Raw genomic sequence first — 144,179 nt, 5'->3', positions numbered from 1 at the left:
AAGTAACGCGATTTCTGCTCTCAAATAAAGGTTTCAGCAATTAATATAATTTTAATGTGATTAACTAAGAATTGGCGATTTCCGACATTAAATCGAAAAGTATTCCCTATACATGTAAGGAACTACATAATTACTATATTTCGGCAGATGGTTCTAAAATTGATCAAAGAGCATATACCTCTCCTTCAATCACATGTGTAGTAGCAGCATAATGAAGATAATAATAGCAATCTTGACAGTAATTATCGAATTGTCTGGTAACCTCACATGCTGCAGTTCTATTTCTCGAACTAAAACATTAGCTGTCATAGAAAAAATATCATATTGGCATCAAATCGGAGCTATGAAGACTAGACTGGTACTTATATTACGCAGTCATCAGATTAGAATAATACCCGCATTAGAAACTAGCAGGTAATCAACCAGTTAATCGAGAGAGCCGGATTTTTTCACAGTTTCTAAGGGCATCGTCGGACACAACAATACAATCAGGACGTTGCCAACTGTGAGTTGCATTTGTTTGCTGAGTTGATCATAGTTTGGTAATTGCGGCGTATAGGTTAGATTCTCACTCATGGCGTCCATTTTTAACATTCACGAAAAGGTCTAATTTACCTATGGTAACGCCAAGTCCAGAATGTTAGGTCGCACAGTGGTTCAGAATCCATATTAAACACAAAATCCCTTCACTACCAACAGCGTCAGAGCCTGTTTAAATGGCGCCATAACAAAGGCGGCAGCCGCCGAAGGCACACTCTGTCGCCAGTGCAGTAGCACTAAAAAGTTTATTTAATTTAATTTAGGAATGGTTATTTCGTTCTCAGAGTTCATATTTAATTTGAACTTGAGACATTGCAATTTTTGGTCCTCGTCTGGAATTCGAATTCGGATTCGGATCTCTAGGAATGGAACGTGTCTGGGTTGCAATTCTGGTCCAGCACAAATTCATTTCATTTTACGCCCTAGCATGGGCACCCTGAACTACCAACGAAAAATAATTTGCATAGTTAATGTCTGTTCATGAATAGTCAACAATAACGATAGGTACCGTTATTCCTAGTGACACATGCGAGCATCTCACTACTGGCGAGCAAGCAGTTGATACTTAACGTCTATTCATGGATGGGAAACAGCCACAGTACGCGCCGGGTTCGATTCCCGGGCAAATTGCACCCTCATCTCACATTGATACAGCTCGCTGCTGGTAAATACACTCCTGGAAATGGAAAAAAGAACACATTGACACCGGTGTGTCAGACCCACCATACTTGCTCCGGACACTGCGAGAGGGCTGTACAAGCAATGATCACACGCACGGCACAGCGGACACACCAGGAACCGCGGTGTTGGCCGTCGAATGGCGCTAGCTGCGCAGAATTTGTGCACCGCCGCCGTCAGTGTCAGCCAGTTTGCCGTGGCATACGGAGCTCCATCGCAGTCTTTAACACTGGTAGCATGCCGCGACAGCGTGGACGTGAACCGTATGTGCAGTTGACGGACTTTGAGCGAGGGCGTATAGTGAGCATGCGGTAGGCCGGGTGGACGTACCGCCGAATTGCTCAACACGTGGGGCGTGAGGTCTCCACAGTACATCGATGTTGTCGCCAGTGGTCGGCGGAAGGTGCACGTGCACGTCGACCTGGGACCGGACCGCAGCGACGCACGGATGCACGCCAAGACCGTAGGATGCTACGCAGTGCCGTAGGGGACCACACCGCCACTTCCCAGCAAATTAGGGACACTGTTGCTCCTGGGGTATCGGCGAGGACCATTCGCAACCGTCTCCATGAAGCTGGGCTACGGTCCCGCACACCGTTAGGCCGTCTTCCGCTCACGCCCCAACATCGTGCAGCCCGCCTCCAGTGGTGTCGCGACAGGCGTGAATGGAGGGACGAATGGAGACGTGTCGTCTTCAGCGATGAGAGTCGCTTCTGCCTTGGTGCCAATGATGGTCGTATGCGTGTTTGGCGCCGTGCAGGTGAGCGCCACAATCAGGACTGCATACGACCGAGGCACACAGGGCCAACACCGGGCATCATGGTGTGGGGAGCGATCTCCTACACTGGCCGTACACCTCTGGTGATCGTCGAGGGGACACTGAATAGTGCACGGTACATCCAAACCGTCATCGAACCCATCGTTCTACCATTCCTAGACCGGCAAGGGAACTTTCTGTTCCAACAGGACAATGCACGTCCGTATGTATCCCGTGCTCTAGAAGGTGTAAGTCAACTACCCTGGCCAGCAAGATCTCCGGATCTGTCCCCCATTGAGCCTGTTTGGGACTGGATGAGGCATCGTCTCACGCGGTCTGCACGTCCAGCACGAACGCTGGTCCAACTGAGGTGCCAGGTGGAAATGGCATGGCAAGCCGTTCCACAGGACTACATCCAGCATCTCTACGATCGTCTACATGGGAGAATAGCAGCCTGCATTGCTGCGAAAGGTGGATATACACTGTACTAGTGGCGACATTGTGCATGCTCTGTTGCCTGTGTCTATGTGCCTGTGGTTCTGTCAGTGTGATCATGTGATGTATCTGACCCCAGGAATGTGTCAATAATGTTTCCCCTTCCTGGGACAATGAATTCACGGTGTTCTTATTTCAATTTCCAGGAGTGTAGATTCGATTTATAACATCTTATTTTACTTAGTTAACAATACAAAAACGTGCTGCGTAGAGAATCCCATCATAACATTTTAAATCATAGCATTCCAGTTTTCAGCATATATGTACTTGGTTACTTGTGAAGGAGAATGATGCTTGGCCGCAGCCCCGGTGTGTATATGCCAGACTATAATGAGAATTGCGAAGAGCTTCTCTTTATGGACAAACACTGGAAAATAGAGTGATATTTGCTGCAAAGACGTGCTTGGCATGCTAATTTAATGCGTCGATTTCATTTATGTGCTGAGCTAGTATAGCGCAGTTCTCATTCTCTCTACACCCTGTATTTGATTCGTAATCGAGCTAAGAAAATACGTTCTTTCTTCACCTTACTTTCTTTGCATTTTCGTTGGTTTCGCGAATACTTTCTAGACGAAGTCTTTGTCTTATCATTACATATTTACCACGTAGCTGCGTTTTATATGCAGGACACTTAGAAAATGTGACATATCTACTAAGGAGACTGCCTACACTACGCTTGTCTGTCCTCTTTTAGAATACTGCTGGGTGGTGTGGGATTATTACCAGATAGGATTGACGGAGTACGTCGAAAAAGTTCAAAGAAGGGCAGCACGTTTAGTATTATCGCGAAATATGGGATAGAGTGTCACTGAAATGATACGGGATTGCGGCTGGACATCATTAAAAGAAAGGAGTTTTTCTAATGTTACTTAAAAACCGTCTTGATTGCAATTTTTTTTATTCATATGACCGGTTTCGATTAATTCAGAACCATCTTCAGATCTGATATTTCAGTTACAGGAGTAACCCGTCCAAATCCAGCAATTTTCACATGCTACGTCACATTTGATTCGTAATCGAGCTAAGAAAATACGTTCTTTCTTCACCTTACTTTCTTTGCATTTGACGTAGCATGTGAAAATTGCTGGATTTGGACGGGTTACTCCTGTAACTGAAATATCGGATCTGAAGATGGTTCTGAATGAATCGAAACCGGTCATATGAATAAAAAATTTGCAATCAAGACGGTTTTTAAGTAACATTATAAAATCACTGATTGCTGTTATCCCATAAGACACTATGTCTGTTTTTGCAAAGGAGTTTTTCGTTGAACAGAATCTTTTCACGAAATTCCAATCACCAACTTTCTCCTCCGAATGCGAAAATGTTTTGTTGACACCGACCTACATAGGGAGAAACCATTACCACCATAAAAAAGGAAAAGCAGAGCTCGTACGGAAAGAGATAGGTGTTCGTTCTTTCCGCAAGCTATACGAGTGAAATCTGCTGTTCGCAGGACAGAGCGTATCAGGGTGTGGAAAGAGGCCAAAATCAGTTACTATCAGTTTCACAAGAACACAGAAATGTATTCAAAAAATGGTTGAAATGGCTCTGACCACTACGGGACTTAACATCTGAGATCATCAGTCCCCTAGAACTTAGAACTATTTAAACCTAACTAACCTAAGGACATCACACACATCCAAGCCCGAGGCAGTATTCGAAACTAAATTTATTCCTCGAAAACCTAATGCACAGTTTCCTGTTTAAAAGAACAAGGGTCAATTCACGGTTGAGGGCCAAAGTTAGAAATGACTGAAGGCCTTATTAAGTAAAATTAAAATATCCTTAAATAACTCCTTTTAAGGCACAAGAATTTAGGCAAACGGCTGAAGGCCTTACTTTAAGTAAAATTAAAATAGCTTCTTGGCTAAAGCCCAAATATCTGAGATCAGCACAGGAAATTCTTTAAAAGGCAAGCATTTACCAATTTCGGCTAAAAGGCATATTGAGGAAAATTTAGATTAATTTCTCGGCTGAAAGCCCAATAATATTTCAACATAATAAAAGGGAACCTTTAAAGATAATCATTTACACAGTACAACAGAAAATCATCTTAAGAAAACTTGAAATATCTTGACGGCTGAAGGCTTAAGGAATTATTCAAAAAATTAAGGACAAACCTTAAAATAAGCATTTACACAGTACGGCTGAAGGCCATTTTAATAATTCAAGATAATTTAAGAGAAACCTTACAGACAGGGATTTACGTATTGCGGCTGAACGCCACAGATTTTAAACCAAACGCGGGTGAAGATCTAAATATAGACCAAACAAGAATTTTAAATAAAACACGGCTGAAGGCCTAATCTTAAAATACTTGACATGAGATTCGGCTGTAGGCCATATACTAAACATAGAGCAGACAAAATTAATACACGGCTGAAGGCCTGGCAAAGTACCTGCGACCAAAGAAAATGACAAACACAAACAAGAAACAGTGGTACTCAGAAGTGCCTCAAGGGTCGGCCTGGGGAGGAAACTCTAACAACAGCTTATGTCAGACAGGCAGCCAAGCGTAACACTAAATAAATCGGGTGGCAACACGACGTAGAGACGGTTGAAGAACCAACCAACAGCCTAATCAATTCCCTTTGTCGCAACCGACCAACTGCCTCCTCCAGTACGCAGACAGCATTCATCTGCTCCATGGAAACCACAGAAGCTACACACAGTTCCACGTAAACACCCTTGCACAAGAACTCGAATAATCGTAAAAGCAATCACTGCAGAACAACAATGACGATTCAATTCGACACACAGAGAGTTTCCACAAGCGGTCGTTGACCAAATACTCGTCGTCCGATGAGACGACCGACCGAACGACCAACCCAGGTCCTTGCCATTCAAGTATGTGTGTCGGCAACGGTCGGGCGAGTCTTGGCCGTCCGAAGCTGACTTCAGCTCCAACCCGATTCAACTCCATGTCTGTTCGGAACTCGGAGACACGCCGACCCGAGCACACTGGCTCGGACCCAACCATGCAGAGTAACTCTTGCCCACTGGCCTCGACGTCTCTGCACAAGGATGGAACCGACCCATGTCTGGCAAGATGACCAATTGACGAGGCCCAGAAACGGTTAAAAGACCAAATACGCGTCGCACGATGAGACGTCCAACCGAACAACCAACGGTCATCCAGCTCCAATCTCCTTCCGTCGGTCGGATCATGTGTGTCGCCAGCGGTTGGCGAGCACTGGCTGTCCGCAGCTCACTGGCCTTCCGTCCCCGCCTAAACTGCCGACAGACGACGAGCCGGAAATACACTCCTGGAAATGGAAAAAAGAACACATTGACACCGGTGTGTCAGGCCCACCATACTTGCTCCGGACACTGCGAGAGGGCTGTACAAGCAATGATCACACGCACGGCACAGCGGACACACCAGGAACCGCGGTGTTGGCCGTCGAATGGCGCTAGCTGCGCAGCATTTGTGCACCGCCGCCGTCAGTGTCAGCCAGTTTGCCGTGGCATAAGGAGCTCCATCGCAGTCTTTAACACTGGTAGCATGCCGCGACAGCGTGGACGTGAACCGTATGTGCAGTTGACGGACTTTAAGCGAGGGCGTATAGTGGGCATGCGAGAGGCCGGGTGGACGTACCGCCGAGTTGCTCAACACGTGGGGCGTGAGGTCTCCACAGTACATCGATGTTGTCGCCAGTGGTCGGCGGAAGGTGCACGTGCCCGTCGACCTGGGACCGGACCGCAGCGACGCACGGATGCACGCCAAGACCGTAGGATCCTACGCAGTGCCGTAGGGGACCGCACCGCCACTTCCCAGCAAATTAGGGACACTGTTGCTCCTGGGGTATCGGCGAGGACCATTCGCAACCGTCTCCATGAAGCTGGGCTACGGTCCCGCACACCGTTAGGCCGTCTTCCGCTCACGCCCCAACATCGTGCAGCCCGCCTCCAGTGGTGTCGCGACAGGCGTGAATGGAGGGACGAATGGAGACGTGTCGTCTTCAGCGATGAGAGTCGCTTCTGCCTTGGTGCCAATGATGGTCGTATGCGTGTTTGGCGCCGTGCAGGTGAGCGCCACAATCAGGACTGCATACGACCGAGGCACACAGGGCCAACACCCGGCATCATGGTGTGGGGAGCGATCTCCTACACTGGCCGTACACCTCTGGTGATCGTCGAGGGGACACTGAATAGTGCACGGTACATCCAAACTGCCATCGAACCCATCGTTCTACCATTCCTAGACGGGCAAGGGAACTTGCTGTTCGAACAGGACAATGCACGTTCGCATGTATCCCGTGCCACCCAACGTGCTCTAGAAGGTGTAAGTCAACTACCCTGGCCAGCAAGATCTCCGGATCTGTCCCCCATTGAGCATGTTTGGGACTGGATGAAGTGTCGTCTCACGCGGTCTGCACGTCTAGCACGAACGCTGGTTCAACTGAGGCGCCAGGTGGAAATGGCATGGCAAGCTGTTCCACAGGACTACATCCAGCATCTCTACGATCGTCTCCATGGGAGAATAGCAGCCTGCATTGCTGCGAAAGGTGGATATACACTGTACTAGTGGCGACATTGTGCATGCTCTGTTGCCTGTGTCTATGTGCCTGTGGTTCTGTCAGTGTGATCATGTGATGTATCTGACCCCAGGAATGTGTCAGTAAAGTTTCCCCTTTCTGGGACAATGAATTCACGGTGTTCTTATTTCAATTTCCACGAGTGTACTAGCGGTCGCTTCAAAGATAATACGACAGTGCTCTATCGATACGCTCTGCTGCTGCCACTCACGGGCAAGGAAACCAGAAACTTAATGACCCCAGTAAATCGAATTAAGGAGAAAACGAGGCGACAGAACCATAAAAACAAGATGACGAGCAATAAACGGCGTGACCGCGAGCCGCGCACGTCTCAACGAGATCCGAATAATAGAGAATTGTGAAGGTGGTTCGATGAACCCTCTGCCAGGCACTTGAATGTGATTTGCAGAGTATCGATGTAGATGTACATGTAAATGGCTCTATTAACATTAATTATGGTGCTACATGTAAAGTACCTGTAACTTCTGAGTTTCAGTAATTACCAAGTGATGGGAAATCTCTTGGATTTATTCACACAGTGTCCCCTCATGAAACTGGAAATACGTTTTTATACACTAACTGAAAAAACTAGTACACCTGGAAAGACGACGTGGATTCTGATCCGATGATGACATATGCCACTAGCGGGATAGTAGATGTACTGATGATGGTTTCATTGTCGTCTGCCAACAGATAGCGTAGTGGTATCTACTAGAGCGCCATATGTGTCTACAATTAATAGGAAATGCTCACAACCAGAAAGTTCAGTGTAGTGCATGCGAGTGAAGCAAACTAACAACCATGCCACGGAGACGCACTCTTGCTTCCTACAGCCAACCGAGCGAATTTGAAAGGGGTCAAACTGTGACCTTCTAAGTGGCGGGTTCGCCCTTTCGGAGAATTGCCACACGAGATGGACGTGCTGCGTCAGTTGTAGAAAGATGCTGGTATCAATGGGTACGTGAACATTCTCACAACCTCAGACGAGGTTCTGGACGTCCACGTAGCACAGACGCCCGCCGGGATCGTGGTATTGTTCGAGCAGCAGTGGCAGGCAGATCTTACAGCTACCACAGCACAGATAAGGGTTCTTGTGAGCGCAGACGTGTCAAGAAGAACTGTTGCGAACCGGTTATTAGTAATGGGACTACGGGCACGCTCACCTTAGCCCGTCATCCACTCACGCCACAACATCGACGTGCACGGCCCGACCGGTGCAGTCGAAGAATCACTTGGAATGAAGAGCCGTGTTCTTCAGCGATGAAAGCACGCTCCGCCTGCAAGCAAGTGATGGTCGTTTGCACCTACGCCGTAGACCTGGTGAGCCCTGTCACGTATAGTGCCTTTTGGTCCGGGATGCGACAAGCTACAACTCTCGTTCACCTTTGGTGTTCCTGGAGGGGAAGCTAATCAGTGCTCGGTATCTGCAGATTGTAGTTAGACTCGTTCTTTAGACGTTCTTGCAACAGGGAGGTAATGTATTTTTCCAACAAGATAATGCTCGCCCGCACACTGCGCGAGAAACTCAACGTCCTCTGTCCTGCCGCTGTGGCCGAGACGTTCTAGGCGCTTCAGTCCGGAACCGCGCGACCGCTACGGTCGCTGGTTCGAATCCTGCCTGGGGCATGGATGTGTGTGACGTCCTTAGGTTAGTTAGGTTTAAGTAGCTCTGAGTCCAGGGAACTGATGACCTCAGATGTTAAGTCCCGTAGTGCTCAGAGCCACTTGAACCATCAACGTGCTCTGCAATACGTGCGACAACTTCTGTGGCCAGTACGATATCCAGACTCGTTTCCAATCGGGCGCGTGTGGGATATGATGGGCAAGAAGTGACTCGTGCGATTCATCGACCAACGACTACGTACACAGTCGAGCAGCCTTGACATGACGTAGCCCAGTACGGTATTCGCCCTCTGTACGACCGACTGGATGCCAGAGTCAGCGCCTGAATTGCCTCTCGTGGAAGCTGCATCATATTCTAATATGCGTGTTCCGGCATAGGTCGATAACTGGTACCTTAGGACCGATTATGCTGTTGATCTGTAAATGTAATAATTTCATGTACTCCACATGCACTGTTGCAACAATAAATCTGGAATGAAGTTTAAACCTCTAAAAGGCCGTACTATTTTTTTCAGAGAGTGTACAGGGCGTTTATAAATGAATATCGGGGTTTTAATGCTTTACAATATTTATTATATTAAACTTGCAGTTATAAATGATATGTCAAATGAAAGAGCAACTCAAACAGTTTCACCAAGAACCTTATAAATGTTCAATGTGAGCACCATTTGTCACACGGCTTACATCAAGTCTATAGCCGAGTTATTCCTAAATGTTGACAAGTCTGTCTTCAGTGATTATAGCAACAGCTGCTTCAATCCGGTTTCTTAATTAAAGGAGGTCTGCTGGTAGCAGAGGTACATACACACGATCCTTGATGAAGCCCCAAAGGATAAAATCGCTTGCCCTTAGGTCGGCTGAACGTGGAGGCCATGCAAAGCAAACCCTGTCATTGGGTCTATCCTGCGCTTGGGTATCTTCACTGCCGGCCGCAGTGGCCGAGCTGTCTAGGCGCTTCAGTCTAGAACCGCGCGACCACTACGGTCGCAGGTTCGAATCCTGCCTCGGGCATGGATATATGTGATGTCCTTACATTGGTTAGGTTTAAGTAGTTCTAAGTTCTAGGGGACTGATGACCTCAGATGTTAAGTCCCATAGTGCTCAGAGCCATTTGGTGTCTTTGCTACTACCACTGTGTAGCGATGGAAACACTGGACGCTGCGCCAACGCACTGTTGCCAAACACAACTGTTTGAGTTGCTCTTTCATTTGACGTATCATTTATAACTGCAAGTGTAATGTAACAAATATTATACAGCGTTAAAACCCCGATATTCATTTATAAATAACCTGTATTTTGTTTGTTGTCAAGGTGCTGTATGGCCTTGGAGTTATACATTATTCAATAATGGAGTCTTGCCGTGATCTTTTGCCTTCAGCACGACTATATCTTCAATGAAACTGATTTTAAGGTGGTACAAACACTTAGGTAGCATGAGTTTGCTTTCCGTATTTTCAGCAGATTGCTTCGAGGTTGTAGAAAGTAAGTTTCCGCCGAGATCCTCGATCCAGTGTTTGCTATGCCAGGTTCCATGGAATGTTCTACGGAAATTCTATATTATTGGATCCTTGCTAGAAAAGTGTTCTAAGTGCAGTCATAAGCGACGCATGCTCAAAGCACTCGTTTTGCCTATAAGGCGGAATATGCGGCAGTTTTATACCATCAAGTGTTAATTTTATTCATAGGAAACTTACTCATTACATGGTATTAAGTAATCTAGATGTCCGATTTAACCACTGCGCGAAATAAGTTTTGTTTAATTATGCATGAAATGAAGTAAGACTGCGTTTTAATAGTACTTTATATGGATCAGCTTTCACAGATAAAAGAGGGCATTTCCATTGGGACAGTTTTCTGTGTGATTTCCGTCCCCAATAAGTTCAGTTCTAAAACACAGGCAGCTTACAAGGTCTTGGTTGGATTTAGCCTTTCTTTCATTTATGTTTTAGGTTCCATCAATATGTTCCGCTGCGCAATAAAAGTCTTGTTAATACCTCATATTTTAGTAACAGTTGTCAGATTACTTTGTTTTTCTCCACGGATCAAACATCATACAAAGGGGAATATTTTCAGTATATTAACGCCGCACTCACGACCTGCTGCGCACTAACAGGTAAACCATATGACGCAGTGGACAATTTTCAAGATGTTAGAACGACAGTAATATTTCATGTAGCTTAAAACTGCAGCTTTATAGAGGATTACGAGGTCGCAGTGAATTCCAATTATCTTGACAGCTTCGTCTTACAGCGCTAATCTCTGGTTGAGCGGACGCTACGTAGAATAATTAATTGCAAACTCTTTGATCGGTAAATAAGGCAACCGCCTGTGATAGAGATTAAGAACCGTCTCCTTTTGAAATGTAATTAAGATCGGAGCTTTCTGGAGCTCTGCGCCGCCCCGCCGGGGATGAAGGCCTGTGACGAGACGTTGCCAAGTTCGCGGTAAGGCAAGAGGCATTTTGGTACAGAGTTTTTTAATGGAGACTGGAAAACGTATATCTTAAGAATCTTTTTCTCATTCTCTTCTTCTTAGCGTTGTTTGGTGGCGAAGAGGTTTGCTTTGAGTTTCATGGTTGGGTAGTTATTATTTATTTAATTTTGTCACGGGATATCCTTCCGGCAGTCTCAGGGATCATTTAACCCATGGGAGAAAAGTTATCAAAAATCTGTCCGTGATAGCCCGCATCTCGTGGTCGTGCGGTAGCGTTCTCGCTTCCCGCGCCCGGGTTCCCGGGTTCGATTCCCGGCGGGGTCAGGGATTTTCTCTGCCTCGTGATGGCTGGGTGTTGTGTGTTGTCCTTAGGTTAGTTAGGTTTAAGTTGTTCTAAGTTCTAGGGGACTGATGACCGTAGATGTTAAGTCCCATAGTGCTCAGAGCCTGTCCGTAATATGTGCAGGGTGTTTCCCTCAGAGTGCGCAAAAATTTAACAGGACGTAGAGGATGCTCCACTGAACAATTTCAGTTAGTGAATATGGGGTCGGAGACGCCAGCTTCAGGAGAATATAGGAATAAAATCACATTACTGTGTACGATGAACGTACCATTTGTACTGTATCTTACAAAATGTGCTGAAACGGAAGGCCATTAACCTCAATACAAGCATGACATCAGCATGACAAGATTCTGATGCACTCTGACAAATACCCCTGGTGTGTTCCGAATCATGTCACAGGAAGCTACAATTCTGGCAAATGGTTCAAATGGCTCTGAGCACTATGGGACTCAACTGCTGTGGTCATCAGTCCCCTACAACTTAGAACTACTTAAACCTAACTAACCTAAGGACATCACACACATCCATGCCCGAGGCGGACTCGAACCTGCGACCGTAGCAGTCGAACGGTTCCGGACTGCGCTCCTAGAGCCGCGAGACCACCGCGGCCGGCTCTGGCAAATAATTTCAACTCTGTATCCTATGGGGTCCCATACAAAAGTAACATTAGATATCCCCTTAAGAAATAATCAGGGGGATTCATGTCAGGTGACCTCGCAGGACGAGGAGTAGGATCTCCACTTCCAATCCAGCCATCAGGAAATACAGCACTGAGATGGTTGTGGACTTCCACACTGAAGTGAGTAGGCACACCGTCTGTTGCATCCACGTTCTCTTACGAACAGCCAACGGAACGTTCTCCATCAACTCAGGTAGAACTCTTTACATGAATCTGAATTACCAGTGGCCATTCAGATTGTTGCCTGCATCACGCCTTCCTGGTAATCTGGCTCGTCCTCCTTGTTTCCTTGCACGGAATAAAGAATATACACGTAAATTAACAGCACAGTACGTGTAAACGTGCACGCAAGTTAGTTGTACACTGAAGAAACACCCGCCTAATACCGTGTAGCGCCCCGGAGAGCATGCAGCAGTGCCGCAACACGACGTGGCATGGACGTGACTAATGTCTCAAGAAAAGTTGGAGCGCATTGACATCATGAATCCTGCAGGGCTGTCTATAAATATGTAAGAGTACGACGGTGTGGAGATTTCTTCTGAACAGCACGTTGCAAGGTACCCCGGATATGCTCAGTAATGTTGATGTCTGGGGAGTCTGGTGGCCATCGGAAGTGTTTCAGTTCAAAAGAGTGTTCCTGGAGCCGCTCTGTAACAATTCGGGACGTGTGGGGTGTCGTATTGTCGTGCTGGAAATGCCCAAGTCCTTCAGAATACGCAATGGACGTGAATGGATGCAGGTGATCAGACAGGATGCTTGCGTACGTGTCACCTGTCCGAGTCGAATATAGACGTATCAGGAGTCCTATACCAATTCAGCTACACATTCCCCACACCATTACCGAGCCTCCAGCAGCTTGAACAGTCCCCTGTTGACATGCAGGGTCCATGGATTTATGTGGTTATATCCATACCCGTTCACGTCCACAATTTGAAGCGAGAGTCGTGCGACCACGCAACGTGTTTCCAGTTGTCAACAGTCCAACCTCGGTGTTGACGGGCCCAGGAGAGGCGTAAAGCTTTGTGTCGTACAGTCATCATGGATATACGAGTGGGCCTTCGGCTCCGAAAGCCCGTATCGATGATGTCCATTATGGACCGTGGGACAACGGCTGGCATGTATTTCTTGATGCAATAATTTACCAACAGCCGTATGTATTGTAGAGAATTATTTTATGAACTACCAGTTTTGGCATTACATTGATGCCATCTTCAGCCCCACACGTCATAGTCGTAAAATCGCTACACACGGAAGGAGCCATATAACTGGATCCGTGAATCAAATCGTTATGCAACAGCTCTTGGTGGCCAGGCGACACAGACTGAGGCGTTTTGCCAATAGCATCGATGTAATGCCGAAACTGGTAGCACTAAGAAGTTCAAAAAAATAAATCTCTACAATGCACACGGCTGTTGGTAAATTATTGCATCAAGAAAGTTTCGTAGAATGGTTCGCACGCTGACACTTGTTGATAGCCCAGCACTGAAATCTGCAGCAATCTGCGGAAGGGTTGCGCTTCTGTCACGTTGAACGGTTCTCTTCAGTAGTCTTTGGTCCCGTTGTTGCAGGATCTTTTTTCGTGCGCAGCGATGTCGGAGATTTGATGTTTTAACAGATTCCTGATATTCACGGTCCACTCGTGAAATTGTCGCACGGAAATTCCCACTTCATCGCTACCTTGGAGATGGTCTATCCCATTGCTCGTGCGCCGACTACAACACTACTGTCAGACTCACTTACATCTTGATAACCTGCCGTTATATCAGCAGTAACCGTTGTAGCAGCAACTGCACGAGACAAAAAAATGGCTCTGAGTACTATGGGACTTAAGAGCTGAGGTCATCAGTCCCCTAGAACTTAGAACTACTTAAACCTAACTAACCTAAGGACATCACACACATCCATGCCCGAGGCAGGATTCGAATCTGCGACCGTAGTGGTCGCGCGGTTCCAGACTGTAGCGCCTAGAACCACTCGGCCACTTCGACCGGCTGCACGAGACACTTGTTGTACACTCCTGGAAATTGAAATAAGAACACCGTGAATTCATTGTCCCAGGAAGGGGAAACTTTACTGACACATTCCTGGGGTCAGATACATCACATGATCACACTGACAGAACCACAGGCACATAGACACAGGCAACAGAGCATGCACAATGTCGCCACTAGTACAGTGTATATCCACCTTTCGCAGCAATGCAGGCTGCTATTCTCCCATGGAGACGAGCGTAGAGATGCTGGATGTAGTCCTGTGGAACGGCTTGCCATGCCATTTCTACCTGGCGCCTCAGTTGGACCAGCGTTCGTGCTGAACGTGCAGACCGCGTGAGACGACGCTTCATCCAGTCCCAAACATGCTCAATGGGGGACAGATCCGGAGATCTTGGTGGCCGGGGTAGTTGACTTACACCTTCTAGAGGACGTTGGGTGGCACGGGATACATGCGGACGTGCATTCTCCTGTTGAAACAGAAAGTTCCCTTGCCGGTCTAGGAATGGTAGAACGATGGGTTCGATGACGGTTTGGATGTAACGTGCACTATTCAGTGTCCCCTCGACGATCACCAGAGGTGTACGGCCAGTTTAGGAGATCGCTACCCCCACCATGATGCCGGGTGTTGTCCCTGTGTGCCTCGGTCGTATGCAGTCCTGATTGTGGCGCTCACCTGCACGGCGGCAAACACGCATACGACCATCATTGGCAGCAAGGCAGAAGCGACTCTCATCGCTGAAGACGACACATCTCCATTCGTCCCTCCATTCACGCCTGTCGCGACACCACTGGAGGCGGGCTGCACGATGTTGGGGCGTGAGCGGAAGACGGCCTAACGGTGTGCGGGACCGTAGCCCAGCTTCATGGAGACGGTTGCGAATGGTCCTCGCCGATACCCCAGGAGCAACAGTGTCCCTAATTTGCTGGGAAGTGGCGGTGCGGTCCCCTACAGCACTGCGTAGGATCATACGGTCTTGGCGTGCATCCGTGCGTCGCTGCGGTCCGGTCCCAGGTCGACGGGCACGTGCACCTTCCGCCGACCACTGGCGACAACATCAATGTACTGTTTTTCTGGTTTTTGTTTGTATTCCTCGCGCTGCGTACCTGGGCATTTATTTCCTTGGCGGCGGGAAGACAGGAAGTAGGAAGCTTGTAGCCGTTCTCTGTACTAAATTAAATTCAGTTTTAGAAATCCCATCCGCTTCTCGGACTTCGCTTCTAAGAATATTGCATTCTGTCCCCTATAAACTTACTTACATAATTGCAAGAACTAATATTAAGAGAGGAATCTAGAAATATATTAAAAGCCCTATGTATCACTCCCAGAGAGATCGCGAAGACGAAAGTAAACTAATTACAGCGCATACAAAGGCATTTACACAACCGTTTAACCAATGTTAGATACGTAATTGGAGCGGGAAAAAAAGCGTCAGCCATGGCACAATGAGACGTAGTTTCAATATAGTGAGGTTGTAAGTAGGCTGTTTAGGTTTTTTATTGGTAACGCCGCCGCCACGTAGCGCTCTGTATGAAAATCACTGGCTGTGCCATGTGCAGTCTGTGGCTGGTTGGCATTGTTGTAATACTCGCCATTGTAGTGTTGGGCAGCGGCAGCTGGATGCTAACAGCGCGTTGCGTTGGCAGTTGGAGGTGAGCCACCAGCGGTGGTGGACGTGGGGAGAGAGATGGCGGAGTTTTGAAATTTGCAAGAATTGGTGTCATGAACTGATATATATATATTATGACTATAAAGGTAAATACATTGTTTGTTCTCTATTAAAATCTTTCATTTGCTAACTGTGCCTATCAGTAGTTAGTGACTTCCTTAGTTTGAATCTTTTAGTTAGCTGGCAGTAGTGGCGCTCGCTGTGTTGCAGTAGTTCGAGTAACGAAGATTTTTGTGAGGTAAGTGATTTGTGAAACATATAGGTTAATGTTAGTCAGGGCCATTCTTTCATAGGAATTTTTGAAAGTCAGATTGCGTTGCGCTAAAAACTATTGTGTCAGTTTAAGCACAATCGTGTACAATTTTTCTAAGGGGACGTTTCAAGGTGAAAAAATGGTTCAAATGTCTCTGAGGACTATGGAACTTGACATCTGAGGTCATCAGTCCCCTAGAACTTGGAACTAATTAAACCTAACTAACTTGAGGACATCACACTCACAAGGGCCGGCGGAAATTATCAGATTTTGAACGTGGAATGGTAGTTGGAGCTAGACGTATGGGACATTCCATTTTGGAAATCGTTAGGGATTTCAATATTCCGAGATGCACACTGTCAGGAGTGCACCGAGAACACAAAATTTCAGTCATTTTACCTGTCACCACGGACAACACAGTGGCCGACGGCCTTCATTTAGCGACTGAGAGTAGCGGCGCTTGCGTAGAGTTGTCACTGCTAATAGACAAGCAACACTCCGTGAAATAACCGTTGAAATCAATGTGGGATGTAACGAAGAACGTATTCGTTAGGACAGTGGGGCGAAATTTGTCATTAATGCGCTACAGCAGCGGACGAACGACGCGAGTGCCTTTGCTAACAGTACAACGTCTCCTGCAGCGCCTCTCCCACATCGGTGGGACCCTAGAAGACTGGAGAACCGAGGTCTGGTCAGATGAGCCACGACTTCAGTTGGTAAGAGCTGAGTAGACCCCACGATGCCATGGAGCAAAGCCGGTGTTGGCCCGATAATTGTGTGGGCTGTGTTTACGTGGAATGGACTGGGTCTTCTGATCCAACTGAAGTGATCATTGATTGGAAATGGTTATTTTCGGCTACTTGGAGACCATTTACAGCCATTCATGTACTTCAGGTAAACAAAGATTTCACCGGGCCACAACTGTTCGCGATTACTTTCTGAAAAAGATGCAGGGCAGTTCGAGCGAATAATTTGCCCACCCAAAACACCCCACCCACAACGACTGACTTGAATCCCAAGGAGCATTTATGGGATATTTCCGAGAGTTCAGTTAGTGCACAAAATCCTACACCCGCGTCCCTTTTGCAGTTATGGGCAGCTATAGAGGCAGTAGAGCTCAATATATGTGCAGGGGACTTGCAAGGACTTGATCCTCGCCACATCGAGATGCTGCACCATGCCGGGCAAAAGGATGTCTGATACGACATTAAGAGGTGTTCCATGACTTCTGTCACCTCATTGTATCCAGTTCTGTAAACGTATCAGATGTTCAGTATGACACGGAAGATAGTGGCTTCGTGGCTGGTAGAACAAACAGCAATTCCGATTGATCAATAAATCCGCGGTCTAACACGTAGGCCTATACTCCTGACACTCACTGCTGTGAAAGTTGTTACCGTCTGACAGGTGGTTCCGGCCGCGGTGGTCTCGCGGTTCTAGGCGCGCAGTCCGGAACCGCGTGAATGCTACGGTCGCAGGTTCGAATACTGCCTCGGGCATGGATATGTGTGATGTCCTTAGCTTAGTTAGGTTTAAGTAGTTCTAAGTTCTAGGGGACTGATTGACACAGCTGTTAAGTCCCATAGTGCTCAGAGCCATTGACACTTGGAACGGCACTAGCACCCCTAACGGCAAGAAAGGCAGCCGTAAGATTATTATTTGGAAAGTCCCTTCAGGTTTGCTGCCCCTAAAATCAACTCGTACAGGTTACTCTGATAAAAACATTTACCAGTTTCGATCGTCCTATCCAGTTAACTAGTGCAGTAAAATATCTTGACTAACTCTCGACCGGCAACTAACTTAGAACCATCACCAGCTAACCATCCAACAGAAAGCCCACAACAGATTAAAACTACTAAAACTATTAATAGATTCACTCCCTTCCCGTGATCTCCACATCTACAATAATCTGATCCGATCAGTCCTCTGATATGCAAATGTAGCATGGATTTCCTCCCAACCAAATTTCTCTAACTCCCACCAAATTCCGGAACGCCGTGCAATCCGTCTCGCTTTCCACATCCTTTTACCCTCCGCGACATTAATCGTCTACCATCTCATCAATTTCCCACCCTTCCTCACCCACATCGAACACACCCGCATCTCTTATGCAATATTCAAATTAGATTCCAATAACCACATTGTCTCCCTTCTGATCACCAACCCTGATATGCTGCCGCCACTTTCCTCCATTCCTACACCTACACACGCTCCATACCCTATTCCAACGCAACTTCCTCCTACTTCCTCTACCAGACAATGAGGCCCGACCCGATATTTATTCCTCATATCAACTTCAATTCTTCTCCTCTATCCCACCCCACATTAAGGCTCCTCTCTGCCTGTCCTTCTCCATCCATCACAGCCCTTTTCCTTTTGTTACCACTGTCATGGGATAGAGCGATGCTGCACATTTGGCTATGTAGTTCTTTTTTTGGGTTCGCTTCACTCTGTCGAAACATTACGAGGCAAATAAAATAGGGGAAAAGGAACACCTAAGAAATCGTAACTTTCTGTATGTAATGTATGTCTTGCGTATTTGTGAAGATAGTCGAGTACCTCGTACAGCAAGTTCGGGAGGTGACGGCAAAGATCATCTGTCAGCCCAGAGACAACCGCAGAGCGCTGAAGCTGGACTATCGTGCACGCCCGAACGCTATATATCGCTCATTGACAATTGTCAAGGAATAATGGTGGAGCCGTGCTCTGTCAACGAAATGGTTCAGCTACGATTATATGCCCAAGGATAGTTGACTTACTATGGAGGAACGGCGTGAGACACTCAAGACGAACTGATATTGTGTATAGAGGGTCGGAAGGACGGGCTATTTTGTTGCTATTTGTTAGCTAACCTGAGCTGATGCTCTTAGCTATCGATATTAATTAAGTGGACGGTTGTATCGAATTTACTGTGCAGGTGGGAAGTTTCAGCAGTTTAAGAAGTATGACTGAAAACGTCTTTATTTTGGTGAAAGATTGGAGCAACGGGTATAAGGCTGGATATCAAAGACTGGAAATAATTTAATTATTGCGCTCCTCGATTTATTTTGAGGAATTATCGCAGTGACACTCTTTAATTAGGTGAATGTGGTTTTAAGTTTTGTGCTTGTAACGCGATTACGAATTTTCTGAGAATTGTGAATCATGAATAGAAGAAGTATTGTTTGACTTCAGCGTCCAGACTGAAGCCATTTGGATCGGGGTTCTGTTTATGGTCTACTTGTAGCACGCCTATGAAATGGGGTTGTGATTAATTGAAAAACGTTGACGAAGGCGTTCTCTGTGGCACAGGGTAATAGCCGTGAATGTATTTGACGGAATTCATATTTTTAGTATCGAGCGGAGTTCTCAATTTTTGTAGAGATTTGAAGATTGTTACCGGAACACCCAGATCCGCCTGTTTTGTTTTATTTATTTATTTAATTTTGACAAAGTCTATTCTCTTCTGAGATGCGTTTCGTGTCAATCCAGACTTTAGTTCATTGATATTTAAGAGGTATTCCACTGCAACCATTATTCTTGTAGTTAACAGTGACGAGTAATATTTTCATTCGGATATTGTTACAGTGGGACCACGGAGTGCTAATACCTGAAGTGGCTCAGAATTTTGCAATTTGTGTTTTAAATTGAGTGAAAAAGTGATGTTAGCAAGTAGGTGTGTTTTTCAATACTTATTTATTTATTTATTTTTATTTCGCTTGGAGTGAGTATTTGGTTTGTTTGTCACTCGATCACTCGCTGGCGTTTGTCACTGCAGATAGATAGTAAAGAGAAGGAAATAAATTGTTATTTTGTTTAAAAGTCAAAACCTAATCCCCGCATTCTCATGTAGCCCGAAGTTACTAAATAACGTCTGTTTGAAATAACTTGTGCATTATAATAGAAACAAGCGAGATCTTAAAGCGTGGTATATTAACAAGTGGAAAAGAGCAGTCAAAGTCAGTGGCCCTTGTGTGACAAATGAACGCAATGTAGCTAATCCAATTTACGAGTTAAAGGATCTTCACCTAAAGATAATTTAACTGGTGAAGGATAATTAAAATAGTTAGGGTTATAGTTTGTGTTTAAAAGGATGTAAGGGTGTTATCTATACAAGAGTGCAGAAAATATGAAGGACTGGTTTATCTTTGTTCTAAAGTTGGAAGTTTACGAACGTAGAAAAAAAATAGATCGCTGACTGTATCTGTCAAAATTCTTACATTTGAAACATATTTTTGTTCTTTTGTGTAGATAGTATATGTAGGTAAGAAGATAGCAAAATATTTCAACCGCTATTGTGATTTTACTAAAACTCAACAGGGAGGCGCATGCACATAACTTCTGTGACATGTTACAGAGCGGTCTGAGGTGTGCATTGGTAGCAGTGGTTCTTGGCTACTCTAACAATGTAAAAGGTAAGAAAATAAAATTATTTCTGTTATAGGAACGGTTCTTGACTGCCACCTCTTACATACATGCTTAGGCAAAATAATTTCAGATTAATTCCGATCAATTGATCGTATTTAATGTTTGGTATTTATGGGCACTATACGATACACAGTTGCATTTTATTATTAGTATATTGACCTCATTAAGGAGGAACTACCTAGTAAAGGTGACAGCTATTGACCTTAACATAATGATAATATATAACGGAAAGGTATTTAAAAACTATATGTATAACAATCAACGCGAATAGCTGCCGTTTGTGCGCACTATTATAGTTCCCGGAATATGAACTTCTGTGTAGCCAGAGTGTTACCGCTGCGTTCCTTCTCATTAAAAATCACAATTGGTAAGACACTTGAAAACGTTTTCTCAGCTTCTTATCTTATTGGGGCGGGGTTGTGTCTCGTACTAACATGGCTAGTTATGTGATGCTATAGGCGGCAGTTCCGACACAGTCCTCACTACCCTAACCACAAACAAACTCCTCCTTACCCTCTATCTTTCCCACCTTTTGTCTCTCCACTATCCACCACTATACCTATCTTCATCCCCATACTCTTCCTACCACTCAGTACTATGGAACATGTTCTCTCCTCCCGAAATACTTTTCTTGCAGTGCACGTTCTTCAGATTTTAAGTGAAAATACAGGCTCCAGTGCTATCTCATAACAAAATTTCACTTTTCTGCTATGTATTTTTAAAACGTGTATATTTTCGTTTTTTAGATGTCCTCTTTGATTTTAATTTAAAAGATGAGCAGCCCATGTCCTTTTCTGGTCTTTGTTATATTTTTCAGAATGCTCTTAGCTGAGCAGCGGAATATTGGACCGCTGAGAGGCCCCCACCCCCCTTTCCCCCAGCCATATGAAGCTAGGCGAATGAAATAACAATAAAGGGAAAAAAAACTAAAATTAAGAGAATATAAACGCAGATTTCATTCATGAGAAGTATGTATTTCTCTTTTCTGTCTATATGAAAGGCACTTTCATCGACACACAAGAATATTGTATTGAGTCGAATGAGTCGCACTTTCTTACACATCATTCGACTTTCTAATACACGGTAATTTTTGTAAATGTAACCACCTTTACTTCAAAAGCGAATGTGTTGCATGCTCGCTCATATGTAGCAATAATTGAGGAACTGGTTTTTTCTGCGTATGGCAACCAGTTTTATGGCCTTTGACGTTTTATTATCTCATGTGCCTAGTTTTCCCTTCAGATATTGTTGCAGTGGTTTATTTGGTACAATACATAATATAGGTCTGCATTCCATATAAGTTTCCCACGTTCCACATTCACTGATTTCACTGAAAAAAAAAACTCACGTTTTTGAGTAGATGTACGATGTCTTTCTGTAAATTTTCCGGTGTTTCAAATGGCTCTGAGCACTATGGGACTTAACATCTGAGGTCATCAGTCCGCTGGAACTTAGAACTACTTAAACCTAACTAACCTAAGGACATCACACACATCCATGCCCGAGGCAGGATTCGAACCAGCGACCGTAGCGTTCGAGCGGCCCTAGTCTGGAGCGCCTAGAACCGTTCGGCCACTGGCCGGCGATGCTTACTAATCAATGTTTTGTTGTTAAAATAAAGCGACATTTTTCAGTAAACATCTGTAGGCTACAAGAAAATTGTAAATAAACTGTCCTGTGAAGAACAGTTTCATATCTCCCAGGGCCCTCAATAAAATGAGAACAACTGCGATGTCACTTTTAGTGCCGATTTTTTGACTACTACATACGTTCTCTGCCTTAAAAATTTCGTTAAAAATCAACGTATACGAACTATTCGCACTCATCCGATATCGTAATTAGTAGCTTTCAGTCCGCTTGGTGAGCTGTTGTCGCAGTGTATAATAAATGTGAGCAGCGTCGTTACTGAATGCGCTACTTTGGTAAAGCCGTTCTCATACGCGACGTGTTTCTCCCCGTGAAGCACGTCAGAAGTGGTTCACATAGTGATTTCGTGTAGGCTTAGAAACGAACTAGTTCAAAAATGGTTCAAATGGTTGTGAGCACTATGGGACTCAACATCTTAGGTCATAAGTCCCCTACTTAAACCTAACTAACCTAAGGACATCACACACACCCACGCCCGAGGCAGGATTCGAACCTGCGACCGTAGCAGCCCCGCGGTTCCGGACTGCAGCGCCAGAACCGCACGGCCACCGCGGCCGGCGAAACGAACTAGTGCTTCACACGGAACATGCTTCTCATCGTGGTTTGCGACTGCAGCACTCTCCAGCGGCTGCACCTGGCTCGCAAACCACACAGTTTGTTTACAAAAATGGACGGGCGTAAAATTTCTACGTTAGCTCCATTAAAGACCTTTCCTCCCTTGTCTATGTGTTAGTCAAGTTGTTCTGTCTGTAGTGTACACAAAAACGTCAATGTCCTCGAACATGTTACAAGGCAGAAAGGAAAGTTCCATGTCCAGTCACTAAGAACACCGACTTATACAAGCCTCACTAGTAACAGTGTGATACAAATTCATAGTACTCTTCCTCATCAGAAAAGTATTATTTCGTTCTCCTCAATTTTAGATGAGCCGATAAGGTCGTTTTACCACATCACGACCGAGCGAGGTAGCGCAATGGTTAGCACACTGGACTCGCATTCCGGAGGACGACGGTTCAATCCCGTCTCCGGCCATCCTGATTTAGGTTTTCCGTAATTTCCCTAAATCGTTTCAGGCAAATGCCGGGATGGATCCTTTGAAAGGGCACGGCCGATTTCCTTCCCCATCCTTCCCTCACCCGAGCTTGCGCTCCGTCTCTAATGACCTCGTTGTCGACGGGACGTTAAACACTAAGATCCTCCTCCTTACCACATCACTGCTCCGTTTGTAGCAGAATTTGTAGATCAAGTGAAGTGCAGGATCTGAAACAAGAAAGTGGAAAATATCGAGCTGCAAGTAGTGCAAGCTCTTTTAGATAAATAAAATCGTTTATTTATTGCCATGTTACTGTTTTCTGTACTTCGTGTAAGTGATTGTGTGAATTTGTGTGGGGTGGAGGGGAGGGGGAGCGGAGGGGTAAGTGTAATGGAATTATATACATATTTATAATCCGTGTGTGTGTGTGTGTGTGTGTGTGTGTGTGTGTGTGTAAATGTGAATGAATGATTTGTGTTTAGTGCAACTGTAACGTGAGGCATGAAATTGTCTTTTAAACAGAAAATGTTTAATTATTTCTATCACAGATTTTCTTACAATCGTTTAAACTGTAAAAATGTTAACACAGACTCATTACACCCAACACTTCAGTGTGCTAAATAATTGATTATAATTATTTCTTTTTATTGAAGTTACGTTATCGTGCAGATACGTTATTGCGCACCAAAGCAAAAACGACATATGAACATGATCTCTTTTGGTCTCAGGGGTGAAACTTTAGTGTTCGTATGTGTGTATATTTATTAGTAGCTGACTGGTTTGTGAATGTTGATCGCATGAAGCATATTTAGTAACAGCTTTCTCTGTAATTGCGCCTGCGCGGAAAATAAATTACTCGATATTTGTGGCCCAGTATGACAAAATTTGCATGAAAATGTCATAAATGCATAATCTGTATTAATTATCTCAAAAGGATTTGGGCTAGAAGAGTCGTAATTATCAAAAATAGATGTACCGACCGTAATGGCGGACAACAATGGAGTAAGTTCGTAACTAATAAAACTTTCAATAGCCGCAGGAAAGAACATAATCCTCCTGTGGATAAAAGATTGTTTAGATAATAACAAATAACATTTTGTATTCTGAAAACGATTCAGATAAATTAACTATTATTACATTTGTTATAGACCTCGTAATATGGAACGTAGGAACAGTGCGTCTTGCTAAGTCAGCGGTACTACTCGAAAGGATGCAATGTCTTCTCTTTCTTTTTTCAGACAAAGGAAAATTAACTTAGTATATATTGTCTTCTTTAGTCATTGTCTATACTTTTCACTCGATGCACTTCACATGGAAAAATTTCAATATTTTTCATATATTATAGAAAAGTGTAAATCCTTTTTTCAATTATATTCACAGAGTAAATACACGATGAGACGGTACAGTGGATGGTGTGTGTGTGTGTGTGTGTGTGTGTGTGTGTGTGTGTTTTTTCACAGTGAAGAAAACAGTATGAAGGAACTATGAATCCCAAAGTACGCAATTTTTTTTATGAATAAGTAAAGGATGAACTGTAATCCAATCAGATAGTTCTGTAGAAAACAATCTTGCAGTTCGTTGGTCCACATTCCCTCATATGTTCACAAAACAGAGTAAACTCGCTTTTGCAGGGAGTACCCTTATATTTACATAACTTCGAATATTTCCGAAGATAGTTCTATTTAATTAGTAAGAGAGTCCCATTTAAAATAGAAAAAAAACACAAAGGGCATTAAGAAATATTTTGACTTAGCAGTATATGAACAAAATAAGCTGACTTCGTAACTCCATGGATCTATTCACTACGTTGCACTTGTGTAACAGACGGCCACGTCTCTTTTTGTTAGGATCTCCTGAAGGTTTTAATCGCTGATATATAATTAACTGACATTTAATTATAACAAATCGCACCTAGGACAAAGTGTTTTTGATAAATCTTCATATAGATGTTGCCATGACACATCAGACTTCCGTAACACGCAAGTTATAATACGAAAATAACCAAATAACAAAATTCTTTAACCATCAATATGACTTTTCCCTTCATTTTATTTAAAAAATTAGTACTAATAACTACGCGGTTTTGAGAGGTGGTCAGTGTGCTGCTGTTTTGAAATGGCATATAGTCATAGGACGTAAGTTATAATATGAAACTCAACAACTGTGGGCGTCAACTGAAAACGACGAAGTCCAATATTACGTCTCCCCCTTTCTGCTTGTGACTTACTAAGCAGTCTTCTACCTGATTGGTCACTTACCTTCCCACGAAACAAAACTCTCATGTGTCGTATTCAGACTTCCAGGCTACAGAATGCTATGGAATAAGAAATTCCAAGCTGTGGCGACACGAAACTCGACCAACTCCTTGACTAACAACACATTTCCGTCTCGTTTGAGTGCGGTTTCACGAGTCGCTAGAAACAGTTCAAAAAACAACAAGGTTATCTTAAGCACATTAGGTCAGTCTAGAAGGCATACCGACAGTGAGAAAAACCGTAACACAAGCAACTGTCGAAAATTATATGAAATGGCGCAGTCTGAAAGCTTCAAGGCAAGTAGCGGGAGGTGCCCTCGCTCATATGCAAGCGCAGAAGACCGCCAAAGGACGCACCTGTTGTACTCTAAGGAGCCGCAAGGAACTCCTTATACTTGTCAGCCTCAGTATCTCAGACTACACATCTGTACTGCGGCTTGGCGGGAAATCCGGTTACGGTCGTGTACTAACGTATCTTCTGCCATGTACTTGACAGTGGTTTGTTGAGTATGGATGTAGATGCAGATATAGAATTAATGATATGAAGGATGCCGCACCGATCGTGCTGTGGCGTTGTCTGCGTGAAACATACACTACTGGCCATTAAAATTGCTACACCACAAAGATGACGTGCCACAGGCGTGAAATTTAACCGACAGGAAGAAGTTACTGTGACATGCAAATGATTAGCTTTTCAGACTATTCACACAAGGCTCGCGCCGGTGGCGACACCTACAACGTGCTTACATGAGGAAAGTTTCCAACCGATTTCTCATACACAAACAGCAGTTGACCGGCGTTGTCTGGTGAAACGTTGTTGTGATGCCTCGTGTAAGGAGGAGAAATGCGTACCATCACGTTTCCGACTTTGATAAAGGTCGGATTGTACCCTATCGCGATTGCGGTTTATCTCGCGTTGGTTGAGATCCAATTACTGTCAGCAGAATATGGAATCGGTGGGTTCAGGAGCTAATCCTGATCTATATAAATGACCTGGGTGACAATCTGAGCAGTTCTCTTAGGTTGTTCGTAGATGACGCTGTAATTTACCGTCTAGTAAGGTCATCCGAAGACCAGTATCAGTTGCAAAGCAATTTAGAAAATATTGCTGTATGGTGTAGCAGGTGGCAGTTGACGCTAAATAACGAAAAGTGTGAGGTGATCCACATGAGTTCCAAAAGAAATCCGTTGGAATTCGATTACTCGATAAATAGTACAATACTCAAGGCTGTCAATTCAACTAAGTACCTGGGTGTTAAAATTACGAACAACTTTATTTGAAAAGACCACATAGATAATATTGTGGGGAAGGCGAGCCAAAGGTTGCGTTTCATTGACAGGACACTTAGAAGATGCAACAAGTCCACTAAAGAGACAGCTTACACTACACTCGTTCGTCCTCTGTTAGAATATTGCTGCGCTGTGTAGGATCCTTACCAGGTGGGATTGACGGAGGACATCGAAAGGCTGCAAAAAAAGGGCAGCTCGTTTTGTATTATTACGTAACAGGGCAGAGAGTGTGACAGATATGATACGAGAGTTGGGATGGAAGTCATTAAAGCAAAGACGTTTTTCGTCGCGGCGGGATCTATTTACGAAATTTCAGTCACCAACTTTCTCTTCCGAATGCGAAAATATTTTGTTGAGTCCTACCTACATAGGTAGGAATGATCATCAAAATAAAATAAGAGAAATCAGAGCTCGAACAGAAAGGTTTAGGTGTTCGATTTTCTCGCGCGCTGTTCGGGAGTGGAATGGTAGAGAGATAGTATGATTGTGCTTCGATGAACCCTCTGCCAAGCAGTTAAATGTGAATTGCAGAGTAATCATGTAGATTTAGATGTAGATATGGAACGCCGTGCTGGATCCCAACAGTCTCGTATCACTAGCAGTCGAGATGACAGGCATCTTATGCGCATGACTGTAACGGATAGTGCAGCCACGTCTCGATCCCTGAGTCAACAGATGGGGACGTTTGCAAGACAACAACCATCTGCAAGAACGGTTCGACGACGTCTGCAGCAGCATGGACAATCAGCTCGGAGACCATGGCTGCTGTTACCCTTGACGCTGCATCACAGGCAGGAGCGCCTGCGATGGTGTACTCAACGACGAACTTGGGTGCACGAATGGCAAAACGTCATTTTTTCGGATGAATCCAGGTTCTGTTTACAGCATCATGATGATCGCATCCATGTTTGGTGACATCGCGGTGAACGCACATTGGGAGCGTGTATTCGTCATCGCCATACTGGCGTATCACCTGGCGTGATGGTATGGGGTGCCATTGGTTACACGTCTTGGTCACCTCTTGTTCGCATTGACGGCACTTTGAACAGAGGACATTACATTTCACATTTGTTACGACCCGTGGCTCTACCCTTCATTCGATCCCTGCGAAACCCTACATTTCAGTAGGTTAATGCATGACCGCATGTTGCAGGTCCTGTATGGACCTTTCCGGATACAGAAAATGATCGACTGGTGCCCTGGCCAGCACATTCTCCAGATCTCTCACCAATTCAAAACGTCTGGTCAATGGTGGCCGAGCCACTGGCTCGTCACAATACACCAGTCACTACTCTTGATGACCTGTGGTATCGTGTTGAAGCTGCATGGGCCGCTGTACCTGAACACGCCATCGAAGCTCTGACTCAATGACCTGGCGTAACAACGCCGTTATTACGGCCAGAGCTGTTTGTTCTGGGTACTGATTTCTCAGTATCTATGCACCCACATTGGATGAAAATGAAATCACATGTCAGTTCTTGTATAATATATTTGTCCAATGAATACCCGCTTATCATCTGCATTTCTTCTTGATGTAGCAATTTTAATGGCCTGTAGTGTATTACCTACCTCTCATTAAAGCTGAAGTCCATGTTCAACTCTCTTATTGAAGAGTAAGAATGTTTAGAATCTGCGTAAGCCTTGTTTGCCGTCACCAGTTTCGGATTAGCCATTTGCATTGCCTCTGATCTCCTCAAATCCACCTTTCTATTGTTTTGACTGGATACTACGTTTACACGTACTTGCGGAGAGTCGCCACTTCACGCTCTTCGTACTGATTTTTGGAAGTTATCTTGTTTACCGACTACTGACGCTATGGCCCGGTAATGGGTACTGATCAATTACGAAAATTTTTGTTAGTTAAGTCAATGTCTTATTCGAGTATAGTATGCTGAAACCTTGTCTTTTCTGTTACGAAGCAAGCGGGAGACCACGGCAGTCCGTACTTCACAAGCAAACAGATGCTGAATGCTCATCTGTGTACACGGGTGCTCTCTGTCCTTGCGAAAGGAGATGTGAGGTTTCCTCTGCAGAAAACACTTTTACCGCTGCTGTTTACGCAGAGCCGTGTTGTATAAATACGTGAACGGTCGCAACGCACCTGTGCAATGTCAACACCCACTGGCCGGTCGTTAAATACCTGCTGTACTCAAGTCTGTTTACTCAACAGAAACACGCCGGATGATCTGAAACAATACAGCTACTGTGGCCTACAAATCTGTAAGCAACGACACGTCGATAATGTAAGAGAATTTCTAAGTTCTATTTTTTTAGTAGAATAATGAGGACAAAATATGACTCAGATCAGTTTATGGTATGTTGCGAATTTCAAAATTGGGATGGATGGAGAAAATCGAGACTAAAAAGTAATCCCAAACCAGAAGAAAAATATAAGAAACACCTCCTGCAAATGGAAAGTATTAAATTGTTCTCTCAGACAAGACTAGCTGATAAATTACTGTAAGTGCAAGAGATACGAGCGAACAAGAATCGTAAACCATTAAAAATGCAGTTTTGAAAATACTTGACGTTGTCCCTTGCAAAAAATATATGAAGAAATAAATGTTTAAGAATTTGGAACGAACAGATAGAGCAAGCAGAGAAAGAAAAACAACAAGCATATAATTAACACTCGCGTCAACTGCTAGCCATGGTGGAAAACCACAACTATGCCGTAAGTTACTAATTACGGGCAAAATTTACATGAAATAGTTTAGCAGTTATGTTGGCACATTTGGTTTACACACACAGTACAGGGCCTAGATGTTCTGTAGAATGTTTAAGCTCCACCATCTGAGCAAAACAAATTCACGTTGATATTAGGTAATTTGTTTCTTCTATTTAAAATTTCATGAAATCTCATGCTTTTAGTATAGCGTCACTGATTAATTCACCTTTATAGAAGAAACGGACACGGAGGTTCTAATACGGTTGCCTATAGTTTGTTTGTGCTGGTATTAAATGTTGATGAAGAAATAGGAATTCTTACTAAAAGTGTAATACAAAATTGGCCAAGTGAAAGTAGGAGACGCGCTTCAAGTATAATATACAGAAGAATGGAAACGAAATTCATAATGTGTAAGATGACGATCAGTTTGGCTTTAGGAAAGGTATAAGCACGAGAGAAACAATTCTGACGTTACGGTTGATAATGGAAGCAAGATTAAAGAAAAATCAAGGCAAGTTTATGGGATTTGTCGACCAGGAAAAAGCGTTCGACATTGTGAAGTGGTGTAAGATGTTCGAAAATCTGAGAAAAATAGGGGTAAACTATAGAAAGAGGCGGATAATATACAACATGTGCAAGAGCCAAGAGGGAATAATAAGAGTGGACAACCAAGAACGAAGTGGTCGGATTAGAAAGGGTGTAAGACAGGGATGTAATCTTTCTCCCATTCTGTTCAATCTCCTCGTCTAAGAAGCAATGATGGAAACAAAAGAAAGGCTCAGGAGTGGAATCAAAATTCAAGGTGAAAAAATATTTGATAAGATTCGTTGATAATATTGCTGTTTTGAGTGAAAGTGAAGGAGAACTACAGGATCTGCTGAATGGAATGGACAGTCTAATGAGTACAGAATGTGGATTGAAAGTAAATCGGAGAAAGATGAAAGTAATGAGAAGTTATTATGTTAACTTGCCATGCTAATAACTAACACCAGTAATTTAAACATTTTTTAAAATTCGTTGTTGAGTAAAGTTTGAGATAGATGAATCGAAGTTAAATGATTAGTGAGCTCAATTTTTTGCGACCCTGTGGGCTCAGGCAGGATTTAAGTTTTTAAATTATAATAATAAATCTAATGTAATTATGATGGAAATTCCAGAATGAGATTTTCACTCTGCAGCGGAGTGTGCGCTGATATGAAACTTCCTGGCAGATTAAAACTGTGTGCCAGACCGAGACTCCAACTCGGGACCTTTGCATTTCGCGGGCAAATGCTCTACCACTAGAGCACTTGCCCTCGAAAGGCAAAGGTCCCGAGTTGGAGTATCGGTCCGGCACACAGTTTTAATCTGCCAGGAAGTTTTATATCAGCGCACACTCCGCTGCAGAGTGAAAATCTCATTCTGGAAACATCCCCCAGGCTGTGGCTAAGCCATGTCTCCGCAATATCCTTTCTTTCAGGAGTGCTAGTTCTGCAAGGTTCGCAGGGGAGCTTCTGTTGAGTTTGGAAGGTAGGAGACGAGGTACTGGCAGAAGGAAAGCTGTGAGGACGGCCCGTGAGTCGTGCTTGGGTAGCTCAGATCGTAGAGCACTTGCCCGTGATAGGCAAAGGTCCCGAGTTCGAGTCTCGATCCGGCACACAGTTTTAATCTGCCAGGAAGTTTCATGATGGAAATTTGTTAACAGGCACTGATGTCTGTTATTTCTCTTCAAACCACAGGGAATTTAGAAATTTAGTCAAGGGACTTAAATTTCCTTCGAAACTAGGAGAATATATTTTGCTAATATTCTACCAGAAAAACCGTCCCCGAAACGTATAGCTAGTTCTGCAATTCACCGGTGGATTGGGATGGTGTTGTTTCCACAGAGGCGGTTGATTAATTCCTCATAGTTGAGTGTATTTGCCACGGAACACGTGTAAATTACATACGTTAAGTTTTCTCGTAAACCAATTTACTATTAAGAAAAACAGTATCAAAATCGCTACAGCTGAGACTAGCCCAGACATGGCATACGAGTTAATGGCAATATCTTTTGATTTTATTGACGAAGCTTAAATTTTTGACACTGCCAATGGACCACAGACCTTAGTATGTGACATAAATTTGAACTTGATATGTCTACCTGCAACTGAGAAAAAAGGGTGACAGACAGACGGGCAACAAAATGATCCTCATAAGGGTTCCGTTTTTACCGACTGAGGTACGAAACACAACTTGTATTAATTCCATAGAGGTGGCTTTATGCTTGCACTTAGTGATGTAACAGGATGTCTTGCTCTTGATCAGTGCTGCCTTCGCCGCTGGAAGTCGACTGCCGGCGACCTAGTGGACGAGCGGGATATCTCTGACTTCCGAGTTCTCTGAAGCGCGCTAGAGTTTGACAGTTACTTTTGAGAAGTAGTTGATTTCTTTACATGCAGGTTTCGATGCCAGCCATTTTTAATCATTCGTATGTAACCCCTGGAAATGAGTCTCTGATGATGTTCAGTTGTCGGTGTGTTATGCCAAGAAGATTTCTCAATAAACATAAGTGTCAACGGAAGTTCAACTTTATTTGCAGGGAGATAATGCCGATACCTACACTAAGCAATCCAAGTTCGGATTGAATTTAGTGCCTGTTCCCCTAGACGACCTAATCTGGAGACAAAGTAATGGAGAGTGAAGTATTTACTTTTTATGACTTAGACTTAAAGTGAACCACAACCGTTAATGAAGATTATACTAAACAGCAAAACAGTCTCACGAGAGAAAAATAGAAGTGATTGGTAGTTTGCTTCCGTGTAATGGCCATCTCTTCAAATACTGGATTTAATGTTTCATTGAATATGTGATTAGAGGAATATTTTCTCCACCAACATAAAAAGAGAGAGGTAAGGAGCTATCGAGCTTACAGGTCTTGTGTACTGCATTGCCGATTAAGCTTATTGCGTTATCCAACCCTACAACTACATCTAGTAACTGTTATTATCAGATGAATCTTGGCGGTGAAACGAAAACGATGAAATTATTGAGACGTTTCCTGATATCCTTGCTAATGCGTCGTCGATTTGCTTTTACAAGTGGCGAAAGACTGGTAGTGGCTGGCGTTACTGCAGGAATGAAGTCTGTTGTTAATTTCGTGCTCTACAGGTACGTCACGACAATTCTACAGCAGCAGTAATGTGTTTTTACAACGTCAATGCCTTGGATAATAAGCCAGCGGTTTTGAAATCGTCAAAAATGAAAACAACAATTTCCTCCTGCTGACGAAATTTGTTGTTAAAACAGACAAATTTCTTAGCACCTAGTACTAAGAAAACTATGTTTCTCTCTGCAGACCTCTATCACCCGTTAGGCTCCGTGTACGAGCATGCAAAGAGTTTTTACAATTACGAATTAAAGCAGGCCGCTATTTACAGCCTATCTCGGTAGTATAAGTTCTTAACGGCATGGAGTTTGGAGGCCTACCGCCCTGAAATGTTCCGCTTGGGCTCCAGCGACAGGTAGAGCTAAGACTTTTTTGTAACAGCACTTTTAAAATTATAATTTACTCACGGGGCCTTACATTATCTAACACCACGCCGAGGGGCTCCGTTACATAAACTGTTTGTTTAGCAAGAGCGTATACAGCAGTTTTCGGGAAGCATAACAAGTATTTGAGGAGAAATCAGGGGGAAGATTTATGAATACTGTTTTAAACACGTTAAGTAGAGAGGTATTCGGCAGTCATGCATAAAGTGATGAACCGCATACAACGTGTCTCTCACGTACGTGTCGTTTATAAATCAGCGAATAAAAACCAAAACTATAAATTAATTTTTAATTAGGTCTATGAATAACTCATTTTAGCGTTCTTTGTGAAAGAATTTATAGTTCTTCCGAAGTACCACTATCGTTATTTACGACGGAGGCAATTTTCATTGCGTAGTCACCTCTTGGATGTAAATCTGTACATCCCTCTTTCCATCCGAGCACACAAATAAAAAGCAAATGAAACGAGAATGGGGCACTTTGGTGACCAAAGAATTTGATCGTGGTGGCCAGGTATCATATGTAGAATGACAGACACGGTTAATGGGTCGCCCACAGCTAGAAGATGGCGAGGCCGCTGTCGTTCAGAATTAGCGCCCTGCCTTTTCCAATAACGATGGGACATCATTTTTACAAAAGTCTACGTGCATGATCCAAAAAGACGGATCATTCCGCCTAACGCTCACTTTCGCAATAAAGAGGTTTCCACAACCCTCACCATTTGCTCTGTGTGTGCGTGTGTGTGTGTGTGTGTGTGTGTGTGTGTGAGAGAGAGAGAGAGAGAGAGAGAGAGAGAGAGAGAGAGTGAGAGTTTGTGTGGCTTATTTGTAATGGTCAGTTGGTCAGTAAGTCTCGAAAGATCAAGCTTAGATGTTCATCCATTGACCCTTTACGGTAACAGGATTGTAACACTAGATGTAACACTTCGTAGAAATGTGAAACAGAACGATCACGCTGTATGTGAAGCAGGTGGCAGTCTTCGGTTTATTTGTAGAATGCTAGATAATTAGTCCATAAAGAAGATTACTGACGAATGACTCGTGCGTCCGATTCTAGATTATTGCTCAAACGTTTGGAACCAGTACCAGATAAAACTAACAGGGGATACTGAGCGTATACATGGAAGGGCAGCATGGCACGGAAATGCCTAAGAAACTGAACTACCAGAGACTTTAAGATAGACGCAACTATCCAGAGAAGACCTATTTGCAAAGGCTGATGGACAATGTTTAAATGGCGAATCTCGGAAAGTACTACAACCCACTACGCGTCGCTCCCTTAGGGATCATGAAGACAATCTTAGATTAACTAGAGCACGCCCGTACGGGAAGAAGATACAGTAAATGGTAAAAAGGGAAATACACCTTGCCATGCACATGACAGTGGTTTGGAAAGTATGGATATAGATGTAGATAGGAAGTTATCCGCCGAATTGACACACACCAGAGATGGCACTCGAACAGCTGTCGAAAAACATACAACATTGAAGAAGTGCTTCGTAGTGGTCGCCCGCTGATGACAGCTACCTACAATCGGTGACCGTAATAGAAATGCGCACTGCCTTTCTCAGGAGGCCACTGAGGCATAACTTCGACCAAAATGATGCCTTTTCGGACTCAAAACTCTGAGGTCATGAGTTTTTGGCCGAAATTTTGGGTTTGAAGTTTCTGGCAGATGTGGAATTGGTGTGGCGCCGCTGTGACGACTCAGGGGTGGACTGAGCCACCCACATTTCGTCTATAGTCACATTAGAGCTCGCAAAATCCTCATCCTCCAGTTCAAGTCGCTCAAGAAGCAGGTGGGCGCTATTGACCCAATTTTTTCTTGCGCTGCACTGTCAGCTGTTTTGGGACCCGTCTTGGGCTCAGATTCCGGTATCGCAGCTTTTCTGAGTGTCTTGTATAAGCAAGTTCTGGAGAGCTGTGGAAAAATCGCAGAAATTTCGCCGTCAACAGACGGCCTTCACTAAATGTTTCCTTGATTTTTTTTCACCAACTCAGCAGTCAAAGTAGAAGGTCTTCCATTCCTCCGTTCATAATGAACATATTTTCTGTCTCCACTAAGCTGCCTACGCTACTTAACCACACTCGTTCTATTCATAACAGCTTTACCTTAAATTGTTTTAATTCGTGCAAAAATTTCGATAAGAATTATGGCTCCTGCGAAAAGGAAGCGGGTCAAAAGCACGTGACTCGTACTTGGCGGCATTTCCTATCTACATCCTTCACACAACTGGAGGACACTACATCTTGAGTGTACTTAGTACCGTGATGCTTTTTCCAGTCAGGGTATCCCCTTCTACCACTCAGTGTTGCCGAACTTCAAAAAACAAAATAGCGCAGCCCGTTATGGTCACAGCACACTTACTTTCTGAACATGCTTAACGCCCGTTATGGTCACAGCACACTTACTTTCTGAACATTAACCCGGGGAACGGATACACGCGCAGTTTACCTATCTAACGTTTTGCAGCGAAAAAAATTGTTTTTAATGTTTCATACAGATATTGAGCAAATTTAAAAATTTGAATTTTCGGCAACATCTACTCTTAAGAGCTACAATCTTACGTTAAATGTGTGACCCAGTAAGACAAGTACTACACTCAGAAACAGTTTATGTGTCTTGAGGCCGGGTAACTCAAGCTGGGTAATTCACAGTGCGCAGACTATGTCAGTTATATTCGTCTAGTATTTGAGATTGAGAAGACATAGAGAGTTACACCAAACTTTATACATAATTTCAACTTTTAAGGAACGTTTTCTCCCTGACACCCCGTACAAAATGTAGAAACAAAAACGTTTATCGCTTACTACACTTTAGCTGTTGTTTCAGAACAGTGCGGTGACGGAAGGAATGGGATAGAGATACGCACATGCATTATATGATCAAAAGTATCTGGACACCCCCCCCCCCCAAAAACTTAAGTTTTTCATATTTGGTGCATTGTGCTCATACCTACTGCCATATACTCCATATCAGCAACCTCAGTACTCGTTAAACACCGTGAGAGAGCAGAATGAGGCACTACGCGGAACTAACGGACTCCGAAAGTGCTCAGGTGATTGGGTGTCATTTGTGTCGTACGTCTGTACGCGAGTTTTCCACACTGCTAAACATCCCTACGTCCACTGTTTCCGATGTGATAGTGAACTGTAAACGTGAAGGGACACGTACAGCACAAAAGCGTATAGATTGACCTCGTCTGATGACTAACAGAGGGTCGTAACGTGTAATAGGCAGACATCTATCCAGACCATCACACAGGAATTCCACACTGCGTCAGGATCCACTGCAAGTACTATGACAGTTAGGCGGGATGTGAGAAAACTTGGATTTCATGGTAGAGCGGCTGCTCGTAAGCCACGCATCACGCCAGTAAATTCCAAACGACGCCTCGCTTAGTGTAAGGAGCGTAAATATTGGACGATTGAACAGAGTAAAAACGTTTTGTGGAGTGACGAATCACGGTACATAATGTGTCGATCCGATGGCAAGGTGTGGGTATGGAAAATGCCCGGTGAACGTCATCTGCCAGCGTTTGTAGTGACAACATTAAAATTCGGAGGCGGTGGTGTTATGGTGTGGTCGTGTTTCTCATGGAAGGGGGCTTGCATCCCTTGTTGTTTTACGCCATCACAGTACTGGCCTACATAGATGTTTTAAGGACATTCTTGCTTCCGACGGTTGAGGAGCAATTCGGGGATGGCGATTACATCTTTCAACACGATCGAGCACCTCTTCATGATGCACGGCCTGTGGCGGTGTGCTTATAAGACAATAACGTGCCTGTAACGGACTGGCCTTCATAGTGTCCTGTAGAACACCTTTGGGATGCCGGCCACTGTGGCCGAGCGGTTCTAGGCGCTTCAGTCTGGAACCGCGAGACTGCTACGGTCGCAGGTTCGAATCCTGCCTCAGGTGTGGATGTGTGCGATGTCCTTAGGTTAGTTGGGTTTAAGTAGTTCTAAGTTCTAGACGACTGATGACCTCAAATGTTGAGTCCCATAGTGCTCAGAAGCATTTGAACCTTTGGGATGTTTTGGAACGCCGACTTCGTGCCAGGCCTCACCGACCGACATCGACACACTAAATTTCAGTCATTATAACACTCACCACGGACAACACAGTGGCCGACGGCCTTCATTTAACGACGGGGACCTGTGGCGTTTGCTTAGTGCTAACAGACAAGCAAAACTGCCTGAAATAACCGTAGAAATAAATGTGGAACGCACTACAAACGCATCCGTTAGGACAGTGCGCCGAAATTTAGCATTAGTGGGCTATGGCAGCAGGCGACCGACACGAGTGCCTTTGTTAACACCACAACATCGCCTGTAGCGCATGCCCTGACTCGTGATCAAATCAATTGCGCCCTTGATGACTGGAAACCCGTGGCGGGTCAGACGAATCCCGACTTAAGAGCTGATGAGAGGGTTCGAGTGTTGCGCAGAGCCCACAAGTTGTCAGTAAGGCACCGTACAAGCTGGTGGTTGCTTCATAATTGTATTTCCTGTTTAGATGGCATGGAGTAGGTTCTCTCGTCCAACGGAGTCGGTCATTGACTACAAATGGTTATATTCGGCTACCTGAAGACCATCTTCAGCCATTGATAGGCTTTATGCTCCCAAACAACGACGTCATGTCACTGGGTCAGGATGGTTCGCAATTGGTTTGAAGAACATTTTGTACATTTCGAGCGAATGAAGTGGCCACCAAGACCGCTGGGCGTGAATCCCGTCGAACATTTATGGGACACAATCGAGAGATCAGTTCGTGCACAAAATCCAGCTACGGCAACACTTCCGCAATTATGGACGGTTATAGAGGCACCATGGCTCAATATTTCTACAGGGACTGCTAGCGACTTGTTGAGTAATACCGTGTCGAGATGCTGCACTAGCCTGGCAAAAGAAGGTTCGACACAATGTTAGAAGGCATCCCATCAATTTTGTAGTGTAAACTGCAACATCAGGCAACACGTTTCAATTTATTACTTCTGTTCTACTAAATCTATTCGCAATACGTTTTACACACAGTACCCAAGTAAACTCCTGAAGGTACCTGTAAAATTATATCATTGTACGGTACATACTTCTGGAGATATGACTTTTATACATGGTAGTTCGATTCATTAAAGAATCTGGGAGGGAATTTATTGCTTACAAATACAGTAACAGGATGGAGCATCACACTATGAAATACTGCCCAGCAACAGATTCTGATTTCAGGGATGCACAAAGATCGCAGTGTCGGACCGACTGCCACGATTTTTATAACTGTTTTGATTTTATTCCACAATAATAGCATGAAGGTAGTTCGATGAAACCTCTGTAAGCACTTAGGGGGGATAGAAAGGAAAAAAAATACTTTTTCACTTTCTCAGATTTTTGTCTCATTGTAAAACTTGCAATTTTCCGAATAAAATGATATGGATATTACTTATAAACTCACATGGGAAGTATTTTATATTATTTCTTTTAATATGACCTACACCGGTTGAAAATGTTAAAATTGTTATGCGCAGTACTTCGATATCTAATAAAATCGGTAATTTTTTTATATACAAAGCTGGGATTGCTGTGTTATAAAGGTTAATGTCCAGAAGAGGATGGGCACTGGGTTGAGAAAGTTGAAACTAAGTTTGAAGTCAAGAAACTTTCTGATGGTAAGACTATAAGAGGCAGACTGACAGACAAAATGATTGATGAACTGCAGCAGTATTATGAGATGGCCATTAGAAATAATACTGAGGATTTGTTGAAAATGAAGCACGCAGTATGGGCTACCTTCTTCCACAGACTGTCAACTGATGAAAAACCAGTACACCACGTTTGCTCTCCTGGACCTGATTCATGGTGTAACTACCGTAATGGCCAGTACTCAAACAGTTCATGCAGCCATAAATATCCTATCCCAGTAGGAGTCATGGATATCATAAAACCTATTTACAGAGACCTAGCAAATCCTGAATTACTGAAGAAGTGTCTGCATGGTCAGATTCAAAATCCCCATGAGTCGTTCAATAACCTTATATGGACTCCCTTACCAGGAAAATGGTTTTGTTGGAATGAAGACACTACATTAAAGTGGGGGCCAGTGATGCTGTTATTGCTTTTAATGAGGGTAACATTGGTAGGATGAAAGTGGTAAAGCATATGGGAATTAATCCTGGAGCAAAGTGCATTAGAGAACTTGAACAGATGGATAAGGTTCACATTGATAAAGCAGAGTATGCAGTACAGTTGGCCACTAAGGAGTCCATAAAGAAGAAAAGAAGACAAAACTAGGAAAAATATCAAGATGATTATATACAGTATGGTGCAGGGTGCTTCTGAGTGACTAAAAATAAAAAAATAAGCATATATTCAGTGAGTTGCAGTCTTTTGAAACTGTAGAAGCCGTTCCCGAAAATTTATATTTTCTGTTGCATTTTCCCCTAAATCTCAGAAACCACTTCGAGTAGAGTACTCGAAATTTCAGGGAATAATAACATACATATCCTGAGTCTGTTGAACTAAAAGATGAACATAATGTTATATATAATTAAAATTATTTAGGATAACGTACAAAATGTACACAAAATTTTAACCATGTAATTAAAAAATTTTATTTCCGAAATCAGTGGACGAAATGCAGTTATTGTAGTTCAGTAGACTCAAAACTTACAGTTTAATGTCCTGTAAAAGTTTGACATCAATGGCTACAGTGGTTCCTGAAATACAGGGAAGCGAAGTCACTAAATTTAACATTGTCGGGATAGGGCGCTCCAACTCCCCGTAATTGTGAATGCAGAGTCATCATGTAGATGTAAAGTGTGTTTTTATTTTTCAGTTTAATAAAAATTATTCTTTTTTCCTGCATCGTTTGAAACTATCCCGTTACATGCTTGCAGATATGAATTTCGTGCATGTTTTGAGCAGTTTCTATGCTAACAGTAGAATGTTCAAACGTTACTAACTTTGGCGCCATGGGATGGCTCGATATACCGTCAGACAACTAGAAATGTAACCGTTTTATTCCGTCAACGAGCACTCCCTGGTCCGCCGAAATACGAACGGAAAGAATCTTCATCGGTGAATAGCAAGCCGTCATAATGTGTTGCGCATCACGGAAGGAGGAAGGATGAACGATTAAGATTTGATGTTCCGTTGACGGAGAGATCAGTAGAGGAGGAATATAAATTCGAGATTCTTAAGGACGAAAACTAGACTTTTTCCTCTCAAAGGAATCATCCTAACATTTTCTGTAGTCGATTTTGTGGCAGCTAAATCTGGATTGTAGGGTGCAGATCCGGATTTGGACCCAGCTGCTTTCGCACCTGTTGAGGCACACTGCACGGTCACGTCTTTATCTCCGTGCTGAGTGCTCTACGGGTCTGTAAGACGACGGTATTCTTGGGAGCAAACAACCACTAAAGCAAAAGGATGAGGACTCCAACATTGGAAGCCGAGAAGTCAGCAAAAGATTACGGAAGATCAGATGGTTTAGTATGAATTCCCGACACACACTATGTTAAAACAATCGAATGTTATCTTATGGCTTGTTCGAATAAGATGTCCATATGCACACTGGCGTTCGGAAGTACAAATTTGACTTCCGGCCATCCGTGACAGTTCCTTCTACTGTTCCAATACTTATATTACCAACGGTTGCTGTTAACTTTATTTACTAAGACATACATACATAATATAAAACATTGATTAACGAATGTGTACGACCCGTTTAGAGTTTTCAGATAACCAGTCTAAATTTGTAGCAGTAAACTGAACTGAAAAAAATAGCCATAAATATACGTAGTGCATTCCGTGTAACTAGACGAAATTATGCTATCTCGTTTGGGTTCGCGATCGACGATCAGTCACTGGAATCAGGCCAACCTTCAACTACGTGTAAGTATCGGTCCAGAGGGATTTAAGTGGAACAACCAGTGGAAGATAGTGTTTGTAAAACTATAGAAAATCAGAATAGCCTGGAGAGATAAAACATTGGTTCTCAGTCTGTACAAAAACTGGAGTACAGAGACAGATCTCAAGAAAGCGGCTAGAATAAGAAAAAGTGCTGGACAAGGTTACCCACTCCCTCCTTATTTATTTACTTTATCTGTAGAATCCTCAATACAAACAATGAAAAGCAGTACCAAAGGTATCAAAATGGATGGTAAATAAATACATTGTATTCGAATTGCTGATGGTTTAATAGTCTTGCCATATTCTGAAAATGACATGAACTGTATTTTAAAAATTTGTCTGACGCCTTGGATAATGAGAAACTGAAAATAAACGCCATACGAGTGTGCTCCCTGTCGCCGTTGGATAAGCAGCTGCAGCAGCAAGTCGTATACCCCTAGCTTACTTATTTGTTACGTAGTTTAATTCTTAATTTCTTTGCGTGATTTTGGTACTTGCATTGTTTAATTCATGAATTTCGGGCGTATTATAGTATTTGAGAGTTTTAGCATCGCGTTTTAGTACCTGAATAGTGTACATTCGCGTAGTCGTCTGTCTTCTGTTTTTGGTTTGAACGGCCAGTGTCGGTTGGTCACAGCCAGTGTGCTCCCTGACGCCGTTGGATAAGCAGCTGCAGCAGTAAGTCGTATACTCCTAGCTTATTTATTTGTTACATAGTTTAATTCTTAATTTCTTTGCGTGTTTTTGGTCCTTGCATTGTTTAATTCATAAATTTCGGGCTTATTATAGTATTTGAGAGTTGTAGCATCGCGCGTTAGTGTTTACTTCGTAGATTACTACTTAAATTGCGTGTGAGTTTCGTATAGGAGGTGTAATTTCGAGTTTTAGTTACTGTAATCGTAAATTCAGGCAGATTATAGTGCATTCGTTAGGCATTTGTACAGGTTAGTTAATACATTCTTTGCGTGTTTCGCTTGCGTTATCTAGGCACAGACTCGTGTTTCAGTAACTGTTGTTCAACATCGATTAGAATGGACAGGGACTGCGATTGCTGTGTTCGGATGAGGGCTGACTTGGCATCCCTTCGCTCACAGCTGCTATCGGCGCTGACTTCGGTCGCGCAGCTTGAGCCTGTTGCCAATGGGCACCACTGTGGGGAGCCGGACTTGGGCATCACGGGGATGTCAACCTCGTCCCGTCTGTCCCCAGATCGGTCTGCCGCTGTAGTTGCCCCGGTTGCTGCCCGCAGTGGGGCTGAGCCCTCGCCTGTGGTTGATTGGGATGTCGTTCCAAGGCGTGGCAGGCAGCGAAAGAGGTCCCCGGAGGCTGATCAGAAAGCCTCCCCGGTGCGTCTGACAAACAGGTTTCAGGCACTGTCTCTGGCTGAGCCAGATGCAGTTGCCTGCCCTGTTTCAGAGGACCATTCTCAGCCTTCAAGGTCCGGGCAATCGCAGAGGGTAGGCGCGTAATGGGGCCCCTTAGGGATATGGCGGCTAAGGAGGGGAAGAAATCCAGTGTGCACTCCGTGTGCATTCCGGGAGGAGTCATTCCTGATGTGGAAAGGGTCCTTCCGGATGCCATGAAGAGCACAGGGTGCAGCCAGCTGCAGGTGGTGGCACATGTCGGCACTAATGACGTGTGTCGCTTTGGATCTGAGGAAATTCTCTCTGGCTTCCAGCGGCTATCTGATTTGGTGAAGGCTGCCGGTCTTGCTTACGAGATGAAGGCAGAGCTCACCATCTGCAGCATCGTCGACAGAACCGACTGCGGACCTTTGGTGCAGAGCCAGGTGGAGGGTCTGAATCAGAGGCTCAGACGGTTTTGCGACCGTGTTGGCTGCAGATTCCTTGACTTGCGCCATAGGGTGGTGGGGTTTCGGGTTCCGCTGAATAGGTCAGAAGTTCACTACACTCAGCTGGAGGCTACACGGGTAGCGGAGGCTGTATGGCGTGGACTGGGCGGTTTTTTAGGTTAGAAGGCCTCGGGAAAGTACGGGGTGGGCTGCAATCTCAAAGGGTTCATGGCAAATACAGGACGTGCTTGGATCAAGGAACAGTCGGAATTGTAGATGTAAATTGTTGTAGTTGTGCTGGGAAAGTCCCTGAGCTGCAAGCGCTAATAGAAAGCACAGAAGCTGAAATCTTTATAGGTACAGAAAGCTGGCTAAAGCCTGAAATTAGTTCTGCAGAAATTTTTACGAAGTCTCAGACGGTGTTCAGGAAAGATAGATTAGGCAGAATTGGTGGTGGAGTGTTTGTGACTGTCAGTAGTGGTTTATCTTGTAGTGAAGTAGAAGTAGATACTCCGTGCGAATTGGTATGGGTGGAGGTTATACTTAACAGCCGAATTAAGTTAATAATTGGCTCCTTCTACCGACCCACAGACTCCGATGATATAGTTGCGGAACAGTTCAGAGAAAATTTGAGTCTCGTAACAAATAAATACCCCACTCATACGGTTATAGTTGGTGGGGACTTCAACCTTCCCTTGATATGTTGGCAAAAATACTTGTTCATAACCGGTGGTAGGCAGAAAACATCTTCCGAGATTGTCCTAAATGCTTTCTCCGAAAATTGTTTCGAGCAGTTAGTTCACGAACCCACGCGAATTGACCTCTTAGCCACAAACAATCCAGAGCTGATAGAGAGCATCATGACTGATACAGGGATTAGTGATCACAAGGTAGTTGTAGCTAGGCTCAATACCGTTTCTTCCAAATCCACCAGAAACAAACGCAAAATAATTTTATTTAAAAAAGTGGATAAAGTGTCACTAGAAGCCTTCCTAAGAGACAATCTCCATTCCTTCCGAACTGACTATGCATATGTAGACGAGATGTGGCTCAAATTCAAAGATATAGTAGCAACAGCAATTGAGAGATTCATACCTCATAAATTGGTAAGAGATGGAACGGATCCCCCGTGGTACACAAAACAGGTCCGAACGCTGCTGCAGAGGTAACGGAAAAAGCATGCGAAGTTCAGAAGAACGCGAAATCTCGAAGATTGGCTAAAATTTACAGACGCGCGAAATTTGGCACAGACTTCAATGAGAGATGCCTGTAATAGGTTCCACAACGAAACATTGTCTCGAAATTTGGTGGAAAATCCGAAGAAATTCTGGTCGTATGTAAAGTAAACAAGCGGCAAGACGCAGTCAATACCTTCGCTGCGCAGTGCCGATGGTACTGTTACCGACGACTGTGCCGCTAAAGCGGAGTTATTGAACGCAGTTTTCCGAAATTCCTTCACCAGGGAAGACGAATGGAATATTCCAGAATTTGAAACACGAACAGCTGATAGCATGAGTTTCTTAGAAGTAGATGTCTTAGGGGTTGCGAAACAACTCAAATCGCTTGATACGGGCAAGTCTTCAGGCCCAGATTTTATACTGATTAGGTTCCTTTCAGATTACGCTGATACAATAGCTCCCTACTTAGCACTCATATACAACCGCTCGTTCACCGATAGATCTGTACCTACAGATTGGAAAATTGCGCAGGTCGCACCAGTGTGTAAGAAGGGCAGTAGGAGTAATCCATCTAACTACAGACCTATATCATTTACGTCGGTTTGCAGTTGGGTTTTGGAGCATATACTATATTCAAACATTATGAATCACCTCGAACGACACGATCTATTGATACGTAATCAGCATGGTTCCAGAAAACATCGCTCTTGTGCAACGCAGCTAGCTCTTTATTCGCATGAAGTAATGGCCGCTATCGACATGGGATCTCAAGTTGATTCCGTATTTCTAGATTTCCGGAAAGCTTTGGACACCGTTCCTCACAAGCGACTTCTAATCAAGCTGCGGGCCTATGGGGTATCGTCTCAGTTGTGCGACTGGATTCGTGATTTCCTGTCGGGAAGGTCGCAGTTCGTAGTAATAGACGGCAAATCATCGAGCAAAACTGAAGTGATATCAGGTGTTCCCCAGGGAAGCGTCCTGGGACCTCTGTTCCTGATCTATGTAAATGACCTGGGTAACAATCTGAGCAGTTCTCTTATGTTGTTCGCAGATGATGCTGTAATTTACCGTCTAGTAAGGTCATCCGAAGACCAGCGTCAGTTGCAAAGCGATTTAGAAAAGATAGCTGTATGTTGTGGCAGGTGGCAGTTGCCGCTAAATAACAAAAAGTTTGAGGTGAGGTGATCCACATGAGTTCCAAAAGAAATCCATTGGAATTCGATTACTCGATAAATAGTACAATTCTCAAGGCTGTCAATTCAACTAAGTACCTGGGTGTTAAAATTACGAACAACTTCAGTTGGAAAGACCACATAGATAATATTGTGGGGAAGGCGAGCCAAAGGTTGCGTTTCATTGGCAGGACACTTAGAAGATGCAACAAGTCCACTAAAGAGACAGGTTACCTACACTCGTTCGTTCTCTGTTAGAATATTGCTGCGTGGTGTGGGATCCTTACCAGGTGGGATTGACGGAGGACATCGAAAGGGTGCAGAAAAGGGCAGCTCGTTTTGTATCATCACATAATAGGGGGGAGAGTGTGGCAGATATGATACGCGAATTGGGATGGAAGTCATTACAACAAAGACGTTTTTCGTCGCGGCGAGATCTTTTTACGAATTTTCAGTCACCAACTTTCTCTTCCGAATGCGAAAATATTTTGTTGAGCCCAACCTACATAGGTAGGAATGATCATCAAAATAAAATACGAGAAATCAGAGCTCGAACAGAAAGGTTTAGGTGTTCGTTTTTCCCGCGCGCTGTTAGGGAGTGGAGTGGTAGAGAGATTGTATGGTTGTGGTTCGATGAACCCTCTGCCAAGCACTTAAATGTGAATTGCAGAGTAGTCATGTAGATGTAGATGTAGACTAATATAAAGGTGATACATAGATCGACGGATCCGATATGGGCAAACTTTAGTATAGAAAGAAAGTGCAAATGCAGGTAAATGAATTTCGTTACCTTGGAACTACAGTAGCAGATGACAGCAGAAATACAGGGCTGACAGGTATAAGAGCAGATTTTTTAATGTATTTTACATTAATACCAACACTTCACAAAGTTCAGTGCCTGATGTTTTCTGCACGCTCGTAACTGCTTGTTATATTATATTATTATAATATAATATAATTATATTGTTATGTAATTATTAGTCTACAAATGACGTAAATACTGATGTAAAGTTGTTCAGTACACCGACCTCAGTCACAAACTGAAATTTCTGCGCTTATACCCGTTACACTGTGTATAATGAATATTAAACGTATTGCAATGACTAAAGAAGCATTGAGAAATAAGAGAAATTTATTAACAAACAGGCGCCTTATTGCAGAAACGAGAAAGGAATTCCTAAAAAAATAAACATTTATTTGGAGTATTTTAAGATACCCTTTGTGAAGGGTGAACATTGGCAAAAAAGGAAGCAATAGAGATGTGTACGTAGGGAAGAGCCACAGAAACATCGCGGATTAAAAGAAAATGTGGTGAACGAATAGTGAGAGAAATAAATGAGAAAAGGATATTGATTAAGGTGATACAGAAAAGAAAAACTAAATTAATTGGATACTTGATTGGACGTAACAGCTTCATAGTAAACATCTTAGAAGAAAAAATTTTGGGAAAAGAAATATAGAGGCAGGCCTCGGGACAACCACATTACAAAGTGTTAACGGTGGAATGAACTGCTGCAACAAATGACAAGGGAAAGAGGTTGGCTGCATAAATGAGGCGCTTCCTTTTCTATCTGACGACGACAATGATGATGAACACATAGCTCTAGCCATAGAGAAGGCAGATGCTAGATTGAGATTTGTTGGAAAGATCGTGGGGAAGTGTAATTCACCCACGAAAGATGTCGTTCACTATACTCTCGTTCGACCAAATCTAAGGTCAGCTCCATTCTTCGTCAGATTGGGACCTTAACCGAATTGGATTTTCGGAAGAGATTGGAAAGATTCAAATAAGAACTGCACCTTCAGTAACGAATTGGTTTACTGAAGACGAAAGCGTTAGAGAAATTAGCAGCTAATTGCAGTGGGAGGCGTAACAATAGGTCGAAAGAGATCAACATCACAGAGAGCCTTACTCACAAAATAGTAAGAGTCCATGTTTGTGCGTGAGTCACGAAACATACAACTTCCTCTAGCATACATTTGGCGTAATGATCAAGACGCTATAGTTCGATAATTTTAAGTCAGCGCAAGAGGTGCAGTCCGTCTTTCTCCCGGCGCACAGTCCATAAATGGAATTCGAGAGAAGAAGATGAGACAGGCTCAATACACCCAGCAGCACGTAGGATATGCTGGCTTGCAGAGTACAGATGAGCAGTGGAGCACGCGCAGGCGGTGTACAGGCGCTGATTACCTGCCGTCGACGTCACATCAACCTTTTCAGCCTCTTCCATAGGAGCTTCCTTCGCCTTGGAGAAAAAGAAGTAAGATTATGGTCTAATATCCAGTCGTGGGCGAGGTCTTCAGACACGGAGCAAAAGTTCGTATTTGGAAAGTATAATGAAGGGAAAGGAATCGTCCCATTTGCCTTAACTGATTTAGGGTAGTTTTATCTTATTCTTCTTCTTCTTTCAAGTGGCTAAGCGTTGTTTCTGCAGCCATAGCTTCGTCTTCCAGTATTTTTCGGGTTTGCAGCCGGATCCCATCAACATTCTGCCACGATATTTCGGCCCAGAGACGTCCAGCCAGCGTCAGGTGAGTAGACGAGTTACTGAAGAGACCTTTTTTGTGGCAGGTTACTAATACACAGCGTCACCGGTGCAGAACCGGTCCAACTGCCTCGGTGAACAATTGAGAAAAGACTCAAAGCAACGACTGAGTAACAGCATATTGTGTGTGCTGCCCTCAATGGTGAGGTAAGAAGAAACTGAAATGATCGTATGGTATTGTTGGCCGGGAGGCCCCATACGGGGAGATCTTTTTAGTTGACGCCACTTCGGTGACTTGCTTGCGTCAATGATGGTGAAGAACACACAAAGCCCAGTCATCACGAGGCAGAGAAAATCCCTGACCCCGCCGGGAATCGAACCTGGGACCACGTGCGCGGGATGCGAGAACGCTACCGCAAGACCACTAGCTGCGGACAGAACAAACTGATCGCTTAGTATCGACTGAGCATGTCGATTCCGTTTTGACCGCATAATTTTAATAATTGGATTCCAATTGTTATCCACCTGAAAACCGTTATCACGAATCATTAAATTATCCGCGAGACGTAGTTCCACGGATTACTTAATTACAGAGTCTCAGAAGCTGTAAGCCGGTGCTAAAATTTTGGTGTTATTGTATTCCATTCAATGTCCCACGGAAATGCAATGTTCTGCCACTGCTGATTTTAAAGGTTGCCGCAGACGGGTGTGTCTTTCGTGTTATACACAGCGTTCCTGGACAGTTCGTGTCATCTTATCTATACATGCTGAGCCACACTCACAGTGAATTTTATAAACACCCACCATCCTCCATTGTAAAACGTGCTGCTCTTCGCAATCTCCATGAAGATATTGGTACGGTCATACTCCCTGCTGATAAGGGCAATCCTACGGTCCTTTTGACAAGGGAAGCCTACAACGGGAAGATATATAGCCAACTAAGTGATTCTATGTACCGTGAAATCGATGATGACCCAACGAGCCGTATATCCAGAAAAACTGCTACTCTTTTGAAAGACAGTTCTTTACTTGAACGAGTTATCAAGAGCCTGAGACCACACAATGCTGTTCCACCAAGACTGTATGGGCTGCCCAAATTTCGTAAGGATGGCGTTCCACTACGATTGACAGTGAGTAACATTGGTGCTTCTACTTATTCGATTGCAAAAAGTTCAGTCTCCTTACTCAAGCCGCATGTGGCCAAGTGCTGCCACCATATACGTTATTCCAAGGATTTTATCAATCGTTTGAAGACTGTTAAGTTGAACAGGTGGTATTTACTAGTTAGCATCGATGTGGACTCACTTTTTACCAAATTGCCTTTATCTGACTCGCTACATCTTATTGGTAACTTGCTCAGTGATGATTTGACGGCTTTGTTTGTACATACACTCTCCTCAACTTATTTTTTATTTAATAACGAATGTTTTGAACAAAATGACGGTGTCACGATGGGGAGTCCCTTTTCCCCTGTGGTGGCCAATCTTTTTATGGAAGAGTTTTGAGGAGTAAGCTATTGAGTCTGCCGTCTTAAAGTCTACGGTTTTCTGGCGTTACGTAGATGATACTTTCGTTGTATGGCCTCATGGCAGACAAGAACTGGAAAAATTCCCTTGTCATTTAAATTCTTTACATGTACGATTCGCATGACCAGAATTTGCTATAAATATCATGACTGCATCAGGTTTCTTCAGTTCTTCGTCTACTCACCTGAGGATGGCCGGACGTCTCTGGGCCGAAATATTGTAGCAGAACGTTGATGAGATCGGGCTGCAAACCCAAAATTACTGGAAGAAGAAATACGCCGGGAAAATTTCAGAAGTCACACAGAATCGTCTCTTCAGCAACCCTCAACTCCATGTGTGAAGAACATTCCATCTCACTGGTCATATTTCTTAAGTAAGCTTTGCAGTTCATCCTCTCGTTTTCTTCTCTGCGATCTTGCTTTCGAAAATGTTCTGCAAAAGAATTTCATGTACGAGTGTCCACTGAGATTTGCTATGCGTTCGTCTATGACTTTCGGTAATCCTTTCTTCTCTTGTATTTATTGTAGGATCACCTCATTCGTTTTTCTGTCAGTCCAGAAAATTCTTGTGATTCTCGTTCAAAACCACATTTCCGAAGCTTCGAGGCGAGCTTTCACCTACTTTGCTAGTGCCCTATTTTTACGTATCACATCGGAACACTATATACGCGTTCTTGTGACTTTCTTAAACGATACATTCGGCGAATATTAAAATTACTTTGACACTACGATTCGACGATCTAATACCCAAGCAACACATCTGCAGGTCCAGAATATCGAAAAAATCGTGTTTTAATAGAAATTTAAGTTTCCTCACTCATTAAATGTTCATGGAATCGGCCCGTGGTTGCGGTGATTGGATCTTCAATCTTGCCTGTGATCTAAATCTCTGATTGGAAATATTGTTATTCGAATAATTAAGATTTTCTTAGTACGGGCTGGACGATACAGCCACTAAGGCCTCTGTAAGTGTGGGTGGCTCATCGAGGAAGAGACCGAGCTTTATTGGCAGGAAAATAAAGGCTGGTGCTGAAATTCCACTGAGGGATGTATGGGCGAAAAGAGGATGATGGTACGTTCTCAGGGCTGAATCTTTTCAAAACATACACCGACGGAGAAAAAGTTCGGAACAGCAAGAAGGAGGTGTCCTGGTAGGCGTGTTTCGACATCCGAAAGATGATGCCTTTTCACATTTCGCAACAGTCACATAAGTGTGACGTCAGTAGTGCTACTATGAGGATGAAAATCAGGTCTGTTTTAAATACACGCTGTAACGGTCGTGAGCGTTAGTTACCTTTGGGACTGGAAGCGGTGAGTTGGTATTAGTCAGAAACACCTTTAACGCGTCAAAGACGACATTATCAATTAAATGTAGCCACTATACATGATTTCAGGCAGCTGTGTTCACGAGAATGTCCATTGGAAAGAGAACCAAGCCCCGGACGATCACGTGACATTAACGGGAGGGAAGACCATCACGTTCGTGGTACGGCTCTGCCGCATAGTACTGCATGTGCAGCAGCAATTTGAGCAGCAGCTGGCACCACTGTGACCCAGTGACCTGTTACGAATCGGTTACTTCAAGGAAAGCTTGGAGCCAGACGCACTGTAGCGGGCATTCCACCGGCCCCAAGCCATCACCATTCGCGACTTCAGTGGTATCAAGCGAGAGCTCGTTGGAGGACAGCGTGGACATCTGTTTCTGATGAACGTTGGTTCTACCTCGGTGGCCTGTCTGCGTGCCAGACACAATGGACCTACCTCTGGAGCTACGATCTGGGATGCGATTTTCTATGACAGCAGGGGAACTCACGTGGTCATCCCAAGCACCCTAACTGCAAAATTATATGTCGTGCTGCTATTCATGAACAGCATTCAATGGGGTGTTTTCAATAGGTCAACGCACGCTCACATACTGCTGTTGAAACCTAAAATTTCCTACAGGTAGCTTACCTCGTGCTAACATCAACCTGTGACCTTGCTTTGTTAATCACTTAAATATGATACCTAGACAAACATATTTCCGAAATTTCTTTACTCTTACTTATTTTTTTGGTATTGCGATTTTTTTCCGTTAGTACACTACTGGCCATTAAAATTGCTACACCAAGAAGAAATGCAGATAATAAAAGGTATTCATTGGACAAATATATTATACTAGAACTGACATGGGATTTTATTTACACCCAATTTGGGTCCATAGATCCTGAGAAATCAGTACCCAGAACAACCACGTTTGCCCGTAATAACGGCCTTGTTTCGCCTGGGCATTGAGTTCAAATGGCTCCGAGTACTATGGGACTTAACATCTGTGGTAATCAGTCCCCTAGAACTTAGAACTACTTAAACCTAACTAACCTAAGGACATCACACACATCCATGCCCGAGACAGGATTCGAACCTGCGACCGTAGCAGGCGCGCGGTTCCGGACTGAGCGCCTAGAACCGCGAGACCACCGAAGCCGGCGGGCATTGGGTCAAACAGAGGTTGGATGGCGTGTACAGGTACAGCTGCCCATGCAGCTTCAACACGATACCACAGTTCATCATGAGTAGTGACTGGAGTATTGTGAGGAGCCAGTTGGTCAGCCACCATTAAGCAGATGTTTTCAATTGGTGAGAGATCTGGAGAATGTGCAGGCCAGGGCAGCAGTCAAACATTTTCTGTATCCAGAAAGCCCCGTACAGGACCCGCAACATGCGGTCGTGCATTATCGTTCTGAAATGCAGGATTTCGGAGGGATCGAATGAAGGGTAGAGCCACGGGTCGTAACACATCTGAAATGTAACGTCCACTGTTCAAATTGCCGTCAATGCGGACAGGAGGTGACCGAGACGTGTAACCAATGGCACCCCATACCATCACGCCGGGTGATACGCCAGTATGGCGATGACGAATACACGCTTCCAATGTGCGTTCACCGCGATGTCGCCAAACACGGATGCGACCATCATGATGCTGTAAACAGAACCTAGATTCATCCTAAAAATGACGTTTTGCCATTCGTGCACCCAGGTTCGTTGTTGAGTAGACCATGGTCTCAGAGTTGATAGTCCATGCTGCTGCAAACGTCGTCGAACTGTTCGTGTAGATGGTTGTTGTCTTTCAAACGTCCCCATCTGTTGACTCAGGGATCGTGACGTGGCTGCACGATCCTTTACAGCCATGCGGATAAGATGCCTGTCATCTCGACTGCTAGTGATACGAGGCCGTTGGGATCCAGCGCGGTGTTCCGTATCACTCTCCTGAACGCACCGATTCTATTTTCTGGTAACAGTCATTGGATCTCAACCAACGCGAGCAGCAATGTCACGATACGATAATGTGCAATCGCGATAGGCTACAATCCGACCTTTATCAAAGTCGGAAACGTGGTGGTACGCATTTCTCCTCCTTACGCGAGGCATCACAATAACGTATCACCAGGCAACGCCGGTCAACTGCTACTTGTGAATGAGAAATCGGTTGGAAACTTTCCTCGTGTCAGCACGTTGTAGGTGTCGCCACCGCCGCTAACCTTGTGTGAATGCTCTGAAAAGCTAATCATTTGCATATCACAGCAACTTCTTCCTGTCGTTTAAATTTCGCGTCTGTAGCACGTCATGTTCGTGGTGTAGCTATTTTAATGGGCAGTAGTGTATATTTATTTGTCGAGGCATAAAAGGACACACAAAAAGTGACGAAAATCTGATAAATATCGTTATCGAAGCAGAACTGATAACAAAAACCGCAGATGAAACTAAAGGCAGTTAAATGAAATAGCATATGAAATTTTAAGATGTCATGTTTCCGTTCCCGTGTTCAGTTCCTAAACCGTTGCTTGTATTGCCGCCTAAGGCTTATCTGAAACTTGTGGCAGGTTAAAGCAGTGCGCCAGGCCGGCCTTCAGCCGTTGACCCTCACCTTCCGCGGGCTCTTGCGGCTGAGCGAGCCAGCCAGGCAGCCCAACTGCTACCCGCCGGTCCGCCTTTGCTACCCTCCAAACTTCTCACAAGCCCCGCTGCAGCCCTAAGGAGAAAGGAAGTTTCAAAACAGCCCGCACTCAGCTGCACACAAAGAGATTAATTCTGATAACAACTCCGGGCCGTGGCTTCGCCATTTCTCCGGGCCCTTCCTTTTTACGGGACCTCTAGTCCACTTATAATCCGTTGGTTTCTAACGTTTGTTGAACAGTTTATACGATACTGGTCACATTACGTTAGTTTTCTTACCCAGGTGTCTTTCAACACCTCTCTGGCATCGTCAATAGGTTTTTATTTCATTTAAATCTGAAAGTACAGTATGTTTTGGAAAACAGTTGCGAATGAAAATTAGACTAAAACATTTCTTTTTGTGTCTGTTGTGATGTTTTCCATTTCTCTTTGATCAGATTTTGTTCGGCATTCATTTACAGGTTGGATAGCTTTTCATCTGCCAGAGAGCGTTGTTTTCTTTTTTTTTTAAAAAAAAAAAGAAAAAAAACGTTATCAGTATATACAGATGTACTTCTCTCGAAGAGGAAGGCGTAAGAAGACGAAGGTATGCTGGAAAGCTTTTTAAATAAAACAAACAATATTGACGGTCTGTATTTTTATTCTTCATGTCCACTTACTTATTTCTCAATGTAGCCAACCTGATTACGAACACAATTCTCCCAATAAGAGACCTGCCTCTTGATACCGTCAGTGTGAAATGTTTGATTTTGCTGACACAGCTAACATCTCACCTCTGCTTGCACCGCTTCGTCACTATCGAAGTGAAGTCCTCGAAGGTGTTCGTTTAAGTTTTGGAACTTTCGTGTCTTAAAGGCATGTGCTAGTCTTGTGTTTAGTTGCTTTCGTCTTAGTTTTTCAGATATGATGTCCATGTATGACAACGTCATACATTCCTGCAAGACTTTTATTTTGCATGAGTTATATCATGTTAAGCAATTGTACTGAAATGTGTACTTGCCATCCGGCAAAAAATGATGTTAATAGTCTAAGAACATTGTGCCTGATAATTACGTAAAAAAATATAATCCAGCACAATACACAGAAAAATACCTTAACGGTGTAACATCACTGTACTCAATAATGGAGTGAAAGCTGAAATCTAGACTGTACACAGCAAATATACAGAAGTATATAGTCAAATGGCTGTATATTCTTTCATCTACATCTACATGGACACCCTGCAAATCACATTTAAGCTCCTGGCAAAGGGTTCATCGAACCACCTTCACAATTCTCTATTATTCCACTCTCGTATAGCGCGCGGGAAGAATGAACACCTATATCTTTCCGTACGACCTCTAATTTACCTTATTTTATAGTGGTGATCTTCCTCCCTATGTAGGTCGGTGTCAAAAAAATATTTTCGCATTCAGAGAAGAAAGTTGGTGATTGAAATTTCGTGAAAAGATTCCGTCGCAACGAAAAACGCCTTTCATTTAATGACGTCCAGCCGAAATCCTGTATCATTTCTGTGTCACTCTTCCCATACTTCACGATAATACGAAGCGTGCTGCCTTTCTTTGAACTTTTTCGATGTACTCCGTCAGTCCTATGTGGTAAGGACGGACAAGCGTAGTGTAGGCAGTCTGCATAGTAGGTCTGTTACATTTTCTAAGCGTCCTGCCAATAAAACGCATGCTTTGGTTAGCCTTCTCCACAACATTTTCTGTGTGTTCCTTCCAATTTAAGTTGTTCGTAATTGTAATACCTAGGTATTTAGTTGAATTTACGGCTTTTAGATTAGACTCATTTATTGTGTAACCGAAATCTAACGAGTTCTTTTTAGCACTCATGTCGACGACCTCACACTCTTCGTTATTTAGCGTCATCTGCCACTTTTCGCACCATTCACATATCTTTTCTAAATCGTTTTGCAGTTTGTTTTGATCTTCTGATGACCTTATTAGTCGATAAACGACAGCGTCATCTGCAAACAACCGAAGACGGATGCTCAGATTGTCTCTCAAACCGTTTATATAGATAAGGAACAGCAAAGGGCCTAAAACACTACCTTGGGGAACTCCAGAAATCACTTCTGTTTTACTCGATGTCTTTCCGTCAATTACTACAAACTGTGACCTCTCTCACAGCGTGTTTGGCATGTTTGTTTCGTTGTTTCTGCAAGTGTTCTAACCCATTTTGTGTACCAAGGAAGGGGGTCCGTCGTTTGTTAATTTATTTGGTATAAATCTCTCAATTGCTGCCCATACTATTTCTCTGAATTTAAGTCACATCTGGTCTGCACTTATATTATTAATTTGGAATGAGTGGAGATTCTCTCTCAGGAAGGCATAAAGTGAATTTTTATCTGCTTTTTTGAATAAGTATATTTTTCGCTTAATTTTTGAGGAAATGGTATTTACAATATTCAATCTTGCTGCTACAACCCTGTGTTCACTAATCCCTGGATCGGTTTTTTTGCTCGTTATTAACGCAAGATTATTTGTTGTTAAGATGTCAAGTGTTTTTCCACAACCGTTTACTATTCGCGTGGGCTCATGAACAAACTGCTCAAAATAATTTTCAGAGAATGCGTTTAGCACAATTCTGGATGATATTTTATGCGTACCACCAGAATTAAACATGTATTTTCACCAACATATAGAGGGTAAATTAAAGCCATCAGCTACAATTATCACTTGAGTCGGGTTATATATGCCTCAGAAGGATCTAAAACATTTTAGATGAAAATCGGATGGAGCTAAGTCGGGACTGTATGGAGGATGATGGATGACACAGAATCCGAGGCGTCGGATCGTTGCAGATGTCACAGTGCTCGTATCTGGTCTGGCATTGTGACGCGGAAAGGGGAAACACACACACAGACACACACACACACACACACACACACACACACACACACACACACACACACACACATTGGGAAATGGGGATGGGAGAGAGAGAGAGAGTGATACAGTCAAAGCGCTCAGGAAAAAAGATACAGGAACGTTATCTCGTCTAAAGCTTACATTTCGAGAAATGTGGGTGACAGTTGTAAGGTTTAAAATTCAAACAGAAGACAACCACAAGTACAATTTAAAAAGTTTCTTTAAATCAAACCATTACCGGCTGGATTTATCCCAAATCCATCTTCAGATAGCTGTTACAGATGTGCTTGCTTTCGATATTTAAACTCCGTTTTATCACTGTACCAAGATGTTGCATCCTTTCGGGACGGCGTTGTGTTCTATTGCAGAAAATATACACTCCTGGAAATGGAAAAAAGAACACATTGACACCGGTGTGTCAGACCCATCATACTTGCTCCGGACACTGCGAGAGGGCTGTACAAGCAATGATCACACGCACGGCACAGCGGACACACCAGGAACCGCGACAGCGTGGACGTGAACCGTATGTGCAGTTGACGGACTTTGAGCGAGGGCGTATAGTGGGCATGCGGGAGGCCGGGTGGACGTACCGCCGAATTGCTCAACACGTGGGGCGTGAGGTCTCCACAGTACACTGATGTTGTCGCCAGTGGTCGGCGGAAGGTGCACGTGCCCGTCGACCTGGGACCGGACCGCAGCGACGCACGGATGCACGCCAAGACCGTAGGATCCTACGCAGTGCCGTAGGCGACCACACCACCACTTCCCAGCAAATTAGGGACACTGTTGCTCCTGGGGTATCGGCGAGGACCATTCGCAACCGTCTCCATGAAGCTGGGCTACGGTCCCGCACACCGTTAGGCCGTCTTCCGCTCACGCCCCAACATCGTGCAGCCCGCCTCCAGTGGTGTCGCGACAGGCGTGAATGGAGGGACGAATGGAGACGTGTCGTCTTCAGCGATGAGAGTCGCTTCTGCCTTGCTGCCAATGATGGTCGTATGCGTGTTTGGTGCCGTGCAGGTGAGCGCCACAATCAGGACTGCATACGACCGAGGCACACAGGGCCAACACCCGGCATCATGGTGTGGGGAGCGATCTCCTACACTGGCCGTACACCTCTGGTGACCGTCGAGGGGACACTGAATAGTGCACGGTACATCCAAACCGTCATCGAACCCATCGTTCTACCATTCCTAGACCGGCAAGGGAACTTGCTGTTCCCACAGGACAATGCAAGACCGCATGTATCCCGTGCCACCCAACGTGCTCTAGAAGGTGTAAGTCAACTACCCTGGCCAGCAAGATCTCCGGATCTGTCCCCCACTGAGCATGTTTGGGACTGGATGAAGCGTCGTCTCACGCGGTCTGCACGTCCAGCACGAACGCTGGTCCAACTGAGGTGCCAGGTGGAAATGGCATCGCAAGCCGTTGCACAGGACTACATCCAGCATCTCTACGATCGTCTCCATGGGAGAATAGCAGCTGCATTGCTGCGAAAGGTGGATATACACTGTACTAGTGCCGACATTGTGCATGCTCTGTTGCCTGTGTCTATGTGCCTGTGGTTCTGTCAGTGTGATCATGTGATGTATCTGACCCCAGGAATGTGTCAATAAAGTTTCCCCTTCCTGGGATAATGAATTCACGGTGTTCTTATTTCAATTTCCAGGAGTGTAGACATCAAAATACATACACTGGTGAGTTTAATATAACTGTATACTTAACCTCGTACAGTGATCCCACTGTATATTCTTACTGCCAGTCCTCATAATACCCTGAAGTTTGCGGAGGTATTGCTACTAACAGCCACACCTACTAGACGTGTAGCCACCGTCTGATAACCAGACCGATACACCTGTGCTCGCAACTCCACCTCATTTGACGAGAGCCGGCCGTGGTGGTCTCGCGCTTCTAGGCGCGCAGTCCGGAACCGTGCGGCTGCTACGGTCGCAGGTTCGAATCCTGCCTCGGGCATGGATGTGTGTGATGTCCTTAGGTTAGTTAGTTTTAAGTAGTTCTAAGTTCTAGGGGACTGATTACCACAGCAGTTGAGTCCCATAGTGCTCAGAGCCATTTGAACCACTTTTTGAACTACGTCATGATAATCTGAGGAAAATTGCTTTGTGTAGTTTGTGTCTCAAAATGTCTTGTCTCTCAAAACATCAGCCTGCTCTTCATCATTAATAAATTGTGATCCGAGTCTATATCTGCTCTTGGCTACGCCTTAAAATACAGTACCTGATTTCGGAATATCTGCCTGACCTTGATGTAATCTAACAGAAATCTTCCCGTATCCCCTGGCCTTTTCCAAGTATACATCCTCCTCTTGTGATTCTTGAAGAGATTATTCGCTGTTACTAACTGAACTTTAATGCAGAACTCAATTAGTCTTTCTCCTCTCTCATTCCCAGTACAAAGTCCATATTCTACCGTAACCCTTGCTTCTACTCCTTCCCAAACAATGGTATTCTAGCCCCAATGACTTTTAGAATCTCATCGTCCTTAACGTACTGAATGACCTGCCCGATATACTCATATACGTCATGTGTCTCTTCATCTTCAGCTTACGACGCGGCATGTATAATTGAAATATCGCTGTCGGTGTTTGCTTTTTGACGATTCTAATGAGAACTTCCCTATCACTGAACTGTTCATAGTACCACACTCTCTGCCTTGCCTTCCTATTCATGATAAACCCTACTCCCGTTATACCATTCTCTGCTGCTGTTGATATTACCTATACTCATGTGACCAGAAATCTTTGTCTTGTCTCCATTTCTCTTCAATGATCCCCATTATTTTTAGATTGAGCCTTTACGTTTCCCTTTTCACTTTTTCTAGCTGGTATACCACGTTCATACTTCTTACATTCCACGCACAGAATCTTAGAACGTTATCCTTTCGTCAGTTATTTGATCTTTTCTTCATGGTCACCTCCTCCTCGCCAGTCCTCTCCCGGAGATCCTAATGGGGGACTATAATGGAATCTTTTGCCACTGAAGAGATCATCATGACACTTTTTCAATTACAGGCCACTTGTAGATCATTGCCTATTCTTCCGATTTTAGGGGCAGTTTCACACTGCAAAGACAAGAGAGTGCCCTGAACCTCTGCCCTCTTTGACAAGGCCGTTCACTGAACGAAGTTGACTTCTTATGCCAGAAGTCTTCGTATGCTAATGCTGATGACTTTATTCAAAATTTAAGCGCTGATGTGGTTCGAACCTGAGACCGAGGACGTGTCGATTATTAAGCAAAGACGCAACTCATAGACTACGGAAAATAACCCACATGGTCTAAGAACAAACAGATACTATCGGTACAACAGGGTTCATAAGTTAATAATGTTACAGTTACTAACGTTTTTTGTGGTTCCATGCTGAGCTTGAGTCCCCGTTATTGCACGCATTCCTCTGAGCAAGTCGGCGATCGAGCGGTCGAGACGGTCTGGTATCCAATGAAGCCATGAGTGATGTTCACGGATTCACAGAGTCCACATCGAGAGCTCCTTGGCGAGTGAATATAACTTAATCAAATTGTTTCATACCACTGTCGACGTTTGTGCGAAATTGAACTACCTAAACTGCAACTTTCGACAAATTCGCCAGCGGAATGCGAAGTTCAAAATGTGGAAGATGTTGAAGATATCTGTGAAAACGTGAGCAAAGACAGCAAATAAGAACTTTCTGATGGCTTACAAGTTTTCTCGAATTTATTTGTAGGCAGTGGCTTTGCACTACCAACTGAGAGCGCATCGGTTTCTGAAAGATCTCGGATAGTTGGCAAAGGATAGTATAAACGGTTTTGGATTATACACCGGGGAATGACTTTTGGGGATGTCGAAGAGGTTGTCTATGAAAGTGAAACAGTCACTCTTCCAGATTTTGTCGAAAGTACCAATATCTCCGACGGTCCTGGTGCATCAACGTGATCACTTCCGAAATGACGAGAAGGTGAAGACTCCACGTAAGAACCAGGATCAGAGAGATGCAAGGCGACGGGGCAAGTACTACTGGATATCATAATAGATACGGTTACAATGGCGAAACGACATCTTAAATGCAATTTGAAAACTCTGGAAACAAACAAATCAATTTCAAGATTAACGAGGAAGGACTTATAGAAGAGGTAGGAAGCAGATGGTTCAAATGGCTCTGAGCACTATGGAACTTAACATCTATGCTCGTCAGTCCCCTAGAACTTAGAACTACTTAAACCTAACTAACCTAAGGACATCAAACAACACCCAGCCATTACGAGGCAGAGAAAATCCCTGACCCCGCCGGGAATCGAACCCGGGAACCCGGGCGCGAGAAGCGAGAACGCTACCGCACGACCACGAGATGCGGGCATAGGAAGCAAACATCGAAACGGACGATCCAGAGTCGATAAATTAAAAGCCGTCGATAAATGGCCGTTCGACAAATCGTTGAAGCCAGGGAAACGCAGAGAAATGGGTGATAGCAGCAATTATGCAGTATTAATCTGTGGAGAGCGATTTTCAGTTCACGGAATCATCAGCGTGGGGAAAGAGATTCAAAGCGCGACACGGAATACGCCAATATCATGTCACCAAATTCGTTTCGAAGAAAGGAGTGACATCCATTGGAAGTGCTCTCGAAGCTGCCGAGCTCTTTCAGTCACAGACCAAGACTATGACATCAACATATCACCAATGTGTTTCATAAACACCGAGGAGAGAAGAAAGCGTTTGTTGCAGTTTGCACTCGGATACTGGGCAATATTCCATCACTGCGTTTGGAAACTGCTGCCAACAGCATTCTTATGCCTGCAAGAAACCCATGCAAAATACGGTCCACGTGTCTGTCAAGAAGTTGAAGGTCTCCAGAGTTACTTTGGAAACGTTTTCGTCACTTGCTCAAAATCGGGAAAGCTGAATTCCCATCTGTATCAATCTACAAACATCAAAGAAGGTTTTGCATCAGCCCGGTTCCCAGAACTCCTGAAGATAGACGTTCACTGTGGATATTGTATCACAGACACAGTCTCTTTGACTGTTCAGAGATGTCACTAGACATCGCCCATAGATGTACACAACGGTGCATGTGCAGCGCCTCTTAGACGGAAGGGGTCCGACAGGCGATGAGTTCCGGTCATTCCACCAGGCTCATGTTGTCTGTAATTCAGCCACGTCTAGACGGTCAATACCGTGGTTCGATCGCGTCCGCATTGTTACTTTGTGCCAGGAAGGGCTCTCAACAAGGGAAGTGTCCAGGCGTCTCGGGATGAACCAAAGCGATGTTGTTCGGACATGGAGGAGATACAGAGAGACATGAGCTGTGAATGACATGCATCGCTCAGGCCACCCAATGGCTACTACTGCCATGAATGACCGCTGCCTATGGATTATGGCTCGTAGGAACCCTGACAGCAACGCCACCATGTTGAATAATGCTTCTCGTACAGCTTCAGGGCGTCGTGTTGCGACTCAAACTGTGCACAATAGGCTGCAAGATGCGCAACATCACTCCCGACGTCCATGGCGAAGTCCATATTTGCAACCATGACACCATGCAGCGTTATTCAGATGGGGCCAACAACATGCCGAATATACCCCTCAGGATTGGCATCACGTTCTCGTCACCGATGAGTGTCACATATGCCTTCAACCAGTCAATCGTCGGAGATGTGTTTGGAAACAATCCAATCTCGCTGAAAGCCTTGTCCAGCGAGTGCAACAAGGTGCAGGTTCCCTGCTGTTTTCGGTGGCATTATGTGGGGCCGATGTACGCCGCTGGTGGCCATGGAAGGCGCTATAACAGCTGTACGACACGTGAATACCATCCTCCGACCGATAGTGCAACCATATCGGCAGCATATTGGCGAGGCATTCGTCTTCATGGACGACAATTCGCGCTCCCATCGTGCACATCTTGTGAATGACTTCCTTCAGGATAACGACGTCGCTCGACTAGAGTGTCCAGCATGTGCTCCAGACATGAACCCTATCGAACATGCCTGGGATAGATTGAAAAGGGCTGTTTTGGACGATATGACCCACCAACCACTCTGAGGGATCTACGCCGAATCGCCGTTGAGAAGTGGACAATCTGGACCAACGTGACTTGATGAACTTGTGGATAGTATGCCTTGACAAATACAGGCATGCATAAATGCAAGAGGACGTGCTACTGGGGATTAGAGGTACCGGTGTGTACAGCAATCTGAACCATCACCTCTGATGGTCTCGTTGTATGGTGGTACAACATGCAATGTGTGATTTTCATGAGCAATAAAAAGGGCGCAAATGATGTTTATGTAGATCTCTATTACAGTTTTCTGTACAGGTTCCGGAACTCTCGGAACCAAGGTGACGCAAAACTTTTTTGATGTGTATATTTGAATCACGAAGTGAAACCTTACGTGCAGCATAATAAAATTTGCCTGATACTCGACTCATGGACTGACCTAACCGACATGACGTTAGGACATTCGTAGAAAATGATGCTCAACAGACCTGTACCGTGAAAGTGATACATTGAACTGTACCTCTCTTTGTCAACACTGTGGCATTTACTTTTTCCGGCAGGTAAAGAATCTTACTGCGCGACTTCAAAGTTCAGCGCCACCGACAAGCAGCATCAACCGTTCCTATACTGATGTCGAAGTGCCACAGGCATGGAACCCCATCATGTCGGCATGTAGCTGCTAACATGGCCTGTTATTCTAAGCAGTTTCTACGTACGGACATACAGAATGTTGCCGATAAATGTTATGCGTTGTAACACCCCACCCGCCTCTTATCTGGTTTTGGTGTGTGTTCACCCCAGGTAATTGACTAACAGATCAACAGAGAGTGCAAAACTGCCGCAATGTCGGATAACACAAAGAAAGTAATAAGGCCCTGTGACTCCTGATTGAACTGCGGTATCAGTGTTGACATTAATTGATTCAGAATTGACTCCTTTTAATTAAAAAGGGGTGCATATTGATGCTGTATTCAGCTATTGAACACCAGATGCAAATGTTGAACATAAAATTAAATAAGAAAGTGACTTGGGATTTCAACTACTTGATTGAAAAAAGATGCAGTCGATTAGCACAGATTTCTTTTAACTCACGACCTTCAGTCATCACATTACATGACTCTTCTAACAGGCAGTGGTAATAAATTGTGTTTGCGTGGAATAAAGCGCGATAAATCAAAAGTAATTCCTATCAACTGACCCAGGCGTAATGCGAAGTGCGAGAAGAATTCTACAATACACAGCCCATGAAGCCCTCGTGGAAACTTTTCCGACGTGATCCAACAAATTAATCAGTGGCCAGAGCGGGCGCAATATCACCGAATTCAGCGTGGCGGAGAGGCGCCGTTGTGAGGACGTGGGCCGACCTCGTGGTGCTGCAAGGCTGCGCTGGTCTATTAACTTCTACCTATCTTCCTCAGTACATAGCTGAACGAAAACTTTCTATCTCCAAGCTCAATCGTTCCGTTTGCAAAGTCCTAAACTGCACAGATGCTCACTCTTTCTCAGGCAAGCTGAGTAAAGAACGTCACGTCCGCAGTCTAGGCAAGCTGGGAACGGAAGACCTCTACGGAGACTTCTCCCAGTCCGCTCTTCTCCTCGGTTTCCCCTCCAGCAAAATCACTTACGCCCATTGCAGTGCAAGTCGCGTTAATTATGCGTCGCTTCCAAGCGCCAACCAATGCCTGCTCTGGGAAGTGAACAAATTCTCACAAAATTTCCCTTCCTCTCAGCTTCTGCTATTTAGCTCTTCCCAGGCCATCCATCAAGGTTAGCGTCTGCACAAAACACCAATTTTTCCGGAATTCTGACTCCCAGGAGAGTACTTCAGATTCCTTGGTCCTATGTTCCCATCGGAGGCCGGCTTATTTCATTCTGTAACTCTTCACCTGATTTACTTCAGACTCTGCGGACCGTCAATTCAGTGTGAAGTTACTATAGTCATGAACACGCATATTTTGGCCTCTGTTGACCGCTCCACCGTAGCTTTGCGCGACTTTCTCACGTGTTTCACTGAAAACGGAACGACGGACATTTATCAACAGCATGGGGTCAACCACCCGCCCACTGTCACTCATCTTAAGGCAGCTGGAGGCCGCGCCCCGTTACCGCTTCCTCAGAGCTTGAGCCGCCCTAAGCTGCCTATTGTCGCTCCCCTCCGCCACTCCCTGGCTGGCCACGGTCACTCGAATACTTCCCTGGTATATACTAGCCTCCAGTAAATCGACGCGTTTCCACAAAGTTTTCATGTCGTTTGAATTACTTTAAAACCATCACCTGACATTAATTATTCCAATATGTCCATACTATACCCTCTACAAGATGCATTGTGCCTTGTCAGTCATTGTTGTCCAGCTCTACTGTTCGCTCAACGTGAGTTAGGTGATCTTTAATGACTTCATGTAAGGGGCATAGTTCTTGCCATCTTACACATCACGTATCGACTTGCATACGATAGTATGCCTGCCTGACACGTTCCAAAAAGCTGCTCGTAAAAACGTGATTTCCAGTGCTCATATCTCGGGATCTATTGGTGATAAATATGTACAGTCAAGTTTTTTGGATAGCGCTTGGTCTAGGGCCTATTTGCGTGCCCAACAGAAGCGTCATAGTATCACTGTCCTATCGTATTGGTTCAAAGCATGAATATTATGCATTTCCTTCCGCTACCTCTTTTTGCATTGGATGTGGTCTACGGTGCACTTGATGGTACTTACGGTGGCACCATTACTTCATGGGCGGTTCCTCGGGAAACGCCACAGAAAGGGATTTTTTACTATATTTTCGTCGCCGCCAGCGGGCCAAAACCGAGTCTAGGACTTCATGTAAGGGGCACAGTTCTTGCCATCTTACAGTGTAAACAGCTTTTATTGACTGAATTGCTAAGGTGAAGTTGTCTGTCCTTCTGAAGAAGACCGGGTTAGATACGTCGATACCGTGGTAAAGGTTATTTGAAAATCACCATTTTTTGCAAATGGTTTGCTGTCCTTTATTCCTACTATACATTAATTACGTTTTCTGTTGCGATTTTTTTCCTGTCAGTGTAGCTTAAAAGACCCTCGGGCAGTATCGCAGCCAGTGGAGCCGCCTCTGAGTCGGCGCTCGCCGGACAGGCGCGTCCGTGTGTCTTGGTTTTCTCGGGCCATTGCGACGTGCCTTCCAGAAGACGGCGGGCCTATTGTCCTGCCGAGACGCGCGGGGCGTCTATAAAGCGCCCCCGGGCCGAGGCCGGGCGGCTGCAGCCATTCTCAACACCACCGCTGCCTGCCGAGCCCTGCTCCCACACTGACGCCGTATCAGCAGCCGCGCTATCTGGTTCCGCGTACAACAGATTAGATATACATGGTTCCCTCGTTCGATACAAATACCACGTGAGCAAATGAAATTGACCCAGAAAATAAGAGGGTAACTCAACAAGCATTGGCAATGTCCTTAGGCTGACTCTACGCCTCTGTGTGTTCACCAGCCGTTAGATGACACCGTGGTCTCCTCCTGCGGTAGGCTGCGGCGTTGCGACGTGAAGAGGGCGCGCCGCTCTCTGTTTGCACACAGAAAAACAGAGTTCCGTAATCAGTTTTTGTAGTCTGACAGTATACCAGGAGCGGCTAGTTCATAGACTACTTTCAGGACAATAAGGGGGAAATGTTTTTTCAAAAGGAAATGTTTACCAGTGGACTGGACAGTTCGGAAGTGATCGGATGAGCGTGAAGGAAGGGAAAAGAGCTAGGAGTCCAGCTTCTGCCACAACGGATGCCAATATTGAACAAGTTTTAAGTAGGCTGTTTAGGTTTTTATGTTGGTAACGTCACGTAGCGCTCTGTATGAAAAGCAATGGCTGTGCTGTGTGCAGTCTGTGGTTGGTTGGCATTGTTGGAACATTCGCTATTGTAGTGTTGGGCAGTTGGATGTGAACAGCGCGTAGCGTTGCGCAGTTGGAGGTGAGGCGCCAGCAGTGGTGGATGTGGGGAGAGAGATGGCGGAGTTTTGAGAGTGGATGATCCGGTCGTGTGTCCATCAGAGACAGTAAATTTGTAAGACTGGATGTCATGAACTGTTATATATATATTATGACTTTTGAACACTATTAAGGTCCGCCCGCGGTGGCCGTGCGGTTCTAGGCTCTTCAGTCCGGAACTGCGGGACTGCTACAGTCGCAGGTTCGAATCCTGCCTCGGGCAGGATGTGTGAGATGTCCTTAGGTTAGTTAGGTTTAAGTAATTCTAAGTTTTAGGGGACTGATGACCTAAGATGTTAAGTCCCATAGTGTTCAGAGCCATTTGAACCATTTTTGAACACTATTAAGGTAAATATATTGTTTGCTCACTATCAATATCTTCCATTTGCTTACTATGCCTATCAGTAGTTAGTGCCTTCAGTAGTTAGAATCTTTTATTTAGTTGGCAGTAGTGGCGCTTGCTGTATTGCAGTAGTTCGAGCAACGAAGATTTTTCTGAGGTAAGGGATTCATGAAAGGTATAGGTATTGTCAGTCAGGGCCATTCTTTTGTAGGGATTATTGGAAGCCAGATTGCGTTGCGCTAAAGATATTGTGTGTCAGTTTAGTGTTGATCAGAACAAGTAAAGAGAGAAATGTCTGAGTACGTTCAGTTCTGCTCAGCTGTTTGAAAATCAAATAACGTAAGAGGTTTATCAGCACAGTAATTCATTAATTTCTCTAAGGGGACGTTTCAAAGTCCATGTCTTTATTCGTAATAACAGTGCAAGACAGCAACCCTGATCGCATGCTTTTCTTTTCCTCATTATACTGTTATTTATAATATTAAAGCGGGCTATAGCAAAGCAATTCACTAAGTCAAGATTCATAATTACAGAGACTGGACGAACTACTTTAGAAAGAATGATTCCTTTTTCTTTTTAACCTGGTCACAGTTCTTTTTTTTTTTTCATAAGTGTTTGGTATGTGGGAAAATGCAGAGCAGCCAGTTGCGAGTGGGGCTGGAGAGGCAAAGGAACACAGTTTTTGGACAGTTCGGTCCTGCCTGCGAGCGACTCTGTCTAAGAGAAGATTGGCACTGACATGGTGAGGAGCCACGTTGCACATTGTGCTGGTTTATAGCCGAAATTCTGACCTGCCCAGTTTTCTAACGGCGGGGCATATATATACTCATACTCATAAATTAAGGATAGTGCTGATACATGGTGAAACAACGCTCTGGTGGGCGGTTTGCGGGTTTAAATCACTTCGGGGTATAACCATGCGATGCATTTGACCTGCGGTCGTCGCATTGTGGCGCCGGCAGCTGTCCACAGACGAAAAGGTGTGTTGGTGCATGTTAGAGTACGGTGCAGCGAGTAATGGTGCAGACGTTTTCAGACGTGCTAATGGTGACTATGTGTTGAAAATGGCTCAAAAAACACATTTTGATGACGTTATGAGAAGTAGTATACAAGGGCGACTGCAGGATGGGTAAACACAGCAGGTCGTAGCACGGGCCCTCCGTGTGCCACAGTGTGATCTCAAGATTGTGGCAACGATTCCAGCAGACAGGAAACGTGTCCAGGCGCTACAGTACGGGACGTCCACAGTGCACAAAACCACAAGAAGACCGATATCTCACGATCAGTGCCCGCAGACGGCTACGGAGTACTGCAAGTAGCCTTGCTCGGGACCTTACCGCAGCCACTGGAACAGTTGCCTCCAGACACACAGTCTACAGACGACTGAACAAGCATGGTTTATTCGCCTGGAGACCTGCAAGGTGCATTCCACAGGAGAGCCCGTAAAGCCTGGTGTCAAGAACACAGTACATGGTCATTGGAACAGTGGTCCCAGTTATGTTCACGGACGAATCCAGGTATAGTCTGAACTGTGATTCTCGACGGGTTTTCATCTGGTGTGAACCAGGAACCAGATACCAACTCCTTAATGTCCTTGAAAGGGACCTGTATGGAGGTCGCGGTTTGATGGTGTGGGGTAGGATTATGATTGGTGCACCTACACCCCTACATGTCTTTGACAGAGGAACTGTAACAGGTCAGGTGTATCGGTACGTCATTTTGCACCAGTATCTCCGCTGTGCTTTTGCGTATCGTGTTTATATGAAGCAAAAGCAACTGTGGGCATTATGTATACGGACATTGCCTGTTGCAATGTTTTCTAAATATCTTAATAATGACAAATCTTTCATCCACTTGCCATCTTGCGCGTGAGGTAAGTGGGCAATGAACGTGTTTTACAACAAAAAGATTTTAAGACCTGAAGATGACAGAACAGTCTATTGAAACCTGTGGTCGTAACAAAAAATAGACTTTATGCGATCTTGTCTGTTGAATAGTTTTTGATCTCGTAACTTTTTAGGCTTAAATTCTCAGCACCTCTGTAGCTGGGGTAGGGGAAAACACTAGAGAGGTCGGTGATTTTAGAAGTGAAAGTGGATTCCTAATGTCCACTGGACTTGTTTAAGGACGCGTTGTCTTGACTGGATTTTCGGTTACAGGGGATTGAAGGCGATTGTAGCTGCGATCTGCGTACTTTTTTACGATTGGTGGAGTGGTGTGCATTGGTGGGCATCTGAAGAGCCCGCGAATGTGCGCAGAGAACTGAGATTCGGCCTCGGGGCTTCGTGGACAGAGAGAGAGAGAAAGAGAGAGAGAGAGAGAGAGAGAGAGAGAGAGAGAGAGGCTTGTGCTTATCGCTGTGTTTTCTCGGAGACATTCCGCGTTTTGGAAGTTCTGTTTGAGACGACGTCCAGAGTCAGCTCGTGCACAGACGTCCAGTGTTTGTTACGTTAACGAAGGTGAAACGTTTTTAGAATGAATCATTGCTAGAGGTGAAACATGGATTCATCATTTCGAACCAGAGCTTGGAATGGAAGCACCCAGAATCTCCTATCAAAAAAAAAAATATATCAAGAATCATCTTCCTGCAGGAAAATTGATGCTCACAGTATTATGGGACTCACAAAGGCCAATCCTGGAACATTACCTGAAAACGGGTCATCATAAACGTTATATTTATATGCCGTTAAACATGCTGAAGCGTGCAATTCGCAGTAAACACGGAGGTCGATTAGCAGATGGTATTCTCTTGTTGCATGATAATGCTCATCCACATACAGCTGACCACAACGCTCAAACTCTCCAAATGCTGCGTTTCGAGGTGTTGGAGAGCATCCTGCATGCAGTCCCTATGGAGGTCCTGCCCACTTGTCTCGTATAGGGTGCCTAGGGATGCTACGTTCTTGGGATGCTACACAACAATTCAAGCAAATAACATTATTAGTTTTTATTACAGTAAAGAAGATAGACAACACTTAACTTTGAATTTACAATGGTAGCGCAAGTGATGGGCGATATGCAAACAGAGTCCTTTGCTGTACACAACGTCCACGTAAGCAATTGATATCGATCACACGTCACCGCTATCGTAGTGCTCTCCACAAGTCCTGTGCTAATACTGTCCTGTAGAGGCTGTCAGGAGCGGTGCTTATATTCTCTTCAGCTAGAGGGCGCTCCCGACGTGGTGAGGTGCTAGTCAGCGCACCATTGGCCGACGTCATCTCACCGCCTTCTCTGCTCTTGCATTCTTCATCTTCATTCTGGCTCTTGTGTTTATGCCAGAACAGTCCCGACTTCGACCCGTTGGTTTACTATCTGTTTGGTCCATTTAAAGATGCTCTAACAGGCCATCGATTTAGCTCCGACCAACAGGTGAAGGAAGCGGTTCATACGTGGTTTGTTGCGCAAACAAGACCTTTTTTTTAGCGGGTATCCGAAAGTTTGGTCAAAGGTGGCAAGGAGCATTTAAAAGTGGGTTGACTATGTTGAAAAATCACCGAATATAAATTTTGTACAGTTGTTATAATAAATTATAAAACTTGATTACAAATACTTATTGACTTACCCTCGTGTTTCTTCCACACCATGAGCGGATGATGTAAACTGGACTGCTCTTCTTAAGACACATCAAATATCTTTCGAGATAGATTTATTTGTTTACTCTGTATCAGTAGAGAGGCGACGGGTACCACTTTATTGATTTTAGAGATTTTTATATCATCGTTTACATGAACACCTAACGCAGTTCCTTCTCGAAACGAGGATAGTCAAGGAAACTGAGGTATTACGTGACTGTAGTGTGCTTCTGTACGTTTACACTGTACATGCATTGGTTGATTTCAGCCAAGTCTCGTCGATTCATGGATGATGTGCCGCTTCAGTCTGTGTCGTTATAAATTACATGCAAAACGACCGGTTATAGTAGTTTCCTGCATGTCATTTTACCCTTGTAGTAAACATCGCACCAGCCTTAATCTACTCTTGCCTCCTTTTCCTCACTCAACCACACCCATTCCTTATGTAACCTTTTGAGATGGCTGATTAGCCTTTTCAGTTCAGAGAATTCTTTTTTCGATTTATGTCAAATGACCTGCACCGAGCTACAGTTCTATCAACGGTGATTTGCATTTGAACTCTTCACCTTCAAACCAACGATTATGTGAAGATGTTTTATTTTCAGCCATGGACTTGGACCAAATTTATTTATTTCATTCCTCTATTAATGTAGTAGTTCTTTGCGTTTGGTTTTTTTCCGTGTTACGATGGCTAGCTGAAAAGTAATGCGGATTTTTTATTATGTTTTCTATATCGGGTAGGGTATTACATGTCATGCATATTACTCGGTCGACTTTCCCGCTTCGCTGACGCAAGTTGCAGCCCTGTGTCGCTAGAGGGCTCTGAGTTGTAACGTCTAACATGGCGGCGTGTGACGTAACTACGTCAGTGCATGGGAAACAGAAAATCGGGTTTCTAACCGAAGAAAACGCGCCCTCGACTGAAATCCAGAGAAGAATGAAATCAGTGCACTGTAACAGGTAATGGAAGCTGAGTTCACCCTTTTGACCGCATAAAAAATGAGTTCCGCAACAAAGGATCACGCCAAAGAACTTAAAGGCCACGCCATCAGTAGGTAAAGGTATGATGAAAGTGTTCTGGAATGTTCGAGGTGCGGACATATAGAATTCATGCTTAAACATACCACCAAAAACTCTTCAAGGTCCTGCGAGTCAGTCAGGAAACTGAAAAGACGAAAAATGGAAGCATGAATTCGAAGAGCACCCTCTCTTGCAGCACGACAATTCCAGACCAAACACGAGAGATAAAACATCTGAAACAATCCGACGCCTAGTTTTCCCTGTCATCTTCATCTTCCATACAGTCCTGACTTGGCTCCATCCACCACTTTAACAGCGTTGAAGAGATGCAAGCAGAGATTAGGGTGTGGCTCCGTCTGCAAAGTCAAACACTCTACACTCTACAGTGGTTGTATCAGGAAACTAGTCTCTCGTTGGGAGAAATGTGTTCGTTGTCAGGGTGAAAATGTTGAGAAATATACATATAGACATGAAGAATAAAGACCTAAAATGTCAATAAAGATTGGTTTATTTAAAAAGATTTAAGATTTTTTACGTAAAAATATTTGGAGGCATTACTTTTCAGCACTCTCCGAATCGATGTAAAGTCGCAATACTGACAGCAAAATAGACTATTAGTCGATGTATGATTTTTTTTTGTCCCACAGATAAATCCCGCAAAGCAAGAAAATAAACAGTTTGCAGAACTCAATGCTTTTCTCAATTTCAAGCAAGTAGATTTCTTATTGTTGGCTTCCATGAAATTCCTAAAGGCGAAGAATATTACTGTTTTAAAAAGGAATAAATTTATTTTAATGGCAGCAGAAGTATATTTTCAGTGATTAAAATAATAGTGTAGCGTTAAGTGGCGAGACAGTTAGGTGATCCGGACGCTGTTTAACACCACACGGCAGATTAAAGAGCACTGCTTTCGTTTTAAGGTGGTTTCCACATCCACTGAGGCAAATTCTAAGCTGGTTCCCCCTGTAGACAACACCAAATAGTTGAGAGAAACGATAACTCCAGTAGGTGTACCTTCGTTGCAGCACAGATCTGGCATCACACTCTGTGCTACGTTCCGCAAGTCACGTTCAGTGTATCCCACGTAAAGAATATTTGAAACATGAAACTATGGAAAATCAGTTAGAGATATACATTTCATTTAAGGGGAATACAACAGAACGAAGTTATTTAACTAGGTTCTCACTGTGTCACCCACAAGTCATTTAATTTACCTCAGTACGCTGTAACCATGTATCTGATCCCGTTCTTTAGTAATTCTAAAACCACAAACTTTCTTTGAACTGCTTATTGTCTTAGTTTTATATCCTTGCAGTTAATTATCTTTTGAGAAAAGAAAAATATCAATAGTAACAAGGGATTTTAATGTGTTTAGGCGTACGTTTTGACGGAAAGTTGTCAGACAAACAGTTTTTGAACTGCTCTTCGCAGGATATGTACGCCAGGTGTTATGATTGACGTAGCAAGATTCTGTCTTCTGAAATTATGTGTGTCGGGATCCTCCTCAAATGTAATTTTAAACCGCGATTCATTAATGAAAGGTAATATGCAGAGGAAACGAGTTCGTTCAGTTTCAGATCGCCTTTAGTTGTGATAAAGTAAACTGTAAATGTAGTTCATTCTGCAGCGTACATACTAGCTTGAAGCGCGTTACTAAATTTCCATCACGGCAACATCAAGGTGTGATACACTTACATGATGGCATTTTCCACCCATGTACTCCGGATTAAAACTTCTTGCTTCTCGAAGGCGTCGATAATTGGTGCTCATCGATACGAAGTACGCCTCTTCAATTTTTCGTCGTTTAGGAAACCAGAGAACAATGTCGGCGCGTTCAAATATTTCGTGTTCCATGCTGAATCGAGATCGTCAAATATAATCAACAAAAACTAGTGAGTCACAGTAAAAGTTGAGAAGGTACGACTAGTAGAGCGAGCGTCCGACGAGGGGATGAAACGGAAGATTAGATTTAATTAGATCCATAATGAGGAAGAGCTCCAGGATGTAGAACATTTCAGAAAAACATGAATACGAAAAACATGTACAATGAAAAGCAAACATTCTGGTGTACATTCTACAGATCCGAAGTAAAACGTTATGGATGTAGAATAAGTTTAAAAAATTAACATATTTTCGTTTAAAAGGTAATAAGTGCTTGTCACAAAAATGTAAACACTACGTTGCTCTTAATAATTTTTAGGCTGTTGAAGCCATACATGATCAAACAGAAAAATTGTTTTACAACACTTATTTAAAATGATCACATTAACTTTACTGGCAGTAAAACTTTTATATGGCTCTTGGGAAGTTTCTGAAAATGTGTGATCCTGAATAATGCACACCTTTCTAGGCCAAAGTAAGTGAATTTAAATCTTTGTGCAGATTAGTCTTGTTTCTAGTACTGATAGTAGCAGGGCGAGGTTGGCATCGAGGCATTTTGTTATTGTGGGTTGCCTACATCAGGGACATGTATACACTCAGGAGCAAACCTATTGTTCTAGTTTGATTGACAGGTATTGGCCCCCTGGAATAATCCTTCCAGTTGATTGACAGGTTCTTAACCTACTGTTTCCCCAACCTTCCCCTCCTCCTCCTCCTCTGCTCAACCCCTCAGGAGACCTCTAATCCGCCCCTCTCCCCCTCCTCCTCACCACTCCCCACTATCCTCCCCATCCCCCTCACTGTTACAGGTACACATACTTGAGTTATTCGAATAGCCCCTCTCAATCTTATCATGATCGATTACTGAATTAAAAGTGATCAATTAATTAACCCCTCCCCTCTGGTAAACCCACTGTCCAACACACCCCACCCCTTTGCCACCTCTTGTACCTGGAAATTGGTGGCTCTATGGTGGAGAGGAAGGACCTCATGACAGAAAATTCAATTACATAGCAGAGGATATATTGTTTACTTATAAAAAATCCAGTTTGCATGGGCTGGATTTCTCTTGCTCATCATTCTCTGCTGTTTGGGAAGATGCAGGTCTCGTAAATGACTAATTACATCGATCGCTTTTTTTTATTACGATCACGCGAGCAATATTATCATGAAAGACCCATCACATGTAATTAGACTGTTAAAATTCGTTTGATTGCAAAGCATGCACTGTCAGGCGTCCCCTGTCCACTGGACCATGTCCAATTATGGCTTCCACCACCACATACGCAGCTCGCTCAGCGTTCTGCAAAGGTATGTGCCATGTGTCATGCACCACACGCAGGTGTCTGCTTGGGCCCGTGACTGACTCGCTGGATATCATGTTAAACCCTAAACAAAAGCATCTGAGAAATTCCGGTTGACTGTGCTCTTTTCCTGTTACATCTCATGTCCTGCTGGGCCTGCACGCATTGCGAGTTGTGGCCGGAAGAACTGCAAACAAAGCAGCGTTTACCCAATAAAAGTCTGCAGAATACCGACACATGCGAGAACTCTGTCCTTCCAAGTCAAATGCCTGTCTGAGAATAGATTCCACCATGGACTCTAAACTGCCCCAGCCCTCCTAGTGCAATTTCTTCCGTTGCATTTCACAAATTGCTTTGGGTGTTGCTGAATATCGCCACATATGTAACTTGAATAAAATTAGAAAAAAGGTCAGCAACCGCCGTAATTTTGATGATTTATTAACAGTAAAATCGATTTTCGATCACATAATGATCATCCTCAATGCTTTAGCGTACAAATTAAAACTCATAGGCACTGGTGTCTAGTTCTTAGCAGCAACAGAAGTTATGAAACTCTTCCCATTTCCGTATGCTTTGCCTCTCTTTTATTTTAAATCATCCAGTGTGAGTGTTGAAGAAGCATCAGAAACAACATAATTTACACTATGTGATGCGTAGTTTTCTGTGACAGAAAATGGCTGTAAACACGTTAATATCATTTTGCAAAAACAGACATAATGTCTTATGGGACAACAGCAATCAGTTGTCATATGAATAACAATATTTGCAATCAAGACGGTTTTTAAGTAACGTTAATATCAGTTTAGAACCTGACACAATCTCGAAATTATGGTGGAAAAACCAAAATGTTTGATGGTGTACAAAGCTGTTTCATATGCTGCTTGTATGTGTTACAGCAGCAAAAAATTATGTTTCAAACGATGACAAAGGAACCTTCTCTCGTGACTGATAGTATAGTCTGACGGATATGGTCCTGCCCCTACAGTAAAGGCGATGACACTTTACACTGGTCTGTGCAGGCATTTGAGTGGATCAATGCCTGTATATTTAATGGGGTTTGGCGCATATGCTTGATCCCAGCACATAGAGGATGTCTGTCTTTGATGTATGTGTCGGGTTCTCTGTTGAACGAAAGAAGCGGAGCTTTTATAGTTCGAAGTTTTTTGTTCTCTGTTGGGTGGTACATGATAGAGAGAATATTTGGGTGACATACTTGGATGCGCCCTGAGAGATGCATATCTCTTTTGGATTGCAATACTTGTATGTCGTTTGGAGATGTACCACAATGCAGTAGGAAACTCCTTGTCCTTCTCCCAGTTCCCATAATTGCTTGTACTGTCTTTTATATTACGTTAAGTTGCAGGAGAAGGTGTCATTTGGCTCTGACCTTACACATCGTACATTGTTGGAGAAGCTACAATAACATTTTCCCATTTCCATCAAGTGGTCAAAACACGGTACTGTTGATTTAACTCACCCTGTATCTACATGTACCCCAGAAGGTGGTAGAAATAGTAATCACCGGCTTCTGCCCAGTTCCGACTTATATTGGAGTGATCAGATGCAGAAAGCTATAGGGATGGCGGGACAGAGACTGAGGAACAGTTACGTGATGCCTAGGGACTGTCTAAAAACATGTTGGCGTTTTACTGTAGCAAATAGGTTTGAAAGAAGGTCACTCGTTTCGAGATATGAGAGCGCCGCCAATATGATTCACTACTGGCTGTAATCATTAAAAGACATCTCCATTGGATCCAATGCTGGTAAGTGGTTGAATGGAAAGACTTGATTCCAAATCAAAGGCATCATTTCTACCAGAAAGCATAACTCTGTAGATCTGAAAGACAGTGTGCATTTATTACAACCTCAATCTAGCATTGCATTTTTTAAAAGTGAATCGTCACATAGCACAACACTACTGTATGTAATTATTCTCAATCAGTCATCCGCTATGACCCAGTGTATACATCACAGTACCTCTGACATGGCATCAGGACTGAATGTGTTACAAATACTGGAGAAAACGTATTGGCAGGATGAGGTAGTTGCAAATATCGCCTTCATACGACGTTTATTAGGCGAATCACTTTATAAATTTAGTGATTTTATTATGAGCTTACTCTGTCAGCGACGTGCACCGTTACTTTCAGTCTATTAATATACACCCCGGCGATCACAGTCTATATTCAGTGTCGCAGTATTTGTGCGGAAACCACTCCATTCTGAAGCAATACCACAAATCGAGTTGTAAAGCATATATTGTTTTTAACATGGATATCTGTGTGCGCCAGTAGAACGAAGACCGCTTGTGGCAGTAGCATAGTCGTTGTGGGTTCTCGCATGCATCGGTATTCCACAGATGTTCACCAGATAAAAGCTGCTTTGTTTGCAGTGTGGTCTGACTGCAACCAATGGTGCTTACAATCCTGTCAGGGCACAAGGAGAAACAGAGAAAGAGCCTTTCTTTGACAGGAATTTCTAGAATACTTCTGTTTAGGGATTAGCATGACATCCAGTCTGTCAGTCGCAGGCTCGAGTGAGCTCCTGCTTGTGGTGCATGGCGCTTTGCTTTGAAAACTCCAAGTGAGCTGCATATGTGGTGGGACGAGCTAGCATTGGGTGCAGTCCAGAGGACAGGATATGGTGGGTGGTGTGTGCTTCACAATCGAACGATTCTTAACAGCATAATTAAATGTGATGGATGTTTCATGATGGTATTTGTTGAGTGATCAGAATTTAAAAAATGAGATCGATATGTTACTTCTTTACAAGACCTGCATCTTCCCAAACAGCAGAGAATGATGAGTGAGAGAAATCTAACCCTTGCAAACTGAATTTTTTATAAATAAACAATATACCCTCTGCTATGTAACTGAATTTCCTGTCATGAAATCCTTCCTCTCCACCACAGAGCCAGGTTGGTTTGGGAAGTATTCCAGAGGGGGATGGATTAATTAATTGATGAATTTAATTAAGTAGTCAATGAAATTGAAAGGAGGGAGAGGGGATATTCGAATAACTCAGGTCTGAATATGTACCTGTATCAGTGTGGGGGAGGGGAGAAGGAGAGTTAGAGATTTACTGAGGAGAAGGGGGAGGGGTGGGGAACAATAGGTTAAGGACTTGTCAGTCAAAGGGATAGATTATACCTAGGGGGTCATTACCTGTCAATCAAAACAGAAGAATAGGTTTGCCCCTGAGTGCATACCTACCTCTGATGTAGGCAACCCACATTAACAATATGCCTTGATGCCAGCCTTGCCCTGCTACTACTGATTCTATGAACTGAGTTGTTGTTTTGAAAAACAGATATATTTTTAATGACAAATTTTGTTAAGGAATAACTGTACTGGCAAGCAGTACTTAGTACTTCTGGTCCCCCATAGATTCCTCTGCAGGATGTTCTTGAATTCACTCCAAAAATAATTGTTATTACTCGTTGTTGAACTTGTAAAACTTTGGCTTATTGAGTTGTTCCAAAAAATAATGCCAGATGGCATCATGGAATGAAAGTAAGCATAGTACAACGTTTTTTTTTTAAATTTTATTACCACCTATCTGTGCCAACTTTTGTACAGAAAATGGAAATTTGTTTAGGCAGTTCAGCAATTCCATGGTATGCTCCACACATCTGATTTTATTATCAAGCTATAATCCCAAGAACTTCAAATTGTAAGCTTCTTGTATGTGCTTGCTATTATATTTTAGGCATTCACTGGCAGAAAACGTCTTAGAAGTCCTAACTTACATATACTGTGCTTTGTTTCTCAAATTTTGGCTAAAAACCATTTGTTAATGTCCTTTAAAATTTCATTAACTGATCTTCCTAAGGCCATAGTTGATTGCTGTTTGTTGCAATGTTTGCATCAACTGCAAACAAAACAAACTTGGCAGCATCTGGTATAGTTACAGATGAAAGGTCACTGATATACACAAGGAAAAGTGTGCACCCTAAAATGGAACATTGTGAGGCACCATATGTAATTCAGGCACTGTACGTAATTCAGTCACTTTCACTGAAGTAGTTGGGCATTATATTTTGCAAGGCATATACAAACTGTGAGGAAATGACAAATTGTGGTTCCTGAATTACATAAGGTGCCTCACAATGGTTGTATACTTTTTCTTGTGTATATGACTTGAAGAATATGTTACATTAAACAACAGTTCATAACAACCTGTTGAAAACTTTATCTTTGTAGATTTTCTAAAATGTACATTGTTACCACGAAGATCAATCGCTGGTTTTGTAGTGAGATTGGAAACACTCTTAAAAGTTCTGAAATCTTGGACGTCCATGTTACAGACTGGAATGCTGAGACCATGGAAAGTAAGGTTGCGGCATTCTTCAAGAGCTTACAGCTTTTTTGAAGAAACGGGAGTCAGTGTAGCCATTGAGCGCTCCTACAGCAACGTATATCTGTGCTTTGGGCCTTTATGGAAGTGAATCTCAGAGAATTCGGCGAGATAGCTTTTCGTAAATGTTCTTATGTGGAGTATAGGTGAACAGCACTCATTAAGCTGGTTAGCCGTAATGATTAACCAATGTCTGACGCATGCACACATGCTGCAGTCTCAAAATCGTCGACAGTGTGCTTTAACCTCTTATGGTTCTGAGCGCCTCAATTAGTTTCCAGATGGATAATACCTGATAGCTTAATACATGTCTCTTTCCTAAAGAAACCCTTTGTTACGATTCATAAATAGTGTGTGGTGTGACCGCCAGACACCACACATGCTAGGTGGTAGCTTTTAAATCGGCCGCAGTCCGTTAGTATACGTCGGACCCGCGTGTCGCCACTATCAGTGATTGCAGACCGAGCGCCGCCACACGGCAGGTCTACTCTAGAGAGACTCCCTAGCACTCGCCCCAGTTGTACAGCCGACTTTGCTAGCGATGGTTCACTGTCTACATACGCTCTCATTTGCAGAAACGACAGTTTAGCATAGCTTTCAGCTACGTCATTTGCTACGACCTAGCAAGGCGCCATATTCAGTAATTACAATGAATTCTGAACAGAGAATATTGTGAATCATGTACCGTCAAGAGCGACGTTCATCATTAATGGATTAAAGTTAAGCATCAAACTAATTACGTCCGACTTCTGAATTCTCATTTCTTGTCATGTTTCAGACCTCACGTCAGTATAGTCTTCCCTCCTCACGCCAGCCTGCGTGAGCTAAAACGCATGCATTTCGGCCTCCACTCGTAACACAGTGTTGGCTCTTCTGCTAACACAAAATAGAGGATTTGAACGATGTTGCAGCATTTCCTGTTACACCATTCTAATTCAGTTTAAAAGATATTATGATTTAATCAGAGAAATGGCTTTGACCTGTGGTCTTTAATTTATCGTCTAATGAATTAAGTGCATTCTCACTCTCAATGTCAGAACCCTTTAGAAATGCGAACTATAACTTTGACAATACATTATTTGTTACCAGATTAAGAAGTCGACTGCATATTACTTTTGGAGAAAGGTAGCAAAAGAGAAACTGCACGGGCATTTGACAATATTTCTTTGTCTTTTCGTAAAGAGAGGCTTAACTTCAGTATATTTTAACCATTCAGGAAATGTTCCACTGATAAATGACTGATTATACAAATGGCATAATGTGTTACGTAACTGAAAAGCACACTCTTTAATCAGCTTTGTTGACATTTTATCATATCTACCAGACTTTTTTATCTCAAAGATTTTATGGTGGGTATCACTTTTACTGGTGTAGTAAGGGTCATGTTCATATTACTGGAGTTACTTGTAATAAGTAGTCTAGATATTCTGTGGTAGCACCTACTGAACCTGACAACTTCATCTTTCCAGTACCTTGTGTTCGTTAGAAAGTTTCTCAGCACTGTAAACATTCGTTACCAATGTATCACTTAATGCTATCTCCTGCTCTTCATGTATACCAGTGTCCTCCCATGTTGTCTTTATTTTGTTACTTGGTGTTATCTGCCCAATGGAAACGCCTATTACACCTTTCAAGAGCCACCCTCAGCAAGGGAGCTTGCTGACAAACAGAACATAACGACAGCAAGCCGGGCTTGGCACTCGAACATTCAGTGCGAATTACAAATCACCACTTTAAAAGTATAAAAGACCACCAGAGAGCTAGGCTGGGTGTTGGCCAGAACACCTTCACATTGTCCGAGGCAGAGGCAAGCGTTTATACCTTTCGATACTCCGTCACTTCGTGGCGAACGGGTCTTGAAAGCAGACGCGTTCTAGTATCACAAATAAGTAATCTATGTGGTTGGCGAGAAGTGGAACAGGGACGTTCGATTAACTGTTGATGACCTTATGCATGCCTGCATCTAGTCATGTGCTGCTTCCTAAAATTGCACTCGTAGGTTTTAGAACATTTACCTTTTTGTGATATACGTTAAACCGGCAAGACTAGTCGACCCATTCGGGTGGCTAGAGTAAAACTAACAGTTTTTAAAAAAAATGCAGCTCACACATAATGCAGCTCAGTCCCAACCGTGTGTATGTTGATTGATGGGGTTTTCGAAGAAAGTGAGATGATCACCCGCTAATGTCACCAAATTCTTACGTGTTCGGTTTTGCAGATTATCTTAGTGCGAACCACTGCGTAAAGCAGGGGCCAAAAGGAGATGCAGGCTATGTCAGGTGGCGTACCTAGAGCCACCAACTGCTCACATACCAGCATAAAAACACAAACAAGAATCCGCAATTTATGCTACAAAGGTCAGAGGCAGATAACAACTGAGTTAGTAGTGCTGCGAGGCGTACCGTGACAAATGCGCCTCATTTATAACGTAGCTAGCTACCCACCCCAGCTTCACACAGGTAGAACTAAGTATTTACTGCCGGATGACCTGTCGGGCGTAGCAGCAATAAATTACGCACATAAACCTTCCTTCTGAATCAGTCTATTAGTGAGAACGGTATCAATAATCCTACAATAGTTACTGAGGTTAGCCTTCACATACAGATAGAAGAACGCAGGGGGGGGACTGTAATTATAATTATTATAAATAGAAGAACGAGTTCATTAGCTGGTGCCTCACATCTTGAAAGATATTTATCGAAACAATATTATACCATTATCGTAGCAACCTTTATTACTGTCACCTGTCTAGTTGCTGCCAATCTTCATCAGGCACAATAACTTTTTCAATTAATGTATTTGTATGGGTAAAAAAATAACACCCCTACCCATTCTGCATGAGGTCAAAACCACGAGCTGGACAAAACAGGTCAACACACAGAATTCAAACATATGGTCTTGGAAGGCCACCCCGCTAACCGTGCGGTCTAACGCACTGCTTCCCGAGCGGGAAGGCGTGCCGGTCGCCGTTACGAATCCGCCCCGCGGCTTAGTGTCGAGGTGCTCTGTGTCGGCCAGCCTGTGGATGGTTTAAGGCGGTTTTCCATCTGCCTCGGCTAATGCGGGCTGGTTCCCCTTATTCCGCCTCAGTTACACTATGTCGGCGATTTCTGCACAAACACTGTCTCCACATACGCGTACACGATAATTACTCTACCACGCAAACATTTGGGGTTACACTCGTCTGGTATGACACATTCCCGGACGGGTGGGGAGAGGGGGTGGGGTGTCCATTGGGGTCCGATCCGCACAATAACCCTCGGTTCGGTGTGATGCGGCGGTGGGGTAGGTGGACTGCTGTGGCCTGTCGTGGAGTAGTGAACCACTGAGGGGTACGGCATGACGAAGGCTCTCCGTCGTTTCTAGGTCCCCAGTTCAATACACAATGGTCCTGGAACAACATCAGTATTAAACGTCCGAACTACAATTCTTGGTAGCAATAATAAAGGTTTTCATAGGAAATGATGGTGCTATGTTATGATTTTCGATAACATGTAATATAGAGCACCCATGAACCGTCTTTGCCTAGTGGTTTGTCTTGCATGCCGCAGCGATACAGATAGTGGTACTGTAGTGCAATCACAAAGAAGGGGTGTCTGTGCAGAGTTGTGACTAAAATAATGTAAATGTCGTGGGACTAGGGCCTCCCTTCGGGTAGACCGTTTGCCGGGTGCAAGTCTTTAGATTTGACGCCCTTTCGGCGACTTGTGCGTCGATGAGGATGAAATGATGATGTTAGGACAACACAACACCCAGTCCCTGAGCGGAGAAAATCTCCGACCCAGCCAGGAATCGAACCTGGGCGCTTAGGACTGACAGTCTACCGTGCTGACCACATTTTTTTTTTTTTTCAGGGGCCGGACAGTGTGACTGATCTATGATAACTGAAGAGGCAATTCATAAAAAGTTTATTAAACTTTAGGCCCATTTTTGCTTCTTATTTGGGATTTTAATTTGCTTTAAACACATTGAGTTCATAGAAGTTTCGATTGGGATTGTGTCTGGGAAAAATGGTACTTTGCTTTCAAACATTTCACATGAAATTACATGTGGTTGAAAACTAAACAATGGTTCCAATGTGAAACACCATCCTTAAAACAACTGATTGTTTACTTTTTGCCAATTTCGTCTTGTATTCGTTGCTTACTTTGATAATAAAGGTTACTTTTGGGAAAATTTTAAAATTGTATAATTTTTTTCATGTTGTTGGCCCCTTGGCTTAAGATGAATGGTCAAAGCTAGGCACGGGTGGATATGTTGGACACGATTTTTCCGTTATTTTTATTGGGTAATTAGTTTTCAACGCTCTCGTTTTTACAGTAAATGCTTCAAATTTGTCACCAGCATCGCTAAAATCTTATCACTGAGTAAATGACTGGCGCACCCTCTATTGAATTCGTAGCCTGTTGTGAATGACTGCCGAGACCACAACAATTATTGCGAGCACCGGTGTTGCCGTTCGCTCAAACGTCGCTGATTGGTTGTCGCTTTATGGCCGAGCATCCACAACGATGCATTTCAGACCAACTGCAACGCAAAAAGTTTTGATATTTTCGACTTTCTCCTACACTGATTTGAAATTATGAGCTGCTTTTTCCTGCACCCTGCATCTATCTCCATAATTTCACGTGTCTGACGTGATTCTCTAAAATGACTGAAGGACAAGGAAGTATCAAAATTTTCCTGTGAGGCTACGGACCACAGGAACTGCTTATCGCCGACAGTATAGCCCGGCTGTGTTGCCGGTCAACATTACTAACTATATATGTTTTCTGCTACGTGTACGGCATCATTATCAGCCAATGTGACCCGGTAATATTTGCGGTATCCATAGACCGCAGTATCGCCGCGAAGTAGACGAAAGGCAGCTACTGGAAGGAAGTACTGCTCTCCTGCTTTTGCATTCCAAAAGTTTAATGAACTTGCAAGAGAGAGAGAAATGGAGTTTTGTGGATGCGTTCTTTTTAAGTCAAATGGTTCAAATGGCTCTGAGCACTATGGGACTTGACATCTCAGGTCATCAGTCCCTTAGAACTACTTAAAACCTAACTAGCGTGAGGACATTACACACATCCATGCCCGAGGCAGGATTCGAATCTGCGACCGTAGCGGTCGCGCGGTTCCAGACTGAAGCTCCTAGAACCGCTCGGTCACCACGGCCGACTTGTTAAGTCAACTGCTTCAAAAATTTTAACTCGTGAACTAATGCTGCATACATACATACATACCTCTTCCAGATTGTCGAAAGATTGTTGCGAATCTATCGGAAAACTCATTAGACCAGTACCAAAGTGAAAGCTGTGTAGTAGTTTACAGCCACATTGGAGGTTACCTTCTGTTTCTGGCTACTGCTGTTTTCTTACAGAAGACTGGTGTTGTGAGGTGGCCAGTTTTCTCTGAGACTGTTAGGCAACATATTTCAGAATATTGTTATGCCCATTCTCTTGACCAAGTTGTCGATCTCTGGCGCTGCTTAATACAGTCATGGCAAAAAATCTTAACGTAAACGAAAGATGGTGTTTCTACATCTAAAAAATAATACCTATTCAAATTTCGCACCAGTCGTATAAGAGTGGAGCTACTAGAGCCACTATGAGGATGCAAGTTAGTTAAGAATGCCTTTAATGCAACAAAGACACCTCACTTAGTTTGAACGAGGTGATGTAACAGGGCTACAAGAAGCTGGATGTTCCTCGTCTGATAATGCAGAAATACTTGACCGGAATGTAGTCACAATATATGATTACTGGCAGCTGCAGTAACGAGATTGTAAAAGTGCAAGAAGATCAGGCCATAGATGGTTAAAAACTGGTTCAAATGGCTCTCAGCACTTTGGGACTTAACATCTGAGGTTTTCAGTCCCCTAGAACTTATAACTACTTAAACCTAGCTAACCTAAGGACATCACACACATCAATGCCCGAGGCAAGATTCAAACCTGCGACAATAGCGGTCGCGCGGTTTCAGACTGAAGCGCCTAGAACTGCTCGGCCACAGCGGCCCCAGATCGCCAAGCGGCACTAGCAAGAAGGAAGATCATTATGTTCGGGGTATGACTCTGGCTCATCGTACTCCATATGCAGCAGCAATTTGTGCAGCACTTGGCATTGCTGTGATGCAACAAACTGTTACAAATTGGTTACTGCAAGAACAGCCCCGAGCCAGTTGCCCTGTAGCATGCATTCAACAGACACCAAACCACCACCGCCCGGTACCTCAGTGGTATCAAGCGAGAGTTCAGTGGAGGGCAGGGAGGAGGTCTGACGTGCTTTCTGATGAAAACTGGTGCCACTGGACCTACACCTGGTGTTATAGCCAGCAGTGCAGTTTCACATGACAGCGGTAGCACTCTCGCGGTTATCCACAGCACCATGACTGCAGTATTGTACGTCTGTCTGGTGAGTGCACCTGTTGTGCTGCCATTCATGAGCAGCATTCTAGGGGGTGTTTTCCAACAGGATAAATCTCGCACACATACCGCTGTTTTAACCCAACATGCTCTACAGAGCGAGGACATTGTGAGACACGGGCAAATTGTGGAGCCCTGAAAATACTCTAAGTTCGGAGTTGGCGTGGTCGCACAGGCCGCTGGGTGGGCCGACGATGACCGGCCGAAGTGGCCGAGCGGTTCTAGGCGCTTCAGTCTGGAACCGCGCGACCGCTACGGTCGCTGCTTCGGATCCTGCCTCGGGCATGGATGTGTGTGATGTCCTTAGGTTAGCTAGGTTTAAGTAGTTCTAGGTTGTAGGGGACTGATGACCTCAGATGTTAAAAGTCCCATAGCGCACAGGGCCATTTGATTGAAGGCTGACGATGTGGCGCCGGGCGTTGGCCGAAGCAAGAGGAGTCGAGCCCAAGCGCGTGGCTGGGAATTCCATGGTGACGCTGTGTCGATGAAAGACACTTGTATGCCAAGAGTGCCAAAGATGGCGGACTTTGTGAAAGCATCATGGCAGGCATTTCACAGTTCATATAGAAATTAATGGTAGCCAGATGAATCATGATATCTCAATGATACTTCAAAAAGAAACATGTACATTACTATTATTTGCACGACGATTCTGATAGACCATCAGACTTTCAATATCTTTATTAGTTTAAAGTTTAGTATCTGACGGTAAATTATGCAAGCAACGAATTTCCAATATCTAAACGCTTCATCCGATTTCCTCGATAGGTGTGTCTTTAGAAATCTATTAGTGTACACCTAAATTGGTAAAAATTACAGGCATATAGCTTGAATAGCACATGAGTTATTGGAGGTCAAAGTGGCCGATTACTATCTATCGCTTCAGGGCATAAGTACTCCACACTTACATGGAAAAACCGTAGCAGCATGGTTACAAATATATTTATTCATCTATGTCTTTGTTTATGTCCGACATATACTATTCATGAAGAAAGTGGTTAAATAATTACTGTGTTTTAGAAAGCACTGAGACATTAGGCTACTGGCCTACCTGTTGCTGCTATTCCTTTGATATGTGTTTATTTAATTTGTTTAAGTATCTAATAATGTGTGTTAGAGCATGTTTACGGTCCAGCCATAGAAATCTTTATTTAATTTCAAGTTATTTAAAAGTAAATCCAGTATTTCGAATGTGTTTCAATATGTTTGTGTGGGTGCGTTGTCTTGAAGGCATGGTGCGATCGCTCTAGCCAATCACAGCGCTCATGAATGGAGAGACTGGATGGAAGTGGGAGAAGAGTTCAGGAGAGGACGGCACAGGACACGGGAGGTGCTGGACGCGACGGCGCGACGGACATACGGTCGCAGGAGAGATTTGGGGAGTGTGGAACGGTTTTCGCGTGATCGCTGGAGATAGAAATGCTTTGGAGTGCCGACTTGTGAATGTATGAGATTTCCGTGGTTTCTGTAGTGAAGACGTAGTATGCGTTTAGAAGTGAATATCTCGCGAGCCACGCTGTTGTTTATAACTAATTACGTGAAGTAGGAATCTATTGTTTCCCTGTTATTCAACTTATATTTAACTGCTGGACCATCGACACCAATAAGTGTTTCGCAGAAACATATCGCATTCTCAAAAGTACTTCTGCTATCGTACTCATCATTTAAAGTCTTTAAGATAGAACTGTAGATGTTATTTAATTGCAATATTTCATTTATAAATTTCTACGTTACATTCGCAGTTTCCGCGTGATAGGAACTTTCGACCATTCGATTCATGTGTATATTCATATTGTATGCTGTAGACTCCGCAGTATTTGGCCTGTAATGCGGCAACTATGTATCCCAGCCCCTAGACAACGAAACCAGCCAAAACTTTTAATATTTCAACTCTGAGTCAGAGGGTACGTAGTTGAGGGCACCACACCACCATATTTCATCATTATTACAAAGCCCGCAGCGTGTTGCCTGGCCTGTTCTATCACTAGATCTGTCTCCAATCGAATGCATATGAGACATCATCGGACGAGAACTCCAGAGTCATCCACAAACAGCATTAACCGTCCCTATATTGACCGACCAAGAGCAACAGGCATGGAACTCCATCCCACAAACTGACATCCGGCACTGTACACCACAATGCATGCCAGTTTGCATGCATGCATTCAACTTTCTCGCTGTTGCACCGATTATTAATGCACCAGCATTTCACATTTGCAATGGCTTTCTCACACCTACATTAAATTGTGATTTTGCAATGTTGATTACCTAAATATGTGACCTAGGCAAATAATTCTTGACATTTCATTGCTGTACATTCTTTTGGTTTTGCGATTTTTTCCGTCATTTCAATTGCAATGTAAGTTCAATACCTCCAGTGACTGGCACTTTTATTGCCTTCTTTCCACTTCTCTTTTAAGTAAAGTGAAGGGACTGCACGGTTTGGAGTCTACAAGCTGGCTACCGGAAGATAAGAGTCTGTTAAGAGGAGCTGGCTTCCATAAAAATGTTCAAAGTCGTAACCTCAGAACACATCGGAATATGCGTTGACCCATCCCACCTGCTCAGGACAGACTGCGAAAAAGCACACCATTGTTTTTCGAACTGCTTTTGAAAGATAAGGAATGTCTAACCAGGTGTCATCTCCCAGAGGCTAGCGTGTAAATCTTTGCTATCACAGGAGTTACGCCACAAAACATCATTTGGTTTCAATTTTAGAACCAATGTCCTGGTTGATTCTTACTGTTATTTTTCATAGAGCACACACTTTCACGACCATGCTTATGTGTCGGCCATCTCATAGCTCTGTTTTAAAATCGTACCATAGAATAGGGCAGATTTTCTGCCTTCCTCCCAATCCCAGAACACTATTGGTTGTTGTTATCAGAAAACCCGGAATAGTACAAGATCGGAAAGACGTTAATCTTAATTTAAATTTGGACGTAACTCGCAATGTCTACCATTACTGGCTGCAAAATCCCTGCTCTGACACCAACAAAGAAGTTACATAGCATCCAGAGAGAGAACACTTCATGCTGGGCGATGGAAAGCCGATGACTTCATGCTAAGAGGTTGAAGAGTAAAAACTTGTTGCTGGGCGACTGGTGAGGCAAGCCTTGTGGTGGCACAGAAGGATGTGTCCGCTTGAGCGTCGAGTACAGAGGGAGACCTCAATTCGTAGTCTCCAGCTGGCGTCGCCACTGCCTTCCGCAATTACACCACCAGTTTAGTAAGATGGACCATCGTTGTGATCGCCAGTTCCGTAGAAATGCGACGTTAGTTCACTCTCTGCATGAGCTAGGTACTCTGTTTTTTTGCTTCACATCTATCCAGTTTCCTTTCATTTGCATTTTGGTCATTTGACTGGTGTTCGATCGTATTTTTGTGTGTTCTTGTAATTTACCAACGATGGTTAGTCACTTGACGTATTCCTGTACGATAAGTCTGGGAGAATTAGACCACTGGGTGAGACGAAATAGTGTCATGTTTCACAAATGCCCCACTGAGAGCAGCTACCGCTAATTGAGACGAAGCTCTTTTGTACAATATCACATTCTCTGTTATGGTAAGCCGAAAATTTTTATCCTGCGCTTACATAATTTTAGTATTCAGGCTTAGTTTGAACAATATTGATGCAGTTTTTTTCTACTGTGAGCCTGACAAATGTGTTGGCATGAAACTATAAAGTGGCCACCGAGTTCGCTGCCTACAGACAGAAGTCGAGGTGGTCCATCTCTGCCAGACAATCGGAAAAGATCGACCAGTGCTATTTGGGAGAGACGGGCCACTTATTTCAATGTGAGAGAGATGGAGCACAATTCCATTTAGCTTCAAGGCACGTGCAACAGTCCCACCGAAGGTAAGAGAAGTCTCAGACCATACTTAGTTGTCGGAAGATTTGTTAAAAAAATGTTCAAATGTGTGTAAATACCTAAGGAATCAAACTGCTGAGGTCATCGGTCCGTAGACTTACACACTACTTAAACTAACTTTTGCTAAGGTGGTTCAAATGGCTCTGAGCACTATGGGACTTAACATCTATGGTCATCAGTCCACTAGAACTCACAACTACTTAAACCTAACTAACCTAAGGACATCACACAACACCCAGTCATCACGAGGCAGAGAAAATCCCTGAATCCGCCGGAAATCGAACACGGGAACCCGGGCATGGGAAGCGAGAACGCTACCGCACGACCACGAGCTGCGGACTTTTGCTAAGAACAACAGACATACACACACCCATGCCCGAAGGAGGACACGAACCTCCGACGGTGCTAGCCGCCCGGATCGTGACAAGACGCCCTAGACCGTGCCGCTATCCCGAACGGCAGACACAAAAAGATTATCAAAGTAAATACTAGTGAAGAGGAAACAAAGAAGCTCGATAAGAAAAATCCTGCAAATAGCTCAGTCTTCCCCCGGTGCAGACATGATAAGGATACTAACTTTGATAAATTAGATGATTAATGTGTTGGCTGTGGTGAACCTAGTAGGAAATTAATAAAAATGACGATTGGATTCACTTTGTTGCCTGTTTACGATGACCAACGCTAGGTAATGAGTGTTACTGCTGTGGTGAGAGGAGGACAGACTAATGCTTGAACATAACCGACAACTCAATATAAAAGCCAATGTTCAATCATAATTTATAATAAACTGATAAAACTCTTTTGGACTAAAAAATGCAGTAGTACAATTCTGTACTCATTAGGGCATACTCCAGACAAATAAATGCAATTTTATTTCACTCTTCTCTTCATGTATAATCATTTTTATATGGTCCATCTCTCCCAGTACACTGGCCGTTTAACCCATATACACTACTGGCCATTACAATTGCTACACCAAGAAGAAATGCAGATGATAAACGGGTATTCATTGGACAAATATTTTATACTAAAACTGACATGTGATTACATTTTCAAGCAGTTTGGGTGCATAGATCCTGAGATATCAGTACCCAGCACAACCATCTCTGGCCGCAATAACGGCCTTGATACACCTGGGCATTGAATCAAACAGAGCTTGGATGGCGTGTGCAGGTACAGCTGCCCATGCAGCTTCGACACGATACCACAGTTCATCGAGAGTAGTGACTAGCGTATTGTGACGAGCCAGTTGCTCGGCCACCATTGATTAGATGTTTTCATTTGGTGAGAGATCTGGACAATGTGCTGACCAGGGTAGCAGTCGAACATTTTCTGTATCCATAAAGGCCCATACAGGACCTGCAACATGCGGTCGTGCATTATACTGCTGACATGTAGGGTTTCGCAGGGATCGAATGAAGGGTAGAGCCACGGGTCGTAACACGTGTGACATGTAACGTCCACTGTTCAAAGTGCCGTCAATACGAACAAGAGGTGACCGGGACGTGTAACCAATGACAACCCATACCATCACACCAGGCGATATGCCAGTACGGCGATGACAAATACACGCTTCCAAGGTGCGTTCACCGCGATGTCGCCAAACACGGATGTGACCATCATGATGCAGTAAACAGAACTTGAATTCATCCGAAAAAATGACGTTTTGCCATTCGTGCACCCAGGTTCGTCGTTAAGTACACCATCGCAGGCGCTCCTGTCTGTGGTGCAGCGTCAAGGGTAACCGCAGCCATGGTCTCAGAGCTGATAGTCCATGCTGATCCAAACGTCATCGAACTGTTCGTGCAGATGGTTGTTGTCTTGCAAACGTCCGCATCTGTTGACTCAGGGATCCAGACGTGGCTGCACGATCCGTTACAGCCATGCGGATAAGATGCCTGTAATCTCGACTGCTAGCGATACGAGGCCGTTAGGATCCGGCACGGCGTTCCGTATTACCCTCCTGAACCCACCCATTCCATATTCTGCTAACAGTCATTGCATCGCGACCAACGCGAGCAGCAGTGTCGAGATACGATAAACCGCAATCGCAATAGGCTACAATCCGACCTTTATCAAAGTCGGAAGCGTGATGGTACGCATTCTTCCTCCTTACACGAGGTATCACAAAAACATTTCACCAGGCAACGCCTGCCAACTGCTGTTTGTGTATGAGAAATCGGTTGGAAACTTTCCTCACGTGTAAATGCTCTGAAAAGCTAATCATTTGCATATCACAGCATCTTCTTCTTCTTCTCGGTTAAATTTCGCGTCCGTAGCACCTCATCTTCGTGGTGTAGCAGTTTTAATGGCCAGTAGTGTACATAATGGTGAGATGGACCACTCATGTATATTTTCATCTGATCATATCTCTTGCATTTTACGTGGCAGCGCCTTAATAATACAACGTACTTAAGTTTATATGAGACTTTACACGAACGTACTGCCAGGTGACAAAAGAGTTGATAAATACTAAAATTTTACGCTGAAGAAAAATAGTGGTCGAGCTTAGTCTGATTTATCCTGTTATCCACGTAACTTGGTGTTTATAGTGTCAACCCACCTGTGCAAAGGTTAGAGTTCATCATTAGAATCTTTTATCTAAACATTAAATGTTCAGTTGTTAATCTAGGCGGACAACTCATCTGTTTTCCTTTTGGATAATAAACATGATTGTTATAGTGACCACTTCCTTCAGTTATAGATTGGATGATCACTCCTCTCACTAATATGTCTATGTGTGTGGTGTGGTTCCCATATTGTCATGCTAGATTGGTACACCCCTGTTAATTACCGTGGAGTAAGACGTTTCCATTGCCTGACGTTGCCATTTTCATTAATTAATTTTCGTGACGAGATGGGGTGCTTTCTTTCTCTGTCGGACACGAGAATGGGCATTAGGTGCATGCAGAACAGCACAATCAACAAGTCACGCCGTACCTGTTCAGACTGCACTTCTCATTGCTATGTCTCTCAGTACCAGACGTTTGTAGTGCTTTAGTGGAAGGACTCACGGAATTCATTAAATTTGAAATAACAGTCAAACACTTATGTTAATTTTCCAGTCATTTATCAGTAAAGAGAGAGAACTATTTCTTCGGCCGAGTGGAAGTCAATTTCTTTACAGATATTTAAAAAAAATTTCTTGGTGTTTCTCTCATATAGGCACAATCGATTTCCCAGACAATATTGTCTCATCTATGGGTACTCGTTAGGTGAGCTTCATGAACTTAGAACGTAAACTATTCCACTTACAGCTTTCGATACATGGAGCACGCCATACAGCTGCCTCAAGATGAAGCGATGCTGTCTTTGAAGTCGATTATACTCATATGAGATAAATATAAAAATAAAATAACAAATACAACTGTAAGAAAATTGATTTTCTTTGAAATATGGGACAAACAGTAATTGAAGAGTCTGTGGGTATTAGAGACTGCATGATAGCTATGACCAGTAACTGGGTGTCAAAAGTAATACGTATGAGGATACTAAGTAAAAAGAGGGCTGTTAGTAATTAGCTGCATATGTATGGGAAACACATGTGATAAAGCTTAAAAAAAGTTTAGGAATCTTAAGAACATGTGTAGAATACAAATATGGCTCACTGCCGTAGATTGTCTTGTACTACAAAGGCAGCATGGATAATTTTGCAAATATCACTTTGGATATTCCATAGCTTCGGCCGGAAATGTAGGAATCACATTTATGATATGCATGGCTCTCTCGTATCCCCACTTCCACATTCTTGTAGACAAGAAACAAGTCGAGTGTACCAACGAAAACATCAACTTTCGAGCTGAAGAAAAATAGTATTTCGCCGCTCATATTGTGTGTATTAAACCGGGGGCTTAGAAACGACGGAGGGGCCTCGTCCCGCTGTAGCCCTCAGTGGTTCACAACCCCACAACAGGCCACAGCAGTCTACCCACCCCACCGCCGCCCCACACCGAACCCAGGGTTGTTGTGTCGTTCGGCCCCCAGTGGACTCCCCTCCCTCCTCCCCCGCTTCCGCTCCCCGCTCCCACACAAGACGAATGTAACCCCAAATGTATGTGTGGCAGAGTAATTACGGTGTACACGTACGTGGAGACAGTGTTTGCGCAACAATCGCCGACATAGTGTAACTGAGGCGGAAGGAACCAGCCAGCATTCGCCGAGGTAGATGGAAAACCGCCTTAAAAGCCATTCACAGGCTGGCAGGCATACCAGACCTCGACGCTAATCCTCTGGGCGGATTCATGCGGGGGACCGGCACTCCTTCCTGCTCGGGAAGCAGCGCGTTGGACCGCGCGGCTAGCCGGGCGGGCTCGCTCATATTCCGTGATTTGTAACTGCAGTCCTCTCAGCGCGAAAAAGAGTTAGCAAGGCTAATAGGGAGTCGGAAACATTTACAGACAAGGACAGACACACACATGACCCACTCATAATAAATATTCTCGTCCGTTAGTGGACTAAACTGGCTATGTCTCGGCAATTACTTGCAACAACCTGCTTCATCAGCACTTTTCGAGAGCCATTTGGCAATACTGTCACCTACTGCAACCACAATGCAGTTGATGGGAACACTAATGCGGTCATACATTGCCGTGAAACATTTCCCTCCTTAACACAGTCTAACAACCTAATAAATCCTCCCCTACAAATAAAAAAAAAAGTCATGAGAACACGAGAAGTTGGTAGAGAACAGGTTTAAATAGCGTCTAATATAGGAAATCAGAAACACATTGCTTCTACGGAAAAGAGAGAATTGTACGAGAAACGCCTGGAGCAAATCGTGACTGATGAAGGACATTCAGCAGAATCTGACTACAGGAAAAAGGAGCTTGGAAAGAAGACCGGAACAGATGTTGTGAGGGAGAGGAAGTTCACGGGCCTGCTGGGTTCGTTCACCGGCGGCACTCATTAGAGAGCTTGTGCGTCCATCCCTGGCCACCTAGCCAGCTAGCGCTCCAGTTAGCTGCTACCGCTACCTCGCGGCTCCAAACATAACGAGTGCGTTGTTGACGAGCCTGAGGAGAAGGTACCATCTACCTCCGCCATTTTGAATTGATGGTTTTCACTGCACATTTTCTCGTAATGTTTTAACAGTAGAAAACAGAAATATGTTTACATGCGTTTATACTAATTGCTAACATAGTGACACTCTTTAAGAATCATATTTTAAAATTGTAATTTTCATAAATGTTTTAGTAATGACACTCTTTCGGGCAAATTCTTAAAATAAAAAAGTGGTAGGGTCCTTTATAATAAATCTAGAAAGCTAAAAACAACGGTCAATTCATACACATGTGCCTGTTAGTATTTCATTGCTCCAGAGTATATGCTTTCACAGAAAAGGAACATTACGCTATAAACAGCAAAAACTACAAGAAACTGAGATTAGCGTTTTCATGCACTTATAGTATATTTAAGACTTGAATACATTGCTACTATGTACTCATCCTAGCCCTCAGCTTTCATAATTGTGTTCTTACCTCTGGATTTCTGTTTAGACTTCTTGTGGAGATTTTCTTCTTCCAAATCATTCTTCGTGATGCTATACCGTTCCATTTCTTTGCAGATTTTCTGCCTGTTTCTCACTGGTTGAAATTCTAGACGTTTTATTCTGAGAATATGTCAGCCTGCCTTCTACTCCTGTATTCCTGCACTCATTGCAGCGTCTACTGTCACTTTGTTAGATACCGAGTTTCCATTCCTTTTCATATAATTTTTCTGCGGATCCCATGTCTGAATGTGTACGTGTTCGACTGATCTCCCCTTCCAGAAATAACTTGGTCGCCAACTCCGAAGTCTGATTGCTGCAGACAATAGACTCTGCATGTGTATTGGGTGCCAGCGAGTGGCTGCTCTGAGCAGTACAACAGTGCTTGGTCGACCGCCGGCGGTGATAGTACCTGGGAAGTGATTACGCAGCAAGTGGCGAACAACACACACATTCGGTTACTTGAACCTCGCCTGAAAGCAAAGGACTGGCTACGTGGGGCTGCAGAGATAAAGCTGTTAGCTGTGAATCAACAATCACAATATCACACCCAGTCGCCTGGACATATGCCCATCGGTCGACCTCGTCATTTCTTTGCTGAGAAACAAAAGCAGACTATTATGCTATCACAAACAACTGAAGGCTAGACAACAAACAGTGTAGCCAGTAGTTGAAAGCTCAAAATAACGGAAAAAGGTCCCTAGCCTTATAAATCCAAAGATCATAGCAAGAGAAGTCACAGAGCAAAAGGCAGGCGTGCATCACTAAGGAAGCTCTTATTTAAAATGACATATAGGTGTTATAGTTTGGCCTAAAACACTTTTATATTCGAACAAAGCATACTCAAACCAATAAAAATTCATATTTTCATCATTTTCAAGGTACCTTCTGCCTTTACGCCACAGCAGTCTCACATTCCAGGTATTGACTCGTAGTTAACGCAATGATAGCGTTCACGACGGGTTCCACGTCAGTGACGTCTTATAATAAGCATCGTTCTACAGCAAGTTAGAACAGCTTATGGGTGCTACGCTTAAACCTCCCTGATGTTAACAGCGTGACAAATGTCTTTATGTCCACTGAATACTAACCTCGTCAGATGCACTTATTGGTCTTAAGTTTCCCGCATGTGCAGGTCACCCGTATAAACGAACTGCACAGGCGAACATGACTGTACTATCGACCAGAGCAGAATCAAAAATCAACTTTTTCTGGCTCTGTACGAGTGTACTGGGTTTAGACACTCAATCCACTGCCTGGAAAGGTGTTGCTAAAAAGCAACGTACATCCAGATTGCCGGAGAACAACTGGGATCTGGTTTCAGCAAGACATTTAATGAAAACCAGGTGCGCTGGTTTATTTAGAGTGTCCGGTCCTTTAGGCTTATCTACTGGATTGTGGAAATAAGTGAAAAGTATGATGTTTGCGGCTTTGGTTAACGACATCAACAATGTGAATCAGATTATTCATAGTACGAGTACATTTGTAAAAGCGCTGTAGGAACAGGGGTATCATCGAGCAGTTTTAGTAGTCTACATTGAGTCGTCACTCATGCTGAAACCGGGCAGCTAGCGAATCTCCTGCGATACTTTCACTATATGTTCTGCAAGCTGTTGCACGTAAACCAATAACAACGCATTGGGCGACGTACGTTCGTATGAACTTTCTGCCTTGTTTTTATCGCAAAAATCAAATGCCGATGTTCGTTACAAACGCTTAAAAATGCATTTCATGTGCAAGCATTCTATTGCAAAAGCGAACACTGGTGGGGAAGATGTCAGAATTGAAGGGCTTAGCATTAGTGACGTAGTATACAATTTTCATAGCTTCTTCTGAAACATCCCTTAGTGTACAAACTTCAGTTTCAGCCCTTCTGCAATATGTTGTGAGGATTGAAACTGTTAATTAAAATTAAAGAAAGACATAATTCTGCATCAGTTACGAAGTATTTACTACATTCATTGCGCGTGACTACGGTTATATCATCAGGCGAAAATTTTTAAAAAAATATCTTTCTTTAATGGTAAGCATAGGTGATTTCTCGTTGCAGCCAATGAGGTGGCCAAGCAGGCTGCGTTGCGATGTGTACTGTTAATGAGCGACTATAGATGTGTCTCAGGAAATAAATCCACTGGACAAAAAAAGTCATCCCCAGAAGATATCACGCTAATGCCCCGTGACACCACTTCTAACCTTGATAAGGATCTGATATTGGCGAGAAAGAGTTCACCAATTTATTCAGGCTTTCCATAACCAATTGAAGCAACTCGATAATTATATGCCGTATATTTACCAAAATCAGGTGGGGGGAAGGGTTTTTTATTGCTGCGTTTCACCTACTGTTCCGAATAGCCCCAGACATTTCTATGGAATTAAGATTGGGTGATTTAGTGGGCCAGTCGAGGTGTGATAACGCGCTTGAGTGTTGTTCAAACCAGGAACTTGTGCGTGCACCCCTGTGAGGGATCGTGGGATTTTTCCGTTTCATCCCCTGCAACTTCATGACGTTCCGATTGGTGGCAGCACTATACGTAGCCTTGAAAATGGTATCTGTTACGGAGATGCGTTCCAAGCAGAGAGCTGTTATTGAGTTTCTTTTGGCACAAAACCAGAGCACCTTAGATACTCGTAGGCGATAACAGAATATTTACGGAGACGCGGAGATCGACAAAAGCACGGTGAGTCGTTGGGCGAGGCGTCTGTCATCATAACAAGAAGGTCGTGCAAACCTATCCGATCTCCGGCCGGCCGCCACACAGAAGTAACTCCTGCGATGGTAAAACGTGCTGACACACTCTTCCGAGGTGGTCGACGGAACACAATCTACACCTCGTCGCTCCACTGGACGTCTGTGTTGGTAAGGCTGACACACTCGTCCATCAGCTAGGGTACTCAGAGATGTGTGTCCATAGGTTCCTCGCCAGCTAACAGAAAGCCGCAGAGAGCAAGGACCATCTGTGCGGAATTGCTTGCGCTTTACGAGACCGTTCGTAACAATTTTTTGTCGAGCATCATCACAGGCGATGAAATATGGTTCGTCACTTCGAAACAGAGACGAAACGCCAATCCATGGAGTGGGCCCACACCACTTATCCTCCGAGGAAAAGTTCAAAGCTCAGCCAGTAAAGCCATGATGACTGTCTTCTGGAACTCTGAAGGGGATGTTCTGTTTGATGTCTTCCATTGCAACGGTCAGCTCTGAAGTATATTCTGCTACCCTCTGGAAGTTGAAGAAACAACTTCAGCGTGTTCGTTGCCATAAAAATGCAAACGAACTTCTGCTTCTCCATGGGAACGCAAGGTCTCACACAAGTCTGCGCATCCTAGAGGAGGACTCAAAACTTCACTGGACTGTTCTTCCTCACCACCCTACAGCCCGGTTCTCGCATCTTGTGATTTCCATCTGTGAAGGACGTGGATGATGGAGAGGTTATCGATGGAGCAAGACGTTTGCTCCGACGTCGACTAGTACAATGGTACCATGTGGGCATACAGGCCCCTCCAGTACGATGGCCCAAAGTCGTCACACTGGACGGAGATTATGATGAAAAGTAGGATTTTCTAGCCAAAAGACCCATAGAAATCGTGAATAATGCCAACCTTCTTTCATAAAAAATTATATTACTTATTGACTGTCACTCGTACCTTCGGCCTGGACCACGCCATTCGTATACTGCAGTTAAACACCTTATTGGGCAGTCGATGCATTCGACGCCTTATATGATTCTAAAAGAAGCAAAATCGCCACTCGTAGCACCAAACACCTCCTGTCCACTACACTCATGTTCATAAATTAATGATAATTGCAGAATGTGGTGCCACACAACGTGGCACTACACAAAACTGGCGCTGATAGCATAGGCACATAGGGACACACACGACACAGATCTGTAAGTCCACGGTATTTGTGATAAGTTGAGAAAATCGTCGCAAAACACAAGTGCTACAAAACGCCACTGTTTCCTGCGCATGTCCCCCGACATCATTATGGGATAGGATCACCATGCACACGCACACAGGTCGCACAACGGGTTGGCATACTCTGGATCAGGTAGTTGAGCAGCTGCAAGGGTCTAGCCTCCCATTCTTGCACCAGTGTCTGTCGGAGCTCCTGAAGTGTCTTGAAGTGTCATAGGGGTTTGAAGACGTGCAACGATACGTCGACCAAGAGCATTCAATCGTGCTCGATGGGGTTTAGGCCTGGAGAACAGGCAGGCTCCTTCATTCGCCGGATCTGTTTCAAGGTACTACTCCACGATGGCAGCTCGGTGAGGCCGTGCGTTATCATCCATCAGGAGGAAGGTGGGACCCACTGCACCCCTGAAAAGGCGGACATACTGGTGCAAAATGACGTACCGATACACCAAACCTGTTACAGTTTTTCTGTCAAAGACATGTAGGAGTGTACATGCACCAGTCATAATCCCACCTCACACCATCAAACCACGACCTCCATGCAGGTCCCTTTCAAGCTCAGCCAGTAAAGCCATGATGACTGTCTTCTGGAACTCTGAAGGGGATGTTCTGTTTGATGTCTTCCATTGCAACGGTCAGCTCTGGTTCACGCCAGATGAAAACCCGCCGAGAATCACTGTTCAGACTATACCTGGACTATGCACCTCGCAGATCTGCAGGCGAATAAAACATGCCTGTTCAGTCGTCTGTAGACTGTGTTTCTGGAGACAACTGTTCCATTGGCTGCTGTAAGGTCCCGAGCAAGGCTACCTGCAGTACTCCGTGGCCGTCTGCGGTCACTGATGGTGAGATATCGGTCTTCTTGTGGTGTTGTACACTGTGGACGTCCTCTACTGAAGCACCAGGACACGTTTCCTGTCTGCTGGAATCGTTGCCGTAATCTTGAGGTCACACTTTTTGCACACGGAGGGCCCGTGCTACGACCTACTGTGTTTAACCAGCCTTCAGTCGTCCTAGTATTCTACCCCTCATAACGTCATCAATATGTGTTCTTTGAGCCATTTTAAACAAACAGTCACCATTAGCACGTCTGAAAACTTCTGCACCATTACTCGCTGCACCATACTCTGACATGCATCGACACACCTCTGCGTATGTGGACAGCTGCTAGCGCCACCGCGCGATGACCGCAGGTCAAATGCACCGCATTGTCATACCCCGAGGTGATTTAAACCCGCAAACCGCCCACCAGAGCGTTGTCTGACCATGTATCAGCATTATCCTTAATTTATGAGCATGAGTGTACTGTCGAGTTTATGGTTCATTTAGCTACTGAAAACTTTTAAGAGCCACTGCGTGCAGTTGTCTTTTGTGAGGTGGGCGATTCGAAATAGCCACTGCGTACAATGTTCTCTAAAAACTAATTAAAATCGACCTGATTTCATTGGCATAATTCTCGTCGAGGTTGAAACCGACTGTCGTAGACAATCACAGTCGGTTACGGTATTTTTAGCACCACTGTTCTCACTCCGCATTTCTTGGCTGCGAGTGGTACACCATTCCTTGCAGACACGTCGGATAGCCTGCGTTGATGGACCAACAAATCAGACAATTTTATTCTCGGTACGATCATGGACATGTCCGTTCACAATAGTTTCCACCTGCTTTTGTTTGGTATCCTCAGGTCAGCGCATGATGCTAGGGTATTTCTACACAACCGACTGGAACATACAAGCCATTATACTGAGATAACAAAAGTCATGGGATGATATCGTGTAGGATCTCCTTTTGTCTGGCATAGTACAGCAGCTCAACGTGATATGGACTCAAGTAGTTGGATGTCCCTTGCACAAATAACTGAGCGATTCTGCCGCTATAGCCGTATATAATTGCGAAAGTGTTGCCGGTGCAACATTTAGCGCACGAACTAATCTCAGAAATGTTCAATAGAATTCATATTGAGCGATCTTGTTGGCCAGATTAATCGCTCGAATTGTCCAATATGTACCTCAAACCCACCACAAATAGTGCGTTTCGGTGACATGGCGCTTTGATAGCAGTAAACATATAACCGTTGTTTGGGAGCATGAACTTCATGGATGGCTGGAAATTGTCTCCAAGTAGCCAGACACAGGTATTTTCTGTGAATGATTGATACTGCTGGACCAGAGGACCCAGTGTATTCTACGTAAACGAAGTCAACACCGTTATGGAGCCACCATCAGCTTGCACAGTGGCTTGTTGACAACTTGGACCCATGGCTTCGTGGGGTCTACACCACATTCGAGCCCTACTCCCAACCCTTATCAACTGAAATCGGGATTCATCTGATAAGGCCATGGTTTTCCAGCCAACTAGCGTCCATCCGATATGATCATGAGCCCAGGAGAGGCGCTGCAGACAATTTCGTGCCGTTAGCAAAGGCACTCGTGTCGGTCGTTTGCTTTCATAGACCATTAAAGCCAAATTTCGCCGCACTGTCCTAACGGATACGTTTCGTCGTACGCTCCACATTTACTTCTGTGGCTATTTCACGCAGTGTTGCTTGTCTGTTAGCACTGACAACTCTAGGCACGCGCCGTTGCTGTCGGTCGTTAAATAAAGGCCGTCGGCCACTGCGTTGTCCATGGTGCCTGAAACTGGTATTCTCGGCACGCTCTTAAAACTGCATATCTCGGAATATTATACTCCCTAACGATTTCCGTAATGGAATCTCCCATGCGTCTAGCTACAACTACCATTTCGCTTTCGAAGTCTTTTAATTCCCTATGCGCGACCACTCACATCGGAAGCCTTATCACGTGATTCATTTGAGTACAAATGATTGCTCCACCAATGCACTGCAAGTTTATATAGTGTGTACGCGATATTACCACCATATGTATATGTGCACGTGCATATCGCTATCCCACTACTTTGTCAGCTTAGTGTACACTGCTATGGCTTACGCCAACGGTGAAAGTTAACACTCGGCCTGGTATGTACTTCATTCCAAAGCGAGTAGTGTACTCTTTCAATGTGAAACGTCCCCTTAGAAAAATTATACACGACTGTGCTTAAACTGACACACAATAGTTTTTAGCGCAACGCAATCTGACTTTCAATAATCCCTACAAAAGAATGGCCCTGACTAACATTAACCTATACGTTTCACAAATCACTTACCTCACAAAAATCTTCGTTACTCAAGCTACTGCAATACAGCGAGCGCCACTACTGCCAGCTAAATAAAAGATTCAAACTACTGAAGGCACTAACTACTGATAGGCATAGTTAGCAAATGAAAGATTTTAATACAGAACAAACAATGTATTTACCTTTATAGTCATAATATATATATCAGTTCATGACACCAATTCTTACAAATTTCAAAACTCCGCCATCTCTCTCCCCACGTCCACCAATGCTGGCGGCTCACCTCCAACTGTTGCTGTGTTTGTCTCTGATTTTGTTCCATTGTGTCTAACTTTTGAAGATTTTGTCCTATTTGTTTCTGATTTTGTTCCTTTTGTTGCATTAATTGCAATAATAATGTATTAGTGTCTGGAATCTGTTTTTCTATGCTTTTTGGCAGTGCACTTTCACCGGCAACATTTACATTTTGACAGGCAGAAAATGTCTTGACTCACTTGAGAAAACGGTGAGGACCCATAACCTAAGTCTACAGTATTTGCAATATTGTGTTCTGTTATTTCGGATTCCTGAGGCGAGCTGTTGCCGACTGATCGATCGATAATTGTTCCCTGTTCACTACTTGTTTCATTATCTACACCATTATTTGCCGCCCGCTCCATTTCCCTATACACAATTACCAAATTACTACTTCGAATGTCTGTTAATTCACTACACAGTGCCGGCCGCGGTGGTCTCGCGGTTCTAGGCGCGCAGTCGGGAACCGTGCGACTGCTACGGTCGCAGGTTCGAATCCTGCCTCGGGCATGGATGTGTGTGATGTCCTTAGGTTAGTTAGGTTTAAGTAGTTCTAAGTTCTAGGGGACTAATGACCACGGCAGTTGAGTCCCATAGTGCTCAGAGCCACTACACAGTGGTGCTGATAAGCGACGCTCGTCGTCACTATTATTTCTCAGTTTACTTTGGAGCCTAGTGTTAAGTTTTTCACACGCCATTATTGTCACAATATTTCACACGATAACACATAAAAGCACAATTTGAAGAGCAATAATAAGAGAACACATTAACATAGCACTGAAAATAATATCTAGTTAATTGCAAGCGAAGCTGCGAAATACTTTGTGCAAATCTACATGCATGCCACAACTGTTTTACTGTACAACAATGAAAGACTGCAACTACAAAGGAAATTCTCTCTATGATTACGCGCTAGCAATAAACAAAGGCTACACTAACTACACAAACTACAAGAAAAAAATCAGAAGATTCAGTGAGGTATCCTTGGCCTGGTATGTACTTCATTCCAAAGCGAGTAGTGTACTCTTTCAATGAAGTGAACAATTTGTCTGGCGAGCTCATTTTAAAGATGTAAAAGGCACTTATAGTGCAACCCGAAGATGTGCGTAGATGCACGTATCAGTAGAGAATTTCCCCAATGACGCTGTCTCGTGGCACAGCCATGGGCATGACGTAACCGGAAGCTTGAGTCATCTAACCCGGCACTTCGTTTCCGTTGTTGCGTGTTTCAGTCACAATGGTGCAATGCCCACTACAATCGTAAATGACGATGCACATTTACGAGTCGTTATTTGCCGAGTCCCATTTCCTATGTCGTACAGAGAACAGAAAGGTTGGAAACTGTTTTCCTGTATTATACTCCGCTATTAGTAGCGCGACAGAGTGTCTTCCGTTGTGCTTTACGAAACCTGAGTTCTTCGTTGAGGTACAGCCGTGTAACTCCTCGTGCTCTACTGGCGATTTCGTCTTCATCCGTTCGCTTTCCATATAATAAGTATGACAGCTAAACTATCAAACGTCCTTCGTATATTTTAGTTCTCAAGCTAAAAAATAACACTGAAGCGCCAAAGAAACTGGTATAAGCATGCGTATTCGAATACACAGATATGTAAACAGGCAGAATACGGCGCTGCGGTCGGCAACGCCTATATAAAACAACAAGAGTCTGGCGCAGTTGTTAGGTCGGTTACTGCTGCTACAACGGCAGGTGATCGAGATTTAAGTGAGTTTCAACTTGATGTTACAGTCGGCGCACGAGCGGTGGTACACAGGATCTCCGAGACAGCGATGAAGTGGCGATTTTCGCGTACAATCATTTCACGAGTGTACCGTGAATATCAGAAATCCGGTAAAACATCGAACCTTCGTCATCGCATAGGCCGGAAAAAGATCCTGTAACAACGAGACCAACGCCGACCGAAAGGAATCGTTCAACATGACAGAAGTGCAACCCTTTCGCAAATTGCTGCAGGTATTGTGGTGTCACCGCCAGACACCACACTTGCTAGGTGGTAGCCTTTAAATCGGCCGCGGTCCGTTAGTATACGTCGGACCCGCGTGTCGCCACTATCAGTGATTGCAGACCGAGCGCCGCCACACGGCAGGTCTAGAGACTTCCTAGCACTCGCCCCAGTTGTACAGCTGACTTTGCTAGCGAAGGTTCACTGACTTCTACGCTCTCATTTGCCGAGACGATAGTTAGCATAGCCTTCAGCTACGTTAGTTGCTACGACCTAGCAAGGCGCCAATATCAGTTATTATAGATTTTGTGAATCATGTACTGTCACGAGCGACGTTCTTCATTAATGGATTAAAGTTAAGTAATCCACCAGCTTTTCTCAATTCTAATTCCCTTGTCACGTTCCAGACCTCACGCCAGCCTGCGTGAGCTGAGACGCGTGCATTTCGGCCTCCTTTAGTAACCCTGTGTTGGCTCTCCTGCCAACCACAACAGATTTCAATGCTGCGCCGTCAGTAAGAGGCAGCCTGCGAACCATTCAACGAAACGTCATCGATATGGGCTTCTGGAGCCGAAGGCCCACTCGTGTACCCTTGATGACTGCACGACACAAAGTTTTACGCCTCGCCTAGGCCCATCAACACAGACATTGGACTGTTGACTGCTGGAAACATGTTGTCTGGTCGGACGAGTCTCGTTTCAAATTGTATCGACCGGGTATGCCATACTGTTCTAGAAAGGAGAATGCGTGATTCCGTTAAACAGCAGGCTTCGTCTGTTCTAGCATATTGAGGACGACCACAATTTAAATGTGCAATCCCTGCCTGACCATTCACATTATTCACAGGAAATTAGGCCATTCCATTCGTCGCTGCTGCAATTTTGCGCTGACCTGAACTCAAGGCAGGCACAAACCTTTGCGGTATAATGCTGAAACTGGGCCGCAATCGATTTCTCGTTTCAGTTTGCAATATTCCCACCGTAGAAATGCTCATGTGACTTTCCTATTCTTCACCTGTTCTACTTCATTTTGTCATTTATCATACAATACGCCCAATATATTTTTTAGTTCGGTATCATATGGAATGGATGTACTTCGGACGGCACGATGATGCGGACAATGAAGGCTGTTTTTAACAATGGTTAATTTTACAGTTGAACAAATTATCCTTTCTGTTTTTTCACTTTTTGCCACTCGAAGGCAAATAATGGAATTAATAATGTCTGCATATCATCTGTCTTCCTCAGCTTCCAATAGACTGTTTACACTGAAGCCCCAGCTTGTCCAAGTATTCAGACACAACGAATTAATCTGACATCGATCATTCCACGTGAATCAAAATTAGCAGTATAATGTGTCTCGACGCAAATGTCAAGAGGAAGAAATTAAATCAATACAAAAGTAGATCAAGGTGGCCAATATTTGCGACGTGCGAGGATGTGGGATGTCCGCACGGTGTTGTTGGATACATACCTGGGATATTCAGGTTTATGGGACAGATCGTTGAACAACACAGCCGTGTTGTACAATTGGTGAGCTTGTTGCAGTCGCAGCTATACCTTCGTGCAAAACGCGTTTTCTGAAATATTTATGTGCTACATTATTGATTTTTTTACGAAAACTCAAATTTTTGTAGGTTTTGAGAGAAATCCATCTTTTAAAACTTGCTGTAAATTGTTTATTACAATTTTCTAGATGTTCTTCGCTTTCTCCAAGAGCATATTCATTTATTTTCCATTCTTTTTGTAGGTATTTACACAGGTCCGTGGGAACCAGGAGGGGCGTTGAGGTAGATCTCATCGTGTCCTCTGGCTTGACTACAAAAAGTATTCCACACACCGCTATTTGCTAATCTTTTATGGATGCCTGGAAATGGGCTTGAAACAATAATTTAGCAAAAGGTTCCATGTTTTATTGCGTAGAACGTCTTTTTTTGGGGGGGGGGGGGGGAGGAGGGGGGCACTCTCGGCTAGGTGACTGCATCGATTGAAATCGAATGCCGGTAATCGGTGTTGACTCATTTTCGATCGCTACTAACTTTTAAGTGTCAGACAAGAATGTGTTTAATGGCTCCAACATAGACAATATGAGAAAGCCCGGATAGCAAAGATATGATACTTGGCGTTCAACGGCCGTCCGTGATTTCCCATTTAACCACTTTTTTCCCATTGAAAATCAATACGTTGATGAAGTTGAAGTCAGCAAGACAATCGAACACAGCGTTTTACGTGCTCCCTTTGTCGTTTACTTGATAATTTGTCTCGTTATTTTAGGGAGTTCGGAAATATTGTCGGAGAGGTGACTGTTCAAATTTGTTAGCAAGCAACTAACCCGTTTACTTCAGAAACAATGAACACGGATAATGGTGGGTCGCAGTTATTCTACCCCATTGTGGAACACGGATGTTGCCGGTGTATATCTCGAATGTTTTATATTGTTATTCTGTTTGGATGATAACTGTACGGTAAGCATCAGCGCGGACAAAATAATGGTACTTTCAACTGTTTACTTTCAATGCTTCAAGGCTAAACTATACACTATATGTTAATATTCTTAATTCTAACATTATTTTAAAGCCTTGTGTAATGAAACTGATGTAGCCATGTCAAAAATCATTTTACTGAAATAATATTGACTAGTTGGAAAGCATGAAATTAACTATCATAAGAAATTAATTATGTATGTGTAAGCTACAGCAAAAAGAAAAAAAAGAAGAAATGCTCGTGAGAAGGGCGTTGGACGCCTGAGAAATATTGGGACAGCGAAATCTCATCTGTTGTTACGATCCATAAGAAAAGAACACAAAATCAGTGAGTCTTCTAAAATTTGGCAAATAAATGCTTATAACATTCAGAATTCATTTTCATTTGGGCTAATTTCATGGAAAGACCGATCAGAAAAAATACCAGAAAAGAATTCATCTACTATGTGGAGGATTACTAAAATATAGGACTGGATTTAAGTTATATATGAAAAGAATGAATGGGGCTATAATTCCAAAGATGTTGCTAAACTACAAGCCGAACCTTGGGCGACCGAGAACTAAATGCATGGACCAAGGTTTAGAGGGCAGAGCGCACCCTGGACGATTTATTTCTTAAGAGTGATGAAATTCTATTGTATTTTCTGTGGAGCTCACAAATAATACCTGTAACATAACTGCACTCAGTCATATGGACTGATTTGCTACTGGAATTGCACTCCGTACAAGCCCTGTGTCTCGTACTCGAAATGCTGAATTATTGCATTAGATCTCAGAACAAATGTTGAATCTTGCCACCAGCTTCGTAACTGATGTGAAACTTTTTGTGCTAACATTTCCTTGAAGACTGAAATGCCGTCGTGAGTATCACATGTGACTGTGAGTCTGAATCAGAAGTGGTTAGTTGATTCAGCAGCAGCTTCTTCTAGGAGGACCACACTGGAGGTGCGACTCCAGCTGCCGCTAGACTTTTTGTCCATGTCAGGAATTTCCCGTAGGGAGGCACCAAGCTTATCTCTTGTTAAAGAGCGCTAATGATCTCACTGTTCAGTCCACGAAACCACTAATCGTCATCACGATCATCATCATCAACTATGGCTATGAGACTGTTGCCTTTAGAGCTCTGTTAATAATACGAGTAGATATACGGAATTAGATCATGAGGGATGACAATACGAGCCACGCATCTTTCGATCACTATCCATGAGTATTACCCAGAAACTAATGCATCGAATTTTTTTCTCAACCAAAAACAATGGTACGAATGAGAAACGTTACGTATGTATTGTTTCAAGTCCTGACTGAACGCGCCAAGTTTCCGTCAATACCGACAGATAGGGTAGCTGCAGAACAGTTCCAAAATGGCGTCTGTATATATGTTACAAGGAAAGTGCCGTGATTGAATTTCTCACTGCAGAGAAAGAAACTGTGCGGAATATTCACAAACGGTTGTACAAAATCTATGGAGCATCTGCTGTCGACAGAAGTACAGTTAGTCGCTGGGCACGAAGGGTGAGATCATCAGAAGGCGGTTCGGCGGAGCTCCACGATTTGCAGCGATCGGGGAGACCTCCCATGGCTGTCACGCCTGACATGTTGCAGTTAGCAAATGTCGTTCGCGAGGACAGACGCATTACGAATCAGCAGTTGGCGCTGCATCTGTCAGTCAGCACAGGAAGTTCACACAGTGAAGCAATGGCTCGGCCATCAGGATTGGGTTGTTTGGGGGAAGAGACCACACAGCGACGTCATCGGATTAGGGAAGGAAGGGGAAGGAAATCGGCCGTGCCCTTTCAAAGGAACCATCCCGGCATTTGCCTGGAGAGATTTAGGGAAATCGCGGGAAACCTAAATCAGGATGGCCGGACGTGGAACTGAACCGTCGTCCTCCCGAATGTGAGTCCAGTGTGCTGGTCACTGCGCCACCTCGCTTGGTTCCGCCACCAGGACAAGGATTGGTACAGACAGGGCATACAAGCGCTGGAAGAAGGCCATTGAACGGGATGGAAAAATAGGGTGTGTAGATAAAACACCATTATTTCGTGTCTGCAATTCTCGTTATGTTCAATTAAGAATTGTTGAAAAAAAAAGATGCGTGCATTACTTTCTCGGCAAACCTCGTACGTCTATCCTCCGCAGGCGACACTAGGTAGTGCGACGGAGGGAATTACTTCTAGTGACGTGTACCTCACGATACCTCTACGCGGGCGAGTGCTGGGGCGAAGATATTCATCGCCTACTCTGGACTAGAGGTTGTGCGTCACGGCCGATACAAGCGCGGAAAGGAAAGGCTGTGTTAGGCTTTCGACCTTATTGGAGCGTACGCTGGCAATTTTCGTCGCGTGGGAGGCATTTGTAGTGTCCACGCCCGATACGCTTAAGCAGCGCCAGTGGAGTCTTGGACCGACCGCCGACCGCAGTGTACGTCGGAAAGAGAGAGGGAGAGGGATAGGGAGAGAGAGAGAGAGAGAGAGAGAGAGAGAGAGAGAGAGAGAGAGAGAGAGAGGGGGGGGGGGGACAGGTAGGGGAGGGGGAAGGCAACCGGTGACTGTGTTGGGGTACTGGTCGTCGCATTGGCTGCTGACGCTGTGCTGTGCCGAACCTGTGCTTTGAGTTCTCGCCTTCCTGTTTCATCAACGGTGAAGGTTCCACCTAGATGAAGTATACACTCCTGGAAATGGAAAAAAGAACACATTGACACCGGTGTGTCAGACCCACCATACTTGCTCCGGACACTGCGAGAGGGCTGTACAAGCAATGATCACACGCACGGCACAGCGGACACACCAGGAACCGCGGTGTTGGCCGTCGAATGGCGCTAGCTGCGCAGCATTTGTGCACCGCCGCCGTCAGTGTCAGCCAGTTTGCCGTGGCATACGGAGCTCCATCGCAGTCTTTAACACTGGTAGCATGCCGCGACAGCGTGGACGTGAACCGTATGTGCAGTTGACGGACTTTGAGCGAGGGCGTATAGTGGGCATGCGGGAAGCTGGGTGGACGTACCGCCGAATTGCTCAACACGTGGAGCGTGAGGTCTCCACAGTACATCGATGTTGTCGCCAGTGGTCGGCGGAAGGTGCACGTGCCCGTCGACCTGGGACCGGACCGCAGCGACGCACGGATGCACGCCAAGACCGTAGGATCCTACGCAGTGCTGTAGGGGACCGCACCGCCACTTCCCAGCAAATTAGGGACACTGTTGCTCCTGGGGTATCGGCGAGGACCATTCGCAAACGTCTCCATGAAGCTGGGCTGCGGTCCCGCACACCGTTACGCCGTCTTCCGCTCACGCCCCAACATCGTGCAGCCCGCCTCCAGTGGTGTCGCGACAGGCGTGAATGGAGGGACGAATGGAGACGTGTCGTCTTCAGCGATGAGAGTCGCTTCTGCCTTGGTGCCAATGATGGTCGTATGCGTGTTTGGCGCCATGCAGGTGAGCGCCACAATCAGGACTGCATACGACCGAGGCACACAGGGCCAACACCCGGCATCATGGTGTGGGGAGCGATCTCCTACACTGGCCGTACACCTCTGGTGATCGTCGAGGGGACACTGAATAGTGCACGGTACATCCAGACCGTCATCGAACCCATCGTTCTACCATTCCTAGACCGGCAAGGGAACTTGCTGTTACAACAGGACAATGCACGTCCGCATGTATCCCGTGACACCCAACGTGCTCTAGAAGGTGTAAGTCAGCTACCCCGGCCAGCAAGATCTCCGGATCTGTCCCCCATTGAGCATGTTTGGGACTGGATGAAGCGTCGTCTCACGCGATCTGCACGTCCAGCACGAACGCTGGTCCAACTGAGGCGCCAGGTGGAAATGGCACGGCAAGCCGTTCCACAGGACTACATCCAGCATCTCTACGATCGTCTCCATGGGAGAATAGCAGCCTGCATTTCTGCGAAAGGTGGATATACACTGTACTAGTGCCGACATTGTGCATGCTCTGTTGCCTGTGTCTATGTGCCTGTGGTTCTGTCAGTGTGATCATGTGATGTATCTGACCCCAGGAATGTGTCAATAAAGTTTCCCCTTCCTGGGATAATGAATTCACGGTGTTCTTATTTCAATTTCCAGGAGTGTATTTGGCTGCAGCAGAGTGAAATTGTGTTTTATTGACGCTGGTGACACTCAACTTATTGTGTATTATGTTTGAATTGTGGTGGGAACAAAAAATTGCTTTTTTCGGAAGTGTAGGTCCAATCTTCTGACTGCTTAGCACTACAATTTTTCAAACTGTTTCCCGAAGTGTTTTCTGGATGTCGAAAGAGAAAGGACTTCTCTGTATTTGTCATAATTCAACATCTTTTGCTCGTTGCCTGCGAATGCCTATTTTGAGAAGCATTTTGAGACTCGTTTGTCTGTCTCAGTTTATTATCCTCCTCTGTCTATTTACAGGTCTGCTCGATATTGTGTACTCTAGAGATTGTTTAGTGGAGGATGTGGGCTCACTGGAGGCTGGGACCAGCGGCAGCCTGAAAAGATTCATGCTAGCCCAGCCAAGTTGTGCTCGCGCTGCTTTCAGGAGCCTCCTCTTGATGTGTGTTAACAGTTCTGCAACAGTGTCTTCTTTTTCCAGTGGCAGGTAGTCCCAAAAAATGCTCCAGTTTTCGTGTTTTTAAATTTGACCTCTTCTATTTCTATTTTTCTTTTCAGTGCTCATAAAACATTATCTATGCTTAAAGGACTATGCTTAAAGGGGTAATTTTACTAGGGAATGAGTAATGTCTGAGTAATTCATTTACCTTTTTCTTAGAACCTATGGAATAACGTTATCCGTTGCAACCAATCTATTTTAGACAGTATTGAAGTGAACCATGCTCTGTATGATACTTATATTCTCTTTGATGGAGTCTGTGTTAAGAATCTCCATACCGTCTTTAGGTAAACATCTAAAATTGTATTCAGACAGAACGTAATTTATAATCTTTTCTCAGTCTTGATTGTCAGGAAGGTTTAACTGCACACTAGTCAGTTTTCGGAGATTTATAAATTCAAATGGTTTAAAAGGCTCTGACTGAAGCGCCTAGAACCGCTCGGTCACAGCGGCCGGCCGGATATTTTTAGTTCCCCAGTAAACAGACTGCACAACACTGTTAAAAACTATTCAGCACCTGTTCTGTAATTTGTTCGTTAGTTGACACCACATAGAAGTGAGCTGTACAGAGTACAGTGGAGTACATTGTACATATTGTTTGTTATTGTTGAATAGACTAAGACAGTTTTGCAAAGTGTGAAAACGCTTGATCCATTTTGTAGCCGCTTATGAAGACTAAGACAGTTTTGCACAGTGTCAAAACACCTGATCCACTTCTTTAGCCTAGGAAGAAGAAAAAGTTTCTTGTAGACGCAGATAATGGCACTTCGTAAAATCAGTAAGGTGGTTAACGATACCTTTGGTAGGTTGGATGTTTTGGGGAAGGAGACCAGACAGTGAGGTCATCGGTCTCATCGGATTAGGGAAGGATGGGGAAGGAAGTCGGTCGTGCCATTTGAAAGGAATCATCCCGGCATTTGCCTGGAGCGATTTAGGGAAATCACGGAAAATCTAAAACAGGATGGCCGGACGCGGCATTGAACCGTCGTCCTCCCGAATGCAAGTCCAGTGTCTAACCACTGCGCCACCTCGCTCGGTCGTACCTTTGTTCACTTCTATGCTCGAGATTTGGTACATAATCTGTTATATATCTTTACTCTATATTGGAGCTAGTTAACATTAAACAGTCACCCACACACAGCCAAGTGTGATTCGTATCAGTTTGAAAACAAACTTTTTCACAGCTGCTCCGCTTTTTTAAGTATACCTTCTTAGCTGCGTCAAGCTGGAGCGCCCCAACAGCCTGACGTGACAGTTCCGTATAACGCGAACTTCCACATAAAATAGCAGTTGGTTTCATGTTCAGAATAGATAAATCCTAAGCTGTAAATGCCGTAATTACTCCAACATTGTTATCAAAATTAACAAATATGGCTAAAGGAGGTATGTGGGAAAAAAAGAAATACATCTGTCAACCATAATTTTTCGTTCACTTGCTTCAGTTTCATTGTTTCATTATCGTTTTTATTATTTGTATCTTATAACTGTCATAAAATAATATACTAAGTGGAATAAAGAACTTCCAAATGACATACAAGCAACAAATTACATTTATGTGGAAAGAGAATCATAGGGGGCTTTGTAATATTTAGGAATAATGTTGTTGCTAACCAAATTGTTTAAATCTTGAATTTTGATTCCTTAGAGGGTCATTTTCATAATGTAAGCAGATTTCAGATCCAAATTACTCCCACTTTATTCCCTATTAAACGCGTCTTTCCCCTTTGAGCTGAACTTCTCCCCACTCATTTTGTTTGTAGCTGTTCTTATACTGAAACACATCACTTCCCTTTTCACATCGAAATAATTTAATTTGGGTCACTTTGAAAATACTTCAGTCGACGTCCTTGGCCATGTAAGGTGCCATCCCATCATGCAAAGCTGTAATGTCATTGAATTCTGAAAAACCCATTTCTCTCAGATGTAGCGGATTTGCCTTGTTTTTTGCATTTGGGATTACTGATGTATATTGATCGGGTACATGAATTGGCCCTCACTTTTAGCATTCTTAACTGCTCTCTCAATGATGCTGTGAAATGCGTCTTCCTCGTTCTGGGTGTGGCAACAAATCAAATACTTGTGCGTAATGGACCGAATATGCAGCCTTTGTACTGCACACAAATCCGTTGCAATAATGTATCTGAAACAAAAGAGAATGAACATTTTACTCAATGTGATTTTTACAATAGAAACGTTTTGTTACATGATTTCTGCGAATCACAGTCTGAGTTTAGGGTATTTACGTGTTCTTTTGTTGCCCTCCACAATTGTAGGGGTAAAATACGACATTAAAAAAAAGCAGAAGAAGGTAGTTTTGTGTGGTGAGTGTACTGTAAGACCTTCAGTACACACACCATCAGATTATTTGACTTGTCACTCTAACGAAGTAGGCGAGTGTCAGTAATATGTCTCGTGGTCTTATGGTCTTATTGTGGCGTGTTTATCTTCTGCTGTTAGGTCAAACGATAGAAATGCCACTTCCACACTTAGAGTAACAGACTGACAGTGACCAACTTTAAGCAGAACTTGATTAATTTTCACACACATTTATTAAAACAATAAAAAGCATAAAATTAGTTAACTCTATTCTGGACGCTATTTACAATTGACAGTCTGAAGTTCCTTTGGTCTTGGTACGTTAATCTTATTCTCACATATCTCAGATACTTGACAAAGTGTCTATACATTTATCTTCATGGCTATGTACAGGAATATGATAATCTTATTAGCTGCAGACTGAAACTTGACTATAGACTGGTAACAAATGTAGAACTCGTACAGACTGTTGCGGACAAATGCAGATTGACTAATCGGAGGTCTGTACACTTGTTATAATACCTCGCGTGTTCATGTATCACTGCGCGAGTGTGATCCACGAGGTGAAAAGATTCTACGTTAGCAGCAATCTCATTGGCTGAGTGACATATTAATACGCGGATCAGCAGAAGCAGAATTTGGTCCGTCCCTATGGCAGCGCCATCTCGTAGTGTGGAGACGGACGAGCGCTGCGCCTGCACTGTTGTGCTTAGTGGGGCGTGCTCTAGTGGGAAAGTTGTGTACGTGCTGACTATGTGGAACTATGTACACAACATTTTGTCATTTACAATCTCAGTGACCTGCAACAAACAGCAAAAGCAAGTAGAACAGACTTCAAGAATAATAATAGATAGTGAAAAAAAAGTATGGATGCACACTTACTGCGAAACTGTAACAGTTGAGCCTTGACTTGTAGAAAAAGGCAGATGTTTGTCCCATTGGCACCGGTAAGACAGCTTGTACATCATAAACATCTAGTTTATTTTGTGCCAACTCGTAATCCAAGTTTATTTTCTATGTGACTCAATCCTTTTTCTTCCTGATGTTCTTGAAATGCTTCTTGTAGCTTTGCCTTGTCTTCATCCATAGCGTTTTTGTAAGCTTCACATTGGTCGCACTGATCCTTCTTTGGGACAAAAAATCCGATGTTAAATTCGGTATTGAATATATTCGCGGAGGCGTCATAATTCGCAGCTGGCATTTTAGCGGAAGACCACTCTGGAGAGCAATTTCTATGCATTTCTGCGATGGATAAGCCATCATTGATGGATACTCTTGTTATGTCACTTCTTACATAGTGACTCTCAATATGTGGAATTGAGTTTATGTGATTCCTAATTGACTGCAAGATTTCTGGATCAGTCTTATGGTGTTTTCCATGTTGCCCCTTTTGTCCACAGGTGCCATCCCAGTCCCTCGACGAGCAAGTCGCCGAAGTGGCGTCAAATTGAAATACTTGCACCCGGCGAACGGTCTACCCGACGGGAGGCCCTAGTCACACGACATTTATTTATCCCAGTCCCAATCCCTTTCGCTTCGATAACAGTACAGATTTATTTTTCGGTTATTCCCAGAGTGTTTATCAGAAATGTTTTGCACACACCAAATTTCTTCTCATCTTTCACCAAGTAGAAAACGCAGTTCGGGTTTCTAGGTTCTTGGGCAGTAATGTGACGATATTTGAGAACGAGCGTTTCAATGCATGTATTTAGAAAATCCCGTTGTATTTGTAACGATCCCAGTACCCAGTAATTCGTGAACAGCTGACATCTACAGTCTTCTGTTACTTTCTTAGTACAAGAGAGGATACATTTATCTGTACACGGAGCCCCCATTTTTCGAGCCTTGACAATTTTACCTGTACGTGATGTACAACTTTTCGCACTGTGTCTCAACTTTTGGCTTTTACTCTGCCCCAATTGATAACATTCTTTTTTTTTAGTTTTTTAATGGGAGATTTTTCCTTATGGACGACTGATTTTTCACTTGAATTACACGAATCATCACTGCTTAATGGATAACAATTGTCGCTTGAGCCAGAAGACAAAGCTGAACTGCTATCGGAAGTGCTCCTCGGCAAAGATGTTACTGGCGCCGTTTTTCAAAACTGATTATGTCGCGCTTGCTCTTTCAACAACATACATAGTTGAAGCTTCCGGCAGTTGTGCTACCTTGGATTTATGTTTTGATGATGATGCCTGTGGCTCCACCTTGCTCACTTGCTTGTCTGGTATTTTACATTGTGGTCCTGATAGTTGTTGCTCTATACTGCTCGCCCGTGCTTTTGGTTCACTTGTCATGGAACAGTTTACTTCCCTTGTCCCTTTGTTATTCTCCGCTAGTCCTTGAAGAGCAAGTCCCATAATCTTCTTTGCTCAGTCACTCGTTTTTACCTCTATAAAACGGAAATTAAATTGACCTAAATCTATTAAGAAACCATTTTGTTCACTTCAACAATGACGTGAAGAACAGTTATGACAGTAAATTTATTTAAAAATTGAGGAAACAATGATGCTACGAACAATTACGACGCAGAAGTTATTCAAACACCGGGAAAACGACGACAAAGTGTACACTTAAATAGTTATTGCAACAAGGATTTTAGTTGAAATGATTCTCAGTCCGCAGTATTCGTAACTTATGTCGTTATTTCACTGGGTACATTATTACACTCACCAACCTGAAACACGCAACTGACAATTACGACAATGTTCTTCCCGACCCAAGTTACAACAATCGATATTTCCACAAAGACCTGACTACCCTCTAGCGGCACTATTTTTAACTACAATTCTGACGATCCTTCGCTGCATTCGCTACCTTTTTCTGAGATGACTCGTGCAATAACCTCGATTTGGTGAATTTTGCAGTTGTGTCATTGTTCTTCCGGAACAACACTATGCGCATACAAAATAATAGCGATCCTATCACACTTCCCTGGGGCACTCTTGACGATACCTTTGTCTCTGATGAAGACTCGCCGCCGAGGACAAAATACTGGATTGTATAACTTACGAAGTAATCGAGCCACTCACATGTGTGGACCTATCCCACATACTCGTACCTTCTTTAACAGCCTGCAATGAGGCAAAGTGTCAAACGCTTTCCGGAAATCGAGAAGTATGGAATCTGCCTACTGTCCCTCATACGTAGTTCTCAGGATAAGCTGAGTTTCGCACGAGCGATGCTTTCGTGGACATAAGACTCTGGACCTCAAGAAAATTTATTATGTTCGAACTGAGAAAGTGTTCAATGATTCTGCAGTAAACCGATGCTAGGGATAATTTTGCGGGTTTGTTCTTTTACCCTTCTTATGTACAGAAACACCTACTTTGTTTTCTAGTCCCTTGGAAATTTGTACTGGTCGAGAATTCACGGTAAATGCAAGCTAAGTAAGGGGCCAGTGCTGTAGAATACTCTTTGAGAAACCGAACCTGGTGACTTATTTGTTTTCACCTCTTTGTTGTTTCTCTACGCCGGCGATGCTTATTGCTACGTCGTCCATACGGGAGTCCGTTCAATGGCAAAACGTTGGAATGTTTGCACGATTCTCCTGCAAAACTGTACCTGTTTCAGAACCTAAATTAGAAGGACGCGAGAACGTCCGTAGGTGGAGCGTTAGTTGTGCAGCCCTCGCAGACAGTGAACTGCGCGTCGCCTCCAGCTACGCCAGCGGCGGCTCGCCAGTGCTGCGGTCACAGCGCGCAGCCCGCGCCGCCTACGCCACCGGCCCTGAGCACCAGATACGTGTTGATCGCTGCGCCATCGGCGCTGACGTCAGCGGGACACCTGTTACCTTCCACGAGTGATTAAAGCCTCCATTTAATTTCCCCCTGATACCCGGCTGGTGCGGTGTGCAGCGAAGCGCGGCAACTGACCGCATGCAAACCGCAGCAAGAGGCGACGTTCCATTTGCTCGCATACACAACGTTGTGTACTGATCCGCCACATTCGAAATCTCTGCTCTAAATTATTGCATAAACGAAAAGCCCACTGCTTCACGCACGCGGCTTTGCTTGCACTGTTACGTCGCGGGCGAATGTCGCTCTTGTACTTGAAATTCGAATGTTTCATCTCGTCATGAACCGTTTGCGCTGGAAGGGAAGCAACGCCGGAGTGAAGCTTTCACTCTGCCATTGGCGGCACTGCTCGTCTACTTCTATACTGTGCAAGCTATCTTATGGTATGTGACGGAGGGTGCTTCGAGTAGTACTACCTTCCTTTCCTTTTTCCAGGCACGAAGGATGCGTAGGAAGAATGGTTGCTGATAGATCGCCATGTGAGCTGGAATCTCTCTAATATGATCTTCAGAGTCGCTTCGAGAGATATACGTCGGAGAAAGAAATGTATGGGAGCCTTCTAGGAAACGGCGCTCTCGGAATTTTAACAAAGCACGCCTGTGATGGACGACGCCTTTAGAACCGCCTGCTGCTGAATCTTCGTGACGCTTTCTCGCTTGCCGAAGGAAACCTGTAACAAAACGCGCTGCTCTTCTTTCGATCTTCTCTATTATGGCTTGAATCCAAATTGGTATAAGCCCCAGATTGACGAGCAATATTCAAGTATTGGTCGAATGAGTATTTCCTAGCCCTCCTACTTCGAGGGTGGAATACAGTTACTAAAAATCCTTCCAATGAACCTCAGGCTGGCATCTACGTTATCAGCAATTACTTTCATGTGGTCGGGAAGGTAGGTTGACCGAGCGGTTCTAGGCGCTACAGTCTGGAACCTCGCGACCGCTACGGTCGCAGGTTCGAATCCTGCCTCGGGCATGGATGTGTGTGATGTCCTTAGGTTAGTTAGGTTTAGTAGTTTTAAGTTCTAGGGGACTGATGACCTCAGAAGTTAAGTCCTATAGTGCTCAGAGCCATTTGAACCATTTTTTTATGTGGTCATTCCCCTGTAAACCGCACCGTATGCATACTCCACGATATTTCAAGGATATGTTCCTACTAGTGATTGTTCTGCAATCGTGTTCTGGAGAAAAGGTCATTGTTGGGTAAGAGAAATCTATTGGTATTTAACATTCAGCAAATAACTGAGGACGTAGGTTGCAAGTTCTATTTTGAAATGAAGATGTTGGCCTGGGAGAGGAATTCGTAGCGGGCCGCATCAAAGCAGTCACAACACTGGTGACTGGAAAAAAATACTTGCATTTACTTATTTCTTCATTATTATATTATCTATCCATAGAGTCCGAATTATTTGCACAATCAACTGCTACTACGCAAAATGATGGTGTACTGTTGTCGCAGACTTCCACCAAGTAAGCATGGATTGTAGCAGCGTTGCTCTTCAAATGCAGAAAACGAAATACCGGACGAGACAGCAGTTTAACGAGGTGCGCGCCTTTTTGTTTTGTCTCCCGTAGCTGCGTCATACGGCTCTATAACGCGGGGATTTCAATGTGTACGATGACTGGCTGACATGTGCCTGCAAGCAAACAAACAAATTATATAAAAGATTTTATTTTTTCGGTGTGGTGTTTAGAACTTTACGACTGTCGTATTTCATTAAGAAATAATTCATGAGTGTGTTTGTCAGTTGGTAGAGTCCACAGTGCAGAACATACTAACGATCAATCCTGTCGATAACATCAGTTGCGCTAGCGGCTACTGTGAGTCGCCGGGAATAAAGCTGAGGATTCAAAATTTTCGTTTGTTCTCATGACTCTACGTGGTCTCAGACGAAGACCTTTACAGTAAAAAAAAAATATAGAATTAGATGCCAAGAAATAAACCAAAAACTACAAAAAACGAAAGTCGTCTAGCTTGAGGGGGGAAACCAGATGGAGCTATGTTGGCACCCTTGATGGCACTGCCATAGTCAAACGGATATCAACTGCGTTTTTTAAAATAGGAATCCCCATTTTTATTACATATTTGTGTAGTACGTAAAGAAATATGAATGTTTTAGTCAGACCACTTTTTTCGCTTTGTGATAGATGGCACTGTAGTAGTCACAAACATATAAGTACGTGGTATCACGTAACATTCCTCCAGTGCTGACGGTATTTGCTTCGTGATACATTACTCGTGTGAAAACGGACCGTTTGATTCGAGGGTTGGATTCCCTCACTTCCTGATCAAGGGCTCACACTGCCTGGGCTACACTCGGGGTGTATCTTCAACGTGGAAGAGCCCCAACTGTGTCTGTCGTGTTGGTGCCCTTCTGCACGCCGTCACTGCTGCCGCCGCCGGTGTTCGCTGCACCTGCTGCCGCCGCCGCCGCCGCCGCCACCTGCTGGTGCTCGCCGCCTGGTCGCTGCCTTCCGGTGCTCGCTGCCTGTTCGCCGCTTCCCGGTGCTCGCTGCCTGTTCGCCGCTTCCCGGTGCTCGCTGCCTGGTCGCCGCTTCCCAGGGCTCACCGCCGCCACTGCCGCCGCTGGTACTCGCTGCAACAACAAAATTTTATTTATATTTCAACCTCAAATTATTATTTTGAATCATTATTTGTAAATGTTACAGGTAAAACAAAAGGAAAGAAAACTTTAAAAAGATGAAAAACGAAAATTGTAAGAAGTACAACCTGTTTTAAACATGAGGTACCAGGTCTATAATTCGGCAATAAATAAATACAATATAATAAATAAATTACTCGCTGCAGCTGCTGCCGCCGCCACCGCTGCTCGCCGGATGCTCGCCGCCACCGCCGCCAGTGCCGCTCGCCGGTACTCGCTGCTGCTGCTGCTGCGGCTGCCGTCGCCACCACCGTCGCCGCCGCCTGTCAGTGCTCGCCGCCTTGTCGCCGCCGTCTCCGTCCACCAGTGCTCGCTGCTGGTGCTGCCGCCGCTGCCGCTGCTGCCGCCGTCTCTCGGTGCTCGCCGCCATCTAGTTCTCGTCGCCATCCCCTATTTTGGTTCCTTTTGTACTTCGGCGTCTCCTGGGGACTGCCTGCGATCATGGACACCCCAACTACCACCATCATCTACACCTCTGCTTCACCTGTCCCCACTGTAACATCATGGAGTGCTTCCTCTGGGGTTAACCCGTCTCATCAACCTCCCCTAATCACAGTCTCCTCCCCATCTATCTCCTCATCACTGTATCCCGACCTGAATGTCGCTCCTGCCCCTACTCCTATTCCTACTCCTGCCCATGCCTCTGCTCCCACCCCCCTTCCCGCGCCTGTCGCCCGCCGAGACGACTCTCTCCCCCTTCCCCCTGCACCCCCGCTGCTTCCCCTGCCCGAGTCACTGCCCGCCGCACCACAGTCGCCGCCACACAGCATCCTACCCTCTCATCTGGTGCTACTGCCTCACAGGAGGACCATGCCTCCCACCACCTCCCCATGCATCCAGTCCCTCATCCGTCCTCCCAGGCAACACCCACAAAAAAATCTTCCAAACGGCGCAGTGGCGACCTCTCTTCTACTCTCTCATCCAAAAAGCCACTGCCCGCCCCCCTCCCTCCAACCACATCATGGATACCACCCAACCTCCCTCCAGCCCCTCCCTGTATACCATCGTCCTAGCCAACCCTGATTCGAAATTCCTGGATGCTCACACCCTCACCCTTGAAATCCGGAAGTACATCCGCAGTGCACCCATCACCCAACTTACCCCTGACAAAGACTCTGTTCTCATTTAGTCTCCCTCTCCCTCTTTCCATACTGATCTCCTCCTGCGCCTTCCCCGCATCTCCTTTGGGCCCCATGCATCCCTCACCCCATTCCTTATACCCTCCTCTCCTCGTCAGCCCCAACCGTCGCCTCGTCTGCCGACCCTCACTGCCGTCGTCACCAAACTGAGCCCTGTTCTCATGGAGGCTGAAGTGTTGGCAGAACTTAATGCCCACCCCGCCTTGGACGTCCGCTCGGCCCACCATATTTACAACTCCTCTGGCCCTACTTTCCTCGTGCATATATTTACAGAGTCCGCCTCCTCCATCGACCACCTCCTCTCACAGGGAGCTCCAATTTACAACCGCCGCCACCCTGTTGATTTGTCCTGTTCCCCTCCCCAGTCCTAGCACTGCCTTCGCTGTCTCCTGTACAATGACCACCTCACCCAAAACTGCAAGAACCCACCCACCTGCCCCGATTGTAAATCCCACTTCCTTAAACAGTGTCCCAACCTCTCCTGCCCCCCTTTCTGCAACACATGTAACGAACCTGTCCCCAACTATTCCTCCAAATGCAAAGCCAAAACCCTTCCCACCAACCCTGAACTCACTGTCCCCATTCGCCCCATCGACCCACCTATCCACCCTAACAATTCTGTCCCAGAAGGCATCATCCGGTTCCTCACTATCGTCCTGCAGAACATCCACCCTCTTCCAGCGCCCTCACACACTCCAGCAGATTTCCCTTGCCACCCACTCTGTTTTCCACTTAAACACCTACACGACCTACTCCCACAACCAGGCCAACTTTACCTTCACTCGCCTCGACACCCTCGTTTAAGCCCCTCTCTCCCCTTCCCGCATCCTTCCCACCTCCAACCTCCTGTCATGTCAACAGTATCGTCTCCTCTACCTAAACATTCACTCCCTCCCTACAAACAAACACCTTTTCATGCATATCCTCTCCCAGCACCAGGTTCACTCCTTCATCCTTAATGAAACCTTCCTCCAACCCCACCATGTTGTCCACACATCCCCCATCTCCTTCACTGCAGTGACAATCCCCTTCCCATAGCTCGAGGCAGGGGCACTATAGGACACCTTAAGCATCTCCCTGTCCGGCCACAACCCCTCCTCAATGACCCGACCGAACACCTCCTCAGCCTATTTTTTCCCTCCCTCACTATCACCTGTGGCACTATCTATATCAGCCCCACAGCTCCTCTCCAGCCGGCTGCAGTGGCCGTGCGGTTCTAGGCGCTGCAGTCCGGAACCGCAGGACTGCTACGGTCGCAGGTTCGAATCCTGCCTCGAGCATGGATGTGTGTGATGTCCTTAGGTTAGTTAGGTTTAAGTAGTTCTCAGTTCTAGGGGACTGATGACCTAAGATGTTAAGTCCCATGGTGCTCAAAGCCATTTGAGCTCCTCTCCCCTTTGACTTCATTTCCTATGTTGACTGTACCTTCTCCACCCATGTGATTGCCACTGACCTCAACATCTACAGCTGTGACACTGCCACCCTTCGGTGGTGGCATCAGTTTCTTGCCACCCTCCATGGTGATCTTGTTCCTATCCCACTGCACACCCGTCCTGAAAGTAACTCCACCCCTGATGTTATCCTCGCTTCCCCCAACCTCCTTGGTCTCATCGCCATTAATGTCCTCGATACCATTGGTAGTGACCATCTCCTTGTCCTTCTCACCATCTCCTCTACCCATCCCACCCCTGCACCCACTTGCCCAGCTGTCCCTCCAAAGTCTGTCCATCACTACCGCCATGCCAGTTGGGACGCCTATCGGGAATCCATTGCTTTACAGGTCGAAAGCCAACCTCTCACCTTTCAGCACCCTGATGACATCACCAATGCCTCTTATTCCTTCAGAGGATCATCACTGTCGAGTGAAGGCTCATGTCCCTACCAAACTCATCCACCCTCACCGCCCTATGCTTCCTCCACAGGCCGTCCTTCTGCGTGAATCCCGCAGGCTCTACAACTCCTTCCTCTGCACCCATGACCGGGATGCTCTCACCCGCCTCCGTCAATTCAGCGACACATCTGGAACCTCCTTACAACAAAGAAACGCCGGGACTGGCGCCAGACATGCACACGCCTCAACCTCACACTCCGTGTCAGCTCCTCCAAGTACTGGTCAGCCTTCCACCACCTTACTGGCAGCCATCCCACCCTGCATTACCCCATCCTCCATGACGATCGACCCTTTCCTGACAACCTCAGTAAGGCCTAACCATTTTGCTTCCCACCTATCCGAGGTCTTCTCCATTCCAGACGATCCCCATTTTGATTACTCCCTCTTCCCCACCATCCTTGACTGCACTGACACCTCTGTCCCCCCACTTGCCACTAGCTACCAGTACTTGGATCGGTTACCCCCCTCAGACATCAACAATCCCATCACGGTACAAGACATCACACTCATCCTCCACTCCAAACACAGCACCACCCCTGGTCATGATGGCATCACCTACTGCCACCTCAAGGAATCCCCCCATCCTTCCTGCCTGTCCTTACTAGCCTGAACAATGTACTCCTCTCCACTGGATTTTACCCCGACCTATGGAAGACTTCCCATGTCCTGCTGTTCCCTAAACCTAACAAACCCCCCTCTAATACCTCTGCCTATCGTCCCATCTGCCTCACCTCCATATTCAGTGAGGCCTTTGAGGACACCCTGTCTCACCGTATTCAACGCCACCTTAACCAGCACCACCTTGTTCCCCTTACCGCTTCCTTCTCCGCCGATGACCAGCTCCTTAACCTTACCAATCTTCTTTCCCTCCAACTTAACTCCCATTGCTCCTCTTTGTTTCCCTTGATCTCCAGAACGCCCATGACCATGTCTGGCATCCCGGGCTCCTCTTCAAACTCCAGACCTATGCTCTCCCCATCAACATTGTCCATCTCGTTGCTTCCTTTCTCTCCCATCGTCCCTCCTATGTGGCTATCCACAATACCAACTCCCGTACTTTCTATCCCTCTCCTGGCGTGCCCCAAGGTTCTGTCCTTTGCCCTCTCCTCTATCTCCTGTACACTGCTGATAGCCCAAAACCTGCCCCACTAGTTCATCTTCTCCAGTTTGCTTATGACACCGCCTTCCTAGCCCTTTATCCTACCCTTCAACGGTCCCAACGTACCCTCAAGACCGACCTTGACCAGTTCACCGCTTGTTGCAACCTGTGGTTCCTCCGTATCAATCCCTCCAAGACGCAGGCGATCATCAAAGGCCACACCACCTGCTCCTTCCACCTCCATGATTTCTACCTCACCATTTATGGCCGTCCTATCAACCTCACTCCTACTCTCAAATACCATGGCCTCACACTCGACCACCACCTGTTGTTGCTAGATCCTAACATTGAGGACTGAGGTTCATTTCTCGGCATCTAATTCTATTTTTTTTTTTTTACTGTAAAAGTCTTCGTCTGAGACCACCTAGAGTCATGAGAACAAACGAAAATTTTGAATCCTCAGCTTTATTCTCGGCCACTCACGGTAGCCGCTAGCGCACCTGATGTTATCGACAGGATTGATCGTTAGTATGTTCTGCACTGTGGACTCTACCAACTGACAAACACACTCATGAATTATTTCTTAATGAAATACGACAGTCGTAAAGTTCTAAACACCACACCGAAAAAATAAAATCTTTTATATAATTTGTTTGTTTGCTTGCAGGCACATGTCAGCCAGACATCGTACACATTGAAATCCCCGCGTTATAGAGTCGTATGACGCAGCTACAGGAGACAAAACAAAAAGGCGCGCACCTCGTTAAACTGCTGTCTCGTCCGGTATTTCGTTTTCTGCATTTGAAGAGCAACGCTGCTACAATCCATGCTTACTTGGTGGAAGTCTGCGACAACAGTACACCATCATTTTGCGTAGTAGCAGTTGATTGTGCAAATAATTCGGACTCTATGGATAGATAATATAATAATGAAGAAATAAGTAAATGCAAGTATTTTTTTCCAGTCACCAGTGTTGTGACTGCTTTGATGCGGTCCGCTACGAATTCCTCTCCCAGGCCAACATCTTCATCTCAAAATAGAACTTGCAACCTACGTCCTCAGTTATTTGCTGAATGTTAAATACCAATATATTTCTCTTACCCAACAATGGCCTTTTCTCCAGTGCTAGTCTGCTTTTTATGTCCTCCTTCCTCCATCCGTTACGGGTTATATTGATGCATAGGTAGGAGAATTCCTTGACGTCATCTATTTCGTGATCATCAATCCTGCTGTTAAATTTCTCTTCATTCGCTAGTACTCCCGTATCCCACTTCTTTGTGCGCTCACTCTTCCGAACTAGTCTCTTAAACTTCAGTCTACTCTTCATCACTACTAAACTGTGATTTGAGTCTATAGATGCTCCTGGTTACGAGTTACAATATAGTACGTAATTTTCGATTCTCTGCCTGACCATGATGTAATCTGAGATCTTCCCGTATCTCCTGGCCTTTTCCAAGTATATCTCCTGCTCTTGTGATTCTTGAGCAGAGTATTCGCTATTACTAGTTGAAATTTATTGCAGAATTCAGTTATAGTCTTCCTACTTATTCCTTCCTTGTATCAAGCCCATGTTCTGCTGTAGCCCTTTCTTCTACTCCTTCCCTTACTACCGCATTACAATTACCAGTTCAACTATTAGATTTTCATCTCCTTGTACGTACTGAATTACCCGTTCAACGTCCTTATATACCTTCTCTGTCTGTTTATCTTCTACTTGCGGCGTTGGCAAGTACACCTGAACCATCGTTGTCGTTTTAGGTTTGCTGTCGATTCTGATGCGAACAACCCTATCTCTGAATTGTTCACAATGACTCACCCGGCCCGTCTGTCCGAGGGGTTCTGGACCCTTCAGTCCGGAACCGCGCTGCTGATACGGTCGCAGGTTCGAATCCTGCTTCGGGCATGGATTTGTGTGTTGTCTTTAGGTTAGTTAGGTTTAAGTAGTTCTAAGTCTATGGGACTGATGACGTCAGATGTTAAGACCCGTAGTGCTTACAGCCAAACAATGACTCACTCTCTACTCTAAATTCCTATTCATAACGAATCCTATATCAGTATTGCCTCACGTGTTCCAATACTGACCCTACGACTCACGTTAGAAAATATATTAAGGCAAACCTACGTTTCTAGAATTTGTAGAATTAGAGAAAGCTTTTGACAATGTTGACTGGAATACTCTCTTTCAAATTCTGAAGGTGGAAGGGGTAAAATACAGGGATCGAAAGGCTATTTACAATTTGTAAAGAAACCATATGTCAGTTATAAGTGTCGAAGAGCATGAAAGAGAAGCAGTGGTTCGGAAGGGAGTGAGATAGGGTTGTAAGCTATCCCCGTTGTTATTCAATCTGTATATTGAGCAAGCAATAAAGGAAACAAAACAAAATCGGAGTAGGAATTAAAATCAATGAAGAAGAAATTAAAACTTTGAGGTTCGCCGATGACACTGTAATTCTGTCAGAGACAGCATAGGACCTGGAAGAGCAACTAAAGCAAATCGGTAGATGCTGAGGGAATTAGATTAGGAAATGAGACGCTTAAAGTAGTAAATGAGTTTTGCTATTTGGGGAGCAAAATAACTGAGGATGGTCGAAGTAAAGAGGATATAAAATGTAGTATGGCAATGGCAAGGAAGGCGTTTCTGAAGAAGAGAAATTTGTTAACATCGGTTATAGATTTAAATGCCAGGATGTCGTTTCTGAAAGTATTTGTATAGAGTGTAGCCATGTATTGAAGTGAAACGTGGACGATAAATAGTTTGGACAAAGAGAGAATAGAAGCTTTCGAAATGTGGTGCTAGAGAAGAATGCTGAAGATTAGATGCGTAGATCACATAACTAATTCTGAAGTATTGAACAAAACTGGGGAGAAGAGGAGTATGTGGCACAACTTGACAATAAGAAGGGACCGGTTAGTAGGACATGTTCTGAGGCATCAAGGGATCAGAAATTTAGCATTGGAGGGCAATGTGGAGGGTAAAAATCGTAGAGGGAGACCAAGAGATAAATACACTAAGCAGATTGAGAAGGACGTAGGTTGCAGTTAGTACTGGGAGATGAAGAAGCTTGCACAGGATAGAGTAGCATGGAGAGCTGCATCAAACCAGTCTTAGTACTGAAGACAACAACAACCACAACAACGAATCCTAGTCCCGTTATACCCTTTTCTGCTGCTGTTGATATTAGCCTATTCTCATCTGACGACAAATCCTTGTCTTCTTTCCATTTCACTTCACTGATCAAAAATGGCTCTAAGCACTATGGGACTTAACATCTGAGGTCATCAGTCCCCTAGAACTTAGAACTACTTAAAACTAACTAACCTAAGGACAGCACACAACACCCAGCCATCACTTCACTGATCCCCACTCTATTCAGATTGCACCTTATCATTTTCCTTTTTAGGTTTTATAGCTTCCCTACCACATTCAAACTTCTGACATTCCACGCTCCGAGTCGTAGAATCTAGAACCCTATCCTTTCGTTAGTTATTCAGTATTCTTCTCATGGTCACCTCCCCCTTGGCAGTCCAATCCCGGAGTTTCGACTAGCGGGACTAGCCCGGAATCCCTTGCCAATGCAGAGATCATCAAGACATGTTTTCAATAAATAATAAATAAATGTCGTGTGACTAGGGCCTCCCGTCAAGTAGACCGTTCGCCAAGTGCAAGTCTTTCGATTTCACGCCTCTTTGGCGACTTGCGCGTCTATGTGGACGAAATGATGATTATTAGGATAACACAACAGCCAGTCCCTGAGCGAAGAAAATCTCCTACCCAGCCGGGAATCGAACCCGGGTCTTTAGGATTGACATTTTGTAGCCCTGACCACTCAGCTACCGGGGGCGGACAGACGTTTTCAATTACAGAGCACATATTCTATGGATACACCATATATGTATTTAATGCAGTGGTTTCCGTCGAGTTCTGCATCCCCATATCGCTGGTCATTTTTGATTCTTCCGCCTTTAGGGCAGTTTCCCACCCCAAGGGCCGGCGAGTGCCCTGAACCTATATTCGCTCCTCTGCCCTCTTTGAAAAGGCCATTGCCTGAGTGGAAGTGACTTCTTATGCTGGATGCCATCGGCCGCCGTTGCCGAAGATTTTTATTTGATATTTAATCGGTTCGAACCCAAGGCCGAGGACATTTTGATTATTAGTCAAAGACGCTGCCTCTAGAGCACTTTTTTCCTTCCCTTTGTTTAAATTTAAGCAAAAACTTCAATTTCCTCTTGAAACAAAAAGTACCCTTACCTTCAAGGGTATGTTATTATTTAATTCGTGGCAGTTTAGAAGAATTAAAATTATGTTCCTTCTATATTTTAAATAATGGAAATGCTTTATATTACAAAACTTTTTTTGAAAACAATGTTAGCAGTCATCGTTTATTTTTTGGCTCTGTGTGTCTTTAGCACAAATATAAATATCGCTGAATGTGCGAACTCGTGAAAAAAACACGAATAACTGTCCATGCGAAAAAGTAGCTTTTGGTAAATACAGTCCTGTCCTTTGAAGTCTCTGACCTTGTGTTTCATTAATGGTCACAGCCATGGCTACTTTTATAGGGAATTGTTTTTTTTTAATCATTCGGAAAGGCATGCTTGGATCAGAACACCGTTTTATCGGAGTCAATGAATTTAACAGAGATGTTGCACTCGGCTAAGTGAGTTACCACTAATCTTGCAGCACTAATTAGCGTTAAGATTTGTAGTTAACATAAAAATAGAATTTTTCATTGAAAGCAATTGGCGAGCTGATAAGCCGGACGAGTTTATAGAGTTCAAGAATTCAACGAGGCACAACTGAACTTTGTTGATTTCTTCAGACTAGAATTAACTGTTGTACTCTCAACATTTTTTACCGTAGACTGGCCGTCGAATTGAATTGCGAAACGTTTTATTCGTTGATTTCTGTGACATAGTATCGTGGTAATAAAACTATCGTAATTACAATAACAATATAACTGCTTCACTGAAGTAATCTGTTTGATTTTCTAAATCGTGCTTCATCGACTTAAGTAACCACCATTGAAAACTGCATCACCATGTGCCCTCGTATTTTGAGTCATATTGTGAATTCGAACATATTACCATAACAGTGACGGTTTAACTGTAGTTTCGACAGTGGCCATTCTATTGGCATGTCTAAAGACATCAAGTCCATCAAACAGAATTATTTTGTCTCCATAAGGGAGATTATTATTCGTGATGTCCCATAAGAGTTGACGCTTGAAGCTTGTTGAGAACAACTGAAATCTCGTTCCAGATGATAAGATCAGTTTCACGGAGTAGTCCTGCATCCTTGGTGTGAGTATAACTTCTAAACATTCATGGTGGTGTCTGATTGTACTATATCGTGTCTCCCTACCACTTTCGCCCAACGACGCTCTGAGCGTGTTTTTTAGGGAATTAACTAGTTTGAACCTGGGACCTATTGCTGGTAAGGAGACGCCAGACCACACATGACATGTAGAATTCAGAAGAGTTCAGTGAGACTAGCGATGATATAACCAAATACTAAATCTCAGCGTCAGCTCCACTGCACTCCCTGTAAAAGAATCTTAATACTAACTAAATTTAGTGGAAAGGGTTCAAGGCTTTCCTATTTTTAGTTAGCTGGTAAAATAACGTCGAAAAAGGAGTTAACTTTACCATTGGAAGTTTTATTCAACTCACAAAACATCGTTTATAAATTGCACTATTGATAAAAGGAAATGTTTTAATACAGGATGGTAGAAACCAACTGCGTTCAACAAAAATGTGAACGAATATTCCCTGAATGGGTTTCCAAGTTCTACAATCGATCGAAGGATGACCTATGCCATATCACATCTATAATCTAGGTTTAATTTAAGTTTCACAAAAGAGAAAACTATCAAAATGGTCTACAACTATCAAAATGGTCTACAGTGACCCTCAATTATCTTTAATTATTTATTTAACTTGTCGTAAATTACAGTGGCTGATGTGGCTTCTCAATAACTATATAAAAGAAAAATCATCGCGTTTCAGATCTGTTCTTCAAGTGGCAAATGTGAACACCATGAGTTTTAATTAACGATCGACACTAGTATTACACAAAAAGGGGGTGTAACAGATGAGTCTTCTGCAGTTCTGAGTGAAGCCTTATGCGCTCAAAAATGCGGCATCGCGTGCTTTCATTACCTTGCCGGTGTTTAAGCAGCGTCAGGGCGGCAGCGGCCGGCGCAGCAGCCATCCAGCTCGCCGTCTCGGAACCAACTCTCCTCTAACTTGTCCTTATTACAATTTACCGAAGTTAGTTTAAAAAAACTATCTGGCTATGTTTTCATCTGACCAATCAGGGTCTCAATGTTAACCTTAAGCTCCGCCTACAAAAATTCTGTCTATCCAATGAGAAACGTTATACTTTTCGTGGTGGGGCAATGTTTTTAAAGTTTGCAACGTAACAGAGACGCTAAAAAGTCTCTCACTAAAACCTGCAGCTGGTGTGGTCCTTTTAGCGTTATCGTAAGATCTATACTGTTCTTCTGGAGGGCTCTATCTTTTAACATAGGCGGGGGGTTGTCCTTGACGTACCTGAGACGCGAAAAAGTCTCACGCTAAAACTTGCGGGTGGTAGCGGCCCTTTTTGTGTTATCGTAAGATCTATACTGTTTCTCTGGAGGGCTCTAGCTTTTAACATGGGCTGGGGGGGGGGGTGGTCCTTGACGTAACAGAGACGCGAAAAAGCCTCACGCTAAAGTGTGCGGGTGGTAGACTTACAGGTAGGCTGCCGACGTGGGTGTCCGTCCCTTATCGTAGGGCCTTCTAGCTTAACACGGTTTTGCTCTCGGCTTCTGTCCTCGTTTCTCCCCTCGGAACTGCGTCTGCCTCACGGTGGGAAGGTACGACATGCATTTAGGCATTCTTGTGTTAGTCTGTGGTATTCCATTTGCTCACTCGTTACTCGTATTACTTTGGTTAATTTAATGTCACGATTTATTCGGAGCTATGTGACATACTACTGGATTTGCTTATCATGTCAGTGTTTTCATGTAAGGTGTTGGATTTGCCCGACACCTTACAAACTCGATGTTGTCGAGGTGTTCCATATGGGTACATGTAGTCTGAAAATCGAAAGTGACACCATTGCCTGTCCATGCAACTGATAAAACAACCTTGTTTTTAACACATAAAATGTGACTCAAAGTTCTGTAGACAAAGGTTTTACCGGAGCCTGTCGGTACGTCAGTGAAGTAACGTTTGGGAATCTTATTTCTTACATTCAGTCTCCCTCATCTATTGCCTTCTGTTCTTTGTTTATCTTTTCGTAATCTGTCTTGTCGTTCGTACGTTTTTGTTCTACGTTGTGGGCTTCTGGTGCGTTCAAATGGTTCAAATGGCTGTAAGCACTATGGGACTTAACATCTGAGGTCATCAGTCCCCTAGTCTTAGAACTACTTAAACCTAACTAACCTAAGAAGATCACACACATCCATGCCCCAGGGAGGATTCGATCCTGCGACCGTAGCAGCAACGCGGCTCCGAACTGAAGCGCCTAGAACCGCTCGGCCACAGCGGCCGGCTTTCTGATGTGTTTAGTGAAACAATCATAGCAGATGTCGGTAAGCTGAATTGTTAGTAGCAAGATTTACCCTCATATTTAAAAACTTTCTCCAATTCCAGCAGTGAGACGGCAGGTTTCACGTGGCGTTTGCTGTCTCTAAAAATCTCCTGAAAGAGCGTTATTCGCCCAGTATACAACGTCTGGTTGAAGGAAGTAAGCACCCTAACCTCTGTTGTCCGCAATAGCAAAATTTCATTGACAGTAGACAGATCCTTCTAAATTCTCCCCATTGTGAACTAAGACCGAAATCATGTGACAGACTACGGTTGCACAGACAATCTAAACAACTGTCAACAGCATATTAGTCAAACAGGTTGCTGATAGGTTGCACATTGCACATAGTTTGTATAAATACGTTTTCAAAATGAAATTTTTTGGCAGAAACAGTACCTTTAAAACTGTTTGTGAGTTTTTCACCGTTAGTGGTGAACGAAACCATGACAGTGATGCATCAACTATTAATTTGGATTAAGTACTACGTTTGATATGGCGCATCTAAGAAAAGTTGAAAAATAATATGTTCACTACTGGCCATTAAAATTGCTACACCACGAAGATGACGTGCTACAGACGCGAAATGTAACCGACAGGAAGAAGATGCTGTGATATGCAAGTGGTAGCTTTTCAGAGCATTCACGCAAGGTTGGCGCTGGTGGCGACACCTACAACGTGCTGACATGAGGAAAGTTTCCCACCGATTTCTCACATACAAACATCAGCTGACTGGCGTTGCCTAGTGAAACGTCGTTGTGATGTTTCGTTTAAGGAGGAGAAATGCCGTACCATCATGTTTCCGACTTTCATAAAGGTCGGATTGTAGCCTATCGCTATTACGTTTTATCGTATCGCGACATTGCTGCTCGCGTTGATCGAGATCCAGTCACTGTTAGCAGAATATGGAATCAGTGGGTTCAGGAGGGCAATGCGGAACGCCGTGCTGGATTCCAACGGCCTCGTATCACTAGCAGTCGAGATGACAGGCATCTTATCCGCATGGCTGTAACGGATCGTGCAGCCACGTCTCGATCTCTGAGTCAACACATGGGGACGTTTGCAAGACAACAACCATCTGCAAGAACAATTCAACGACGTTTGCAGCAGCATGGACTACCAGCTCGTAGACCGTGGCTGCGGTTACCCTTGACGCTGGATCAAAGACAGGAGCGCCTGCGATGGTGCACTCAACGACGAACCTGGGTGCACCAATGGCAAAACGTCATTTTTTTCGGATGAATCCAGGTCTTGTTTACAGCATCATGATGGTCGCATCCATGTTTGATGACATCGCGCTGAAAGCACATTGGAAGCGTTTATTCGTGTTGGCCATACTGGCGTATCACCCGGCGTGATGGTATGGGGTGCCATTGGTTAAACGTTTCGCTCACCTCTTGTTCGCATTGACGGCACTTTGAACAGTGGACGTTACATTTCAGATGTGTTACGATCCCTGCAAAACCCTACTCTTCAGCAGGATAATGCACGACCGCATTTTGCAGGTCCTCTGCAGGCCTTTCTAGATGCAGAAAGCGTTCGACTGCTGCCATTTCCAGCACATTCTCCAGATCTCTCACCAACTGAAACCGTCTGGTCAATGGTGGCCGAGCAACTGGCTCGTCATACTACGCCAGTCACTACTCTTGATGAACTGTGGTATCGTGTTGAAGCTGCATGGGCAGCTGTACCTGTACACGCCATTCAAGCTCTGTTTGACACAATGCCCAGGCGTATCAAGGCCGTTATCACGACGAGATGTGGTTGTTCTGGGTACTAACTTCTCAGGATCTATGCACCCAAATTGCGAGAAAGTATAATCAGATGTCAGTTCTAGTATAATATTTTTGTCCAATGAATATCCGTTTATCATCTGCATTTCTTCTTGGTGTAGCAATTTTAATGGCCAGTAGTGTGTGATTAGGTGGCACAAACGCTTCCAGAGTGTTTAAACAAGTCTGAATGACGAAGAACAAAGTTGCAGACCATCTCTTTGTGAAGAACCGGAATCACAAGAAAACTGGAGGCCCTGTTATTCGGATATGGTGCATTACAATCGAGGTGATTTCGGAATAAAAAGTGTAACTCCCCTCGTCGGTGAGGCCGCTAACGCACGTTTGTGCAGTGGCGCTCGGCCGGTGGGTAAACCAATTCGCATCCTGACGCTGGAAAAAAATTTCGCTGCCGCTATCTGGCTGGCACGGGAAGGAGAGGTGGTGGCTTAAAGTTCCTATGAGCAGAAATCGCACCAGTGTCCTCGTTTAAATACCAAATCTGTCCGCAGTCTGTCATGATGTTACGGCGTGTGACACTGTTGGTGGTGATCGTCCGTCGAATGGGGACGTCAAGCTTGCCGGCCGTCTTGGTACTATTCGCTGAGGGCAGTCTATGCGCCAGCATCGGATTTCACCCTCTCCCTTCTCCTATCATCATCATCATACATCACAATCATTACACTGCACTCCACACACACACATACGACTCATAAACGTAGTATTACACATATTGTATTGGAGCGTGTTGCAAATAAATAAATAAAATAATAATTGGAAAAAGTGGAAACCAGTCATGCATCAGTTTTCGTGCACTACATTTTGAACACGATAAAGATCTCCTCTCACTGGGTTCCACGACTGCTCGCGTCTATTCAGAAAGCCCGCCGAACTGAGGCTCGTTAGTTAGTGAATTAGTTTCATGTTCCATGGATCACTTGCAAGACAAAAAATTGTGATGATGTGGAACGAGCCATTTTAAACATACATTCCAAATTAATTAGTAAATGTGGTTACATGATGAACATCTACAAATTTTATTATTATTATTAAATATCGGCACGTGAGTTAGCAGTTCGTGCCTACCACATTTACATATTACAATAACAGAAATTCTTCTACGGAATAGAAGATATTGTCAAGGAGAAAATATTTTAGTTTTTTTCCTTCACATTTTGCTTTGTTGTCTGTCAGTCATGTTATATGACTGGGTAAGTGATCAAACATGTTAGCTGCGGCATTGTGCACCCAGTTTTGCGCTAAAGATTACATTAATCTGGAGAAATATTTGTCATTTTTCCTTCTGGTATTGTAATTATGTACATCATTGTTCCTTCTGACATGCTGTGGATTATTTACAACAAAGCTTATGAGGGAATTATGTACTGTGAAGCAGTAATAAGAACGTAAAACTACTTAAACAAATGTCTGCAATATGATCGTGGTTGGGCGCCACATATTATTCTTACCGCACATTTTTTTGAGCAATGAAGACTTTCTTTCTTAAAGACGAGTTACCCCAGGACATTATTCCGTATGACGTTACTGAACAAAAATATGCAAAATATGCCAGCTTAATGACGTATCTATCCCCAAGATTTCAAGTGATTCCAAGCGCAAATATAGCTGAACTAGTGTGTTTTACAAGTTTCAAATTGTGCATTCTCTAGCTTAAATTCTCATCGGCTTAGACACACAAAAATTTTAAAGTTTCTACCCTAAATGTACTGTGAGACAAAAAAAACGGGACGGAAATCGGTAGATGTGATTTCAGAAAAATTCTAGGATTGATTCAAGAGAAAGAGCTTCAAAAAATTAAGCAAATCAGAAAAGCGATTTCCACATTTGTCCCTTAAGTAAGCAGTTATCCGGTTTGGCATTGATTGGTAGAGTTGTTCGATGACCTCATGAGGGATATCGTGCCAAATTATGTTTAATCGGCGATTTAGATCGTCATAATGAGGAGCTGGTTGGAGGTCCTCGGAAAAATGCTCCAAACATTATCAATTGGAGAGATTTGGCAATCTTGCTGTCCAAGGTAGGGTTTGGTAGGCACGTCTTCGCTGGTCGTTGGAGCTCAGTTCGAGGACCGTTCTACTCGAGTCAGTGAGATTCCAGGACAAATACGTCTTTGGAGACGCTCAGGAGTGTTGCTCGCCGTACGGTACGACAACCAAGAATGATGATCTGGCGTGTCTATTTTTTCTCATAGCAGAACCCATTTGGTAGTCATCCGTTGCACACTTACAGCACAGCGGTATGTCGACGATATTCTACGCCCAATTTTGTTGCCACTCATGGCAAACCATCATGGGCTTACATGTCAGCAAGCTGATACCCGCTCGCAATCAGCAGGAATTTCTGCTGGTGGTCTTGGAGCTTGCCAAACCATAGCTAGGGCAGCAAGGTTGCCAGATCTCCCCAGATGGGAATGTCTGGAGCATTATCGTCAGGATCCTCCATCCGTCTCGGGATTTTGACTGTCTAAAGTCGCGATGGACAGAATTTGGCGCAGTATCCCTTAGGAGGACATCCAACAACTCTATCAGTTAATGACAAGCCGAATAACTGCGTGATAAGGCGAGAAGTGGATCAATGCGTTATTGACTTGCTCAGTTTTTGATGCTCTTTTTCTTGAATAAAACATTCACTTTTTCTGAACTTGTAATCATTTGTTTGGGTATACATGTAGATCGCATTTATCGATTTTTGTCGCATTTGAATAATTCCTTCATGGTAAGTCTTCCTTTCCTTTCCTTAGAGTCTGTTATTCCTTTACCGTGTGTTACACTTATCAAATGGTTCAAATGGCTCTGAGCACTATGGGACATAACTTCTAAGGTCATCAGTCCCCTAGAACTTAGAAATACTTAAACCTAACTAACCTAAGGACATCACACACATCCATGCCCTAGGCAGGATTCGAACCTGCAACCGTAGCGGTCACGCGGTTCGAGTGTAGCTCCTAGAACCGCTCGGCCACCCCGGCCGGCGTTACACTTATCACTAACGTAGTAACTTTATACGCAAAACTGAATATTTTGTGTGTTTATAAAATTGAGAGTGATACTATTCGCAGAAAACCAGTCAATGACACTCTTAAGACGAATCTTTACTGTTTCTTCTGATGCTGTGTGTATGCGTGGATTGATTATACAATATTAGTGTCAGCCACAAAAATAATTAATTCTGCTTGTTGTATATTAGACGGAAGATCGTTTACGTACAAGAGGATAGCATACCTAAGATTAAGCCCTGAGGAAGCATTCATATGTTTTCTCTCCAGTCAGAGGAATCTTACCTGATAACATTGGTTGATTTATTAACTACAACTTTCTGTATTCCTTTGGTTAGATAAGACACTGTCCATTGGTTGACAATATCATCACTTCCGCAAAACCTCAGTTTATGTAGGATATTGTGGTTCGCACAGTCAAATGGCTTAGGTAGGTCACCGATAATCAACCGGTGCTGTTTCCTTATCTAATGGTTGTGAAATTGGGTGAGTAAATATGTGAATGGCACTTTCAGTACAGTAATTCTTCTGAAATACAAACTTTGATTTATTGAGGATATTATAGTTGCACGGTTGGCATACTATTACAGAGCACATCACCGGAAACGGAAATGTTACAGCTGCGTCAGGGCAATGCAGATGACGTCTTTAGCCTCCTAACCACCACGGGCGATGGCTGGGTGTATCACTACAAACCCGAGACAAATGAACAGAGTAAGCACTAGGAATATACGGATTTGTCACCACCGAAAAAAGTGAAGTTTCGCCCGTCATCGTGTAATTTGATGTTGAGTGTTGAGTGTGTTTGTTATGGTATAGTGCTAACAGACTGTGTTTGCAAGAGAGATGCCGCTTTACAGGAGGATATTACCGAAAAGGAAGGCTGTCTTGTCGAGGAGTCGCAAGAAGCTGTTCAGGGGGGTGTTTCTGTTCCACGGCAACGTTCCAGCTCATTCTGCACAGGAGACAGTAACACATTACTTCTTTGGGCTATCAAATTTTCCCTTAGTACCCGTATTCTCCTGACAAAGTACCCCGTAACCTCTTCGTATTTCCTCTGACAGAGAAACTATTGCGTGGCAGGCATTTCCAAAAGGACGACGAGGCGATTTTCGAGGTGAAACGTTTCTGTAACAGCCAAAACGCAGACTTCTACAATCAAAGTCGCCGCTAAAGCCGCCGGCACACTGACAGTGCTTTCGAACGACAGTATTTAGCGTGGCGCGATCAACGTGCTGCTGAGCGCTCACAAACGCTGCGACTTGAGCATGAGGTACGTGTGTCCCGGTGTGATATTTCCGATTGCAACGCCCTCCAGCGGCCGTTGTGGGCTGCATCTGGCTCGAAAATTACACTGTGTACGAAATTGAGGGGCTTAAAATTCCTACTTTAGCTGTGTTAAAACGTATATTTCCTCCTTTGTCTGTATGCTAGTAATGTTTTTCCGTCTGTTGTACACAGAAATAGTAACTTCAACATCCATGGACATGTTATAAAGCAAAAAGAATGTACCATATCCAGTCAATAAGGCATCGGCTGGCAAACGTTTCATTAGAATAGTGCGATACAAATTTACAACGGTCCTCCATATAAGGTCAAAACAGTTTAGTCATTTTCGCTCTTTAGGAGAACTTTAACGTCGTCCTTTCTTGATCACTGTTCCTGAAAAAGCCCGGTTTAACGTCCCGCTGATATCGACGTCATTACAGACGGAGCACCAGCTCGGATTGTGTCAAGGGTGGGGAAGAAAGCCGGCCGTGTCCTTTGAAAGGAACCGTCCCGGAATGTGTCTGGGAGGATTTAGGGAAATCACGGAAAACATAAAGATGGATGGCCATAGGCGGGATTGAACCGCCGATTTCCCGAATGTGAATCCAGTGTGCTAACCGCTGTGCCACCCCGCTCAGTATCAGCGTTCGTATTCAGTAGTAGAATCTTTACAGTATGTGAAATATAAGACTTAAAACTGGGAAGTCCAAGTAGTGCAAGCTGTCTCGTAGATTAAGCCAACAGAACAAGTTCATTCCTCAGAAAGAGCGCATTTGTATTTACGTAACATCGGATGTTAGAGAATGTACTTTTATTAAAGTAATAAGAAAGCATCATAACCTGTGAAAAGGCGGGAAGGTTAATAGAAAGATTTTGAGATCCAGTGAGACTCGAATCAGCCTCACATCACCACATATCTTACTATTCCGCAGCTCTGCTCGCCACGGTACACCGAACATGAATGATTTGCAATCATATTTGAATATTTTCATCTTCTGAAAGATTTAATCGTAGATATGTTACTAACTGACATTTAGTTATAGAAACCTGTACCAACAACAACGTGGTTTTGATAGATGCTTAATGTGCCGTTGCCTTGAAACGGGAAACGTTAGATTGGTGGCTAAAGAATTAGTGCAGATTGCGTATTATGAAAGTATGTCGTCATTGTATTACAACAAATCATACAATTAACGACAAATTTTCGAGAAATCTCCCATTTAAACGTGCTCAGAAACGCAGAAGTGAGGATAGATGGCGTACATGTGACGTAGGTACTATTCTTCCTTGAAACGCACATTCAGAATATTTGACAGGTTATACATTGCTCTGCACGGTCTGAAAGACACCACCATGTGTTTTTTCACACGCTATGACGTCAGAAACTCGGCGAACTCAAAGCTCGAATGCGTGGTCCGTGTGCCGACCGCTTAAGACATGTATCGTTCGGGGAAACGTGTCGCTTTGACGGTTGAAAATTTAGAAAAAGGCTAACACAATCACCAAATTATATGGCCAAAGCTTTATCTTTTAGTGGTGATAATTTAAACTTTATACCTACCCATTTTAAGTAGCTAAACAGACACGCACGCTAGTGGAGTGAATACAATCGAAATGTATGCAGTTAGGCAGGGACCCACACGACATTCTCTTATATGATACGAACGATCGAAGAAAGAACGGTTAAACACATAGACATGTAGTCATTAGAGACTCAGAAGTAGGACTTGTTTGGAAGACAGTCGTCCACTCTTTTTCGAAGACCTACCTTGGGAATCGCTTTTGATAGTTTGCAAGAGTAATCATGGAAAATAGAAGCAAAAATCTTTGTCTGGTCTTTACAGACCTAGTAAAAGCGTTTGTTCGAGTACCAAGAATAACAACATGGCAAGCTCTGGATGCACATCGTGTCCCCGAGTACTGTACTCAAATTATCGAGGACGAGGACAACGATTCTCAAAGTGGCCTCAAACGTTCTGCAGGAATATAAAAAAACGTTCATGTTAATGTGGTTATCCATCAGGGAAATGCCTTAAGTCAAAATGGTTCAAATGGCTCTGAGCACTATGGGACTTAACATCTGAGGTCATCAGTCCCCTAGAACTTAGAACTACTTAAACCTAAGGACATCACACACATCCATGCCCGAGGCAGGATTCGAACCTGCGACCGTAGCAGTCGCGCGGTTCCGGACTGCCCTAAGTCCCTAACTAAGCAGTGGATTAGTGTTTAACTTCCCGTCGACAACGAGGTCATTAGGGGGGGAGCACAAGTTCGGGTTTAGGAAGGTTGGAGAAGGAAAGCGCCCGTGTCGTTTCGTAGGAACCACGCGGGCCTTGCCTTAAGCGATTTAGGGAAATCACGGAAAACCTAAATCAGGATGGCTGGAAACTGGTTTGAGCCGTCGTCCTCCCGAATGCGAGTCCAGTTTGCTAACCACTGCGCTAACCCTGCTCGGTTAAGTCCCTTATTGCCTTACGTTGTAATAAATTGTAATAAATTGTATTTGAAAAGTTTTGCCACAACTAATATGATAACATGTTGTTTTTATGCAAATTGAACTAATAATACAAATAAAAGTTTTCCCTAAATTTTAAAAGGTTTTTCTCGAGAAACGGTTTTTGAAATCTGCTTGCAGCATAATATAGAAACAGTACAACCTATTAACTCTACCTTTGACACCCGAAAAGTAAACACTTTTCGCTGGGGATTATACCTATAACAAGTGAAATTCGTTAGTGTTAACTACTTTTTGTAAAGCCATAAACAGCGAAAAAAAAACAAAAATCGAACTCAAATTTCGAATTAGCACCACATCGTTAAATTTAATGTTATATCATTGTGTTGTAACCGCAGAAAAGCCAAGTCTAAATGCAGTTGTTCTCAGACGATACACCAGAAATCATACGGGGAGATAGAGTTAACAGGGGACGCCAGGCGTGTCAGAGGGGTCACAAAAGATAACGACGCAGCCAGATAGCCGAGGCGGCGGTCCAAGCGGCCAGGCAGCTGCGCGTGATAAGCAAGGAAGCAGACTCAGCTATTAAGATAAACAGGGCGCTCTGGGCAGGTCCCTTAATAAACAATAACTTGCAGTATCAACACTCTTGGCTAGAGGGAGAAGTCTGGGAGCGGAGAGAGAAAGAAAGAGGGCCCTAGGTGGGGACCGCACTACGTCATGAGGAGCCAATGAAGGGCTCAGGACGCAGTGCGTGACCATATAGGGAGAGGCCCCTCTACCCCACCACCCAGCTTCTGAAGAAAAGTACTGAAGTTAATACTAAAACAATCCCTAATAAGGAAAAGTTGCACTCGACGCTACGTCATGCCAAGCGCTGGCGGGGTCGAAGGGGAAGAGCTAACAAAACTCGGAGGCACGCCGCTCCGGGGATCTCTCTCTCTCGGGTTTAGGCAGCGACGGTAGTCAGCGTGAGTCGCAGCCGACTTGGGCTGAGGGCGGGCTGCAGGCAGACAGTTGGAGATAGTCGCCGATGAGCGTTTAGGCAGCGACCGCGGGACTCTGACGTAGGGTGCTAGTGTGGGCAGCAAAGTGCTGGAAAGTTCTATCAGGCAGCCAGAACGGTGGAAGTCAGTCACCGTCTCTGTAATGGGCTTGGCTATTCTGTAGGTACAATCACTACGCAGTTAGGGTGATCTGTATTCTTTATGAATAAATTAGAACTTTTATAACGTCCATACGAGTTTACTTCTAACAACATCCTAGCCTTGTACCTTCACACCAGGGAATTTAACATCTTAGCCAGATCAAAAGTCTCTCTCTCAATTAGGTCAACCGGCTAATTCCTGTTTACGAACCGTGTCGCTCAATCCCTCGCAAAACCCACGCTTGGGACGCGACATAAATAAAAGTTTTGGTGTCAGATGTGGGGTACCACAAAGGCATATAGGCAAAAAGGAGATAGGAGCCAGTAGATTTTGCTACAGCGACTGTGGCAATTAGCAGGAAGTTGTGGCGACTCGCAACTTTCAGCATTAGTAGCCCCACTACGACAGAGTCCAGAGAAGTAGTCCTCGCGGGTGCAGGACAACGCAGGATAGCGGCAGCACGACGCGGAGCGACGAGGCACAGAGGTGCCTAAGCAGCCAGCGTTCGAGACCGGGGGTCCGGGCCGAGCAGCGGCAGCAGCCGTAGCAGCGGCAGCCGGGGCGAGCGACGGGGTCGGCACAGCCCAGCAGAGCGGCGGCCGACGCATCGCGGCAGCGCGGAACAGCGCGGGCATAGAGAGCACAGAGACAGCGCGGAGCAGCGCGGCACAACGCGGGACAACGCGGATCAGCGGAACAGACGGCGCACCACAAGAGAAGCGGTACATATAAAATTATATAAGAATTTTGTATCTTGTATTGTAAAGTGCTAACATAGTTAAGTTGGTAAGATGGCCCAAACTAACGAAGTTCCGTCATCCTCCAGTAGCGGTAAGATATCAGTGAAAGAAGCCTTGTGTATAGTTCCAAAAGTGTTCGAAGGAAATAAGAGAGATCTTAGGGAGTTTATTGAAAATGTAGACGCTGCATTTGAACTTGTGAAACCAGAGGAACACGAAACGTTACTGAAGTTTGTTAAAGCCAAAATAACCGGAGAGGCCAGATCGAGGGTGCAAGTAAGGGAACGCACGGGGACATGGCAGGAAGTAAAACATGTTCTAGAGGAAAATTATGCGAGTAAGCGTACCATTGACTACTACGCGTGCAAGATATTTCAATCGAGACAGGGACAAGGAGAGCCAATTGCGACATGGGCAAGCCGAATAGATGAAATGCAAAGGGATTTCAGGGAAGCAGTAAGCAGAGTTACGGCTAGGGAGAACTTAAAGGGCGCAATAGAACTGGTTGATTCACTAGGAAGAGCATGCTTTATACAAGGGTTAAGCAATGATAGAATACAGACGATAGTAAGAAGTAGAGGCGATGGAATCACACTAGCAGCGGCCGTGGAACTAGCATTGCAAGAAGAAAGTGCAATACTGTCAATGAAAGAGCGGGGACTAGCCCCAAGAGTAACTTTCAACCGGGGAAAGGAAACGGTGAAGAATACCAGAGATATTAGAGATTTGAAATGTTTCAATTGTGGATTGAGAGGGCACATGGCAAGCAAGTGTAGAAAGAATAGGCCAGAGGGAAGAGTACGGATAATGACGGGCAAAGAGTTTACGAATTTTTGTTACGGGTGCGACAAGCCAGGACATACAGACGCGGAATGCCGGGTAAGATTAAGAAAAATTCAGCCGATAGATACAAGAGACTTTAGAGGAAATCATAGGGAAGCTGATGGAGGGTTACGAGAGTGGAGGCGCCCACAATGTAATCTACCAGGGAACTGTGGAGTTCCGTGTACGAGGGTAAAAGACGTTGCTTGTTTCAAGTGTAAGCGGCCGGGACATTACGCGAAAGATTGTCACGCAGGGCCCTGGCACGCATGGAGAAAAGGCAGGGTGCCAGTATCGAGCAAAACCGGTAAAGTGGTGCAGGGAAACTAAGAGGCGGCAAGGCCGCACAGTCGGGCCTTGTTGCGGTAGGTAAACCCTCAGTTAGGGTAATCGACTGTGCAACAGAAAATGACGTTTTGGTTTTATACTGCATAAAATTAAAAAGATATTTGAAGTTGCTAATAGACACTGGAGCACAGTTGTGTCTGCTCAAGAGAACGAGTATTCCGATAAATAGTACACTTGCAATTAATGAAGCGGAAAGGCTTCGGCTAAAAGGTGTAACCAGTGAGGCCGTCAGCACAATAGGTACGGTACAGGTACACTTAAGTGTGGACGGTTCTGAGCAAGTAGGGCAAAAATTTCCGTACGACGGACTGATAGGCAGAAATTTCTTGACAGAGCATAGAGTTAAGTTAGACTATGCAGGTAAAATAGTGAGACTAAAAGGGCGAGATATACCCTTAGTAGTAGAGGAAGAGCCAAAGGGACATGAGAACGAACAAGATTCAGAAGTAGGCGGGGAAATAGGGCCCCGAGAAGAAAAAATAATGTTATTAAAGGTGGAAGGAAATGTAAAAAGGGGAATCGAAAAGGAAATGATTATTCACACCAGGGAATTTAACATCTTAGCCAGATCAAAAGTCTCCCTCTCAATTAGGTCAACCGGCTAATTCCCGTTTACGAACCGTGTCGCTCAATCCCTCGCAAAACCCACGCTTGGGACGCGACATTTGTGATTAGGTATAAGCTCCCATAAATTTAATGTAGTATCGACTGATGTTATCCATTTTTTATTTCAGATTACTCCTGAGGGGCTACTCTGCACGCACACTGCGTACTTCAAAGTCGCAGACCCTTGATCAAACCATAATTACGGGCGGCACTTTGTTTTTTTCTATTGAAAATCTAAAATGACATTCAACGTATGATCAGATTCTTTATATGCCTTTTCACTGTATCAGAAAAAACTCCAAACTTTAGCCATTATTTGCTCATTTGAATGAGAACCTGGCCTTAAGTATCGTCTCAGTGACAAATGTACGCAGAAGCGTACTGGAGACAGCAATCACAGCTCACAAAACAGCCGAGCAGACCTGAACCAAAAGGGCAGTTAATGAGAGGTGATACAGAATCCTTGTGGAACACGGATGCAGGAGAAGAGTCGGGTGGAGATAAATACATCAACAATTTTTCGTGGAGGAAGTCAGATTGCTGTACAAAGGACATTCAAAGAATTCGGTTACTACCGTGCCAATAATGCCCAACGTATTATTTAAGCGGAATTCATCAACGCTTTTGAAAGCTTCGCACTAATCGAACAGGAACAGCCCTAGCAAGCTCTTTAGCTGCAGAAAGGGTGTTTGATTAGTATTTCACATCCAGTGATCGACGAGTTCTTTAGAGATGGAGTCCAAGTTCGGATCGCAACAGTCAAGGATGGGGACGAGAAAAGGCAGTGCCTTCTAAAAGAAACCTTCTCACTATTTAGAGAATCGACAGAAAACGTAAAACTGGATGGCTGGATGCTTTGAATCTCGTTACTCCCTAATGCACCAACAACTGGACGACTTTATGTAGTCTCCATCATACGACGCTCCCGAGCAGTAAGACTACTTTACAGTAACGTGAGCTTGTCCTGTGGCCCTAACTTTGTGTGTTTTTTAGTTTATTCATATTGAGCCGCAATCTGTGATAATAGATTAAAGAAGGGGTCGTGCGACGTGAAGCTTCATGTTCAACATCGACCTTTGAACGGTGTGCTCCGAAACACTCGTGGCTGGACCAGCACTGTACTCTGTCGTCAGATCTGCCACAGATCGATGCCTATCCTGCATTACACAGCGGAGGATCGTTCGACCTCTACGTACTGTGGCGGGACGTGGTCGTTCAACACCATACGGCCTTGTTACTTCACTATCCTTCAACCACTTTCCATAA

This window comes from Schistocerca gregaria, chromosome 4, assembly GCF_023897955.1.
Source record: "Schistocerca gregaria isolate iqSchGreg1 chromosome 4, iqSchGreg1.2, whole genome shotgun sequence".
Taxonomy (NCBI): Eukaryota; Metazoa; Arthropoda; class Insecta; order Orthoptera; family Acrididae; genus Schistocerca; species Schistocerca gregaria.
The sequence above is the reverse complement of the archived record's forward strand: the minus strand, read 5'-3'. Positions refer to the sequence as shown.